This window comes from Pyrus communis, chromosome 1, assembly GCF_963583255.1.
Source record: "Pyrus communis chromosome 1, drPyrComm1.1, whole genome shotgun sequence".
Classification (NCBI taxonomy): domain Eukaryota; kingdom Viridiplantae; phylum Streptophyta; class Magnoliopsida; order Rosales; family Rosaceae; genus Pyrus; species Pyrus communis.
In genome coordinates, this window is record NC_084803.1 from 11244395 (window position 1) to 11385914 (window position 141520).

General features: G+C 36.1%; 16 protein-coding genes and 1 long non-coding RNA gene across 20 annotated transcripts; 7 read left to right on the plus strand and 10 right to left on the minus strand.

Annotated features, from left to right (window-relative positions):
* Positions 1 to 2979: 2979 nt before the first annotated feature.
* On the minus strand, positions 2980 to 5691 carry LOC137743489 (G-type lectin S-receptor-like serine/threonine-protein kinase At1g11410). Its single transcript, XM_068483416.1, has 3 exons — positions 5145 to 5691; positions 4576 to 4793; positions 2980 to 3276 (listed from the first exon to the last, which is right to left on the minus strand). The coding sequence occupies exons 1-3, from the start codon at positions 5689 to 5691 to the stop codon at positions 2980 to 2982; spliced, it is 1062 nt and encodes a 353-aa protein (XP_068339517.1).
* Positions 5692 to 10521: 4830 nt separating this feature from the next.
* LOC137717896 (uncharacterized) lies at positions 10522 to 14876 on the plus strand. Its single transcript, XM_068457402.1, has 8 exons — positions 10522 to 12725; positions 12879 to 12956; positions 13048 to 13200; positions 13405 to 13568; positions 13718 to 13865; positions 13983 to 14105; positions 14191 to 14278; positions 14383 to 14876. The coding sequence occupies exons 1-8, from the start codon at positions 10536 to 10538 to the stop codon at positions 14547 to 14549; spliced, it is 3111 nt and encodes a 1036-aa protein (XP_068313503.1). The 5' UTR covers positions 10522 to 10535; the 3' UTR covers positions 14550 to 14876.
* Positions 14877 to 17892: 3016 nt separating this feature from the next.
* On the plus strand, positions 17893 to 20611 carry LOC137740954 (uncharacterized). The gene is made up of 2 exons (XM_068480762.1): positions 17893 to 18079; positions 19253 to 20611. The coding sequence occupies exon 2, from the start codon at positions 19302 to 19304 to the stop codon at positions 20340 to 20342; it is 1041 nt and encodes a 346-aa protein (XP_068336863.1). The 5' UTR covers positions 17893 to 18079; positions 19253 to 19301; the 3' UTR covers positions 20343 to 20611.
* A 1492-nt stretch (positions 20612 to 22103) lies between these two features.
* LOC137743148 (deSI-like protein At4g17486) lies at positions 22104 to 24914 on the plus strand. Its single transcript, XM_068483048.1, has 4 exons — positions 22104 to 22514; positions 23431 to 23718; positions 24214 to 24294; positions 24381 to 24914. The coding sequence occupies exons 1-4, from the start codon at positions 22361 to 22363 to the stop codon at positions 24542 to 24544; spliced, it is 687 nt and encodes a 228-aa protein (XP_068339149.1). The 5' UTR covers positions 22104 to 22360; the 3' UTR covers positions 24545 to 24914.
* A 168-nt stretch (positions 24915 to 25082) lies between these two features.
* LOC137743136 (uncharacterized) lies at positions 25083 to 28874 on the minus strand. Of its 2 annotated transcripts, none has more exons than XM_068483041.1 (10): positions 28798 to 28874; positions 27783 to 27878; positions 27159 to 27273; positions 26853 to 26889; positions 26699 to 26768; positions 26444 to 26548; positions 25919 to 26069; positions 25748 to 25830; positions 25475 to 25568; positions 25083 to 25385 (listed from the first exon to the last, which is right to left on the minus strand). In XM_068483041.1, the coding sequence occupies exons 2-10, from the start codon at positions 27811 to 27813 to the stop codon at positions 25298 to 25300; spliced, it is 774 nt and encodes a 257-aa protein (XP_068339142.1). In that variant the 5' UTR covers positions 27814 to 27878; positions 28798 to 28874; the 3' UTR covers positions 25083 to 25297. The 2 variants fall into 2 exon arrangements, with proteins under 2 accessions (XP_068339142.1, XP_068339138.1); XM_068483037.1 differs by lacking the exon at positions 28798 to 28874 and adding an exon at positions 28157 to 28472.
* A 999-nt stretch (positions 28875 to 29873) lies between these two features.
* Positions 29874 to 31291, minus strand: LOC137729327 (probable receptor-like protein kinase At5g20050). Its single transcript, XM_068468250.1, has one exon. The coding sequence runs from the start codon at positions 31236 to 31238 to the stop codon at positions 29874 to 29876; it is 1365 nt and encodes a 454-aa protein (XP_068324351.1). The 5' UTR covers positions 31239 to 31291.
* A 2285-nt stretch (positions 31292 to 33576) lies between these two features.
* LOC137749501 (protein arginine N-methyltransferase PRMT10-like) lies at positions 33577 to 37022 on the plus strand. The gene is made up of 7 exons (XM_068489603.1): positions 33577 to 33938; positions 34495 to 34687; positions 34779 to 34884; positions 35370 to 35559; positions 35885 to 36070; positions 36161 to 36244; positions 36704 to 37022. Exons 1-7 carry the CDS (start codon positions 33726 to 33728, stop codon positions 36878 to 36880), a joined length of 1149 nt encoding a protein of 382 aa, XP_068345704.1. The 5' UTR covers positions 33577 to 33725; the 3' UTR covers positions 36881 to 37022.
* Positions 37023 to 43208: 6186 nt separating this feature from the next.
* Positions 43209 to 46498, plus strand: LOC137742162 (uncharacterized). 2 transcript variants are annotated; one of them, XR_011069364.1, is made up of 4 exons: positions 43209 to 43340; positions 44124 to 44555; positions 44854 to 45723; positions 46170 to 46498. XR_011069364.1 is itself a non-coding variant. In XM_068481946.1 (3 exons), exons 2-3 carry the CDS (start codon positions 44154 to 44156, stop codon positions 45631 to 45633), a joined length of 1182 nt encoding a protein of 393 aa, XP_068338047.1. In that variant the 5' UTR covers positions 43209 to 43340; positions 44124 to 44153; the 3' UTR covers positions 45634 to 45929. The 2 variants fall into 2 exon arrangements, 1 of the variants encoding a protein (XP_068338047.1); XM_068481946.1 differs by lacking the exon at positions 46170 to 46498 and having other exon boundaries at positions 44854 to 45929.
* Positions 46499 to 54218: 7720 nt separating this feature from the next.
* LOC137717586 (cytochrome P450 734A1-like) lies at positions 54219 to 57500 on the minus strand. The gene is made up of 5 exons (XM_068457001.1): positions 57071 to 57500; positions 55859 to 56082; positions 55531 to 55772; positions 55046 to 55427; positions 54219 to 54795 (listed from the first exon to the last, which is right to left on the minus strand). The coding sequence occupies exons 1-5, from the start codon at positions 57354 to 57356 to the stop codon at positions 54319 to 54321; spliced, it is 1611 nt and encodes a 536-aa protein (XP_068313102.1). The 5' UTR covers positions 57357 to 57500; the 3' UTR covers positions 54219 to 54318.
* Positions 57501 to 71473: 13973 nt separating this feature from the next.
* On the minus strand, positions 71474 to 73915 carry LOC137741820 (GTP-binding nuclear protein Ran-3-like). The gene is made up of 8 exons (XM_068481539.1): positions 73786 to 73915; positions 73581 to 73650; positions 73010 to 73066; positions 72775 to 72892; positions 72342 to 72431; positions 72052 to 72231; positions 71890 to 71967; positions 71474 to 71748 (listed from the first exon to the last, which is right to left on the minus strand). The coding sequence occupies exons 1-8, from the start codon at positions 73786 to 73788 to the stop codon at positions 71679 to 71681; spliced, it is 666 nt and encodes a 221-aa protein (XP_068337640.1). The 5' UTR covers positions 73789 to 73915; the 3' UTR covers positions 71474 to 71678.
* A 4084-nt stretch (positions 73916 to 77999) lies between these two features.
* LOC137743571 (uncharacterized) lies at positions 78000 to 78365 on the minus strand. The gene has a single exon (XM_068483528.1). The coding sequence runs from the start codon at positions 78363 to 78365 to the stop codon at positions 78000 to 78002; it is 366 nt and encodes a 121-aa protein (XP_068339629.1).
* Positions 78366 to 81301: 2936 nt separating this feature from the next.
* On the plus strand, positions 81302 to 83026 carry LOC137726382 (uncharacterized). The gene is made up of 2 exons (XR_011067628.1): positions 81302 to 81533; positions 82517 to 83026. It is a non-coding gene; the product is annotated as an uncharacterized lncRNA (long non-coding RNA).
* A 3121-nt stretch (positions 83027 to 86147) lies between these two features.
* On the minus strand, positions 86148 to 87995 carry LOC137730802 (ubiquitin carboxyl-terminal hydrolase 14-like). The gene is made up of 5 exons (XM_068469778.1): positions 87656 to 87995; positions 87199 to 87500; positions 86917 to 87002; positions 86762 to 86833; positions 86148 to 86411 (listed from the first exon to the last, which is right to left on the minus strand). The coding sequence occupies exons 1-5, from the start codon at positions 87809 to 87811 to the stop codon at positions 86215 to 86217; spliced, it is 813 nt and encodes a 270-aa protein (XP_068325879.1). The 5' UTR covers positions 87812 to 87995; the 3' UTR covers positions 86148 to 86214.
* Positions 87996 to 97303: 9308 nt separating this feature from the next.
* LOC137732153 (uncharacterized) lies at positions 97304 to 98681 on the minus strand. The gene is made up of 3 exons (XM_068471457.1): positions 98627 to 98681; positions 98469 to 98544; positions 97304 to 97748 (listed from the first exon to the last, which is right to left on the minus strand). Exons 1-3 carry the CDS (start codon positions 98627 to 98629, stop codon positions 97369 to 97371), a joined length of 459 nt encoding a protein of 152 aa, XP_068327558.1. The 5' UTR covers positions 98630 to 98681; the 3' UTR covers positions 97304 to 97368.
* Positions 98682 to 117202: 18521 nt separating this feature from the next.
* Positions 117203 to 123250, plus strand: LOC137735590 (potassium channel AKT1-like). The gene is made up of 11 exons (XM_068475024.1): positions 117203 to 117569; positions 118741 to 119106; positions 119208 to 119265; positions 119362 to 119670; positions 119759 to 120004; positions 120130 to 120228; positions 120343 to 120375; positions 120484 to 120669; positions 120785 to 120979; positions 121083 to 121158; positions 122330 to 123250. Exons 1-11 carry the CDS (start codon positions 117379 to 117381, stop codon positions 123229 to 123231), a joined length of 2661 nt encoding a protein of 886 aa, XP_068331125.1. The 5' UTR covers positions 117203 to 117378; the 3' UTR covers positions 123232 to 123250.
* Positions 123251 to 123909: 659 nt separating this feature from the next.
* LOC137735601 (uncharacterized) lies at positions 123910 to 126527 on the minus strand. Of its 2 annotated transcripts, XM_068475035.1 has the most exons (7): positions 126396 to 126527; positions 125988 to 126247; positions 125557 to 125642; positions 125265 to 125411; positions 125039 to 125162; positions 124604 to 124890; positions 123910 to 124413 (listed from the first exon to the last, which is right to left on the minus strand). In XM_068475035.1, exons 2-7 carry the CDS (start codon positions 126175 to 126177, stop codon positions 124321 to 124323), a joined length of 927 nt encoding a protein of 308 aa, XP_068331136.1. In that variant the 5' UTR covers positions 126178 to 126247; positions 126396 to 126527; the 3' UTR covers positions 123910 to 124320. The 2 variants fall into 2 exon arrangements, with proteins under 2 accessions (XP_068331136.1, XP_068331145.1); XM_068475044.1 differs by lacking the exon at positions 126396 to 126527 and having other exon boundaries at positions 125988 to 126366.
* Positions 126528 to 127276: 749 nt separating this feature from the next.
* Positions 127277 to 128425, minus strand: LOC137743667 (uncharacterized). The gene has a single exon (XM_068483634.1). It carries the CDS (start codon positions 128423 to 128425, stop codon positions 127277 to 127279), a length of 1149 nt encoding a protein of 382 aa, XP_068339735.1.
* Between the last annotated feature and the right edge of the window lie 13095 nt (positions 128426 to 141520).

The following is a 141520-nucleotide window of genomic DNA, read 5'->3' on the forward strand; positions in this document are numbered from 1 at the left end:
GACCTCTCACTTCTAAGCTTTCTATTGGACCGTAATACTGAGTGACGGAATACTACTTTAATTAATTTGGCTACAACAAGGGTTTTCGAAGTTAAGTGTTTTTCTATTTGTATTTGTTAAGCGGGTGGCCTTTTTGTTATTTTGCCTCAACAAATGTGCCTTTCCAAAGCAGGCGGTCAAAAAGCGTCGCTCCTTTCTTTTCCCGTTAAAAGCTTCGACCGTTTTTCAAGAAAAATGATAAAAGTTCTCGACCCACGCCTATCCTCAACTACATGTCGTACTGTTAGTGTTTTACCACTGTTAAGTATGTTATCAGCCAGTCAACTTCTATCAAACAGTCAAATTGCCCACCTTAAAAATGGATATTCGGCTCAGTAAAACAGTAGTTAGTTTGAAAAGTTAGGGAGCTTTTGGTAAACTAGTAGACAGGCCACTGCTCAGTGGAAATGTGGTGGGTGCACCAAATACCCGTGCCTCTGTATTTAATTCCATCTCATACTAGGGTTACCTGGCTGGTGACACTTCACATCTTCTGCCCTAGTATGTTTATGATATTGTTGTCATGCATGTGAACCCATGTAGCTTGTAGGGGACCTGTTTTGGGTTGGTCCAGAGGCATTTATGAAAATACAAGTGCAACCCAAATACCACTTTTGGGAGCCTAGGTTGATTTTGGTTATTTATGTTTGTGAGACATACAGAGTAAAGGTGTTTAGATTAACGAATATGCATGATTGATCATGACATGCCTTCTAGTATTCAAAAGTTTAGGGTTTGTATTTAGTAATTTGTGTAAAGAATTTTAGGTCAGATCGTCTAATCACGTGACATGTCTGACTATCTAATATCGATAAGTATATAAAGACGTTATAGACTATCGGCATGTTGTTCATGTTACCGAGACAATCTATACTTCAATTACATAGTTGTCAATATCATGTAAGAAGTACTTCAATATACTTTTTTACACAAAATATTAGTTAATCCTTAGTGGTTGGGTAACTAGGGTTATGCTTGCTGATAGGCTTGTGTGTATTCTCATTTGTAAGTTAGTTCAAAATTCCCTTTAATATATAATCTTTGTTTTCATGAATCCCACCATTGAAAGACATCATAGTCCCTCCTTTTAGCTTTAGATCAGACAACAAAGATCACCCAATCAGTGTGATTCTGGACTTTTGTGTTGATACTTACCCCATCCCATGGTGTTTGATCTTGTGGGACCCTAAAGCACAATTAATTTGAACTATAGCTTTTGTTCACAGAGAGCGAGCCTTGAAGCAACAGAAAACTTGCTCCTTTGTGACTTATTTGAGTTGTGGAAACAGTTTATTTGCAAAGTAAAAGTAAGGCTGCGTACGACAAATGTTCTCCCTGACCCTCGCAAAGTTGTTGGCTTGAGATCCTTTTTTTTTCATTGTTTTTGTTCACAAATCCAAAGAGATTTTAATGAAAAAAGCAACAAATATTATTCATGAGGGGAAAAAATTTGAAGACATGGGTTTGAATTTGATAGATGAAATGTATTTAGGAGGATGGAACCAAATCCTGTCCCCTCTGCCAATTTTAATGGAATTATTTTGGAATTTTCACAAACTCTGAGAATTTTCCCTCTGCCGAATTCATATACTTTTTTAAATACTAATTTTTTATCCCCTTTTTCTGCCTTTTTCTTTCAGTTCTGCACTTTTTCTCCACAGGATCTTATCGGTAGCAGTGTTCTTGTTCCAATTTCAGGCAGCATACGTAGCAAGAAGTGCAGTGTTACAGAGAAGCATATATATAGGAAGACTCAATGCTCCATCACTTGCCCCATACATTCTTCTCCCCTCACCAATCAAAGCTTTCAACAACATTATTTTCTTTTCTTTGAGATTAAAACAAAAACAACAAAATCAGGTTGGTAAGACAGTATCAGAGAGGACATTAATTTTTCTGATAAATAATTTAGTTATATGTGTTTTGTATTGCATGAAAGTTTGGTTTTTTTCATATCATCATGGACAAAATCTCGGTGATCATTTCAAATGATCATGTTTGAAGAGATTTCATTTCATTTATTGATCCAACCCCCAAATGCAAAACTAATGCTAAAGAAAAAGATAATAGTCTTTTATTATAATTCGAGATTAGTACGTCTATAAAGTAGAAACGACAAATTTTCTCAAAAGCGATACATATCTTTTAGGTCGAAAATATGAGTAGTCGGTCGATACATGCAGCAATGTCATTGTCTAAACTGTGAACTTCCACTCCTTGAATAATGTAGAGAGATCACAGACTGAGCAAAACATGGCCAACCTGACAACTCCACAACGAGATTTTACACAATAATGATATGAATATAGGAGAAGTTTATGAACCCTAGGGTTTCTTAAGAAAAGTTGATTTGTTGAGAAGCATAAATTTCAGTGCAATTGGATAAAAAATTCCAGAACGATATGGATACATATGCTGCGGAACTACCCTTAATCTTCTTATGTTTTTTACATTTATTTTGTTGTTATGCTATGAGTTGGTTGAAACACTGTTAATTTGATTATACATGACTAGAAATTCTTTGTGATGGACGTCTATTTTACTCTATATAGGACACATTTTGTATCGATAAAAAGTCGTACGTTTTGTTACTTACATGGTATCGATGATTTATCAACACCATATTAACAATCCGTTGTTGTATAAATAGCGGACACCCTGTTCAAAAATGAACAGTATAAATTGGAATTTGAATACATAAACAATGGGTGCTGCTAAATTTATTGAAAAATTGTGGCTTACTCTCTTTATATGTGTATGGAGAAAAGAAAAAACAAATAAGTACATTTTGGTAGAGGATAAAACCCAGAAGAAAGTAAAAAGTAGAAAATGACCACCTCAGGTGGCTTCATATTGACAGTTGGAACAAGAACATGTAACTGTACAGCTGCATATATACTTGGTTTACAAGCAACGATTTACCCTTCTCTTTCGAAGCTGTTATCGTGCTTCTACTTCAGAAAATGTTAATAGATTTACAGAAGGCAATTGATTTATTGGTTTATCAACCTCTGTCGTTAAATTCGAATATGTAGGCTGCTTAGGGGTAGGTAAAGTTGCCCCTTCATTGTTCAACATTGAAACAACATCCGACATGGTTGGCCTATCTTCTGCATTGTCTTGGACACATAACAGACCCACCTGAATGCAGTGTACAAGGCTTTCCATTGAAGTTGAATCAGCCAGTGTTGAATCCATCAACTCTGCTGCTCGCCCAGATTTCCATAAATTCCAAGCCTGCAATAATTTTCACATTTTAAACCTAGATAATACCGAACAGCGGTATAACTTACAAGAATTTTGAGTCAGAACCAAGGCAAGTTGCCACTTACATGTCCTAGCAGGTTCAGAGAATGATCTGACTCATAAAATTTTGCGTTCTTCCTGCCGCTTACGTGTGAGGAAGAAGCTGGTTTGTTGCCATTTTTAGGTATATAATTATGTGCCTTGATAGCATATTCAAAGCCTATTTAGTTATATGGGTTTTTTTATTTATCTTTCTAAAGCTTTTGTGCCTGGATTTTAAATATGTGATTGATAATTACTTAGCACGATAATTGTCAAGCATTTGATCGTTATTCATGAATACAAAATCTTCATTCACAAATCACAAGTATATGATGAGCTATTTAGAAATTCAGCATTTTCGTCATCCAATTCAATAGCATTGGGGATACTATGCTAGAATTCTATTACAGCTCCAGTTAAGAGATGTGAAGCATGAAGAATATCTCTTTAGGAAGTGTTAGCTAATCCGGTTAATTGGTCAACGAAATTAGCCATTTCTATCATCTAGGTTGGATAAGCTAGGAAGAATGTTAGAATGATTGGTCATATTCGTTAGCCCTACGTTTTTTTATTGCATAATGATGGAATTGACATGTCATTTAGTCATAGTAATTGATGTAATAAGTACGTATCAACTGCCGCATTCACTCATCTATCCTTCTCTTCATTTAGGTAAAATGTATCTTATTCGTGTAGTTCAAAGTGATGCATTCAAGTCCCGCAGCAACGCGCGGGCACATTTTCTAGTTCTTAATCTAGAGTACTTGTGAAGATAAAGAAGCCCTTGAGCAATCCCTTCGATTATGTGTATGCGCTGTCCCCAATTCAATAACCTTGTCTTTGTTTTATCTGCAAGAATTGCAATTCCACAGCAAGAGAGAACCAATAGCAGAATAGGGAAGGGGCATAGGTGAATTTACAGATCGAAAATGAAGGAATCCAAGCTTTTATTGGGCACGTACTCGTATGTTAGTATCTTTTCTTCTCGGTGAATGCAAAAACCCAAAAGCTTCACAAGGTTTCTGTGCTGGAGCTTAGAGATTAACTGCACCTCGTTCTTGAACTCCACGGGTCCTTGTCCAGGACTGCAATGTCATGTTGTAGTAATTTGCCCTGCAACAAACAGCAGATAAAGGTTTTCTTTCATATAAACTTCCAATTAAATATAACTTAACAAAAGAGAAATCGACAAAACCCGTCACACCATATGCCTTATTGTTAAAAAAGCAGCGCAATTGCAACACAAACCTTATAAACAGGCCCGAAACGACCTTGCCCGAGCTTATTTGGAAGAGAGAAATTATTAGTGGATGTCACTATGAATGAATAGCTAAGCAGTGGCAACTCATGATCCTTCTGCCTTCCAAGTTCTGTAAGATTTGGACAGCTAGCATTATCATCGGAGCTCAACTGCGACAATAATAGCCTCATACTATCTCTCGTGCCATTACGGAATCCATAAATTCCTGTTGTTGGTACAAAGAAGTCAGTCTACTCAACATATTAATTTGGCAAAATTTACTGTGTTGGGCAATCGATAGTGCAGTTAACATACCTAAAGAGTTGCACTTTATCCATAGCAATAAGGTCAACATGAAGAACACCAAGGGAATCACCATAAATATGAAAGTCAACAGCTTCCCATCTGAGGAAAGAAAATGAAAATATTCTCTACCAAATTTTAGGGAGAGAACGGGAGGCTGTTCAAATCTTACCATCTAAAAAACTTTAGAAGGCATTTGAATAATAAAGGATACACAGTTCCGCTCTTGATTCTTCTTCTAATTATCAAATGTTGAGTAATTGTAAAAGCTTACCAGATTTAGAGGCGTTACCACGCACATAAATGGTGCTGTTACCTGTCCCGACCAGTTTTTGAAGATCAATTTTATTTCCATAATAAAGTTGACATATAGTTCCATCATCTGGCAAAGAATCATATGTATATGCAACACATGAGCAATTGTTCCTGCATAAGATCTCGCAGTCATAAGGATCTATCCGAATTGGCCAACTTGGAAACAAATAACTCGGCAGCATTCCTTTGACATTTGAGAAACTCTCTCTTTTTGAGCACGCTGATGATTGCCTCACCAAACAATGAGTAGAACTGATTGCCATTGTGTCATCACAACGTGAATAATCCACATTCTTAATCTCATTTCCTATCATCATGAACTCATAAATCAGCCCATCCGAGGATAACACGAACCATGAAGGCATGCTACTATTTTTATTGCTAAAAGTAACATAAATCTCATTAGTTTGCCAACTAGAACTCACGTTGAGATTATCTGACGTGCTTTTGTAGAAGAAATTAAACTCATGGCCATCCCAAAAGTCCAATCTGTTGGTAAACTGCATCACTGCGCCAGACGTTGAACTAAGTGTTGTTCACTGGATCAATGCCTAGAGCATAAGTACCATGAGCAGGGACAGAAGTGCTTGACCAGGACACAAGAAACTGTTTCCTCAACTGCCCGGTGTTTATGTTGAACAACCCCAACTTCATTCCAGGAAGAAAAGTATCTGTCGGGTAATTGAAACTCTGCCAAAACGTGTCTCCTCCTTCCACCAGAACAAGATTTCCCGAGTCAAGAAGCGTTGCAGTTGTGTTATTCCCTGACGCAAGTGCTTTGTAATTCACAATATATGAAATGTTTCTTCTGTCAATGATCACCATGTTCCCATCATTCCGGATGGTGAGAAGTACTCCCGAGGAACCCACCATTCCATCGGAATCCATAAGGGGGCTGTTTCTGTTCATTCTTGAACCAGATTCCCAAGTACCTGTTCGGCGCAGAGGGGGAGCTGAAAAAGTCTAGCTCAAACACTCCGCCGGCAGAAACCAGGGTTTGATTGCTGTACAAGTATTGTCTATGCCTGAGGGTGTCTGATGATGCACGAGATAAACACACAAAGAAGCAGGCGAAAGTACAGAACACAACATGAAATGGTCTCCATATTTTCATGTTATACAAATTAAAGAGAGACAACAACTGTATGATGAGAGACTATGTTGTGACGAGGGTTTTTATACAAGGTGGTAACATTTCCTGATGTGAGAGAGAGAGAGAGAGAGAGTCAAATGGTAGAGTGGTAGCAATTCTTTGGAGTACGGCTTCTGGGAAGTGAAATTATGCTGGAAACTTATGTTTGGGGACTTGGAGACATGACAGGATTACAGCCCAAGCAATTTAACTTTGTGTTTTTGACCCTTAATCCTAACCAAAATCCAAGAAAGTGTTCAATGCTTGTTGCCCAAGGTTATGAACATGAATCTTAAGCATTGATATCATCGTTATTATTTGTTCTAAAACAAGTCAAATGTTTCAAGGTTGCATCTTGTTTATACTTTGTCCCTACCTAACATAGATCTAAGTATAAGAGATTAATGGATAGCACATACCAAACAATCTTCACATTATGACGTATGATCAAGGCGTTTAGTGTCACCTAAATTTTATTTTGTTGAAAGGCGTATGTTCGAGATTTTACTCGAAAGCCTCTTACGTCATTAGTCTAAGAGGGGGAATTTTGGGATTTAATAAAAGTTTTCCAATAGATGGATATAACAAGTAATGTGAAATACTAAAAAGAACGAGCTAATTCCAAACTACATTTTTTTCCGATCACTTTCAAAGAAGCACAACTTTTTAACTTTTCTGCCACTACTAATAAAGCGTTAATATTTTAATAATTCAAGTTACTTTTGTATCTGATTTTTTATATGACTTACAAAGATCGAGATAATTATCCAAAAGTAGTTTAAATTGTTAATAATTTAATACTTTTGGTTAGTAACGTTAAAAAAATAAAAGAACTTGGCCTTTTTAATACTCTTTAAAAGGGCTCAAACTTGGAGTTTATTTGTAATTAGCTCAATAATAATAATGGAAATCCAAACAAAAGAGGGTAATGAGGTCCCCATCACCATTAACAATTCAATGGACTTCCCTCCGTGGGCCGGGTCGGTGTTAGAATCATTCCATACCAAAACAAAATCCTTCTGGTGCGGCTCATTTCACCTGGAGCCTTAGCCTTAAGCCTCACAGAGTTGACTCCACGCCCTTCAACTGTTCGACAAATCGCCCGAGTGAAACTCCACCACCCATGTTTCCGAAGCAACTCCGCACCCTTGGCACAGCCGCCGCCGTACTCCTCGGCGGATTCTTCACGCTCAACCTGGCTTCCACTGCCACAATCGGAGCCCTCCGGTTCGCCGCCGAATCCAAACGGGTAAACAGACCAAAAACCCAGCTTTTAACTTTTAAAATTTGATCCAACGATACTTAAAATTCGGATCTGAAAGTTATAATAATTTTTTATCGTTAAATTAAATTTCAAGAATCCGGATCATTTAATCCTCGAACTTTTAACGAAGAGAGGCGAAGAAGATCTCTTTCCACCTACCAGCACCCTCCTCGACGTGGCAGTCTCTCCTTAGTTCCCTCCTTGTCATCGGAATGAATCATCAGTGGCCCACGTACACCTCGGCTCAGATGCTAACTTGCGCCGGTGTCGATATTCAATCTTCCACGTTTGAGAATCTAAATAAATAAAAAATACGATTAGGATTAGGATTATGATTCGAAGAAAATGAACTGGGTTGCAAAATGTATATGCTTCTTTTTGTTTTTCATAAAGCACAACCCGTTTGTTCATGATTTTATGCCTCTTCCTTACTTCTCAAGCTTCATTTTTACGTATTTTAAAATTATTAATCAAGTTTTTAAGATTGTCGTGAAAAACTATTTTAAACTAACAATAAGTATAACTCTCGTATATATATATATATTCAATATTGAAAAGCTACGACGTTTACGTTAGAAACCAAATAATCTCTATTAAAATTAAGAAGATTATATTCACACATCTTAAATTACTTTTTCCACATTTTTTTAATTTTTTAATATTTTTTTATCAAATATTAATGGTGTGTAGAAAATATTAAAAAATTAAAAAAATATGAAAGAAGAGTGTGAATATAATCCCTTTAAAATTATTCGTCTATGCAAATTCCTTATGATATTTATTTTCCTACTTTTTATTCGTCTATGCAAATTCCTTGAGACTATAAAAAGTATTGATGTTCCAATAATTACCAAACGTGTGCACTCGGCGCAATGTAGCACAGATTCATTAAATTGAATTAAATTATATCTTCCGAAGGTTTTCCTACTTGGACTAGAAGACAAAGAAAAGAGGAGGTTATCTCGTTGGAATATAACCGCCAACAGGCCAAATGGAAAGTCATCATCCTACGAGAATCCCTCCGATCAATGGAATAATGCCCTTTCATGGCTTCTTATTAACAAAAATGCCACTCGTCAATTAAAATTGTTAGCTCCTCTAATCAACCGTAACCACCTCTTGGTTCAAAAATGGACTCATTCAATTGTGAAGCATCTTTGGTTGATTTGTTTGTTTCTCATATAAATTTGGACGGTTAAGGATCCCACAGGATACCATACTATATTGGGTTTGGTTTTTTCTTTTTTTGATTATTCATAGGCGTTCGAGTTGATTTATGGCATGAAACAACTCGAATTATGAGTTTAACTTATTAATACGTTCAATTTATGACAAGAAAGTGATGCATTTTATTTTATTTTTTTTCAACGAAAAACTGATGATTGCGTATTTAATGAAATATGCGTTCATAGTGTGTGTGTGTGTGTGTGTGTGTGTGTGTGTGTGTATTCAATCTTTCTTGAATTTTCTATAACTAAGATAAACATATAAATTTTGCTCTTTAAAAGAAACATGTCAAGCGAAAAAGAAAACTTGACTCTCAAACTATTACATTCAAGAACATAACTTCGTATTTCTACGTGTTTACATGATTCATCTCAACCTGCATATATACTTTCTATCCTTCACAATCAATCAAAGCAAAATAGCAACACATGCACCTACAAAATATAAACAACGAAATTTTAACTACAAAATGACAACCAAATATGTATTAAACTCAAACTTAAATATACACGGAAGTAAATTAAATATACACGACAAAACCATCTTTTTGTTAAATGAATTACACAATACGTGATTAGTATTAAACACGTATTGTTAGACAAAAAGCTCGACACTTTGAGGGCTAAGAAGAAATCCCATGTCTATTGGGATTAGATTTGTAGCGAATTGGTGAAAATTGCACTGACATCTGATTGTGATTGTCGACGTCGATGAATCTTTGCCGTATGAGAATTAGTTGAGATTATGGTAGTTCACACTAACGTGAAAAAAACTAGGGTGAAAAAAACAGTGTGAAAGAAGTGGCGAGGAAGAAGAAACGGGAGAAGAAGCAGGATTGAACGGGGAAGGAAGGAGAAAACTCCTCGTATGCCACAATCACCATTTAATTCCAGCATTTTTTAAATTATTGGTTTATTAAATGATTTTTAATTTAATTTAAATTCTGATTAATTTAAATAATGTGGTTGTCTACATCATATGCCACATAAGGAGATGGTATATGAATGTGCTATAAAAATATGGTAAGAATAACATTATTGTTTTATGATTGGAACATTCTTATTTCACAAGAATCATATTAGGTAGATTTTAACCTAAAAAAGGTACCCTTATCTTCCTAGTTCTTCTTAAATTTATACAAGTAATTATTATTTATTTCCAGCCATTTACAAGTTATATAATATTACCTTTCAATTTTCATCAATCAAAAAGAGCGAAAGAAAAGAGAAAAAAAATGTGAGAGAAGTCACTTAATTTCCACACAATTTCTTTAACTATCAAAATACAATTTTATTAAAAAAAAAAAAAAAATTGCTATTGGCACTTCAAACTTTTTATATTTAGAAAAAAAAAATACATTTGTGTAGAGTGTAGAATAAAATTTTTAAAGTACCAATAACAGTTTCCTAAAAAAATCTAGGTTTGTTTTTTTATTAATTAATTAGGTTTTATTTACGAACTAACTATGTTGATCACATTTGAAAAAAAAAAAAAAAAAAAACAGAACTAAAATGATATGTACATCGAAACAGGAAACGAATAAATAGCAACAAAAATTCATTTGGAAACAGAGTGGCAACCTGGAAATTTTGAGAAACTGTTGGGGCAAAGAGTTGACATCCTCCCGCTACACTCCCATATAGTATAAACACTCTCATCACGCACACTGTTTCTCAACGCTCCCAAACGACCACTCTCTCTCTCTCTCTCTCTCTCTCTCTCTCTCTATGACAACCATGAATGAGCCACCTCTCTCCCGTCGCAGAAGGCCCACTTGCCAGCAGCCCAAGAAGCTGAAGCTCGTCTGCTGCTTCAACGGCGCATTCCGCCCCCGCCCGCCGACCGGGAAGCTACGCTACGTCGGCGGCGAGGCCAGAATTGTGTCCGTGGACCGTAACATCGGGTTCTCGAAGCTCCGATCAAATATTTTGGATCTTTGCCCCAGCATTAACTCCACATTCACTCTCAAGTTCCAGCTCCCGTGTTCCGGCTCCGGCTCCGATTCCGCCGCCCCTCTCGCCCTCATCGCGTCAGATGACGACGTTCGGTGCATGATCGAAGAGTACGACAAGCTCGAGCTGTACGGTAAGTCCCCAAGGCTCTGGGTTTTTGTTTGTTGTAGAAATGGCAGTGATAATGTCAATGGTTATGTGAATTGCGTGAAAGGTGTGAACTTTAGTGATGGGTTTGAGTCAGAGAGCGAACATGTAGGGACCCACCGCCGCCATTTGAGCGGCGGAGCTCTGGTGGAGAAGAAGGCGGCGGTGAAGAACTTTGGAGGCGTACGGTCCGGCGATGAATCGCTGAGAAAAATGGTGCTGAAACAGCAATTGCTTGCAAAGCAATCGGCTTTTCGCCGTCGTTTTGGTACTAGTGAGAACGATGTGGAAATAGGGTTTTTGGGTGAATCCCAAAAGTGTGAATCTTGTGATCAGGGCAGAGACTTGTTGGATGACAGATTAGGGAGTAATTGTTGTGATAATGTAGGGAGTTTGAGGGTGGAAGGTAAGAGTTTTGGGCAGTGCTGTCCGGCATGGTCGGGTCGGATTTTGTGTAATGGGGTTGGGAGGTCGAGTCAGGAGGTAGCAACTGCTCTGCCTGCGAAACCATTACCGGGTTGTAATGGTTGTTGTAGTGATGTTAAGCAGGATTTTGGAAACAATGCAATGGCTGGGATTAGTTATGTGAACAGAGAAAACGTTATGCCTTTGGAGGCCAATTGTGATTTGGTGAAGAACGGATTGAGCTGTAATTCTGGTGCTGATTCTTTGGCTGGAACTACTGCGTATCCTGTGAAGTCTTCTTATAGTGGTGATATGGTGTGGGGAGGCTTAAGGAGCGGGATTCGTAACCATAGATTTGGTGTGAATGATGCTAGAAATCAGCGGTGTTGTCAGTACCATGTTCGGAATCATCATAGGAGCAACATGACTGAGATGCGGATCCGACGAATGAAGCAGGGGATTTCAGCTTGGAAATGCTACCCCGGACTTAGGCCGAATTTGAACATTGCAAAGCAAGGGCAGTCTCTGAGAGTATATCATCCGAGTATATGGAGGCAATGTTCTGGTTTTCCTGAGCATGCAGTGAAAGAAAGGGTGAGGATGACGGATTCTTGTTCAACGAAAGACAACTACTTGATCGATGTGCTATATGGTAATGAGAAACGTAGTAAACGGAGTGGCCCTGCAGTTTCACAGCAAAGGAATTATAATCCGAGCAAATCCTATTCAGGTTTTTGTGGTGCATTTACTGGCGTGGGAAAACAATCTCTCATGAGTTCTAATGCCATTGAGAGTTCATCTTCATCTGTGAAGACAATGGACATTCTGGAAGATCTCTTAACTGGTTCTGATTTTGGGAAGTGTGATGGTCCATATCAAACTTCACATGAAAATTTTCATGGAATGTCCGGAAATTGTGAGTTTCAGAAGGAGATGCGCCTGTTGGACTCTCATGAGGTTGCTAACACCTCTGACTTTCCAAATGATGTGGGATGTAGTATTGAAATTAGATTGGATGGTGATAACAAATTGGCTACTGGGGAAGCAGTCATCGACGCTTTACACAATTTCAAAAACGGCATTAATGACATACAGGTCTCATGTAGCAGAGGCCCAGCTTCATTGAGTGTTTCTTTGCATAACCTTTCACTGTCATCATCCAAAGAAGTGGAAGCTCTGCAACTCTCTTCTCATGCCAGCAGTGTTGTGTGTTCTGATGTCTTGCTAAAACATCAATCAAAGCCTATAGATCTCATGGATGAAGGACAATTAACCCCAGTTCATTGTGTTGATAAATCGAACAGAGTTGCACATAACCCTACCTCCCAGAATTCAGCTAAGACAGAGAAAGGTAATGTGCATGATGAGGAGCTTCGACAGGATCCTTCATCTATTATAACCTTTGATGAAAAGGTAGTTACTTGAAAACTTTTATCTCCTTTTATTACTCCCACAATATAAGAAATGAGAAGGGAAAAAAACACACACATTTATTATAGGTTTCTAGTAGCTTTACCATTTAAAGTATACTTTACTCAGCTTCGATTTATGATTCTGTTTTCTTAGGCCAACAATAAAGTTATTGGTGGAACCTCCAGTGACCTTGCTGCGTTTTATTCTCATCTAGCCACTCAAGAGCTTCAGGTAGCTTTTTAACGTTGCATTTTCTGCTTTATAAGCATGCGAAGAGTGAATGGATGTAGGTTTGAATGTTTGTTTTCACCTTGTTATGCAGACTATAAAATATTCTGACCTTGAGTTCATGAAAGAACTCGGTTCAGGAACATATGGAACTGTTTACTATGGAAAATGGAAGGGGTCTGATGTTGCTATAAAGAAGATTAAGCCAAGTTGCTTTACTGAAGACACAGTGAAGCAAGAGCGATTGGTAATTTTTTCATTCCCACTGTTCGGCATAAATATTATGTAAATCACTTTTCACGAATAAAGAGTTATCTGGTTTTTATGCTTGTGTGGAGTAGAAAGAAAGAAAGTGAGGAGAGAGGACATCTCTGGCTTGTTATCTGAACTATAGTTGGTGCAGCTATACCTACATGCTATCTGTTAACTCTTTGTGTTTACTTCTCTTCAGCATGCTGATTTTTGGAAGGAAGCTGACATACTAGGTCAGCTTCACCACCCAAATATTGTAGCATTCTATGGTGTAGTGTCAGATGGACCAGTGACGGATTTGGCAACGTTGACAGAGTACATGGTGAATGGCTCCTTGAAACAAGTTTTGCGAAAGAAAGATCGGTAAGATAGTTTTACAGGGTAATACAAGGATTTGAAAGTTGGAGTGCTGTGACTGTTTCCCTATCTTCAGTATTAACTCGTAGACCCTGTGATGGATAGGTTGTAATGCAGGAGAATCATTTTCTGAACTTTGCATTTCTGATTGACAGGACTATTGATCGTCGAAAGAGGCTGATTATAGCAATGGATGCAGCTTTTGGTTTGCAGTATCTTCATGAGAAGAACATTGTCCATTTTGATCTGAAATCGCATAACTTTCTTTTGAATATGAGGGACCCTCAGCGTCCAGTGTGCAAGGTATGCAACCTGGGAAAAAAATCCTGTGGTTTTTATTAGAATTTCTTCTACCTTTATTCTTGTTATGAATATTTTTTTTCCACTTTTTAATTTGAAATTTCAACTTAATGCATTCAGAATGGTGATCTGGGCTTATCAAAGATCAAGCAGAGGACACTTGTTTCTGGTGGAGTACGAGGTACCGTACCATGGATGGCTCCTGAACTTTTGAGCGGCAAGAACAACTTGGTGACAGAAAAGGTTAAGAGCATTATTAAATGATCAAATGTTTCTAGTTTTCACATCTTTTTGTCGCTTACATTACTGTTTTTAAATGACTTCGCAGGTTGATGTCTACTCATTTGGCATTGTGATGTGGGAACTCTTGACTGGGGAGGAACCATATGGAGACCTGCGCTCGGAGGAAATAGTAGGTATTCATTAAGTTAATCTTTGCAAAAAATAGAAGTTTGACAACTGAATTGCTTTCTTATGGGTGATCAGAACTTGCTTAAAGCATTTTATTATGATGTTTCAGCCGGTATAATGAAAGGCAGTCTCCAACCTGAAATCCCAAGCTGGTGCGATCCAGCGTGGAGATCATTAATGGAGAGGTGCTGGTCATTTGATCCCAAATCTAGGCCACCTTTCTCAGAATTTGCGAAGGAGCTACGCGCCATGTCAGCTGCCATGAACATCAAGTGACAAATATTGAAGCTCACATACACACTCGTGTAAATATTTCTGGATCATCAGGAGGAGGAAGCGCACATGCTGAGACATGGCTAAGTTGCCGTCCACTATCATGTGCGCCGTCTAATGAAAATCCTGCAGTAGGGTTTGGCCATGCTGGGTGTCGTTTTGGCAAGCACCGGGATGTGATAGGGCCAATAGGTAGCGTATATAGACAGAGGCTGAAGTTTGTGAAAATTTCGGTCCTCGGTAGCTGGATGGTCCTGAAAATTGTTCATCAAGACCTTGATTGTCCCTATAGAATATATACTGTATAGAACAACCTCTTATATTTTCCTTTCCCATGAATGAATATTCCACTTTAGATGTGAATTTTGATGTAAAACTGTGATTACTATATGGAAACTAAGCCATTTGAGAAGGATATTATGTTTATGTCCCTTGATTGGCTGTCAAATTATTCAATCATTCGGCTAGAAATAAGAGGAGAATGCAATGGGATTAAGAGGGAGTGCGGAAATGATTTCCCGTGAACTGTGTCTGGGAATGTGGCATAATTTGTTCTAGGCAAGGGGCAGCATGTGCATTTGAAGGTCCATGACCTTAGTTTTTCCTTGCTGTCTGTCTGTGGCCCTCAGAAAACAAGCTGAAACTGCACAAAACCTTGCTGGCCCTGTCAGGCTTCCTACCTACCCATAGCCGATAGCCCCGAATCAGTTTTTATATGTCAATAATCCTCCTACAATTATATTGTCTCTCAAGTGTTAGATTGTTAGCGTTGCATGTGTCCCTAGTTGTTAAAATTATTTATTCATCCACTCGATTTGAATTATTCTTCTCCCAATACCTTTTGGATTAAAAAATGATGATGAAGTGTTTCTTAATACACGTAATATTCTACTTTAAACTAATCTAAAATGCAATGAAGAAATATGAATTCAGCCACATATAAGGAAACAAATTCGCTCTAGATAAGACGATGTGATTACGAACAAATTTGCTAAGATGATGTAGTGTCAGTTCCAAAGAATAATTTCACCACTCTTTTTAGTCGAGCAAATATTTCATTGACAAAGAGTTGTGAAATATTTCACTCGAATTTAGATTCTCTCCTATAAGATTATGTTCCAATAGGCACAATCCTATTGGTTGACGTTAATTGTATCCTTACACACAATTACATCAATTAATTACCTAAATAATATAGGCTTAAACAATGGGAGATGACATGACTGGATATGATTGGTTATGAATAAGGATGAGCAACAGTTATGGCGAGCGGGTAACTACAGTTTTACCCTTTGGATATTTACATAAATGGGTATACCCATACCCATAACCGCATACCCATTTACCCATAACTGTGTACCTGTTTACTTTTTTTTTTTTTATCCGTCTACGTATTTTTTTAACAACTTGAAAATTAAAAAGAAATTTGTCATAAATTTCTCTTTTCTAACTATTAAATACCGTTATACGTAAATTTAACATGTATTATATTAACGGCAATATTATTTATGAATATTTGCGATGTCTCCTAATTATTTGACGGTCAATCTATTACAAGAATCATACATGGTTGTAGGTTAATTAATATTCTTGTATACATATATATATATATATATATATATATATATATATGTAAGTACGCATTAGTCTGCTAATGAGCTAATTTGATAAATATTTGGATTTTTATTTAGAAACATATGTTCATCGATCCAAGCCATTTAATCAATTTCCAATTTTGGGGTCAAATATTTATTGAAAACTTGAGGCCAATTAAATAAATAAATAAATAAATATATATATATATATATATATAGGCATCATCTGATAATAGCATGTTTCTAAATGTTGAAGGTAATCATTATCTTGAATTGGTCAAAGCTCTAAAAGACTCCAAAACAAAATTGTCAAACACTTTAATGCTTTAGCACATTCAATCACATATATTAAACATTAGCCCGTTCTATCAATTATATATATTTTTTTCTCAAGTGAGGCATATATATATATTAGTTAGAAACACATTATTTATTTATTAATTATTTTTAGTTTTACATATATTAAAATAAACGGTTAAATGAGTACGCGTTTATAACCGCGGGTAATACCCATGACCGCTCATTTAAATTTCACGGGTAAACGGTTATATCCATAACCGTAACCGTCAAATTTAAATGGGCGGATAACTGCGGTTACCCATAATCAATGGGTATTTGCCCATCCCTAGTTATGAATCCACAATAGAGTGTGATTAATTAAAATGGATTTGAGTCTAGTCTTTTGTCCGTTGTGTTACAATGTGACGAGATGATAGAATTGGGCATGATGATTTATGAATCTACAATAGAGTGGATTATCTAAACATATCTTTGTACATCAGTTACAAGTCATGTTTTACATTTCTGTCAATTCAATTTTATTCCTAAGATATAATTTCATCCAACCTACCAAACAGGACCACACATTGTCAGACGATTGCTGCATCCTTCAAAACATAAGAAGGCATGTATTAACCCTAATTGCTCAATTAGATTAAAGATTGGAGCCAATGGGCTGTGATTAACTCATTTTTTAAGCCCCACAAGTCCAATTTATTTATACTCATCATTAAGCCTTTAATAAGGAAAGGGATTTGGAGTCCCTGAGCCTCTTGACCAACAAATTTGAACTCTTGAAATTTGATTCAATGGTTAAAAATAGAGGGCATCATTGAATGTTATAATAACTTTAACCGTTGGATCAAATTTCAAGGATCCAGATTTATTGATCAGTAGAAGGGATCCAGAGAGGATCCCTTCCCTTAATAATAATAATCTTCTAAAAAGATGCCACGTTTATTTAATTGTTTTCTTTTCTTTTGAAAATATTATCTGTCCAAGTATAATACTAAGCGAAGACCGTATCATCACCGTCTTTCAAGCACCATCCACCTCCAAATACAATAAAACGGCGCCGATTTTTATAACCATACAAATTAACAGAATGTACATTAAAGAATTGAGGGAATCATAATCGTCCACGTCAACTACAATCTTATTTTATTCACTGTCTCATAATTTTATTATTGATAATGTTAAAATTATTATATTTTTAAACAAAATAATGTGTTATCGTGTGTTATAACGAACAAAGAAGATGTTTATAATATAGTATATTTCTTAAAATAATTTAATTTTAAATGAGTTGTAGCACTATAGGACTGTGTGACAGTAATATTCGACGAAAATTTTCTCGATTACCATCACAATTAGTATATACGTACAAATGATGTGTATGTATGTATGTCGGTATACGAGTTCAATATATACCCTCTCGGCTGCCTTAACCTTTTCCTTTCTTCTCGGTAGCTGCTGCTGAGTCAGTTACCCTAGAAAGGCTGCTTCTTCATCTCTCTCTCGTCCCCCTTTCTCTCTCAGAAGGCTCTGAGCAATCAGCTGCTCCAGCAAGGCTTCTAGAATCTAACGTCTGCGCCGAGTCAAAATCAATTGAATCGGAACTTCAACTTGGGAATTTTGTTTTCTTCCGAATTCTATCTGGTAATTTATCTAATCCTTTACCTAATTTGAGCTCCGATTGTAGCTGGATTTGAATGCTTTCGGATTTTTGTTTCGGTTCAAGTTTTTCTCGGTTCGATTTTGGTGTTTCGAGCGATCAAATTTGGAGTTGAGCTGGTTTTCCAGCTCAGGAATGGTGGAGTTCGAAAAATTGGGGATTTTAGCTTTTTGGGGTTTCTTATTTTTTGGTAAAGCTGTGAAATTGGTGTTGCTTTTGATTTGTTTGATTGATTTGGATAAGGAAATTAAGGATTTTTGTTTTCGTTGCTTCATTATTCATGTTTGAGCTGATAGTTTATGATTGGTGGGTGGTTCTGATTGCTAAAACTCCCATCTGGGTTTGGATTGTAACCATGAGCATGTTTGGGACCACTTTTGGAATTGCCAAAAGCACTAAATGTGCTTATGGATCATAGAAGAGCTATTTGGAGAAGCACCTGTTAAGTGCTTCTTCATAAAACACTTCTAAAAATCCTATAAGAGCTGTCCTAAACCAACCATATGAATTTGTTTGATTTCACAACTGCGTTTTCAAGTCTGTAATCAACTTACAGAGTTTCAATCCTTGTTATTACACTACTTAATTTGTTGGAAAGAAAGAGAAAAGCAGGCTAATGATTTGTATTTAAAGGAGAAGTACCGGGGTGATGCTGTAAGATAATTGACAAAAATGCCCATTGTCGTAGTTATGCAGTTGTGGGAGGTGTATCCCTTTGTTAGTTGTGATTTCTGGTTCTGAAAATAGATGTATGTTGATTTAGTGGTCATCTTTGTGTTGTGAGTTTTCTTTTTCTTCAATGACAATGCATTGAATCTTCGTTTGCAGCCTTTGCATTTATGTTATTTGTTTCTGATTGTTGTTTCAGTACTCAAAGTAATATTTACAAACATGTAACAAGTTGCATATAGTGTATTATCTTTTCATACCCTCCTGCTCACGTGCATTTAATCGTATGTGGTGTCGGCTTAATTTCTTGAATGTACTTGAGACTTTTTCATTTTGTTTGTTGAATTTTGACATCTTTTTTATTTGTAATTGTTGTTGTTCCATTCTTGGTATGCGCTTAAGCCTTTAGCTGAACGTCATCTGTAATCCGTAAATGAGGTGGTTGTTCTATTACTCATGTTAATGTGGCCTTTTATTTGTTTCAATAGCTCTGCTACTATCATTTTGGGAGAGCGTGAAACATCTTTGAGAGCTCAAATGCCTAAGGATAGGAGGGGCCGTTCTGTGACTCCTGATAGGTATAGAGCATCTCCTTATCCATGCAGCTCCAGTCATACAAGGTGGTCGTCACCCAGAATTCCTTCAGAAACTGAGGACAATGTGAAAGAATGGGAAGAAGCCAGATGCCCCGTTTGCCTGGAGCATCCACATAATGCAGTTCTCCTAATATGTTCATCGTATGAACAAGGGTGCCGCCCTTACATGTGTGACACGAGCTACCGCCATTCAAATTGTCTAGACCAGTACTGCAAGTCATTTTCGGCAGAAACCTCACCAACTATCCCACCAGAAGGAGCAACTCAGATATCAGATACTCAGTCGTCTCCATCTGCAACTCTTGAATCAACAATTACTCATGTGCAAAATGATAGTACAATTGAGGAGGTGCTCTCCTCCATGAATGCCGTATCTTGTGAGCATCAGGCTGATCCGAAGCTCGTGTGCCCCCTCTGCCGTGGGGAGATAACAGATTGGATTATTGTTGAGTCTGCTCGTTGTTTCATGAATGCGAAATCAAGAAATTGTTCTTGTGAGACATGTAATTATAGCGGAACCTATGCAGATCTCAGGAAGCATGCGAGGCTGGAGCATCCACTAGTGTGCCCATCAGAGGCAGATCCACAGCGACAGCGTACCTGGAGGAGTTTGGAGCGACAGAGGGACATTGGCGACTTGTTCAGCTCAATCCAATCTTCAGTTGGAGAGGATAGGGGTGATGATAGCAGTAGTTTGCCGGTTGATGACGGTGCGGGCTGGCTAACCATATTCTTTCTAGTTAGAGTAGTTCGACCCGGGTCCAGTTCAAGGAGCAGCAGCTGGTCTGGTACCACAAGAACCAGAGCACAAGTTAGTATGAGAAGGAGAGCAACCAGGCTTTGGGGGGAGAGCTACGAGGGCGAAGCAGCATCTTCTACTCTAGAAGAGGATAACGAGTCTTCAGATGGCGACTCGGGTGTTAGGAGGAGACGCAGTGCGCGCCTTCGGCGATGGACAACACCGGACAACAACCAGCCGTGATTGCATACGTTTGCGCTACCGGTGAATTTGTTTCTTTTTTGTCATCCTGCTTTTTACGAAAGGGTTTGAAAGTTAAGTTTGCTCCAATTCTGCAGTTTTCGGTAGCTTACTGATTGTCGAAAACTCTCTGATAAAAGAAAATGTATGTGATTTAGTGCTTCAGTTCGAATAGAAAAACGAATGAATGCCCGGAAAAACTTCTTCACATTCTGTTAACGAACCAAGCTGATAAATATGATGCCGAGAGATAATGAAGAAATGTATTTATATGTTCATTTCGCAACACTTGCATATTTGGAATTTTTGTCCACCAATGTAATGAGAATACGTCTTTATGCCGAGAATGAGTTTACCATCGTTGTGTCGTCTTGATTTAGTGATGCATTGTCATGTAAGAATAAATTTGTATATAATAATGCTTATTTACTTTGCTTATCAAACCGGAATTAAAATATCATGCGACGGTAAACTCGATTCAATCGAGGGTTTTAATAATAAATTTTGAGTGGTAGAAGTGCCTTTACGTAAGCAATTCAAAAAATTTTAAAATAAAAAAAAGCAGAAGTGCAGGATGGTGTCACACACGGTCACGGTCCTACTGCTGCTGCACCACAACGTGGACCAGCGAAAGTGCCCCGCCCCTTGCTCAATTACCCATGTGACTACCCTTGAGCAAATAAAACATCTCGCGAGAAAACGCTCCAAATTTTCGCTCCTGCTAAATTCATAGTCCTTCAAACATCCACAACCAAAAAGGTTCGCAAAAACTCTTTTTTATTGTTTTTTTTTAATTTTAAATATGACTTTTTTAGAAAGGTCAAAAGAAAATTATGTATTAGACGACAAAATTCATTATATGTAAAAATAAGAGATAAATAAATTGATATGTTTTTCATGACTTATTATTAGGTAATTAAAAAAAATGTTATGATTAAATAAACTTACAAAAACAAATTTAATTGTGTTATATTTTTTGTAAAATTTACTTTCACATATCTTCTTAATTTTTAATTGTCGGTTTGAATGAATTAAAGATGTTTAAAGAAAAATTAACAGAGAATATATAAAAATAAAAAGGATGTTTAGATAGCATCGTTCAAATTAACATGTATATTTACTTTTTATTAATACACTTTAAAAGAAAAAAAAAAATACAGGTGATCGACATAGAACAAGGTAAATGGACTTCTCAATTCAACATAATATAATATTTATATTATCCACAATATGTACTATTAAATGAAGTCGTAATAGCGCTCAACCAGTTCCATTTGAATTTTTCTTTTTTTTGGAGCAAATCATAATTAATTATGTCATCTACTACTATTATAACTTGATTTTCTATGCTATTAAGTAAGAGATACTTCAAAAATTTTAACCGTTAAATTTTTAGTCAAAATAAAATCTAACGATCAAAACATTTAAAACATTTCAGTAATCCGAAACACTATAAAATTTTAATAATATAAACATGAGAAACAGCATAAACGACACACATAAAAATTTCTTCAGCTTGTCATGCCCATGGAACCAGGATCCTCGCCGGATTCATTCCCTAGGAATCCTATGGATCACGCAATCGTGTCCGTTTATTGTATATCGTGCGGCTAATTTTTGTTAGGAACTATTTATATTTAAAATTTAAAATTTAAAATTTAAATGATTTATGACCACACAATATACGATAAACGGACACGATTACGTGATCCCTAGGATCCCTACGGAATGGATCTGGCGAGGATCCTGGTTCATGCCCATGAGGTCTTTCCATTTTTGAAATTAAACTTTTTTGGTTGTGTTAATTTTTCGTTTAATTTAATCATCAGAAGTCCCAAAGCTTTCTATTTTTATCCTCGTCTGGCCGGAAGACGGATCTTTGAACTGAAGGCCTCTCATTCAACATTCTCTCTCTGTCTCTCCGATGGCCTGAGAAGGGGAGGAGAAGAAGAACAAAAACGCAAAATTGGAAATCTTTGTGGGGCCTTTTATAGAAATTCGAAAACAATTGTGGGGTAAAAATGGGGTTGGAGAACACCTCTCGACGCGGCGGCGGGATTGAAAACAGCAGCAAGGGCTACGAGACACAGGTGGTGTTGAATGTCTACGACCTCACCCCCCTCAATAATTACACCGTCTGGTTCGGTCTCGGAATCTTTCACTCCGGTATTGAAGGTAAATTTGAAACCTTTTCAAATCCTTTTCTTTTTTTTTTTTTTTTCTTTTTTTTTCTTTTTTTTTTGAAAATTCTGAAAGTTGATTCTTTTTTGTTTGATTTTTCGTTTCTTTATGTGTTTTGGTGATCTGGGTATCTCTGCATTTTGGTTTTCTTTGTTGGTTTTTGTTTGGTTAATTTTTGGATTTGTTTGTTTCCTTTTCTGGGCATGCTTAATTATGATGATATGCATCTATTCTTATTGTTTATGAGTTTAAAGATTGGTTTTTCAAAAAGGGAAAAAATAAGATCGGTGCTTTCAATACTTACATGGAGAAGGAAAGATGTCGGGTTTTCAGATTTGTTTGATTCTTATTTGCAGTTTTAAAGTATGAATGTGCTTGCATATTTAAAGTGAAGTTATTTCTTATTATGTCATTGAATACTTTGGCTTCTTTTGCATATCCAATTGTAGTGAGATGTGTAGTAGGAAGAATTGAAAGGTTTACACCGGGATCTAGAGCGATGCTGTTGTATACCATTTCGTATGGTGCAATGGTGATCAAGTTTTACAATGTGATATGAATTGGCCAGCTTTTTTGCTCCTTTGTACTTGGTTATGAAGCCGACCCCACTTAGTGGGAAAAGGCTTTGTTGTTGTTGTTGTTGTACTTGGTTATGAAGAATTGGAATGTGCTGCATATCTGGGTGTGTAGGTATTAGAGATAAATTTCTCGGTGTGTTAGTCTGGTTGATTGACTTTGGATATTACTTTATTATAAGCTTTTATGAAAGTGGTTTTACAAGTCAAACTGAATCTTGAATCGTCCTTTCAGGAAATTGCACTGACCAATGAGTAAATTATCGTTCATTTCCTTGAAATGCAGATAAGGATTAATTATGTTTAATGATGTCATCTGTCTGTTGTATGAACAGTCCATGGCAAAGAGTATGGTTTTGGAGCCCATGACTTCCCAGTTAGTGGAGTTTTTGAAGTGGAACCAAGGAGCTGCCCAGGTTTCATTTATCGATGTTCCGTTCAACTTGGCCGTATAAATATGCCTCCCTCTGAATTTAGGACATTTATTGAGCATGTTGCGGCAGAGTATCATGGGGATACCTATCACCTCATCTCCAAGAATTGTAACCATTTCACGGATGACATGGCACGTAGGTTGACAGAAAAACAGGTTCCTGGATGGGTGAATCGACTTGCTCGCCTAGGTAAAGAGAACTTTTCTACTGACGATTCTAGTACTCCTCTATTTCATTGGTATTTGATCCTTTTTTTTTAGAGTTTCAAGTATTATGGTCTATGGACATAATCTAGAAGCAATTAGTAGTATGTGTTAGCTGGAACTCATTTACGCTTAGATGATTTTTGAATTGATTTAGTCTGTGATGTAAATCTTTGAGATGATTGTAATTACCACATGAAATAGTTTTTTTCGTTCAGGTAGGACTGTATGAATGTCTCTTAAAACTGCAAAATCATATCATTTGTGATAGCTTTAACTTAGCCATGACCCAATCCGTGAGGGTTTGGATTTAGATGCTGTGATTTGTGTCTTCATCTTCTTGTGTCATATTCTGTGTATTATTTCTGTGCTGCCCCTTACTTCTCATGGTGATTGGGAATTCTCGGATACATGTGCAAACGCACATGGTTATGATTTATTGCTCGAAATCTTAAAGTCCATGTTTTCGTTGTAATTTCAGGTGCCTTGTGCAGTTGTCTTCTTCCCGAAAGCCTTCAAGTGACCACTGTTAAACAGATACCCGAATACCATCATGAGTCAGGTGAGTTCCCTTGACTATTTAGTGTCTGTATTCAGCGTGGTGACTATAGCTGTTACATCACTAACATTCTTCCTTTCTGGGTCCAGATTCTCTAGAAGAAGATGGTACTGAAACCCTATCAATCACAACGCCTCGTGAGTCAGCGGAAGTTGATGATGATCAAGAAAAACGCCTGCTGTCTCCACTGGCTTCACTTTCACCGGTGGCGGGAAGTGGAGATGTAACTTTCGTTAAAGAGGCTCAAAAGTGAAACAAACCCTCAACTTGTGGAAATAGAAGAAGGAATCGCCATTCGGAAAAATGGTGGTTGGGCCAGTTATTGTTGTGCCTGTCTTTGTTACGGATGGCTTAGAAGGAAATTACATGCTCCTGTTTTCCGAAAGAAAGCCCGAATTGGTACTCATTGTCTGTGTGCACAAGCATTAAACCGACGCGTGTTTTTATACCATGTTTTGGCTTTTTCATTTCATTTTTTCAACTGAGGAATCCGAAATAAGCTCATAGTTTGGTGTAATTTGTGATTTGTGCATGAGGGCCTTGTAAGGGAGCTGTTTTTGCAAGCGGAAACGAATCCGACTGTTTCAGTCTTTGATTTATTTATTCTGTCTAATTTTTTCAAATGTTTGAATAATGCTATAAATTGTTTCATTTGTCTCGCAAGAGCATTTATCCGCCAAGTTCATGTTTAATTTCTTCTGTAATTTGACGCATACGCAGAAATAACTCGACAGGAAACTGCAATCTCAGGCAGTCGAAGGGAGACAACATAAACAAACCAAGGTCCTACGTTAGAGATAACTGTTTACTTCCAAACGACATGTTCTTAATTCAAATAATGAATGCCAGTTATTACATACGAATATCGATTTAACTAGTGCCACCAGCCAAATAATAACAGGTCATAAAGGACATAAAGGTCGTACGGAACACTTGAAAGTTATTGTTTCCTACATATTCTGTGCTTCTTCTTCGTTTGCCGTTGCTCAAGAGCTTCACGGGCGTTCTATGAAGAAGTCCCGTCAAGCCCCAACTTTGATCTTAGCCAAGCACAAACCTCGTCCATCTCTTCCGGAATTGTATAATGACCAAGCCTGCATACTCAAACAAATCATTCTTGTATTTCATTGTGTTAATAAATTTAATAGCAACAACTTTTCGACATAATCTAAGAATCACATACCCGTTGTAGGATTTGAATGTCACATTCTGAAAGCCAGTTGAACTTAAGGTCTGCGACGATTTCTCACCAAACTTGTAAGGAACCACATCATCACCTGCAATAAATCACATCCACAGCATTATGAACTAGGCCCGGCTTAGAATTTAAAATTCGGAGCACCTACGCAAGAAGATGCTAGAGACAAGGATGCACAAAACCTTTTCTTCGATGAAGGCAAATTCAAGAGACAAATAAAACCAACAAATTTTTTATACGAGAGATAATAGTGCATACTTTTCCCATGACATAACAAAAGCGGAATGGAGGCAGCACGCCTTGCAGCTTCATCTACTTCTTCTAACTTCTTACTCAAGGTCCTGAAAGAGAATGGGAATTGTAACTATAGGCACTTAAATATACTGCAAAAGAATTCTGTCGAGATGAGGAGAGTGTAAGAGGCCCAACTTGGAACATGGAAGCCATCCGCTAAGTCCAACAACGGCACTCAGATTGCATGGGTATTGACTACCATTCCCATATTTTCTTGTAGAGAAGCAGGTGGCGGAGTATAGTGCAGTAGCTGCACCCATACTAAAACCTCCAATGCCAAGTTTAACTGTAACAGAAAAAACTCGACACAATGATATTGAAATCCATTTAGTTTACCAAAGGTAAAACTACAGTTGAAAGTTCAAAAGTGTATGTGGTGTTAGAATTATGGCATTAACAAAGTTTTGTGGAAGAGGCGTCCTGCATAGATTTTACTTTGAAAAAAAGCTACCATAATTTACAAGTTCATACAGAGGCCCCCTAACATAAAATATTGGCCCCACAGAGAAGGGGGGTAAATTATTTGAAGTTGTCTTTTCAAAACATCTCATCGATCAGTAGGGGCAATGAAATCTAAGTATCCACGCAGAAACAATTCAATCAAATGATAGCAGCAATTGGAGTTCATCAAATGCTAAAATCGAGCAAGAGGAGACATACTGTCATCAGGCTCTGTCGATAACAATTTTGCGACATGTGTTGCAGAAGCATCCAAACCCTCTACATCATCCGGAGCATCTTCTGAAAGTTCTCCAACATCAAACCCTGTTCATATCACATAAGCATTTTAGGGGAGTTTATGACGTTTGATTCTAGTATCCAATACACCAAATGACATTTTCTTTTTCTGTCACTAAAATCGGGTCAACTGCTGAACATACATTAGCGTGTGGATTATTAATGGAAAAAACTCACAAGCAGTGGAAGGAAAGCCACCAAGAACTGAAATTGGCTGAGTAGGAGCAGTTGGACAGATCCACTTAATCTGCATCACATAAATTTCACCACAAGTCATTACAGTAAATTATGAAAATTCAATTTCCATTAGTTTGAATGTATTTATTCTTACATTTGGAAGAGGGAGGGATTCCAAGAGCTGGGACCAGCTGTCAGACAGAAAAATATAAATCTTAAACAAAAATTTACGACTTCAAGTGAATACATATAAAGAAAAAAGGATAAATCTAATTTCTATAGATCACATGATTCTCTAGTTTTATTCACACAAAAAAAAAAAAAAAAATTACTTTTCCCTTTTACGAATGAACTTAGAAATTAAGAAAAATGTCATTTATATGAAACACTTCCTCAGTTTTTTAATTACTGCGCAACCTTCAGAAAATTGGTAACATGAGCAATGGGGCCAAAGTATCACCTTGAACCATTATCGCCGAGGCCATGTAGCCAAACTACGGTGGCCTGGTGTTTGCCTTTAGGTCTGACTACATAGGTTCTTCCAAACTCAAACGCCCTCCTAGCAGTTCTACCACCTGAAATCATGTTACAACCAAATTTAATGAGAAAGGTGTAAATAACAGAACCAATGAAACCTCAGGCAAACTGATAAGCATGAAAGATAAAATCTTCAACAAGGAAAATGGAAGAACCATAAAAGCATGAGTGATCTCTTCGTTTTTTCGCTAGAATATTTTACAAATTCTTATAAAAGTACAGGATATGTTTTCTTATTTTTGCTAGCTCTTAGATAGTGGATATTAATGTTCGAGTAATAGTTTGGTTTAAGAACAAATGGGATCCTAGTCATATGCTTCTAGCTTATAAAATATACGAGTCGACTTGTACACAGCGTCATTTGTAGACAGGTCCGTTGGTGTCAAGTTGTTTGACACGATCAATTAATTAGGTAGGGTTAAGGTTAATTGTCCTTTGACACAAACACAAAATGACATGACTCCAGTCACCACTCATGGATATGGCAATCAGTATCAAAACTTCTTTACAAGATAATAGCAAAGCAAAGAAAGGCAAACAAACTAACCAGAACCAACAGATGGACCAGTAAAGTTCATATTACGTCCCTCAAGTAAATACCACTGACCAAACTCCTCTGCAGCAAGTGTACAGAGCACAGATCCTGCAATTAAGAAACACCAGAAAATTCATATAAGCTTTACAACTTCGAAACCATAATGTTAAAACAAATAAAGTACACATAGTTAAAATGTTGGAGCAACCTCCGAAAACTCAAACAAGCAGTTGCATAAAATTACTTTGACAATGCTAGCAAACATTTAACCTTCAGTACATGATCATTACAAAACTAGTGAGGTCAATATGTAACTACTTCCTAAACTCCGGCTGCAGGAAATACAATTTTGAGAGCTGTCAGCTCACATAGATTTCCATCTGTACCTCGATTCGCCACTGGTTTCTCACTCATGGCAAGGCTTTTGATTCTAAGTAGAAGCAGGGCCGGACGAGGCTAAGGCTAACTTCCCTCCCCAGACCAATCGGACAGCATCTTCCTCATCATATCAAGAACGTGAAAACCTTAATCTAATCCGAACAACACTAACACAAAGGCATTCGAAGAATAGCAACTCGGGTTCTGCATTAGGAGTTTTGGTCTTCCCAAATGCCAAACAGATACACATGCACCGTAGGCTGCTTCAATCACTCTTTTCAACCCTATGGGCTAAAATAACAAGAAATTTTGCAATCTTTAACATTGTTCCTAACACCCCATAATCCAGAAACCAAAAATTTTATTAAAAAAAACCCAAAACAGAAAAACTAAAATCATTACAAAAATTTGCAATCTACCATAAATCGAACCACACAATCCAAAAACACAATTAAAAAAAAAAAAACCCAGCACTCAAAAATTAAAAGCTTGGTTCGGTTCCTACAAAACAGCAAAACAGAAACTAGAAATGATATAAAAATTGAATTTTTAAAATTACGTTAAGCAAATTAAAAAAAAAATCAGATAAAATTGAGCAGAAAATAAAATTGGGTTTTAGGGTTTTACGCCATTGATGCAGAGTACATACCTCAGTCAAGCCTTGGACGCTGTCTCCCTTCCCCTCTCCCTTCTTCCCCCAAATATTTAGTTCACCTCACGTTTCTGTCGTTTTATGTTCTGCCTTCGCAATTCAGAGTGTCGTTTTCAATTGAAGCGCTTATAAGTGCTGAGGATTCTCATCCGTCGATCTTGGTAGCACCATCTATGTGTGCCACGTGTCTGTGAAATATGAAAGGTGAAGGACAAATTCCAGAATCTGTAATATATGGAAGCACTTTTCCTCACCGTCCTAAACTTTGGTAATTTGTCATGTGTCCTTTCACTCAACCTAAATTAATTTGTTTCAAAATTTAAAGGTAACATTTAAATGTAAGTTAATTAGAGTTACGTGAAATGATACATGGCAAATGATTAGCTGTATGATAAGAATGCATCAAAATATAGTGATGAGCAAAAATGCACCTATAATATACACGGACACTTGGGATTCATTGTATGATAAACATACACCAAAATATAGTGGTGAGCCAAAATGCTCCTGTAATAGACACTTGAAATACTGGACATTGGTCCTATCGCATTCATAAAATCATGTTCTCTCCTCCAGGTATAACTGTCTAATGATATTTTTTTTTTGTTATGAGTGAACAGTTAGCTTCAACTCTTGTTAATTACTTGTTCGATACTAAATTTATTACGTTGACCCATTACGTGACTTAATTAGAGAGTTCAACAGACTTGACGATTTACAGTAAAGTGGAACAAGGAACTTAGTTTCGAAGGTGAGTTACATGCCGATGGGAGAGGGGAATTGTGATTTGTGAACACTTTTAAGGACAATACAAAATGAATTTGAATATTTCTTTATTGATAGTTTAATACACAAGTGTATAACACAAATAATTAAGAGTAACAGGAAGATTAGAAGATGTTCATATATACAAAGGAGCATAAAATTTATAACATCAAAGATCATATTTTCCGCACTCTCAACACTTACGCTTATGTATTAAAAGATGTTCATATATATAAAGGAGCATAAAATTTACCATGAAGAAAAAATTGGTGAGCCTAAGAAGCAACTGATCAATCTTGTCCATGGATCTATCTTGGAGTTATCATGGACATTGCATCTCCATATGACCATGTTGATGCGGATGCATCATTACTCCCCATTTTTGCTGCCAAGGCGGCACCACCAATCTTTGGCCTCCTATTGCCGTTCGCCGCCTCTTCATCCATTGCTGAAAAATCGACAACCACCATTTGGGTGTCGGGAGGCTCCTCCACGGGCGTCCGGCCCTCGAGCATTTCCACCACATGTGACATGGTAGGCCTAAGCCTAGCCCTCTCTTGTATGCACCACAAAGCTATATGAACAAGTCTTTTTACCTCCTTTTCATCCATGCCTCCGCTTTCTATTAGCCTTTGATCAACAACTTCCATAAGCTTGCCGTCTCTCATTTTTTCAATCACAATTTTGGGAAAAAACTCCCTTTTCCTGTGAGACTTGTCGTTGGCTTCGCCCATTTCGATAAAGCTAACGTTTCTCCGCCCTCCGATCATCTCAAGAAGCACCATTCCATAACTGTACACATCCGTTTTTTCAGAAATTCCATGCTCCAAGAGCCACTCAGGAGCTAAGTAGCCTCTAGTCCCCCGAATCGTGGTCATAACTCTACTCTCGTCTTTCCCCATTAGTTTCGAAAGGCCAAAATCCGCCACAATTGCTCTGTAATTCTCATCCAAAAGTATGTTCTCCGGCTTCACATCAAGGTGCAAAATCCTTGACCTGCAATCATGATGCAGGTAAGAAAGCGCTTTAGCAACATCAACTGCAACCCTGTACCTAGAGTCCCAAGGCAAGCACCCACCACACCGAATAGACCTTCCCTTTTGAGAGAAAATCCACAAATCCAACGATCCATTTGGGATGAAATCATAAACCAAGAAACGCGGTCCTGCAGGAACACAACAATAACCGAGAAGGCGCACAAGATTGATATGTTGCAGGCTTGCAATTGCCGCAACTTCTGACTTAAATTCCCTCTCTCCGCGCTCCTCTACATCGAGCTTTTTCACTGCCACTTGAGTCCCATCACTTAGAATCCCTTTGTAAACAGAAGCTGAAGCCCCTTTCCCAACCAGTGTCTCGAAATGATCTGTTGCATCCTCTAGCTCCTTGTACCTAAACTTCGTAGGAACCCCTGCAACTTTTCGAAGAAAACTATACTCCACGCGCAGCTCGCGGCCTTCTGATGCATGTTTTGATTCCAAGAGCCTTCTCCGGAAATTGTACTGATGTCTGATCACTAGCCATACAAACACAGCAAGGATCACAGCAACACCTGCCCCACAAATGAGAAAGAAAGTTGGGGAAAGTTTGAGAGAGATTCGCGCAACGATTATGAAGACAACGAGAGTGATGATCGACGATGCAGCTACTATCTTAGCTTTTCTGTCCTCCATTGCTAAAGCTTCATTCTTGTTTACAGATAAAGAGAGATAAGAGAGAGGGAAGTTTCTCTCTTTTGACATGATCCAGTCTCTTTCTGTGACAAAAAACATAGTTTTATGGTAATAATATTCTTTTGAATATTGCATTATTTAATTAAACGGAAGAAATGTTTGCATCTACAGATCAGCCAAGAGTTGAAATAATATGATACAACCCAGAAGTCACCTAATTTCTTGTCTGACTTTCATTGTAATATTTAAGGCTTTTATCTGGTCAATTAGTTGGAAGGGTAAACCCTATTTGGAAACATATATTCTGCAGAAATACATACATATATATATATATATATATATATTTCTTCTGAAATCAAATAGCCATTCACATCTAAGTTTCCCATGAGATGTTACAAATGACTCTAAAGCCGATTCCGTTTCATAAACGTTTACATCGTTTCATAAATATTTACATGCTAAAAATTTATGAATCAGTCATTGCTTGCATTACTTAATAAATCACCAATTACACGAAAGAAAATACCAATTACCATATGGAAAGGATGAAGTGAAAAATAATCTGACCTAGTCATTGACCATAAACAAATGATAGTTTTGAACATCTTGACTGATTCAATCCCCTTAGGTAAAGACAAGTGTCTTAACCGTCAATTGTACTCAAAGCGACGTTTTTCTTGATTAACATTGACTGAATTTGTATTTTATTCGAAAACCTGACCAAATCCGAGATTAATTTCCGAGTAGCAAAACTGCAAGACCGAGTCCAAATAAGTTAACAGGTTCAAAGAATCCGCAATATATTACGGATGATGAAACCTAAAATAATGTTCTGATTGCTGATGCTGCATCAGTAATGCACCAAAAACCGAGGATTAACGGGAGATTTCCAACTAATTTGGGTTCATGTGATACTGCATAGATTCGTATCGTGATGACAAATTATAGGGTCTTTGTTTTTGTTGTTGCAAACAAAACCACATAAACCAACGGCTCAATTCTACTACTGTTGAAATGATACAAAACAAACTTTTTAAGCACAATGTATGTTGTGCTCTGATACAAGTTCTTTTTCTTTTAGTTGCAGTGGAGGGTTTTGAACTCGACTTACATAAATAAAAAATCCTATTTTCCGCAATCTCATCATTTACGCTTATGTATTATAATCTTACTATGATTGATTGAATGATGTTATGGAAACCACATTTATGCTTATCTCTATCATATCATTTCTCTAATAAATGTAGAAGTTCATCAATACAAGTAGGTTTTGCTTCTGTTAAAAACATGATACGATATAGAACATATATATGGTGTCCTAACATTATCCATTTTGACTATTAGGGTTGTAAATTTTGTCTATCTTCGACTTAGATTTTGGAGTGCGAGAGCAGAATTCAGAAGTTTTGGTCGTTTAAGTAAGAATATCAAATGTACTAACCAATTTAAGCCAATACGACGCTAACCACTTGTTTAATTCTCTTGCAATGTAATAACATGATTCAAAATTTCTTACTATTAACTATGTATGTTCGCACCGCAATATTATTTTTGCAAAATTTCACTTAAATTTAATATCATGAATTAGAATTCTATAAGAGCATCTCCCGCGATCACCTAATTGCCCGGGTTGAACTGCCCTTGGCCAAAAAAATGTGATCCAGCGGTGGAAAAAGTTAGAGGTGATTGGGTGGAAGAGACAACAGCGCCTCCTCTCCCCACACGTGCTGCCTCGCAAAGCCAAACGACTCTTTCTTGATCTACTCGAGCCGTTGGATTTCCTACAGTCCTTTAATCTGGGCCGTTGGTTTCCAACAATAAATAAATTTGTCCAATCTGGTCAACTGCCACGTGGTACAATCCTAACTTTCCAACAGTAATAATTTAAAAAAACAACGGCCAAGATTATTTTAACTGTAAAACATCCAAAAAATAACCAAAAAATTCCTAATTTTTTTCAAAAACACCCAATTTTTTTCTTTCTATAATACCCAAACCATATTCTTCATTCTTCACACCACAACTCAACATTTTTTATTATGATTTTATCGCCTATTTTAAAATTAATTATGTTTGTTGTAATGCTATGATTTTTCGTTGTATTTGAAATTATTTATTGGAATAAAAATGCTAAGAAGACTCTCTCAAAAATAAAGAATAAGGTCAAGAAAACATAAATAAAGTGAAACAAATTTCAAGATTGAAAGTGAAAGTTAACAACTTAAAGTGAAACGAATTTTAAATTTAAAAGAATAAATGATGACTTTTAAATTACGGTAAAGTTGAATCAAAATTGGGTTTTTATAGTTATGCCCTAATTTATTAATGAGACTTTGCAAGTGGCAAGTTGACGCAATGGCTATATCGACGTTGCCCTAAAACCCCAGTACAAGAAGCCCCTCCTCTCTTCCCTTCATCTTGCCCGACCAAGAGAGAGCATTTCACTGACCACTACCAGTCCGCCACCACCATTTCCTGCATAACTTCATGGGAAGCTACAAAAACGGCGTCGTCGGGGACCAAAGCGGCACCAGCAATGGCGACGCTGGCGGCGCCGCGGTGGACAAAGGCGTCGACTTCGCCAACTACTTCTGCACCTACGCCTTCCTCTACCACCAGAAGGAGATGCTCTCCGATCGAGTCCGCATGGACGCATATTACAACGCCGTTTTCAAGAACACGCACCACTTCCATGGCAAGGTACAACACCTCTTAGCCCACTAGTTAATTATTCTTTTGTCCCCTGTTTCGTTGCTCTGTTAACCGGAAAGAACTAAACTTTACTGGAAAGAGCTATAAATTTTACCCTCTGTTGTTATACTATCGAAAAGTTGAGATTAATTTAGTTCTAAGAACCGAAAAGAAGGAAAAGTTACTGAAAAAGCTGTATTTTAACTCAGCTTTGCTTTGTAGTAGACATTTGTTTCTTCGGAATGTTATAATTGTGTTATACTGTCGAAATTTGGGATTCATTTGGTTTTAAGAACCGAAAAGGACAAAACTTTACTGAAAAGGCTGTATTTTTAGCTCAGCTTTGCTTTGAAGTAGACATTTGTTTCTTTGGAATGTGAAATTTTTTCATACTATCTCAAAGTTGGGATTAATTTGGTTTCTTGGACAGAAAAGAACGAAATTTTGCTGAAAATGGTGTCTCTTACTTATCTTTGCTATGTAGTAGACATTTGTTTCTTAGGAATGTGAAAATTTTGTTGTGCTATTGGATATTTGGGACTAATGTGGTTTAGTTGTGGAGCAGGCTGTGTTGGATGTGGGAGCAGGGAGTGGCATTCTTGCAATTTGGTCAGCGCAAGCCGGGGCGAGGAAGGTTTACGCTGTTGAAGCGACTTCCATGGCTGAACATGCACGTGCAGTTGTGAAAGCGAATAACCTTCAAGACGTGGTTGAGGTGATTGAGGGCTCCATGGAGGATGTTGTCCTACCAGAGAAAGGTTTGGCATTGTTGAAGAATTTGACAATTTAGGTTTTAATAATGTTGTTTTGATTCGTGTCATGCTTATGTAATTCTGTATTGGTGCACAGTGGATGTGATAATTTCGGAGTGGATGGGGTATTTCCTACTGCGTGAATCGATGTTTGATTCGGTGATATGCGCGCGTGACCGATGGTTAAAGCCAACTGGAGTCATGTAAGTTTTCCCTGGCATTTACATCAGATGTTGCAAACCCACACTGTTATAACTATTACTTTGTGTTCGTAGTCTAAAGTTTGGTGAATTTCTGTTCTACTGAGTACTGAAAAAGATCTGTATTTATCTGAAACTCAACACTTGCATCCGTTTATGCATCTGTTTATAAGTCATCCAAATGCAGCCCCATGTGACAAGATTATATGGATACTTGTCGAAAAGCTTTCATGTCTTTTGAAAATGTGATAAATTGTTTTTTCGAACTGTGCTTTCACCAATTCCTTATCTCCTCGTTATTGGTCCTTAGATTTGAGTCCTGGAGTTTGCTTGTACCACGATGGGAATAATCAGTATTCTGTCTGTTGGAGAGAAGGAAATTTATTTTGACCCTGTTACCACTAGTTTTAGTATGTTAATTAGGCAATCCTCAAATTGTTTACTGATGATTTTAAATTATAACTTGGAATGAATTTGTGGTTTCTTAGGTATCCTAGCCATGCTACTATGTGGGTGGCACCTATTAGGACTGGATTGGGGGATCAAAAAAGTAATGATTATGAGTCTTCTATGGACGATTGGGAACGTTTCGCAGATGAGACCAAAAATTATTATGGTGTTGATATGAGTGTGCTAACAAAGCCTTTCTCTCAAGAACAGAAGAAATACTATCTTCAGGTAATTCCTATAATTATACGAGTGTTCAGTTCGTCATAGTCTGTTGATATACTTGTATTTTATGTTACACATTGTTGTGTGGTTCAGGTAGAGTCTCCGTATACTGTACTGTACATATGGTTTTAGTCTGGATTTTCCAACTTACTAAAAATTTCTTTTCTTTTTTCTTTCTTTATCTCACTATGTTCAGTCATACTTAATTCTTGACATCACTTTCTCTACTATAAAGAAAATGGAACACAATAGATGTTCTTCAATTTGTCGATTAATGCATACTCCTTTGGGTGTCCAATATCCTAAATTGCATGCTATGAAATTTCTGCAGACATCATTGTGGAACAACCTTCATCCGCATCAAGTTATAGGGACAGCTGCTTCAATAAAGGAGATTGATTGTTTAACTGCCTCGGTCACTGACATCCTTGAAGTCAAATCAAACTTTTCATCAACAGTAACTCTTCAGAACACAAGGCTCTGTGGCTACGGGGGATGGTTTGATGTTCAATTTCGAGTAAGTTGATATTCACATCCCTTTATCTTTTTGAATGAAAAAACTCTCAATATTTTCATGCTCAATGTAACATAAAACTTGGTGTACCAGGGAAGAAAGGAGGATCCAGCTCAGGAAGAGGTTGAGTTGACTACCGCTCCTAGTGTGAATGATGGTACTCACTGGGGCCAACAGGTTTGTTCTGCCAAAAATCTTTTGCCTCTTATTTTTGTAATTGTCAAGGTCAACATGCCGTTGGGCAATATCATAGGAAGATGCAAATTTCAATGAAAAAAAAAATATCAACTTTGCAAATCTTTACTTCATCTATCTGTACCACTGTTAGTTTTGTGTAATTAGAGCCTAGAATTCCTATATTGACAGGCCACTGAATAAGTAGAATATCACAATTAACTTTGAGTAATTTTGTCTGTTACCTTCTTTTATACATAGGCACAATTCCAGGAACTATATAATGAGCAAAGGCATGACAAATTTATGTGGAGCACGTTGATAAATTTTACTAAAATTTAGCTTTTGTGGAATAATCTTTGATGTAATGTTTTCGTTACTATGTTCTAGGAAATCCAATAAAAATTGATTTCACAGCACTTAATTTTCTTCCATGCTCGTCCCCCCCTGTTTATCGGACAGGTTTTCCTGTTGAACCCTCCTGCTCGCATCACTGAAGGGGATCAACTAAATGGTTCTTTCTCAATGAAACGATCAAAGGAGAATCATAGATTGATGGAGGCTGAGTTCAGCTGTGAGATTAGACAGCAATCTGGCGAGTTAGTTCCTCGTTTCACAAATAGATATTTCATAGAGTGACCAGAGACACAGATCCTGTAAGACTGGATTGTAAGATGTGATCAATCCTCCAAATCATATGTGCAAGTTGTGTGGGAGTTTTGCAGCGGGCTTTGCAGCCGTTTTACTATACTTAGATATTCGTTACGTCTTGATTTTTTGATATTTTGAAGCTAAGTTATGTCAGTTTGATGAGAATTAGGTCCTTATGGTCACATTTAGTTTTGCAGTGTCACACCAGAGAACGTTTGAACCCCTTTTTCCCCTTTTTCTGGGTTCCGTTCAAACGTCTATACGGCCCCAAAGTGTATCATACTCTTTCCGGAAAATATCTGATGAATTTTTCAAAACAAAATATTATGTCCTAGGGTTGAGATTTAATGTGGTTATTCAGTTTTAGTTAGCTGTTTTGTCGAATCCCAGTTTTAGCAAGCTATTAGTAACGATACACACCAGAATGGCATCTAGTTCATGAAAACTAGCAACCAGATATGAAACCTGGATTCATATGTTTGTTTTGTTTTGACAAAGCATTCTAAGCCACTTTATTCTACGAGGAAAGGAAATTGAAATTGAATTAGGAGCAGGGACGAGGGTACTTCTTTATCCAATTGGTCTATTTTATATCTTTTCATATGACCTTCGACTCAAGTGTTCAGTTGATAATTGCTTAAAATAAGAATTATTTTTGGCCATGTTTCTTGTCCTCTATACAAAATATCACTTTACTCCTCGCACTCAATTATGTTCTACTTATGGACTCATCCCATACCGTCAACAGATGAGAGAAGCGTTAATTTAGCTGACGTGGTGGGGACTCTTTGATCTTTTCGATTTGTTATCGATGTTGATTCACATGATTTTGACTCAGATGTTCTTGTCTTCTTATCTATTAGTTGATAATATCTTAAAATAAAACAAGTGTGTTACGCATGACATGCATAATCTCTTTTCTTTATGCTAAAGAAGAAGTAATTTGACATTTTTGTTCGTCACATGAATGCCTTAAATTGGCTTGGAAGCTGCTTTTAAGCTAAGTCGACATTCTCTCATGCTACTTCCCTGCATTTTTTGCTCTGCAAGCAAAAGCTGTTATCCTTTGATTTTCCAGCCTTTTCTAGCAATGTTAGCAAGCTCCATTATATATTAATTACTTTCCTAATCCTCTCCACTATAAGATCTGAAAGCACTTCGTTCTTCTTCTTCTCCATCGTTTTCGATTACCCTTTCCCCTTCTTGTTCCGAAAAATGCATAGATCACCGAGCTCTGCCCGAGCCTCGGAAGAGTTCCTGGTGAACTTCTCGCCAGCGTCTCTGTCCCTGGCCTCAACTCCGCTTCTAAAAACCGCAGCAGCTTCCGGAGACTTACCGGTGTATTCCATTGAAAACTCAGACCATGCTACCAAAAAGGAAATTGATCTGCTTCATAACTCTCCAGGAGGAGAGAATGACATTCATCTAATTCCCGTCATTCTGTTCCTCTGCGGTTTTGTACTTTGGATTTTCTCTCATCCTACGAAACTGTAACCTTGGTTTTATGTAACTTAAATATGTGGTCTCTTTAGCAGACGTAGTCGTAGTCACATTAGTTAGAGCGAGCACATGTGCTCATCCTACGCACATATGCAGTTATCTCATTTGCTCTCTACAACAAAAAAAAAAAAGTTGATAATATGGAAATGTAAATTTGTAATCACCATTAATATGATCGTGACATTGAGAAGTTGATAATATGGAAATGTAAATTTGTAATCACCATTAATATGATCGTGACATTGAGACGATGATATTTCCTAGCTTTGTCTTTGGTTTTGCCGTAAATTTATACTTAATTAACCAATTTCTGATTGCTCTTGCTCATATATTTGAGGGTGCTAGTTGTCATCTTGGAGGCAATAGCAATTGGGTGGGCTTGGTCAAGACCCAATATCTTCCCAACCATAAGGCTTCAATCTTCACCCACCTCTAACCCCACCACATTTTCCCGAGCATCCAAGATCATCGGGATTGTGATACTTTAGGTCAATCAAACATTGTTATATATTATGCCTCCCTCATACATGCTTAGGTGTGTGATAAAAGATAACCATATTATAGAATTTCAAGTGTATGAAAGTTCTTCTCGTGTTCGGAATCTCTTATTTGCTATTTTCTCACAAGAGATCGATGGTGGCAAAGAATGATGTGGATCCATCATCCATGCATGCAACGATACATTAAATACGTGTCGTAGGAGGTCATATTTATTTCCCATAAATAAAGAATAACAAATGAAATAGAAAGGTGAGAGAAATGAATAACGTTGTTTCAATTTTGGTTCGACGGCTTTGAATGTTGTTGTGCTCTCCAAGCGAACTCATGAATATCACAGAGGATAATGGAGGATGGCCAAAAGTGACATTCCAACTTTATTAAAACCAATATTATGAAGAAACGTGTTATCCAAGAAACTATATACGTTTTCTACATTTCGCTTAAATAAATTAGTTTTTTGTAAGCTTTATGTAAATAGCAAACAGATAAGATAGACCTAAGTTTTCTTGTTGTCTTCTATTGAATCTTATGAAAATGTCTATCTTATCCACTTAACCATTTAGTCTCTCACTTTTTTCTGTGCTGTTAAGTTTTGTTAAAACTTCTGTTAATGTGCTAATATATCATTCATGTGACGGCTACACAATCAAAGAAATATTGTCATGTGGATAAAATACAAAATAAAAATTGCAAAATAGTTTGGAATCTAAAGCGGAAAAAAAGTAAACAAAAAACCAAGGCTTAAATGTTAAAATAGTCCTTGTGTTTTACTTTTTAGTCAATTTAGTTCCTATGTTTTTAAAACTAGTTTAGTCATTGTGTTTAACACAGTTAGCCAATTAAGTCTAATCTGTTAACTTGCTGTTAAATTATTGAAAGTTTTATTATTATACACTTAAATTCAATTTTGAAATAGAAAGAAACACACCATAATCCAAGCCATCACCACCCCACCAGCACCTAGTCTCTGTCGACATGGCCATCCCCGTTCTTAAGCCAATCCCTCGTTGTTCTCGCCGACAGGCCACATCGTTGGTGTCACCCCAATCGCTATCACGGTGCCCATGCTCCACCATCTCCCACTACATCCCCCCTCTGCTACTCTCCCCGCCTTGTTTAAATATCATCATCTACCTTAAGTCCCCTTCCCCTTTGTTCAATTTTTTTAAGTTTTAATATTATACTAATCAACTTTTTTAAATAGTTTAAAAAAACCCTTATAATTTCAGAAAACTAAGTTTGAGAAGTTTGTTTTAACGGCAATTTAACTAAAAGGATGACGTTGGTTAATGGTCTCAAACACGGAATTAAATTGGCTAAACTGAAAACACAAATTGACCAAATGAGTATAAAACAGAGACATTGGGTATATGTGTAAATAAGCCTTATTAGTATTTTGACAAAAGATAATATAACCTACACTAAATTCGTTTACACTATGGAAAAAAGAATTTTAAGGGATTCTCAAATTGAAATGATGGAAAATAAAAGGTGAATATATTTTGTATATAACGGGTTAATTAACGCATGGATTATCAATTCACAAGGGACAAACAAGAAGTAAGTACAACTAATCTTTGTTAAGTGTATGCCCACCCAAATGGGAGGGACTGAGGGTGAGAGGGCTAGGGTTGCACGGTGGCTTGGATTGGCTTATCCAAACTGCCAAATATGTGGTCTCGCATGAACATCATCATCCTTTTTTTTTTGCCCCTTTTTTTTTTTTTTTTTTTTTAATAATTTAGAATGTTATGCTATATATCACAATTAATTATAAACGACAACTGGTTGATGCAGATAATGGCAGGCAAGTGTCACTTCATTAGAAAATTAAAATTATATACTTTTACCAGAAATTAGGTACCTAGCTCGAGTTTAAATCTTTTGCACTTACAAATTTGTATGGTTTATTTGTGACCTATTTTCTTGAGAGATATGTGTTCTTTTGATTTAATTTATCTTTAGGTTTTAATTTTTTCTATTAAGGAGATAAGTTAAAGAGTTAATATTGTAAAGTAGGATTTAAATGAATGATCAAGTGTCAACAAATAAGATAAATTACAGAGAGACCACATAGACTTTGGGATGTAGAAGATTTGAATGCCCCTAACTCTCCCCTTAATATCTCAAATCTCAAACACCTTTTATATTTTCGGAAGTAAATTTGCAGATTTTGGGGTCTAAGATTATTTCTCTACTAAAATGAAAAATGAAGGTTAAAAAATAGCGCCGTATTGCTTGGTTTATGAAAACTTGACCCTTGAACGATCACCATGCACTGCATGGAAAAGACATGCTAATTGCAAGCATGATCCCCGTGCTTTGAAGAAAATAAGTATTGACCGCCATGCATGCGTAAGGAAGAAATCTAGTTTTTGATCTAATTTAGTCTAACTTATTTCTTTATTGTCCTTTCGTAACACGCAGAGTGATAGCATTTACATTTAGTACACCAAAAAATTACTCCCTAATCGTGGATTACGTAATTTGAACTAACCCTGCAAACTTCAAATAAGTTACTGTCATCATGTTGCTTACTTTATGAGTATATATCGACTATATGGTATATACAATACAAAATTGATATATTATACGTATGAAAGTTAAATACAATATGCGTGTTGACATGTTCTTCACAGGTTCTAGTCAAAACAGTTGATCATATACATTTTGAGTTAGCCACCGTTTGCAGTTCAAATTCAAAGTAAGACAACTCTCTGGTCTCTAATTATATATTTGGTCTTCCTTAACTGGTCCCCAAGAAAAAAGAAAAACAAAACCTCACGTATCCAAAGATGCTTTTCGATTTTTTTTATTTTTTTATCTTTATCAACAATTTCAAGTTTTCAATAGATTATCAAATCATGTTGCTTCTTTTTTAGTATCAAAGTCCTCTATTTCCCTATTTACTAATTTAGGAATATCTATATTTATTTGTCCCAATTATAATTTTATGTTCGATTCCTTTGTTTTAGTACAAGAAATGTTTCCATTAATTTACATTAAGAGGTAAGGGGAAGGGTCTAAATCTAGAACGCAAAAAGTTGAAGCAGAAAATCCTAACTACTAAGACAATTCACCACTTGTTGGTTTCTCTTCTTCTTGATATTGAATAAAAGTGAAAACAAGGGTGACCTCAAGCCAATAAGGTTCTCTGATTTGCAAAGGTCGGGAGAGGTACGTCAATTGTACGTAGTCTTACCCTTACTTTGCAAAGAAATTGTTTTCATAACTTGAACATGTGACCTTTTGGTCAAGGCTCGCCTTCTTCATATTTGAATAAAAGTAAAGGAAAAAAAAGAAAAGAAAACTAGAGAATTCTTTCGCAAACTTTCCTAATACAAAATACCAAGCATTCTTTATTTATTTATTTTTTAATTTTAAGGGAAACTAATGAAAAGTGCTTGAAAACTTTGAGTTATAATGATAAGGATAAAATAAAGGGTAAAATAAATAGTACCAGGATTGACTTTTTAGTGTAAAAATATGGTTTTTCGTTAAAATAAACAGTACCGCTAGTTTTTCATTAAAACTCCCTTTATTTTATGGAAATCATTACTTTAAGAAATTATGCAATCATAAATTCGATATCCAACATAATATTTGGAAAATTCCTTGGGATGGATAACCATTCATTCACCCATATCTCAATTTGGCATCCAAAAGAACGCAATTCTACAATAGAAGCCAACGTGACAATCCAATAATTAATTAGCTCGTGAAAATGCAATTAAATATTCATTATGTTAAATTTGCTGATTAGAGCAATGTGTTTGCCCCTTACTTAAGTTGGATTTCCTTCTTTTTATACTAAAGTAATTTAAAATATATTTTTCTTAAAAAAAAGTAATTTTCATTTAGTAACCATGAAAGTAATAACATAGTCAAAATTGTAACTAATGTTTTTCTTCTTTTTACATAGCTTGAAAGTTTGACTTGGAATTGCGCACAAGCGATTTGAAACAAAAAAACGTAAATATAAACAAGTTGTAAACTCGTAAATGGCTTGTAACTCAATCATCCGTGTTAGAACTTTTCTTTTTATAGTTTAGAATAACCTTCATCTGTCAAAAATACAAGTTATAAACTCAAATTGTATATATTCAGATTTGCAGTCAAAATTTAACCCGAGGTAAATAATTCTCAAAATACAAATCGTAAATGGAAAAGGGTAAAAAAGAGGAGAGGATAAATGTAAACAGTTAATTCCCACCTCAACAAGCTATTTTTGGGCAGGTGGCAACTTGGCATAGAAACCAAAACCATGCCATATTCGTTGCTTATTAAGCTAAATATTTGGACCTTTTAAATACCCACAAAAATATTAAAAAAAATGAATCACATAAAAAACAATAAAACTAACACAAAAACACAAGAACAACAACAAGAATCACAGAGTTCAAACTTTTTCTGATTACCAAAATTTTCTCTCTGAATTGGAAAGAAGGTCAGTGAAAAAGCTCTGTTTACTTTTCTTAATTCTTTAATCTCTCTCTGCATTTATATTTTTTTTTATTAAATTTGTTTGCTTTGCAATCTGTTTATCTCCTTTCAGTTTAATCTTCTTCTGGGTGAAGAGAATGAATTGACAGAAAAAAAGTTTTGATTTTTCGTATTGGGTTCAATCGTTTTCCTTCCCCAGACTGTTTGGTTGCCGAGAAAACGGTGGAAACAGGAAGAAAATAAATATTGGGTTGGTCTGTAATTTGCTGGTTTGGTAGATGGTTTTGGGAAATTGGGTCGATGAAACTAAACCATGTAGTTGAATTTAGCTCAGTTGAATGCTGGTTTGAGTCTTCTCATGTCTTAATCAATGAAAAAGTTGGGAATTTAAAGTTTGGTGCATTTTTAATTTTCTTGATTTTCTCAGCAGCCAAACAGAGCATATTGGCAGTCCGATTTGAATTTCTGATCTTGTTCAATTTTTTTTTCCTTTAATCTTAAACCAAAGGATTTCTGCAAGTTTTTCAATTTCATGACTGTTTGGTTGAATAGAAGATGCAGAGAAACGTTGAAATTTAAATCATTGAATATATTTTTTATCTTACTTGTTTGCTTAGATTCTCTAATTTTTTTTTTTTTTTTTTTTAATCTTATTTCATGACTGTTTCGAATCCATTAATTGCCAGTGATCTTCACTCTTTCTTATGAGATGCTGATATTAATATAATCTTATTCTGTAATTTGGATTCTGTCTTGTGTCTTACGTTAGTTCTATTGTTGAAAGCAGGTTTATAATTGGGAATTTGCATCTAGCATCATGAGATTCAAACAAGGGAGCAACGTCGAAGTATTGAGCAAAAAGGAGATGCCTTCAGGCTGCTGGTGCTGTGCTAAGATAATCTGCGGTGATGGCCACAACTACACAGTCAGATATGATGCATATGAGGGTAATGCTGATAACGCCGTTGTGGAGAGGGTATCCAGAGATGCCATCAGGCCTTGCCCACCTCCACTGGAAGTTTCAGAGAATTTAATTCCTGGTGATGTCATTGAGGTTTTTGACAAACTTTCTTGGAAAATGGCAACAATTACAAAGGTTTTGGGAAGGGAGTGCTTTTTAATCAGGCCAGTCGGATCCTCCCGGCAGTACAAGGTCAGAAATTTTGAAATCCGAGTCAGACAGTTTTGGCAAGATGACAAATGGGTTGTGATTGGAAAGGTAATATCATCCTAATATATTTCCCGATGCAATTTGTTTATTAGCATTTTTCAGTTTTATGTGTCCAAGAGTTTTAAGTGTTAATGAGGACCTCGAAAAGATGGATTAAAGTTAATCAGTAGTTGTACAAAATATAAGCATCAATAACAGTGATTGATATAAACTCTGTAGGGTTTCGTTTTGAATGTTTGAAGTTGGAAGTTTGCTTTGGTTTTAGGATAGTACTTATCATAAATAACTTTCAGTAGATTTCCTCTATGATGTTTCCATGTGCTAATCTTTGGTTACTTGCTTGCAGGGTTTGAACCATTATGAGAATCGGCAACGTGGTGAACTTTTAACTCTAAAGTTCAACCAAAATTCATACCTTAAAGCTCAGAAGAATGTAACAAAGACTGCCTCCTCTCATCTGAAGAGAAGATCACCCTACTTTTGTTCTCAAGATGAAGCATATGATGGATCTGCTGAGAAGTTTAGAGCTGGTGATAAAGAGGGCAGGTGTCTCCGAGTAATTTCTGCAAATTTATCTACATTTTCTGAACAGGTAGATGTTGATTTACCAAGACGTATGCAGGGTGGAAAAGATTTACGTGCTTCTCTTTACAACAGAAAAACTGTATTGCCTGATGTGGATGTGGAAAGGAGGAAACCCAATGGTGATGTTGGGCGTGCGTTTGCTGTGAACCTTAAATCGAATGATGCTGATAGTATTACGTGCTCTGTTGGTAGTTGTAGTATCGATAGGAATGATTCCAATAAGTTACCTCCTCCTGTTTCAGCTAGTTCTACTGAAGATTTTGATGATCAGTTTTCTGATGCTGAATCTATTTGTCAATTGGGATATAAGGGAGGAATCTCTCTCCTTCCCGCTAAAGAAGAATTGGCAGCAGAGATCCATAGGTTAGAGTTGCATGCTTACCGTTGCACAATAGGGGCATTACATGCATCAGGACCTTTAAGTTGGGAACAAGAAGAATTGGTGACAAATCTTCGTCTTTCACTCCATATATCAAATGATGAACATTTAATGGAGCTTAGAAACCTAATTTCTGGAGATACCAGCATTCATATCAGATGACAGGAAATCTGGAACTGCGTCTTCTGATTCATATTTTTCTTGTAGCTGTAGAATCTCGATGAACATTTTCATTAATGACCTCGCTCCACTGTAAGAAACAAGATGAGATGTTTTGATGTTCTTTTGTGTTTAGTTAACAACACATAGTTCAAACGCAATGTTGTACAAACTTTTCCAAGTATGCCTTTTATCAAAGTCTTCGTTGTGAATCAATTATTCTTTTTTTTGCTTTTCTCTGGGTTTGTACTGACAGCATATCAAGATTTAGAGGTTCAAAAGAAACTTAACCATATGAAGTTTCTGTATTTTCCGTGTAAGCATTTGGGTATTATTGATGTATATTGCAACTTAGAAGTAATGAATGTGCATGTTCGCTTATCACACATCTGTACATTTAGTGATATAGAGTGTTGTATCTTTTCTTTGTTTGTTGATTTCTGAGGCTAATTTGTTTCGCTTCGGTTCCTTGAGTTGTATTTAATATGCTCCATGATTTCATTTGTGGGCAGTATTAATGCATCCACTGCGTTTTCCAGGGCCAAAGTAGGAGGCTTGTCGCCTTGCTTTCAAGTCTCCAAAGATGAGCTTGGGGCATGCCAGCTTTCTCTCGGCCTAGACTCGAGGGCAATTGTAAGACAGCTTCTGATGCTGCTGTTCTCATTAACATATCCGGTCTCTTCATTCGTCCATGTCACTATGTCAGGCCACCTGTGAGCCTTAGCTACGTGTTTTGCTGAGGATGTAAGACAATCTTGTTGCTAACACTGGATGACATGTGATGTGGATGCTCAAAAGGTTTTAATTCAAACATTTTCTTCAGCGCGTCCACCTACAAATTACTTAGTGATATCTTTTTTATTCTCCATCTGCTACAAGATTATCATGTGATCGCAGATCTTTTTTCACAATATTCTTCGTTTCTGTGTGTTTTTTATCCTTTCTATTTTCTGATCAAGGGTATTTTTGAATGTAAAGTTCAGGATATTGAAATTGTCCATAAGCATGGGAAGTATATTTTGAAGCTTAAAGTTCAATGAAAAAGGTAAGCATTGTTATTTAACCAATATAACAACAAATTTGGGTGGAGAGTAAACGGCTTGTGTTGATTATGCAGAAGCCAAATGCATTTTAAATAACTGATGAATTCTAGGTTTTCTTTTTCCAGTTTTTGGAAAGTTCTTCAAAACAAACCAAGATACTAAAAGTCAGCTTTGTTTCTTATTGTTTTTACTTCTAAGGTGCTTCTGAAAGTTGTAGCTTGACAAATTTTACATTGTAAATTTTCCAAAAGATGTGATTAATATGTACCTTAGCTGCATATTTTTCTCTATTGAAGTGTTTGAATACGCCATTCACTGAGTTATGGTGGTCCTCTTGCTGGAATAAAGGTTGGTATCTTATGTTGATCGGCATGAAGTATGCAAGTTTTTTCTTGATATTATTCAGAAGCTATATCTTAAGTTGATCAGCAGGACGTATGCAATTTTTTTCTTGATATTATTCCTCAGCTTCTGATTCGGAGTGTTTCAAACTTCCAAGTTTCAACCTCTATTCTTCGGTCAACAAATCAGTAACCAATTTGCCAAATCTTCAGGTGTAAACAGCAAGTAGATGTCAATGTATAAGCTACTCGACTACCCTACAGCTCTTCAATTCTTTGTGATTATTGTAGTTTTTATATGTTATAGATCTGACTGGTTCTGTAGCTTAGACTCATTGCTTTAGCTTTGGCAACTGGATCATTTTTCCATTTCGACCAGAGAGCAGAGTGATGAACAATATGTTCCAAGAAAAGGCGAATGGAGAACTGCGAATAAAGCATATGAGTACGCTTTTGCTTGCCCTGATCTACAAAAATTGTCAACCATGTTCTTTTACAGCAAGAGTTGAATTGAGGTAGGCCAGAAAGGGTTAAATTGGTTGCGGAAGGAAACAAAGTTGTCTTTTTCTGTTAATGGTACATTAGATTGTCGTTGTTCTTAATCATTAGCTTTTGTCCTTGTCAAGTTTCTGTAGAAAAACATTACCTCTTCGTTTTCAGTCCTGGTCAAGTTTCTGTAGTAAAACTGCATTACCTGTTTTTTACGTCCTTCGTAGTTTGAAAGGGTAATTTGTTTTTACTGCACCTTCTGTTTAAGCATTGCCTGAATTACTGTTTTTATGGTTCCTGCTGCAGGTGCTTTCGACGAAAACTATGTATCAGCTTGGCAAGAAACCAACCTGAAAGCTACATATCCAACTACCAGAAGCTTTTGATTATGGTAAGAATTGATGGTTGGTCTGTGGTATATGCTCATGAATGTGAACTGCAAAATATTCCAGGATGACATCACGCTCGGAAAAATTTCATTGCCTCGGCAATCCCAAATAATTCAGCCAAATCTGTGATCACTTGTATCGTCATCCCCTCTGGCAAGTCTGGCAGTGAGAAAGCTCATGCTAGAAATTCGTTTGTTTTTTATCACCAGAGAATTCACTGCATGAGATGAGACGAGACCGTCACATGATTTTGCATCTCGTGAAGATTTTCATATCTTATGGATATCTATAATTACTAACTTGAGGAGAAGGTCTTATATGGAGCGGGTTCACCGCCACGCAGCGCTCTGTATCTAATAATACATTGTTAAGTGCAAATTTTTGTCCTCATGATAATGTATTGGATTTGAACGTTAAGTGACGGTGAATCTGTTCCATGTAAGTTACTTAGGGGTCTGAAGTTTAAAAGAACAGCCAATTGTCCGCACATGCATAACAGCACTGTTTTATGGGCCCTTTGACAAAAGAAAAAACAATTTAAGGGGCCCAGGTTTAGGTATTGTACTTGCTAATAAGTAGGGATAAGACTTATGGGCTTCATGTATCCCACATTGGGTTGCAACTTGCAACCCACCATCAGAAATCATATTAAATTTTGACAAAGATATGATTTGATGGCTTGGAAGAAAGCCCACTATGCACATCACAGCATAGGTTTTTGGATAAAATTACTATTCAAGTATTAAATGAAAAGCTAATTAAAAAAAAGTATTGAATGGATATGAATTAAGTAGGAAAATTTTGGACATCTTCACAACTACTATTCTTCATTGATTACGATGAATTTTAGGTGAAACCAAGTAGATGTCCGAACCGACTGATATTAAAAAAATTTTGCGAATGATTTGTGGGTATGGAAGAAATGCCACTCGAACACAAACCAAGTTAGTTCGTCCCAAAACGCGTTGAGGCAGTTGATTGGAAACTTAGGCTTGAAGAGGCTTGGGTTAGATAGTGTAATTCACTAGATTCGAGGCTAATTGCATGAAAAAATGGATGATAACTTTCAAATGATGTCCAATTTAAAGGTAAAAGATGGACTTAACATATATTTTGCAGAAGGATTCTATGACTTTGAGTGCTTGGTACTACTACGGTCTTATTCACCCACGATGTGTTCGACTGCAGTGATGACAGAAAGCAGCGCAGAGGAAAACCACTTGCCAATCTTCAACTTTATATACGCGTCCTTCGAAGTTCATACGTTGATTAAAATTTTCTATTTTTCTTGTTTTGTTTCTTAATTTATCGTCTCCTTCCTTTTGAGAGAGAGAGAGAGAGAGAGAGAGAGAGTAATTAGATAGAATCTTAGGAGCAAAAGAGCAACCAAACAGGTGGGCTTGTCACAAAAATGACCAACAAAATTCCAAGGTGTCATTCTTTGCAAAGGCGTTTTTGGATTAAGAAATGAGTGGTGCATTTATGTGGCTCCACCAAATCCTCTCCTATTATCTCACTATAATCTCTTCATGATTGTCAATGCCATGTGATTTTGCCTCTCCCACAAATAGAGACAGATAGAGATGCTTCTCTATGACTGTGACTCAATTAGTTGGATTAAGCCTCCTAATGAAGCTCAATGGTTCTTATTTCAACCTTCATTAATCAGAAAACGATATGTATCTATCATTTAAAGGTCAATTTACTTAGTTAAACCAAGCAACAACACACACAAAAAAAAAAAAAAAAAAAAAATTAAAACTACAGACTCTCATTGAAAAACGTTACCAACTCACATATTCAAACTTTTATAAGAGTTACTGCAACTTATTCCGATCAACTCGTGAACTTAACTTATATGTTGTTAAGTAAACTAGATGGCTTAGTTAAACCAAACACCAACAATAAAAACAAACAAAACTAACACTACGAAATTTTAACTTGCAAAGTCGGTTTTAAGCTACTGCAACTTGTTCCAAGCCGAGAACTTAACTTATCAACAAATGACCTGGTTGGGGGTGCTTGGTTGCACCATCTTATTAATTATGACCTTCAATATGGACAAGAATGTTATAACTTATAAGTTGTCATCTGAATGTCCAACACAAAATTTAGTTACCTTCACCTAAGATATGCAACACTTATTAAATGCATGGCCGACTTTTTCTTTGTCTCTCCATCGAGTTTTCCATGCCACTTCCTTTTGGAACAATGAACACGCAAATGTGTGTACGCTACTGTAAACTTGGATAGAAATTCAATCAAATCAGTATTAATGTATTGGGTTGTCAGCATATGTTGGGATCTGCTTAATATTTATATCAGATGCAGATCATGTTCATCACATTCCACTTAAATTAATTATCTGACATCTGGCATATATACCTGCATATACATACATGTGTGTGTGTGTGTGTGTGTGTATTATTACGTATACAACTAACTAGTCAAGCCTTGTGATCATATGGTAGGTGGAGAAGAAGATGATGGGGGTAACTATCTGGAACACTGAGATATGGAATCATGTATGATATAGTATATAGGAGGAGTCAGAAGGTCATACGAAATTGGCAAATGGAGGCAAGAGAAAATGGCCAATCATGCAAAACAGAAAGAGCTAGGCCTTTGGACCGTCAAGGTCGCATTAATCAAGGGCAGACATTAGCCAGCTCAGTTCCTTTGGCATGGCTGCAAATTTGGGAGACAATATTGAAGGGAATTTGTATTAATATTGCTTTTCAATACTGGTGTAATATACTATACAATTTGATTAGGGAATTGGGAGATGACTCTGTCACAACCATAGATCTTAAATATTTTCCTAGGGATCTATAAAACCCTAGTTTTTTAATTTGGTGGAGGGGACAAAAAAACCCATTTTAATGAGACAATATACAAGCTATGAGTTGGGACATCTTTCATGGAGATAATCAGTTTAATTAATCTCTTGTCCATGCCGACTGCCAAGAAAGTTTTGAATGTGCATGCGATAATGAAGGGTGTTGTACCTAATTTATATGTTATAAAAAGGGTGATTGATAAATTTGATATATATACTAGAGATTTCATACTAATAAATAAAAAATGAGCATGCATGCATGTTTGTTATAATATAAGTAGATTATTAATACTACGTGACAGTGTGTCGATTACATTAAAAAACTTCTCGTCCATAACATTTAGGCAATTAGCTTGCCCTTCCTGTTCTTAGGGTTAAATCGAACGGCTACTTGCACAAAAGAAGATAGTTTGTTCAAATAACTATAAGTCTATAACTTTACCCCAAGTTTTTCTGGAATATTGTCTCATGTATTAAATTATAAAGATGGAGAGGGAAATATTTATCAAATATTATTCACAAATGTAGCTTGACCTTTTAAGATGGAGCCATCAGTCATTGGAGTGTTGATTTTGTCGCCTAGCAAAGCTGGGGAGACAGTGCCCTAGATGTTAATGTGGGAAGCATGCTCAGGACGAAGTACAAGTGAACAAAGAAGCCTCTAATCTATGAAAGAAAAGTTAAATTTAAACATTTTAAGATTAGGACATGGATTACTTTTAATCAGGGGAATCGTGTTACAGATTAAACAACTGGGAAAAAAGTTAATGAAGAATCAGATAGAAAGCAAGCAAAGGAAGCACACCTCACCAAGATTAATAAGAAATGCACATAACATAATAATGGTTCTTCATGTCCTTGCAGCACGAATTTTAAGATAATCGTTGTGATAAGGAAGAATAATCAGATTACAATGTACATAGTAATGTAAATTCCAATTGTGTCCTAATACAAAGTTGTCAGTTCTGCGTGCAGTGAGAGAGACAGAGAGGTGATTTTTTTTTTTGTTGTTGAGGGGGTGGGGGGTTTGGTTGGGTGTTGATGCTAGTATGCTACCGACCTTCTTGGTCAGACTCTTTTGTTCTACTTTCTCAATTTTCTATCTAATTCTACAATGTTGAACGGTGACTGAAATCGTTTATGTTCTAGTTCAACCCCAAGAAAATCAATTCAATCATAAGTTGTTTAAATGTTTAATGAACGTAGTTAAATTTTCAGTGTTTAATTGAAGAACATGGTTTATCTATTTATTAGATAACCGTTAGATGCTAAACGATTTTAGAATCTGTTGATTTTGATAGAATTAATCTTCAAAGAGTGACATATAAATTTGAATCATCATGCAATATTGTAGAATAAGAATGTTCAATTGAGAAAATTGCTAACATTCCTCTAATTCGTGAATTTCAAAATTATGGATGATATAATAAGGCAATTAGGGATGAGTAATGAGATCACATGCCTCTTGGCATGCTGTTGTTGATTCCTTTAACAAAAAGCTAAAAATTATACAGCAAAACAGAAAGAGGAGAGATTTGTTACTTGTAGCTCAAAACCACATGCTTCCATGGGGACCATCAAACCCCAAAAATCAGAGAGGCTACCTTCCAAGAGCATGAGAAGATCCCAAAAAGTAATACAAAAATAAAGGTTTGGTTTCTCTCAAATCTTACTCCTTACTAAACTACAACTAAAAAGCCCTAAACCCCATAAAGGAGAATGTATCGAAAAAGTGCATTTGCATGCTGGATTGCAGTCTCTTAATTTGCTTTAAAACAATATTTCATGCCTTGGGTGCTGCATTTGTCCTTGCGTTGTTAGTAACACCAAAAATTAATAGTACATACATTTTTTAAAGAGGTATTTGTCGAATTTTTCTCTGAACTCGCAAGGAGCAGTCAATTTTTTTCATGAACTTTAATTTTAGCCAATTACTCATTGAAATTTGATAATTTGCCAATTTCTCCTTGAATTTTAATTTTAGTCGGTTATCCCCTGCACTTTTATAATTGGTCAATTTCCCTATTGAATTTTAATTTTATGATTGCATAAAGGTAATTTTATCCATACTGTAGACAACATATTGTTTTTTCTCTTCTTCTTCTTCATCTAGTACACTTGTACACTTTTTGTTTGAATTTTAGTGTTCAGGGTTTGGAGAGAAATTAAAAATCAAGGGGGAAATTAGCCAATTTTAAAAGTTCATGGGGATAATTAGCAAAAATTAAAATTCAAGTGTAAAATTGGTCAGTTACAAAAATTGAGGAGGGTAATTGGCTTAAATCAAAGTACAGGGAGAAATTAGCAGCTTCTTACAAGTTCCGAGAGGAGGGGGGATCGGCCAATACCTCTTTTTTAAAAGGAACTGTTATTGGCACTCCAAAAATTTCATTATGCGCTCCTTACAAATATTATATATATATATATATATAATTTAGAGTGCAAAATGAGAATTTTGAAGTGTCAATAACAATTCTCTTTGAAAATTCGGAGAAAAAAAAATAATTCAAGGGTCAAGTATTTCAGCGCCTAATGTTCATCACATAATATACAAGTTTTTCTTATGCATGTAAAATGGAAAAACTTGTTTCATTGTGAGCAATATTGTTTCCTAATGCTTGCTACTACTAACAACATGGACTCAAAATTTTGAATAAATTATTAGGTGCCCCAAATGGTGTTATAACAAATCTTCATGCATGCATAATATTTTATTAGACATAATTACATTGGGTTTCTCATCATAACTGGTAGCCATTTCCCATTTAGAATAGCATATATTATACAGCCTGCTGTAGAGTAAGCCATGAAATATGCAAATCTTAATGCGCACATAACTTTGCATTGGTAACATACATCAATACATTTGTTTGGGTTCCAACAACTTGTTTTCCAATCAACCCAACTTGCTTCTCCCAAATTTCGAAATGAGTTTAACATATACAACTTCTGAAAACTCTACCGTTAAACTAATATGAAATGTAAAAAGTATATTCAAACTCGAGTGCATAAAAGATAACACATGCTTTAATTGATCAATATAACTACGCCCACATTCAAAAATTGCCCAATAAATTCAATGTGAAAAAAGTGAAATTCTTCAAAGGCAGAGATATGTAACCAACTAAGGTGCATTGATGCGAATGATATCACAACCCTTGTAGAATAAAAGAGATCGGAATATACATTACATACAAACAATAGAGAAAGGAAGCTAACCTAGTTGTTAGGAATTCACTAATTCCTAATTAAATTCAGGAAAATAAAAAAAAAAATAAAAAAAAAATAAAAAGCGCTTACACGCCAGGGTTAGTTTTTTTCCCTTTCCCCTTTGGTAAGAAAACCATGGTCATGAGGGTCAGTAAAAAGCTAGATGAAAGGGAGTGCAACATCTTTCTCTTAAGATATTACCTTTGACCTTAATAAGCTTAGCTTCCATAATTTTAAGGAAACCCAGCACAAAAAGACAAAGAAAGGACTTAAAAAAATTAAAAAAAAAGGCCAAAAGGGTATTTCGGTCAATTCACTTCCAACCATACGGCTCACTCACACGCAAATGACTGGTATTGCATAGTGACAATAAGAGATCATGGCCCTTGATTTCGATCTTGATCTTGATCTTGACCCTGATCATGTTGTGGTAGGCGTTGGAAAATGATGGGTACACCATATTGTGGGTGAAGTAGCATCAGTACCGTAGGTGCATGTTGATAGGTGGGGGCCAGCCTGAAAGAGAAGCGTTGAAGCATGATGGCAAGGGCTAGTTTTGCCTGCAACAGCGCTAGATTCTGCCCGATGCATGTGCGGACCCCAAGCCCGAATGGAATGAATGCCACCGGGTGCTTGGCCGCCCGCGCCACACCCTCCGCGAACCGTCCCGGGTTGAACTCCTTCGCATCATTGCCCCATATGCTCTGATCATGATGGACGGCTATGATCGGAATCAGAAGCTCGGTCCCACGTGGGACCTTGTATCCCCCGAGCTCCACATCTGTTCTCGACCGCCGGATCGTCGCGATCACAGGTGGGTACAATCGTAGTGATTCATTGAGGATCATATTCAGCTGCACACCATATCATTTGCCCCGTAAATAGAAGTTCGAAATCAAAAGTGCGAAATGACTGAAATGCCCTCGGTGCCTAACTTGTGCATGTGCAAATGACTATGCTGCCGGTGGATGTTTTCAATCTAAACATGTAACAAAAAAGCAAAAGGTGGCCGTTTGTTTTTTTCAGGAAACAAACATGGGACAAGAGACAAAACACGATTTCCGTCCTAATTAAAACATTATCCAAAGCTTTTGTTTGGCTTACCGTCTTAAGCTTTACGACATCATCTTTTGTGGGTATGTCACGTGATCCACACACCCTCAGCACCTCGTCACGTGCCTGTAGCTGCCACTGTGGGTGCATTGCTAGGAGAACCGTTGCCCATGTCAGCAAATTGGATGTGGTGTGTTTTCCCGCAAAGAAGAAGCTCTTGCATTCTTCAACAATGTCATTGACAGTGATGTTGGAAGAAGGGGAAGAATTTGAGGCCTGAATCATAAGACCTAGCAAATCTTTTGGACATTTATCATGCACATTGTCGCCCCAGTTCGAATTCTCTAGCCGTCGATCGATCAGCTTTATCAACGACTTCCTAATTTGCTTGTCCAATTTCCAAGAATTTATGTTCCTTCTTGTGGGCAGGAATCTGAAAATCGAATTAAAATTTTAACCTTTTAAGTATCGCCGCCGGCGGTTATGCTAAGGTGAAGTGCCGTACATATGCACAAGGGAGTTTTAATATACGTTACCTGTAACCGGGGATGCAAACTTTTTGAAAAGCATCGGTAACAAACGCCATTTGCTGAGCTTGTAGCCGGAAAACGGCCTTTCCATCTTCGTAGCTGCTTCCGAACGCCGTACGGGTAATTATGTCTTCAGTTAGGTTTTGGAACCACTCGGAAACTTCAATCTCTACCTCTCCGGAGCTGGACATTGCTGACCATTTGTCCATCACGTCTACTATACTTGTTGCCATCACCGGTATCAACAACTGAAATGAGTTATAGTTTCAATCAAATAATTTTCTTATAATTAAGTAAATATAAAAAATAATTAGGGAGTTAAATAAATATTTACCTTGACATTCTCCATATGGAAGGTAGGGGTAATAATTTTTCTGTGGCGAGCCCATTTTTCACCTTTGAGACTGAGGAGGCCATTACCTTCCAGCTTTTTAATAAGCGGGTGAGCCTCGTTTTTCTCATAAAATTCTGACTTCGAGGTAAATATTTCCCTAATTAGATCAGGATCAGCAACAGTGAGTCGAACTGTAGGTCCAAACCACACAAGAAATGTTGCACCTGCGGTAACAATATTGGAGAAAATTAAAAAACAGTAAAGTAATTATTATGTGGTTAAAATTTCAGGATTCAAAATCTTTGAACGTAACCGAATAAAATGTAGGTTGAATTTTTTATAAATAAATAAATTTAATAATGGAGGAGTAATTATAAGGATGTATAATGTAGTCCCTACAAAGAGAGCAAAAACAAAAGAAAGTAAGGAAGAAGACAACTCAAAACGAAGCTATAAACAATACAAAACAGAAAAATACAAGTTCATTTGGGAAACTCAAGCCTTCCAAAAAAACAAACAAAAGAAAACAAGACATGGAAAACTGAAAAAAAAATAGTGAAAGCTTTACTCCCGCAAAAAGTTGAACATTTTTCATCATATTTCACTTTGAAAAGGGGCAAAAAAGGACATTAACAAGATTATTGTTACCAAGGAGGTTTTAAAGGAAATGAATGGGAAAAAAAAAAAAAAAGTTGCGGAAAAGAACAAAATCTCAACTTCAACATCAAGCATCCAAGTTCAGACGGAAAGAAAGCCTGAAAAAGGATTCAGGAGAAGTACCCAAAACTGAAAAAAAAAAAAAAAAAAAAAAAAGCCTTTCGGAAAGCCATAAACTCTGAGCATCACAAAACCAAGGTAAAGGAACAATCATGTATAGTAGAAGATAGCACACATCAACAGCCACTTTAATGATTTTCAAGAAAAACATAAGGCCAAGATCCAAACATGTCAATGCAATATCCAAATATTTAAAGGTTTTAAAACGAGAGAAAGGATGAGAAATGGTTTGTAGATCAAATGTTTAATAGCGTTCTTCTTTTACACTCGAGGTCTGAGTTCGAATCCCCCTCCCTCAATATTGCTTGTATAAAAAAACAAGAGAAATGATGACAAGCCAAACAATTGAAAACCCAGTTGCTGAAACTTGAAATGACTTCAAAACAAGGAACCAAAAATGATGAATGAGAGAGAGAGAGAGAGAGAAGGAAGTACCATAGATTTTTCTCCAGTGATGGTAAAAAGGAAGAACTCTAGGGAGAATATGGTGAGAGGAGGAAGGAAGGGTTTGAGAGGAGGCCTTGATCATCATGCCGGCAAGTTCTTTGTAATTTCCAATGAAGAAACGGTAAGGGGGTCCTCTGATCCCTTGCTTCCCAAAATGTTGTTCAATTTTTCTGGGCCTCCACCAGAGAACCACCGCCATCCTCAGAGAAAAAACCAACACCATTAAAGATATGGAAACAAATTTGAGCCACGAAAAGAAGAGCTCCTGCTCCATCCTAACGTTCTAATAAAACCGCTCTCCTTTCCTTAGTATGGAGAGTGAAGCAGCCTTTCTTTGCTTTGCTTCTTTTACCTGCTGTGCTTGTGCTGCTGTTTACTTGTTATAGTGTTTCTTGGGTGGTTTTTGGGGTTTTAATACTACAAAAAGCTGAGAGAGAGAGAGAGAGAGAGAGAGAGAGAGAGAGAGAGAGAGGAGAGGGATTGTTTTAAGAGTAACGCTACAATTAATTATCACATTTTCCAATCATATTTTGTACCACTCTTCTAATAGAAGTTGGGTCCATTAAAACATGTCAGTTTCATCTCTGTTAGAGATGTGGTAAGAGTAGCATTTTTATTGTTTTAGGATTCATTTGAAAGTATTTTTAAAAGAACAATATTTGGCTGCTCAAATGATGAGTAGGAACTTCTACTCAAAATTATTCGTTACCAATTTATAGAACTTTGTGTTTATAATCGGAATCATTCATATTATAAATCACCTATGAAGATCCTCTCTGCAAAAAATCAATTAAAACTAAGGTTGTTTACTCATCAAACTGTATAAAAACAAATGAACGAAATTGGTAAAAGCATTACGAACCGTCTATATATTTGCTAGAATACATTTGCTAAACGATCTTAGTTTTAATTCTTTTTTTTTTTTTTTTTTTTTTGTAGAGATAATCTTTACAATGTGATTGATAATATAAACGGTTTTGATTATATGCACAAATCTTTGTGTTTCAAATACTAAAAGTTTTGAGTAAGAGTTCCTACTCATCTTTGAGTAACCAAGTAATGCTCTTTTTAAAATGACTTAAAACGTTTTTTGTGAAAATATTTTTAGGTTTCAAAAACACTTCAAGTGTTTTTTCAAGATTCATTTACATTTTACTAAGAATTGGTTTCAAAAATATATCATTAAAAATACGTTCAATTATTTTAAAAGCATACGCTTTAATTTACGAGGGAGAGAGGAGGATATATGCAAGAGCAAGGCCAACGGCGTAGGGGGCGCCATTGGAAGCGTAAGGGTCAACAAGCTTTTTGTTAATGTTTCAATTTCCTACAATGTTGCCCTTTTCTTTTTCTATTAGTATTATTATATCCCTCCACTCGTTTTCCACTGTCAATTTCTATTTCTCCTTCTTTCCATATGAAATGTTTCAGTTTATTGAAAATATCACAACTTTCTTTTACTTTTCTTTGAAAAATAATGACACGTATAGCTCTGAACATTCTAACGTAGGAATGTTCCAGGCTTATAAGACGTTTTCGTTATGATTTTATATTTGATATTTCTCTCCCACCAATATATATTCTAATACAAAAACTAATGCAGAACTGCTAATCGTTTCTCCTATAAAAGGGATGACGCTTGCTTTACTAAGTTAAAGAAGTTCTTGATTCGTTATATTTTTTACTATATTTTTTAAAGTGGTTATATTCACACACATTATTTTACCTTTCATATCTCCTATGTTCATTTATGTCATTTGATCATCTTCAATTTATTCGATTTAATGCTTAGAAATTAAGATGAATGTTTGAAAGGTAAAAAGAGGTGTGTGGATAACATCATTCTATTCTTTATTGCTATTTCGTTATATGTTGCAATTCCATTTGACTTGAGTTTTGGAAGTTTACATAATTTAAGGATTTAATTAGAAAATTTTCATCACCTAATTCCTATGTAGAATTACACGATAGCATATATAATCATTTGATTTAGTGATTTTGAATTTTTACTGTTGGATTAAGTCTTGATTTCAAAATTCATGGATTGACAAAAACATAGTGACGTGGCAATTAATATGTAACTTTCACAACATTTATTGTTGTATTGTATGGTTTCTTGATTAAACTAAAATTATGAGCCCCACAACATGTTTATATTCTTTTTACAAACAACGAAGAAAAAGATTTGTTAAAGTTATTGATCAGTCAACTCTATGATCTTATTCAATAATTATAACCCATGTTCTTAAATAGTTCTGTATTGACGTTGAAAATAATGATAACCAAATCAAGACTTTTTTTGCACACTTATTTTTTTTCCAATCTAGCTACATAAAATAAGAAAAGTATCACATAAATATTGAACATCTAATAGGGTTTCTTGCTATCAAAATTATGCATATATATCCTATTTAATCTTGATGTGAAAAGGGATTTAAGGATAGAAAGTCGAAGCAATTGTTACTATGGTTCCTATATCTTCTTCCTAGTGTCCCAAAAGGGTGATTTGGAAGGGGAGGACGCAGGAGGAAGAGTGGAGGGCCGGGGCACAAAGGAGGTTTGTAGTTTTGGAATGTTGCTCTTAAATTTGTGCACATGGAAAACAAGGCTGTCTATTTTAGGGTTTCTATCTGTGCTTTAGGTGGGGAAATATGCTCTAGTTGACCCAACACTGCGGTACCCACGCAAAGGCACCCTCCCTTTATCTTGTCCTAATAGCCCCATGACATGTTGGGCCATGTGCCCTTCCATGGGGTCCTACAAATTTAAAAGAAACTCAACCGTTACACTTGAAGTTTTGTGGCAAAGGGTGACAACAACTGCATGCAGCTGCTAACTCAAACCAAAACCTACAAATACTGTTACCAGTTCGTGGCCAAAATACACCGAGTAACCGTTCACATTGACCTCTACTTTGATGATCGTCAATTACACACATACAAATATGCAATAAATACAAAGAGTAACCGTTCACATATTTTGATGATCATCAGTTACACACAAACAATTACACAAACACACACACGCACTATATTTTACCAAAGGGAACATGTTGATCAAGTACATAGGAACATTGTCTGTAGTGGGGACAAAGGCACGCTAGATTCATGTGGCTCGATGTGTATGTTAGATTATACAAGACCACAAAGGTTGAGTAGGTGGTCACGTGGCTTCTTTTACGTGATAGGCCTACACTTATTAGTAATTAGTGTTCATACTCACTCTGTTTGCGTCATCCATCATGTTACGTGATAAGAGATACAGAGAAAAAAAGAATAAAACATGTTGCATGCAAATCCTTTTCTCTACAGATAATGATGCAACAATATCTGTCTAGATTATGTAGAGCAATTTAAACAAAGAGTTGTGATCAAACTTAAGTAAGATAGTTAAGCATGCATTAGGGTTCGAAAGCTTTAGTATTAGAGATAGAGAGATCATCCAATTGTAGATTTCACTGAAGATCTGAATTCGCTCTTAAGAGGCCTCGTCGTTGCGTTCAGTGTCTAACTTTAGTTAGTGGTGGATACGAACGAAACTTTATAAAGGGTAAATATTTTACAGAATCTGGTTAGCCTAGCCTTACAAAACGTGAATATTTTCTCTGCAAAAATGAAAAAGCCGAAAGGACAAAGTAGAATATGCAATCACTTAACAAAGGTACAGAGTTTTCGAAAATGACCAAAATAATCCAACCAAGAAAAGGCTGCAGCCCGATGAGGACGAGGTACCTTTCCTTGCAAATATATATACATATATATGTATATGCGTGTGTGTGTGTGTGTGTGTGTGTGTGTGTGTGTATTTTTTTTTTTTTCATTTCCCAACCCTTATAAGAATCCAAATCTAAATAACTGGTACCAACTGAACCAGAAAAAACTGCAGTCCAATACATAATATATTTAACATTTTGTTTGTACATTTCTGTGTTGTCACTTCATGAAATATGAAATATGCATATTTCATGAACTTATGTAAATTGTGTTCTAGAAAGAAAATTTAGAAGGAAACTTTGGCACTTCAAATTAAAATATCATTTTGTACTTCTTACAAGTGTATTTTTCTTTCCAAATATTAAAAGTTTAGACTTCAAAATGAGAATTAAAATATTATTATTATTATTATTATTATTATAAATATTAGATGCAAATAAAATGAATCAAATGATTTATTGATAGACTTTGGACCCAAGTGCGAAATGAAAATAATTGAGGATAAAAGAATTGGAACTTTTATAAGGTGATAATTAAAAAAGATTTAGTTGGCAAAAACAATTGCTACAAGAGCAAAAGAGGGGAGATTTGCTCACATGATTTGCTAGCAAATCCCTCTCCCCACCATATCTCATATATTTTTCTTCTAATGATCATTATAAGTCACCGCTCCCTAGCTATGACTTCATCCTACAAGCAAGGATATGATAAATAAAAACCCAAATCTAATCCAGCCAGTTTGGAGTAATATTGTGTCCACGTGTCATTCTATATATGGCATATCTGTTCAACTTGGTGTAATTTTTACAATTAAAAGGTAATTTGACTTGCATGATGAGAAGTGAGAAGTTTAGTTGGAGTATCCATATGTACTCATGCCAAATCCAATTTAAACTAGAGAGTTGGTGATCCTTTAAATTTTCGTCCGAGTAATAATGTGATTGTGATTAGATTTGATTTAATAAGACTCATGGTCAAGAAATGCGCACTTAAATAGATGGTCAATCAAGAAAAAGAAAGTCAAGTTTCACTATCAACTAAAAAGATAGCATGCGTATGCGCATGCTTTTAGCAAAAAGAACACAATTTTTGTTACAGGATTTTCTTCCTCTTTTTAGCTTACTTGTTAGGAAATGACATAACTTCTTGCTGTATGATTTTTAGGATACGTGTATATGCTTCTTTATTAATGAATGAAACATCGTATTCTTCTTAAAAAAATGATATAAATTTCTTTTACTTTGTATTTTTTTTCTAAAGCCTGCTCACAAAAGAAACCCCCTTGTCCACCAGCATGGAAACCCAATGGATTTTGGATGATATTGTTTTGCTATTTGAATAGAGTTAGTGGTAGAGCCAAGATTTTATATGTAGATGTCCGATAGGCAACCCATATAATATGAAAGAAATAATAAATAATAAATAATAGTGTTTGTGCAAATCAAGGATTGATTAAAGCTTGCTCAAATGGTTTGTTGGAGGTAATGAAATTGAGATTCTACCATAAAACCAATCGGCAATATGGGGAGTAGCTCAATACCATACAAGCCCTTAGCTAGCCTTGTCTTCCATTGATGTGGGACAAACTGTCCATACATATTCAACTCTCAACACGCCTCCTCACGTGTGACTGATTTTCAAGTCTACACGTGAACAATAAGTGGGTGATGTGTGAGCATGTGTTGCCCTTTGAACTTTCACATGAAAGACCACCAGCTTTGATACTATGATGAATTAGGGTTTCACTATAAGATCAATTGATAATAGGATAGAACTACAGTCTATGCATGGCTACGCCCGTGAATAGAATGATGATGCTCCATTTGTTACATTCTCATTTGCTAATCACGTCTCTCACGTAAACTTGTTTGGTAAGGAACTCGTAGATAAAAGACGCCTATAAAAACAGGCCTTATATAAGTTTATTCACAGTTACATCAATCCTTATTCCCATTATTAAAAGTTTGATAATTCTCACTATAAATACATATCACCACCTCATGGAATTTCCTAAATAAAAGTTGAGTATCGCGTTGAGTGCACACTTGCATCACGTATTTCGGTTTGGTTGATTTATGAGATCATGTATCCTCATATATGCCCTTATCATGCTTGTGAGAGCAAGTAAAGGGTATATAAAACGAGTTTTCGTCCACGCAATCAACGGTGTGACGGGTCTAGGTCCTCCAGGCTCCAGCTGCACTGTCTTATTACACCTTATCCAAGTCAAATCATCCACGTGTCGCTCAATCATTGACTTTTCCCTCCATTTTGTCTGCATCCAATGGCCTTTCGTTACATCACTCAAAGCTTTGGCAGATTCAGTATTCCTCTCCTTTTTTTCCATTTCCACCCCCTGAAATTTACCGAATCTCCCTTCTTATCCCGACCTAATTGGTAAATCAGGTTATATAGCCCGAATCAGGATTCTCTTTGAATTCTTTTGGTGAGAATGTCAAAAATCTGTGAATTATGTAGGTTATTTTATATTGTGTGGTTAGAAATTATTTTAAAATAATTTTTAAATTGAACATAAATAGTACCTGAAAAAAAATAATCGCACGATTTACGAACAGACATAATTCACGGATCCTCGAGATCCTTACAAAGAGGATCCTGAAATAATCCTGTTGGATTTTGCCCAACTAATTAATATTGTGCTCTAAAATGTTTAAAAAAAGTAAACAATATAATTCTCCAAACTATCATGAGTTAATCTAAACTGATGCTTCATACAAAGAGTGTAAACTTTTACAACAACACTATACTTTTAGTTACACTAGTAAAAATTTTAAAATAAAATTATAAATAAAAAAAGAAAAGAAATTACACTAAAGAAGTCAGATTCTTTTAACGTATCATAACCTTAACTCGTTACTTCATCTTTCTTACCACCTGAACTAATCCTGAGAGCTTACTAATATTGTTTGTTTAACATAACTGGATTCTTTCAATAAACATTTAGTTATATGTGTTATATATGAATATAGAAGTGAATATTCTTGACATAGTTGATCGATTGTTCCTCCACAAATTTCACACTCATTACTTAGAAACTACAAAACATTTCCATCCATAATAGAGACTAGCACTCTCATTCAATTGTTTGTTTGTAAATGATGGTCTCCATTATGAATATTGTTAAGACCAAAACATAGAGTGTGGAACTCATATATACTTCCTTTTGTTGATTTACACAACTCGTGGAAAGCCAAATTCAAGTAATTTTCGGTTACCAAAAAAGTAGCAAGGCATTTTTTGAAAATGGTAGATCGATCGACCAGGCAATTCATTGACAGACAATAGACACACCCACCCAAACATGCAACGTTAGGATTTGTTTGTCTTGGCGCAAAGAAAGATATGGTTAACCCAAGGAAGAATGTCATCATGCAGTGATGAGTTTGGACTGTCAAAGTGGACCCTTTCTACTACTCCATTGTCATCCTCAGGAGTAAAAACAAAGTCGACAAGGGCAGTTTTGTAACATCATACCAAAATCAATGGGACAGAAAACAGGAGGGCAAAGGCAGGTTTGGTTTGTTTTTTAGATTATGTTTGGGTGTATGGTATGCGAATGGTATGCGTCTGTCGAGCAATGATACTCAAACATTACATTGCAACTAAAGAATCCAAAAATCAACGGTCAAGAATTCAGTATTTAAGATACATACCGGTGCATAGTAAAAAAGTTCCGTCTGTTGAGTAAGAAAATAACAACCTCTGCCACTGGCAAGGTTTGTCTTTGAGTACAAAGATAACAACCTCTGGCAGTGATGTACAAGAATCACACAGGCAGAGGCAATGTCAAATCCGTACTTCTCTCCACCCACACACTGGCCACATCCCCTCGTGAATCCAGGGCTTTTGTTTTAAATTACCTTAATTTCTTATTTTTATATACAGTTCCACTGGTTTTACTGTTCACTGTCACCTATGATGATTATTTACCACTTTACCACTTTTTTCTACCTTCCCAAGATTTTCTCACAGTAACAGATATTGCAAAGTACAAATTTACAGTTCACAAAAGTGTAAAAGGGAACCAAACCAAGCAACAACTGCTACATTTTTCCTTGTGAAAAATGCCAAATGTTTTGTCCCTATAAAACCATACTTGTCCACTCCCAACAACCATGTCTTCCAGGTTGTATATATTGTTTCGCAGAACCCTCCTTTTGTTTTGTTTTCCCTAGTTTACTGCCCAATCTCTTTTCAAAACAAAAAATAGTTCGTACGTTTTTCTTCTTTTAGATATTGAATTAGGAAAGGGGTCTTCTCCGGATCTCTTTCTATTTAATTTATCTAGTTCGGAATTCGGACTGTTAAAATTTGATCCAACAGTTACCGTTATTATCACTTTTAAAGAAACCCCCTGTTTATAGCCGTTGGATCAAATTTCAACGGTCCGGATACCGGAATAGATGGAAAGGCATATGAAGAGGATCCCTTTTCATTGAATTATATGTGTTTCTACATTCTTAAGTATAAATTTTTAATCATGGGAGATCGAGGCACGTGGTGTTGCATGATACAATGCAATTTTTATATTTACTGGCACGAATTAGGAATATGTTGGAAGAATGTTTACACGGTCAATCATGTGACCCTCAAATATTTAATTTGATTCAGTTGTAAGTAATTGTCACCAAAGATATTACATTATAAACAATGTTTCATCACATTACTATCCCTCTAGAGGCTCAAGACGCATGGATCAATAATTTTACATTATTTTTTAAGGAAATGATTTCAGTATACGTTTTTTTTTTGTCTTTTAATTTTTTTGGGTTAATTTCTATTTATTATTCTGAAATTTTGTTGTCTTCAACATTTGGTACATGAAATTTTTTTTCTTTCCAGAGTCATACCTCAAATCCTAATTTTAGGACAATTTCATACATCTGTTAAGTTTTTCATTAGAACTTTTGTTAACTGATGACATGGTACCCACGTGGACAATAACTAAGCATCACGTGTCAATATAAGCCTATTTTAATATTAAAAAAAAAATACAAAAACACAAAAAAAAAAAAAAAAAAAAAAAAAAAACAACATCCGTACCCACTTTCTTCCCCGCACCCTCTCCTCCCTTCTCTCTTTTGCAACCCACACCCCTTCCCTCCCTTCTTTCTTCAGGTGCCCTTCTTTCTTCTGCACCTGCACCACCCTCATTACCAATTTCAATTTCAATTCAATGCACGATTCAACCAATTGCAGCGATTGAAACCCAAAAAAAATTAGAAATCGATGCCATTAAAAAACCCTAACCCTAAAGCCCACTTCAATTTTCCTCAGTTAGATAAAAGCAAAGAAAGCACTTTGTGTGTACCTCCTAGACCGCCATGGCCATGGCGTCGTGGTTCTCTCGCCTCCGCCGTTCCTCACAGCACTTCTTCTTCACCTCCTCCGCTCTCCATGGCCGAAGCCGCCCTGCGAGCCCATCGCGAGCTCCCGGCCGATGGTCTTGAGCTGCTCCATTGATGATTGAGGGTTTGAATGTTAGGGTTTTGGATGGAGAATTGGGGGTATGAATTTGGGGGAATTAATTAGTGAATTTCCATCGCATGAAGAAATAGAGGGAGAGGTTTTGGGGGAGATGGGGGTGGCCGGGTGGACGCTTTAACGACACGTGACACTTAGTCATTGTCAATATGGACGTCACATCATCATTTAATAGGAGTCTTAATAAATTGACTAACGGATGTATGAGACTGTTATAAAATTTACACTTTAAGTATGATTCTAGACGAAAAAAACTTGATGTACTAAATGTTGAAAACCATTAAACTTCATAGTAGTAAACAGAGATTAACCCAATTTTTTTAATTGAATAAATAAATACGTACATGGGAAGAAAAAAATTGTGAAAATTATTTTTTCTTTCAAACAATTGTTTTCAGCTTATTGAATTTGTCGGTTTAAACTTTGTAGGAACAAGTATCAAAGAGGGAATGAAGAAGCAAAGGATTTACTCTTGGTTGCAGGATTCTCACAGAAATGCAGAATACTATTTACTCACTAAAAGGGCGAAGGCATGTCATTCCATGATGAGACTGACTCTAATGAACTAGTATATAGTATATACGTAGAACTTTCTAGTAATCAGGATTGTCAATCCTTTGATCGGACAGAACTTTGGATCTTCGTTTTTATTAAGCTAGCTAGTGATTAGAGGATCGTTTGTATATGAACAACTAAAGATCCTTGATTTTCTAGTATGTTTTGGTGTATCCTATATATTAAAATTGAGGAGGCCGATAATGGGTTACAATATCTTAGTCACATTATACATGTTAGAAAATTGGTACATGCGTGACATAAGAATATTAGATCATAACCAAATTTACCCGATAATTGTTAACATGAAGTCAATATAGCTTTGAACATATTCGATAACCATTTTGTTTTTCGTTTTTTCTTTTGGGTTTTTTCTTTTTGTGTTAGTGATAGAGGGAAAATTCATGGAGAAGGGAAAGATGAAGAAGAATGGACGAAGAATGGTGGGAAAGATGCAGAATAAATTCTACAAGAAAAGTGGATGAAGGATGGTGCCAACAAGCGTCGGTTGAGTTGGTAAGGATCATTCTCTTTACTAGACTAAGGCCTAGGTTCAAGTGCCGCTGGCCATTATCCTTCTTGGTGGGCAATTTGTAAAAACCAAAAAAGGGGCTAAGACCCTTTTATAAGTCCTCAAAGAAACTTGTGGTATGCCCTGGGCCTGACATGGGATAGCCATTCCTCCCTTAAACTTTTTGATAAAAAGAAAGACACTTGAAATTATCTTTTGTTTCATTTATTCTTGAACAATCACAAACACTTTTTTTATTATGGATCTACTACAAAAAATTCAACGCATAATCTTAGCATTATTCAATGGTTATTCCTGAATAATCTCATTGCTTTAATTATTCAACCATTTCATTTACCATAAAAACCAAAAGATTTTAAGTAACTTTCACATTCAAGATTTTGTTTATATCATTGTTCCTTATTTCTTCCCTTTCTTCCATCACCCTTCTTCAATTTTTCTTTCTTCCAATACTTTACTCAGGATGGAGATCCACTTCGGATTGCTGTGTTTGGCGCTCGCATGCTGAGGGATTTGGACCACTCAATTCAACTCTACAACTGCTATTAGCCCATCCTACTGATTCACTTCATAAAAATCCCAAACTTGAATAGCCCGTATATCTTTCTCTCTCTTGAACAATCCAGATCTCTTCAGACACAGATCCATAATGGATCTCATTCCCTTTACTCAGTATCTTAAACACAAAAAGTAAAAAGTAAAAAGTGAAAATGAAATAGTTTTCAAACGAGTTTTCTTAGCAAATTCAATAAAAGCAGGTAGCTGAGAATATTAGATGAACTATAGGACCAGTCCTTGCGCTTTCAAGTGACATGAAGTTGAAAGAAAATAAAGCATGGGATTCCAGATCATCACAACTAGGTTGAGAGAGAGAGAGAGAGAAGCTATGTGCTACTAGTATATATGAAGTTATGAATGGTGGTATTAAATTCAGGTTTCCCTAGCTTTAGCTATAAATTGGAAATATATATAGGAGCATGAGAAATACATGTATAGACAAAGACAGTTGCTTGCTATCCTTGTATTTATGTTAGTCCCGTTATGCGTAAGCACATGTCTCCTTTGCAGAACATGTTCTGATTCAAGTTTACATGATATATTTTTAATATATGCATAGCACACAGCAGGCTACAATGAATTCCTCTCAACACCATCATCGTCTTTCATGCTCCACCACCTTACCCTACCATGAGGATCGATGAGGAGGAGGAGCCTCTCTCTCTTTCTCTCTCTCTCTCTCTCTCCATATTTATTCATATGAATTCGTATCTGAATTTGCATATGATGGCCAAGTATGTTGAGTCGCAATCTTCAGTACTCAGTACTCAAATGCATTCTCTATGCATTATCTATATATACAAATGTACCAACTATGAACGTATGCTATATGCATTTTAATTAATTGTTGCATGATTAAGGAGCAGTAAGTGTGATTAATTAGTGAGCTAAGGAACATAAAAAGGTGCGACCCTTTCTATAAATGTAATGTTGAATAATGAGTCTCACATCATAAATTGGAAATTTGACCTAATTACATACAAATTACATCCATGTTCGACTTCTCTAATTTATAAACTAAAATGTTAGTGAAAAAATGTTATACCTATTGGTTTTCTCATAGTGTGATAGTTAGTAGTTTACCGTGAACTGTTTATTTAAACTTTTAACATGTTAGTTCATAGCTAGTTGTCACAATTGGGTGTCATGAAATGAATTAGCTTTTAGGAAGTTAGAAAACGCATATGGACATCGTTACTGAAGCTAAGAGAGAGAAACCCTAAGAAAAAGAAAGAATAGCCATTTCACAAAAAGGAAGCAAGACAGTAGAAGTCACTGCAAAGAGAGCATATTCAGGATCATAGCAATAGAAGATGACTTTTCAAAAATGACAATGGAAGCCAACTGGGATATATCATTGTGCCTTAGCCCAAAGCCATAAACACTAAACCCGACTGGCGACCGACCACCGACAACGGAAGCCACCCTTGTTGCTGCCATAAAGCTAAAATCACATCTTACTCGTTAGGAACAGGAATGGGGTCTGTGATCCCATATGAGAGCCCCTGAAGTTTTGGACAGTGTCCTTGAAGTTGAAGGGCCACCCCTACAGCCTCAAGGCACAGAAAGAAACATAAGATATCATAGACTCTCATAGAACATGCTGGCAAGAGCTAAGACCAGCTTTCACATGCCCCCATGCCCCTGGTTGGAATGATGCAGGTGCCCTAGTTCTAGTTGTATGTACCCACATTGAACGCAATTGGGGTCTCTATGAGTGTCCTTCGAACCGACACCGATAAGGATGAGTCCTTGGGATCTTTGGTAAATTGGGGCTGAAATTAAGTGACCGGGGAGCCATATTATTAACTTTCTTGTTTTCTGAAATGAACAATGATCCTACTAGCGAAACATTCTCCGTGTAGCGTCTTGTTTTTGTTAAAGATTGGACGCATCAAGAAAACCTTGCTTCTACTAGTCTGTCTTTAGTTTTGATTTCATTTATTGATAGGGTTGATTATTCAAGGTAAATAATAATTCGTTAGGGCAGCTTTTATGTTAGATTTAAAGTATCAAAGCTACCACTTAGTACTATAGTTTAATGATATTTTTCTCAATCTGTAGGTGTTGGATTTTAGATTATGCTCTAGTGAATGGCGAATTTGATTCTGTACACTAAAGCAATCAACTATATATATCATTGTATTCAAAAGAAAATATCAAAACTTAGGTTCTAAATAATGATTTTTGCACACTACAACAATCAATCATATCAATAAATGAAATCGAAGTTTAGAAAAGACAGGAAGTCGTGCATAGAGCGGGACGGTGGAGCTAACAGAGGAAACCACGCCACGAGTACTATGTACTGGTAGGCGTATAGCTTTCGCTATATTGAGTTCCTGAGACACAGCAAGTGGGGGTTTGGGACCTATGTTTTGTGTGTGTGTGTACGGCCCAGAAGCAATTTGCCAGAGCCAGCAGAAGGGCATTTATCTGTGCCATGTGGACTTCACATGTTGTGATGAGGCAAACTTATGGTGTTGAAAGGTTTGTACTACTTTGTAATGCATTTAATTGCTGCTTTCCCTTATGTTCTTAAGACACAAACACATGATTGGAGATTTGGAACAAACACATGACACAAACATGATAAAACTGCTTGACCTCCCCTCCTTACTCTCGCAGACAGACCATAATGGTACGTCCATATGCACTTGCTGCTGCAACAAAGGCAATGTTTGTAATATAAAAAGAACGTCAATATCGTTGAAAAACATTAACATTTGGGCAATTGAAGTTGTAGCCTTGTGCGAGATTGTAGTTGAAGCGGTAAGAGTGTTTACGCATGCACTTGTGGTTCTCTGTTTGAATTTATTTGGTTCGAAAGTGTTTACGCCTACACCAACGGTATTGTGTTTGAGTTCCTCTAGTTCAAAGTGTTTACGCCTGCACCCAAGTTCGTGGTTTAAATTTCTCTCCTCGATTATCTTTCGTACCAAAAAGATTGTAGCCTTTTTTACCCTCAAGAGAAAGTTTCAGTTCCAACTATTGTCTCTACATTCTATGTACAGTTCAGATTTGTGGTACCTTATCACAAATTCACAACGGACGGAGTTAGGACCAGCCCTTTTTTTGGGGCCCAAATTGGCTACAAGATATTGCTTTGCTCCCAAGCGAGAAGCCCATCAGAATTATGATCTAAAATGGTTTTGTGCAAACCCAGGTATTTCATAAGGCCGATTAGTGCTCAATCCAAATTGCTCCAATAAAGCCTTCCTCCTAATCACATTCCGACCGGCGTACCAAAAACAACGGAGGGCTACACACAACCGGATCCAATGGTTTGTTCAAGAAATGCCTTCATCGTAATCAGTTCACACGAGAAAAATCTCAGCGTCGGTCTGATACAGTCCTGACCTATTGCGAACATCTGCGATGGAATCCAAATTCTGACTCCTCCAATTTCGATTTTGGATTAATAAAGCGGCAATTCATCTTAGGGCCAAGAGCCAAGAACAGGGAAATATTCGATCCAACAAACTTGTTTCGGAAACATTATAGAAAGGAAAATAAAGAGAAATTGACTGCAGAGCAAAACATTCATACGATTAACTACCGGCACAACCAATGAGAAACAATTGCTAATAATAGCTATAGTTGAAACTGACTAAAACCGAGTCATTGTGTTGTAAACATGACATTTTGAAAATCAAATCCCCGATTCCCAGCAGAATGAAGGCCATGTCCTAGCAGAAATAAGCCACTTTCTATTGAAATGTCATCTCCCAGTCTATTCAAATGCCTCATCATCATCATCAGGAAGAGGCTGGGCAGCCGCTGATGCAAGCTCGGCTTCATGCCTGCAAGAAGCAAAACCGAGATGAGACCAATTTTTACTCTTTAGAAGATACTGAATCCACGTTGTTTGAATTGAAAAGTTACTAATTTCATTGTTAACATCAAACAAGATTTAGGTTCATCAACGTAGAGAAAATTCTTACTGTTGTTGGGCAGCCATGTCAAAGTGCACTTCTGGAGGAGCAAGGGCCGGAGACTCGACAAAATGAAGATTTGCATCACTGAAGTAACAACAGTATTAATCTCACGTATTACTATCGACAACTCTATAGTAACCATATCAAAATGAGAATGCTTGTAATTACCCTGCAAGCTTCCTCGCCAAGTAGAGGAAGGGTTTCTCAAAGTTGTAGTTGCTCTTTGCTGATATCTCATAGTACTGCAGATTCTTCTTTCTGTGGAAGGTGACCTGCTTGGCTTTGACCTGCCTGTTCTTCACATCAACCTTGTTGCCACAGAGAACAATAGGGATGTTCTCACAAACACTGAAATTACATTTAGAGTCACGTATACCAAACCATCATCAACAAACATAAAAATAAAACAATCAAAGAAACAATAGAGCTAACACAAATCAAATTTAGTTTAAACTCACCGGCATAGATCACGGTGCCATGTAGGAACATTCTTGTATGTCAACCTAGCGGTAACATCAAACATGATGATTGCACATTGCCCATGAATGCTGAATATTTCAACACAGAATTTTAGGCGAGACCTTCAACATAGGAGAAAAATGAAAGGGCAAAAAAATTTCCAACCATCCCCATAAACAGTTGGAGAAACAATTCAGAGACAATCAGATAATCATAAAAGACTTCCCCCAAAGCCTTTACATATTGTTCTTCCTACTAATAAATCAGTGTCTATCACATAATTCACTTATACCATTTATTATCCTAAACTAAGGAAACAAAATGATGGTTAATCCCATATACAAGAAGTTATATAAGATACAGTCAAATGCATTTTTATGCGGATTTGAAATACCAAAATTAAAAGCAGAGGCAACATGTATTTTCACTTACTAGTAACCATCACGAAGACCACCAAATTTCTCTTGCCCAGCAGTGTCCCAGCAGTAAAAGCGGATCTTTCCACAATTTGTGAAGAAGTCCAGTGGATGAACCTCCACACCAATGGTTGCTGTTTGCAAGGAAAAGTAAAGCAAAATGTATAAGCAAACATGTCACGATCAAACTCATTACAACAATCACCCAATACAAAGTCACAATGTAGTAAAGTGTCGAGGACGTCTCTTACGTTCGTATTTCTTCTCGAATTCACCAGTGAGATGCCTCTTCACGAAAGTGGTTTTTCCTGCATAAATCATCACCATTCAGCCCCAATCCAAATCATCACACAACAAGCTACAACATCAAGAATAGTTAACATTGTTTCTTATTTCCCAGACTATGTAGCTCCAAATTTGTTTTAACAAAATTAATATTTTGCAAAACACATTATTAATCCCTAATTAGCTCGACATTTCTCTGCTCTTATCCCTAATTTTTCAAAAAGACATAAATCAAATTTACAGACAAATAAACCTCATACAGGAATGAAATAATTTCACTAAAAAAAGATTGTTTATTTCAATCAAGATCAATTTAATTAGATAGTATCACAAAACAAACCAAATATGGTGCCTTTTTCAATTTAATTAATATTTTTAGTCAAATATGTAAAAATCCAGACAACATATTCGATTGAATCAAATTCTTCTCGAAACCCTAATTTTAAAAATGGCAATAATTGTTTAAATACAGTCGATGAAAACATCAATTAAAAAAAAAAGAAAAAAAAGAAACAGAACATGGAAACGGAAGATTACCAGTGCCTCCATCGCCAACGATGACGAGCTTAAAGCTCGGATAATCAACAGTCTGTTGGTTCGGCAAAGCCTACAGGAACAAATTCAAAACAAGGAAAAATTCAAACACGAACCAAATCGAAACAAAATTGATCGACCAGCAACTAAAAACCTAAGCCCTAACGAAAGCAGGACAAGGATTAGAGAGAGAGCGAGCGTGAGATACCATTGTTGTTCGAGGCGGCGAGTGGAGAGAGAGAGAGAGAGAGAGAGAGAATCTAAGAGCAGCGAGGAGTGAGAGAGACAGACGGAGCCGAAGGCGGCATTTGAGTATGAAGGTGGGGGAGGGACGCTAATTAAATGGCTTGGATGATTCCGCGCGTGGCTTTAGATTGACGCTATCATCTCCGCCTTTGGATCTTATTACTTTTGTTCTCTCACAATATGTTCTAGAACAAACCATTTTTGAATTGAAAGCTCCTAGACCACATTTATTATCTTATTTTCTCACTTACGTTATAATCTCACCCATCTTAAAAAGTTAAAAAATTAAAATGTTATTTTCACACCTACAATTATTTCCAAAATAACCCTTAATATACATACATATGAAATTATAAAATTATCTCTTAAAAAATATAACAAATAATATGTAAATGAAGTCCAATAAGGTCTGCAAATTCAAATGAAAACGACACAGGTATCCAAATTCAAAAGAATTTGACAACGACAAATTTAAAAATACGATGGACAAATTCAAATGACCTACACACAAATTATTCTTCTACCTTTTCAATGGAAACATAATCTTCTACCTCTTTCGTAAAAGCGTTATCTTCCACCTCTTCAATGAAAAAGTCATCTTCTAAGTCCATTGCTATTTTTTCTTTTTTTTTTTACTTTCTCCGAATGAAATGAGATGAAAATATGAGTTAGGGTTTAAGGTAGATAAATCATCTCTCATGCCAACCTTTTTTTTTTAAATTAAGCAAAACAAAATAATTAATATCCTTATCAATCTTTTTGTAAACGGACAAATTTGTAATTAAAAAATTCATTAAAAGATGAGTGAGAAGATAAAACATTGAAATGAGAATAACATCACTCTTTAAATTTTTCGGGACCCATGGTGGGTCCAGACACCAGGCCCAACCACTCATTTTCTATTTGAAAATCTGGATGCATGGTGCAGAATTGGGCCCAATTATAAATACTTCTTTTAAAACAAATGTCAAAAATGCAGAAATACTGTTAAATCGTAGGATGGTAGTTCATGGAGATTGAAATGCTTTTGTAAATTTTTTTGGTATTAAAAAAATAAATTATTGTAACGAAATCATCAGTCGATTTTTATTTTAAGTTTTTTTTACAGAAATAACAAATTTCTAAAAAAATTGGCAAAAATACTAATTTTGTACTTGCCCTTGCAATTTATTGGAATTTTTATTTTTTATTTTATTTTAAAGGAGCAGATTTCTACATTTTTGGAAATTAAAAGAAAGGTACAGAAAAAGATTAAAAATAAAACGTTTGGCGCAGTAACACATCGCACCGTTTTGATTTCGCACACAGAAGTAATCGGACAGTGCATCTCCAGATCTCAAATCCCTTAATCGACCCACCGGCCATGGCCTCCTGGCCCGCCTCGTCCGACTCCTCTAATCAGTAAGTCCCGCCAAACGCATGGAAATTTAGTTCATTTATTATTTATATTCGTTTTTTTTTTTTCTTATAATTCATGGAAATTTTAGGTGCCTTATTAATATAGAATTGAAAATATTGATAGGGAGGCCGCTGCTGCAATCAGAAAGAGAAAACCGGGGCATCAAATCAAGTTCTTGATTCCTCTTATATACGCCCCTGTTCTTCCCCTCAGTAAGTTTTTCCAATTTTCTCAACTTTTTTTTTTTAATTTGGCTTTAATTTTGCTATTTATTGATTTTAATCGATATTTCCCATCTGGGTTTTTTACCAACAAAATTATATTTTTGTTCTGTGGATGTTTGATTTTCTCAGTTCGACTGTCGTTGCGGAGGAACCCGGTTGTGCGGGACCGTTTGTTTACTGCCGTGCTGGTTGGAGCATTTGCTCATGGCTTTTATTTGGTGTATCCTTTTGTGTACTTAGTTTTTTTGGGGATTGATAGATTATATATTGAACGGATAGGTTGGTGCTATAAGAAATGATATGTTTCGTTTGCTATAAGTTGCAGAATTGATGCGAATGGGTGGAAGAATTAGTAACCTGAAGTTAATAAATTTTCGCATTTGCTACACATTTTCGGACTTTTAGGGATATGCTTTTGCAATAAGTGGCTGTAGGAATGTGATGTGTTGTTAGAGATGTGTGTTTGAATAAGACAGGGGTACATGCGTTAGATATTTTCGTGGCCGATTATTTGAGATGTGTTTGAACTTGTTTCCATGAGAGTGATCGTTTATTTTCATGGTTGCATGTTCTGGTGGTGGACCGTGGGTGAAGGGAGCAGGGTAGGATTGGTTTTAGAGAATTGTTTGAATTGCAAGCTAGAATTTGTATTAACAATGCGGTGATGGTTTGGAGATATCAACTGTGAAAATAGATTACCTTCGAGCTCGGTTGATACATAACAGACTGACTCGTTTGTTCTGATGTGGTTCCTTTTGAAATTTGAAATTCTGTCTTTGAGAAGAAGTCCTTATGTTTGACTTATGTAAAGAGAAACACATAAGCGTAGCGTTGTCGCATAAGATACTAATTCTCACCCAAAGTGGTACGGAATCACGAATTTACTCTTGTAACTTGCTACTTGTGAATGTTTCATTTATTTGATTCTTCAAACTCTTTTTATTTCACTTTCTTCCTGTCTTTATTGTCTTCTCGACATTCTGTTGTGTTTTATCCTTAACAGATGTATTCAGAACTGATCTGTATGATGTTGAGAGCAAGTGAATGTCAAAAGTATGGTTTGAGTTGTGCAGTAGCTTACACCTCTTCAACAACATGAATCGTTTTGCGGGTTCTTTCAGGTCAATGTTCCAGTGGCACCAACATTAGCTTAAGGCCATTTTGATACATTGTCGTAGGATAATTCAGATTATCTCCATCTATTATGGAGTTATACTGATGCTACATTTTGTCTTCTTTTCATTGGCCGCACTGCAATCTGTTTCCGGCTTATAATTGCAAGTGAATAAATACAATTGAGTAAACTGGTTTTGTCAATTACTAGGTTTGTTGTGGTTGCAGTTGTACATGCTTTGTTATGCTGAGAGGTCGAGTGGGGGCTTGGTTTTGCTAACATTGCGCGCCGGAGTCTTTTATTTTGTCTGTCTTCTGCAGGGTAGGAGACTAACTCACCTATGCCTAGGATGCCACGCAGGCAATATCCTAAGCCAATCGGGCAATGTCGTGAATGAGGATCCTCTCCGGATCCTCTTTGTGAGGATCACGGGGATCCTCAAATCGTGTCCGTTTATCGGACATCGTGTGGTCAGTTTTCTTCAGATACAGTTCATAATTAATTTTAAATAAAACTATTTAAAATAATTTATGATCGCACAATGTACAATGAACGGGTACGATTTAAGGATCCCCAAATCCTCATAAAGAGGATTTGGAGAGGATCCTCATTCCATGTCGTGTATCACGTTTTTAGTACTTGAAATATTTTCGGACTTTCTCACGCAGCAGTGTGCCTGTGAGCAATTTGCTTGGGCTACCACCAACATGACATCTCTGGTGCATAGAAGTTTCTCTTGCGGAGTTGGCCTCCGATATGGTACATCAATACTTTTTTGGTGAAAATATCTGGCCAAGCCTCCCAAGTACGGTGTCCCTGTCATGAATAACGAGTTTCATGATCTATGGATTCTGTGCGATACCTCACGGGCATATTCGCAGTTTGGATACTTTTCCTAGTTGTAGGATCCTACAAAAGATCCAAATATGCCACAACCAACTTGACCTAGACCTTGCAAGGCGATTGTGCCACGCCTATTTGCACCCGAGGGCATGTGTTCTCGGCTTCTCGTCACCTCCTACCCCAATATCACTAGGATTTATTATTCATCTTGAATGGTTCAACCGATGTAAGCAAACCTAGTTTATCTTAATCATCGTCACCTAACCATCATTATCTCAATTAAATTTAAACATCTTGATCATCGAAATTACAAGAAAAGTTGAAATCTCAATTTTTTTAGGTATGTCATTTAATATCTCTTGAGAAACCAATTTAAAAAAAAAAAAAATATATATATATATATATATAATATACACAACATCAATAATTACATGCTTAATCTTCTAAATCACGCAATTAGCTAAAAACAAGCGTTAATTACATCATGGATGTCACCATCTTTCACATTTTCCATCACCCCTAATCCTACTTTATGAAAAAACAAAAATAGATGATTTGGGGCTAACCATTATTGTCATCATCCCTCAATCGCCGGCTCAAAGATCGGACCGGGTCTTAAAATCGGAGGCGAGTCTGGTGGCGATCGAAGAGTGGTACATGGCGTCATGAAACGTCTTCATTTCGATCGTCTTCATCCGGAGCTGCCGCGCCTTCTCCTCCGTAAAGCAGCCAGGCGAGAACCGCGATCGCCGTGGTTTCGAGTCGGCTGCTCCGCCCTGGGCCTTGTCGTCTGACTCTGTCTTTGCCTCCGGGTCAATGTAGTCGGGTTCGGATGACCACCCGAAGAGCGGGGCCCACCACTTGAACGGCAAGCCTTTCCCGCCAACTGAGCTGGACTTTCGATTTCCGGCGGCGCATGGCGCGGCTAGGTTTGGCCGGAAGTGGATGAGACTGGTGGACATTTTTAGAGAGAGACGATGGTTTTGGGAGTTTGGAATAGCAAAATGAACAGTAGACAGTTTTGGGGAGCTTGCATTCCGAGTTTAAAGGGGAAAATTGAGAATTGGATAACGCAGGACGCGTGTCTGTTACAATGTTACTAGTCTAAGCACTGTGTGGGGTCCATTGTTCGCTTTTGAAGAATATTTTTACCGGCTATTCCGGTCTCTTTAGTGGCGATCATTGCGATGACTAACGTGATTAGACTAAAATAACCTCGACTTCTCGCAACGTAACTATTAGGTCCTAAATTAGCTCTTGGGATTTCGCCTAATTATTTATTAAATTAAACAGATCCGTTTATTCTTGATTTCATCTTCTTAATTCATAGGGAAGTGTTATTGGCACTCCAAAAATCTCATTGTACACTCCTCACAAGTGTATTTTTCTTTTCAGATATAGAAAGTTTGAAGTATATAATGAGATTTTAATTCATATTGTAGCAATTCCTTTCAATTATATCTTGTTAAACAAGTTTAGAAAATTCATTTTATTTCGAGATTGTTTAGTCATTCAGATGAATCAAGAAATAAAAATTCACCACGAGAATGCTACTTGTACTATAACTACCGATTAATTTGACATGTCATCGTGTACACATTTATCATTTCTTTATAATAGTGAGATTATACTTTAAACTAATATAAATTTGTGAAGAAAGAGTTTAGAAATTAATACATATAGAGAAACACATTCACTTTAACAATGTAATTGCGTTCACATCTGCTACATTCATTCATTGTGGATCGTGTATTTTTGTGCTAATATTGGTCAATCAATGCATTTTTGCAGTATTGGAATACCACACTGAAGACCAAATCAACTCCACTTGATCAAATTATACACACCACGTGAGCTAGAAAAAGAATATTTCTCTTGCTCCGTTGCTTGAACAACAATCTGGATCACACAAATAACAGTTTAACTTGTTGTCCAAATTGTCCAAATCATGTATACAAACATCAAAAACGAGTTTTTTCGTCTTTAAATTTGGTATTGACTAGTTATTTGTGACATTTCCACAATAGAAAGAGGCCAAACTTTCAAAGTGTCATTCAAATTTGGTTTCGACATGCAACGTGTTGAGGAAGAATCCAAATATATGATGTCCGTCGATGAGCTTATTCGCTTTCTTGTCGTTAATTTGCCGACGGCCGAAAAGTTACGTCGAAGTCAGCATGGAATTTTGGATCGATGCTCCTGCATGATTTGCATGCTGATGTTGAAATTTCAAAGATGCATGCTTGGTTCATATTCTGGCATCTCAAATACTTTTCGTGCAATAAAATTTGACAACGCCTAACGCACTTGACTTTGAGTAACAATGGCGTTTACGTACTAAACTTAATAATTGGCTACGTACGATTGAATAAGCAGATCTAGACAACATACATCGGCAAGTGTACCAGTTAGCACCACAAGCTGAAAGCTTCAATAACTTGATTGACCACAACCCATAGAAAATGCATTCTTAACTAGGGTTTATTATATGAAGAAAAAAACTGAAAATTAACCTAGCTAGCCTGCTTGTATAATTCAGTTGGTAAAGGGAAAGAAGGAAAAGAACAAAAGACATAGAGACTTGGCATCTTCCATTAACTCAGCAGCTCCTGCAATTGTATGTGCTTTTTGTGTTTATATGGAGGCTCCGATCGACTTCAATGACATTCTTTTTTTCTCATCTGCCTTTTCCCATGGCAAACAGACAGTCAATAGAAAGAGCAAACATTCATGTTTGCCTATGACAACAGAAACCAACCTAATTCAAACATCAATACTAGTATAGCGACTGGCATGTATTCCTCTTCGTTAGGAAGTTGTCAATTCGTCCAGGACTAAGGCCATCCCCAACCAAAGGATTCAGAGGGTCGAAAATAGCCTAAAAATCGTCTCCAACCGAGGAACAGACCAAAGGGCTCTTGGGCTCCACTGGACAAAAAAGAACCAAAGGGCCAACCGGTTGGCCCAAACCAACCAGCCAGCCAGCCCCGGGCTGGGCCACATGCTGACGTCATATTTATTTATTTATTTTTACAGTTTTTTTTTTTTTTGGGCCAAAATTTTCTAAAAAAATATTTAATTATGGGTTTAGATTTTTGGGGCTGAGAAAGGTGATTTGGTCAAAGTTTGGGGTGTTCATTTTATAAGCATGTTTCCTTGCTCATTCATCTGCCATGGTCGATGTGGGACAATTATAATGGGTGTAGTTGTAGTTGTATTTCCTTTCATAAGCATGTTCCTTTCACAATTTATTTTAAATATTTAGTTATATTACATTTAATTTGTTGTAGTTGTAGTTTTTAAATTTAAGTTGTAGTTTCTAAATTTAAATAATAAATTATGTTTGGCCCTTCGGCCCTCGGTTGGAGACGGTTTTTTGTGACAAGGCTAAAACGAGCCCTATGACCCTTTGGCCTCGGTTGGAGATGATAAGAAATATGGTCCTGCACTGTTCATTAAAATATTAATTTCTTGGTGATCACAAGAAGATAAAGGTATGTTTGTTTGCCTTCACTAGTATTCCTTGGATTGGACTAGACTAAATGGTAGTCCAGTCTGGTGTTTGTTATTTAAATGAACAAGAGTTAATGAGACTAAAGGGGACTCGCCCAAACTGAACGCTTCACTAGTCGTTCTTAGTAAGAGCCCTCGGTTTCGAGCGGACTCCTAGTCTCATCCTCTCTCGTAGCTAATCCATCCGTCTTCTTCTCCTTCACACTTTCGCCATCTCCCATCTCCTTCACGACTTCATCGTCTCGTCCGAGTTCGAGTAGGACGAGGAGGTTCTCAGCGACGACGGAGAGACCTCATCTGACCTCAAACTCTTCGTGGGTAACTTTCCCTTCAGCATCGATAGCACTCAGCTCGCTGATATCTTCGAGAGCGCTGAAAATGTCCAGATGGTCAAGGTAATTCCTTGTTTTCACTCGAAATTTTGTAAATTTTACTTGAAATTTGGGTGAAAAGTGAAATCAGTTGTTGCTGGTTTAGTGTTTTGTGGGTTAAATTTGGAGGGTTTTTAGCATTTGATATATGATGATAAGACGACCGGAAGAAGCAGAGGATTTGGGTTTGTGACTATGTCAAGTGTTCAACAAGCTGAATATGCTGCTCGCCAGCTAAACGGCTATGTAAGTCTTCATATTTAAGTCTGACCATTTGCTAATATTTTCTTATATATGCGAAAGTTTGTGATTTGCGAATTGGTACTTTATTTGTAATCGTATTTGTTAACATTCATTGTTGAAACTTGCTTGAGATTTGTCTTACTGAAGAAATGTTTGATGGAGCTTAGTCTCTGGCCTTTGAGAACCCTGTTTGTTGTATATAACTATTTTAGCAAGAGTTTCATGGCATTATCGTGAAAACAATTTTACTGATTGACGTTTGAAACTTGGTCGATGTTTATTTCATTCTGAAAAGGTTGCTTTGTTTTGTAGCTTTGTGTTGCATTTCTTGATGTTGGTTTTTTAGTGTAGTGATTGGTTGAGTTCCGTATTTATTTTGCTGAGTCTTGCCGTCATTTGGTTGTATTGCATTCACGAGAACCCTGTATATCGTATCTAATAAAGGCTTATATCGTATATAAGAAAGACTTCATTGCATTTGGCAGGAACTTGATGGCAAGGCATTAAGGGAAAAACTATGGACCTCCTCCTCCTCGGACTGAGGATTCCTCTTTCTCTGGCTTTTCATATTTGGTTGTGTTCATGCATTGCTTGATTCCATTTATTTGAATGTGCTGAGTTTTCAAGTTTTCGCATATAATCATGTTCTATATCCTATGGTATAGAAACATTGTTGAGATTTCTAAAATAAACAAATGTGCATCTGTATCAATTTGTTATGGATATAAAAGTTTCACTTGATTTCTAAGAGCATCGTATTTGAGATGTTGCCAAATTTGTTCTCTGATTAATATACTTAGCTATGGTGTGTGAAACATATCCACCAACTACAGTTTGCAGCAATGTTGAGACTTTAAGGTTGAGGTAGCTGCGGATTATCTGCATTTTATCCATTTTTAACCAATTTCTGTTCTGTTTACTATACGATGCTTACAACATGCAGTCTTTTGATCTGAGTATCTGACATCATGATTAATCTTTCTCAGTCTAAGCTTCCACCTGGGGTGGAGTCTGCTCTACTACAACAAGTTTTGAGCCTAGCACCAGAAAAATTGAGTTCATTGTCTTCGGAACAACAACAAGAAGTAATAAAGCTCCAACAGATGCTTCGATGAGATCAGATTTAGCCATCATAGCTGAGTCATAAATGGTAGTTTTGATGCAGCAAGTTGTTACATGTGCAGGCACCAACTTGCTTGCTAAAGCAACAAAAGGCGTGGTATTGATTCAATCGATTTTGATTGTTTATAATAGTATGTTCATGTAAGAAGTCGATTCAGAGGATCTGTAGTGCAGGAGTACTATCGTATTCGTGTAGCCTACACAAGCTTATGTTTTAGTCTAGTTAGTAAATTAGTTAGGATTGCAAAATTTTGTCTGTATCACAACATTTAAATTTACATTCCCTCAGCTAAAACTTGTTGCTTCACTTTTGACAATCCTTTGCTCCAAACATTGTGTACTTTGCTCGAGGTATATTCATGATCTCTTCCTTTTGCATATTGTTATTGGTTTTCTTCAAACTAGTTGAAGCAAGCAATTTACGTGCTCGAATTCAAATGTAGCAATGATCAAGGCTCGGCTATCCATTTGCCATTGCGCCTCACGCATCATTGTGGTCTTGCGATTGAAGGCAATCAAACCAAAGGTGAATAATTAAGAAAACCATTCTAAACCCCGTCAATTGTTAGGAAAACACCTTTGTTATATTAATGTTTGGAGCAAAACTACTATTGAATCATGTATGTTTCTTTCGTTGGCAAGAAATTTGGTTTTTGTATTTTTTATTGAGTCATACTCTCATATAATATTATTAATTTTGATAATATCTTTAAATAAAAAGAAATTAAATTAGAATAATAATTTAGTCTTAGTCCAAGCAAACATCAAACTGGTGACAGTACTATTTCCATTATCCTGCTTCTTAGTCCGACACTGCACCAAACTCTTCATTAAGTTAGTCCAGCTTAGCCTAATCTAAGCCAGTCTAGCTTAGTCCTTGAACCTAGTCTAGTCCGAGATAATCTGGTGCAACAAATGCACCCTAAAAGTTCATAAATAAATCACTACGTTTCTAACCAATGAATCCACATTCTGTTCAGTACCTTGATCTTGTTTGATGCCTCAAGTCCATCAAGCTGGTTTAAAAGCTCCAGTATCGTCTGCTACACCTCATAGTTGTCACCATTGCCACTATCAGATTCCATACAAGCAGATCCAATACACACGATTTCATCAATAAAAATGATACATGGAGCATGTTCACTGAAATAATTAAAAACCGATTTGAAATAAAGTTAGCAAACGAATAACATCAACTCACATTAAGGAATGTGATGTAGAACAAGATATGGGTCAATTTTTACTAAGAAATAAAGAAAATAAAATGTTTCAAATTCTGGTAAAGAAGAATTAAAGTTGGAAAATATCAGATTCAATCAATATGGTGATGGGAAACATAGCAAGAAATATTATAGTGTCAAAAGTGGGCATTTTTTTTTTCCAAAAAAAAAGGGCATATAATATGTCGTGTTTGAAATAAATTTCAGACATTTCAATTGTCGTCCGACTAATGTCATTGTTATTTACTTTCGTTTTAATTCCTTAAGCCTTTTGAGTTGGAAAATATCAGATTCAATCAATATGGTGATGGGAAACATAGCAAGAAATATTATAGTGTCAAAAGTGGGCATTTTTTTTTTCCAAAAAAAAAGGGCATATAATATGTCGTGTTTGAAATAAATTTCAGACATTTCAATTGTCGTCCGACTAATGTCATTGTTATTTACTTTCGTTTTAATTCCCTAAGCCTTTTGAGTTGTCCAAATGTGTTGTAAATGACTTATTTAAGTCGTGACTGTTTCCCATTGTAATGATCAACTTATCAATTAATCAAATTATCCTTTAGGATTCATCAAACTAGTGGATTCTAGAAACTTTGTTCTTCAAGGATTTACGCTTGTATCCTTGTTAACTTGTGTTGCATCAATTGGTATCAGAGCAGGGAGTTGCCATGTTCTAATGACAATTGATTGTGGGAGATGCAAATCTCTTTCCAACGTTGATTGTGGGATGAAGGCTATGTGTGGCACACCAAAGATCATCTATGGTGTGGTTGTAAACAATCTTTTGTTGATGGGGAATGCACTAGAGGATTTGCCTCAAGCCAAACTCATTCCCTTGATGTTAGAAAAATTTATTGTTTTGAGAGTGATGAATGCATAGAAGATTTTCTTGATTGGGTTTCTGTTGTGGAGCAATTCTTCGAAAAAATAATTATTCCAGAGGAGAAGATGGTCAAGACAGCTACTTTTCGTCTACGGAAAAATATTGCTTTTTGGTGGGATAGTTTTGCAAAAGGCATGAAAGAAAGAAGGAAAAAAATTTATATTCGATCTTGACGTAGGATGAAGAAAGTTATTGTAAATGTATGGTTTCCGTTTGAATATGATTTGTTTCTTTTAAGAACGGAAAATGTTATTTTCAAATAAAAGAAAACGTAGTGGAGGAAAAACTATTTGATGATTTCATATGCCAAGAAAGGATAGAGGAAGAAAATAAAGTTGAATCGCCAATTCGAGTGATGTCATGATTGAAGAGAAAGCCATAACAGAAGAAGACAATCAAGTCAGCATCCATGATGAACAAGGTATTGATAAAACTTATATTGTGGTCGATATGGTTGTATATACACGACCATGAATTACATATTTCATATATATAATTATTATATTTTTTTTAGGTTAAACAATAACAATTTTATTAGAACGTCCATAAAAAGCACAAACTTCAAAAAGGGACTCCATTGAACCACAGGGGTTCTCAAACCAAACAGACTCAAAAGCATAAAATATAGCCAACTAATCTTTAAGGGCTATTATCAACTATGATAAGTTATAGCCGCCTTAACTCTACTATAAATATCCTCATTTAGTATGTCACTAAAGCTTAAGAAATTTTTTTTATAGAACGACAATAAACTATCAATGTTTTATGGCACATAATGTTAGACGGTCAAACATTAACATGTGCAAAAAATAATGTAGCGGAGATGAAAATGTTTCGTTAAATGTGTGAGGGACACGAGAAAAGACATAATCAAGAATGAGAATATCTAAGGTAAAGTAGGAGTGGCCGCAATTGAACATAAGATGAAAGAAAATCTGTTAAGTTGATTTGGACATGTGAACCGAAGATCTATAGATGTTTCTATTAGAAGATGCGACTATGAGACAGAAGTTCGGATAAAAAGAGGTAGAGAAACTTAGTAAGACTTGGAAAGAGAATCTAAGAAAAGACAAGGAGTACTTGAAGCTAACGGAAGACTTAACGCAAAACCGAGCACATTGACGTTTTAAGATTCATACAACAGATCCCACTTGGTGGCCACTTAATGAGATGAGGCTTTGTTGTTGTTCTTGTGGTTGGTTACGTAAACAAATTGGCAAAGTCAAGCAGTTCATAGTTTCAAGGGATGTTATCTTTAATTTCAACTCAAAATTTCAAACATTAGCATGCACAAAACTCCAGTATAAATAGCATCTCGCAAACAATGGTATTTTTCTCTTTAAAAAATGGTATTTAACTATTTACATTTAGTATACTATTGCATTTATAAAAAATAATAATAATAATAACAATAATTTTGTTGCAGGGTTCCACACTATCGTCTACAAAAATTGTCTTACAAAGTACGTTTTTCCATTCTCTCGAAGAAATAAAGATAGCCATTACCTTTGTCAGGGATGCCTCCCTCACAATACTCTCCAACCTTGTCATCATCAAAAACGACCCAGCTCCCACGTTTCAAGATGTGTGCAATATACCGACCATGATCAATAGAGGTTCCAAGGTGACTTATGAATCCAATAAGCTCATACCCTGCACGTAGCCATCTAGCAGTGAAAAACATACAAAACAAACCCATAACATATAAAGAATACTTTGATAGCTTATACCCTGCACGTAGCCTAACATGTGTATATTATCTTGTTTTACAGGTGAGAATACTTTGATTGATTAATGGAATAGATCATATAAACACGCACCATGACTTTACATCTCGCGTCAATGTACGTACCATCTACATAGTTTTAGGTCAACAATTCAGTTAATACTTCTCAGCACATGCAGCCTTAATTTTGACGTCCATGTAGTTTGTGTGGTGTTTGTGCAAATTTCTCATATATATGTGCAGAAGAAAAAAGAAAGATTAGGTACGAAAAACTAACTTCCTCCATTTTGACCTCTCTCCCTGTGTAAATGGCCAATGTTTATGATATCATCAACATCTATTCTGACATCTGCATAAAGAGAGACAAGAAAATGAGAATCCTTCAAAACTCAACATAAATAGAAACAAACTGGGAAGCTAAAAGAAAATTACCAAGCTTGTTCTCCACCCCCGGCTCCTTTACGAACCTTTGCATGTGCATCACCAAGTACTTAGGGAACGAATTTAGACGTGCTTCCCTGCAGTTAATAAAAAAACAGGATGGTAAGAGACAGAGAGACAACATTTATTTTTGGTTTTTGTCGATATGGTTACTAAGAGACATCATCGTGTACTGACAATAATTTATCTTCATCGTAGAATGTTGACAAATTTTAGCAGACACAACATCATCAAGAGAATACATTGACACCAGAAAATAATCAGAAAGCTTACATAATTGTTTTCTTCTCTTTAGTGTACCAGTCACTCTGTTCATGCATTCTCTTTTCTGAAAGGTTGAAGTTCGAGGACGAAAGACAATTTCTTAGAGAAATGCTTGTTGAAGGACCGTCAGTTGGAATTATTAGGGAAAGAGAAAAACAGCGACGGAAAAAAGGAACTCCAGAAATGGGACGAAGATCAATATCAAACGTGAAACCGCTCGAAGGATCAAACATAGGTCTCCCGCGCCTCCCACCGTCAGTATGAAGATTGTTAATTTGAATAAGAAAATGTAGAAAGAACTCATAAGCATCCTAAACGATAAAAAGGTTTCAGGTATTAGTAATATTAAAATTGAAGCAGTCAGAGCAAGAATGATAATAATTTTGAGTTTACAATATTGTCAAGTTGTACAAAAGTGTCTCATATAATAAAAATAGTGGAGAGCAAGAAGAATTAGGCAATTCACCTGTTCTTTCATGGAAGAAAATTTTGAATAGCTGGCTGCCATCGTCGTCTTAAACATTTGAGGCGGTATCCCTTCTTGTTTCTCTGATTGCTTCATGAAAGAACAGGAAATGATTAGTAAACACCAATGAGGACATCCTAACTCAATGATGATCATTGCAACTAGTATTATGATTTAGTAGTATTCTTCTCTTGGGAGGTGTTAGGCTCAACTCCCGTAAATGGTACACGATGATCTAAGTTCTAACTGTAATAATTGGTATAAAATTCGTCATTCATGGAAGAACCTAACATCTCTCCCTGTGTACAAGAGCCACTCACACCTTCTCGTTCCTCCCCCCCGCCGGGGGATTATACCCTCTTGTTTTTAATCTTATTTCTAATCTCAAAATGTATTTATAATCTTTTTGAATAACTATATATGTCCTTTTTACTAATTTTAAAATAGTTGATAAATATTTTAAAGCAGAAAACTGATGGCATTGTCTAAAGTTGCAAACGTAGATGAAACCAATAAAAAAATAAATTAAATCGAAAACACAATGATTAAAATAGATTTGAGGTATAAACAAAGTTATCGAAAAATGTTTTTACAAGCATACACAAATAAGTGGGTGTCACAATCAAGTCCAAACTAATTGCGCTAGCAATACAAAAATTATATAGAGGATAAACAAGCCAGTAGTGGAAATGAGTAGAAATATATGGGCAGAACAAATAAGAAAGCGTTCCGGACATACCTTTTTTACAGGAGCTAATGAGTATTCACCAGATAGCAAACCATGCGCCAACTTAACTCTGTCATGCAAAACAAAAGATAAGTCTTTCCAAAAATGTGGATGAAGCAATCTACAGTATCTCATGATTAAGAAGAAAAGCCAGAAAAATAGAAACAAATTCAATAACCGAAATACACACCCATGTTTGCATTTGGAGTAGTGAGTATAAACCAGAAACTCTTATTCATAAACAACAATCGAAATTGGTGACAATTAACACTAATAACTAGTAACACATCTTAGCGACAGAAATGCATTTAAAAAATCAATCCTTAGAATTCCCTACGTACTTACGTTTGCATGTTCAAGTCTACAGAGGGGTCAGCTGTAGCCTTCTCAAATGCCTCTTTTAAACTTTGCACGTCGTAGAATCTGATGCATTGTGAAAATAAAAATAATAAATAATATAGCTCATTCCCCTTTTTACACCGATTAGAAGAGGGAGGGAGGGAGGGAGAGGGGGGGGGGGGTGCGGGGTGGGGGTGGGGTGGGCGGTGTGGCGGAGGGATACTAACCCTACAGAGAACAAGGATGTTGATAACACAACTTGCATTGTCGCTGCCATATAGCTACTGCAAAACAAATCTCAAATCAGTGTAAACCCATTTAAGAGAAAGGACGCTTAAAAAAAAGAAGAAGCGTTTTCAGCAACATTACACGTACGAAAGCTACCTATTTCCCAAATTAGTAAGTCCAGTGTAACCTCCTCCAAAGGCCTTTTTTATTTGGCTCCCGTCAAAATTGGTATTCTGGTTAAGCTTTCTTTCAGCCTAATAACAAGAACGAAATTAGAATGCCCTGTATCTTTTTTATAGTTATTAGATTAAACATTCATCCCTTATAAAGATTTGATTAAGGTGCTTTGATCAATTGCCACCTCAATAATTTTCTATTTATTTAATTTCCATATCATTAATTTAAATGCATTTATATAGAGGCATAAGGTAACTTAGCAACTAATTGCCTACAATATAGGAATTTAATTTCATGAACCCCCTTCTACACATTAAATGACATTTTTTTTAATAAAATAAAATAAAAAATTAATTAACTAATTCCTCATTACCTTATTATCATTATTTAAAAAAAATATATCTTTCTATTAAAAATGTCTCAATAAAAAGTCTTCAATATATATTTTTTCACGTATAGATATATAAAAAATATACTTAAAACTTATGGTACATTTGAGAACAAAAGTATCAACTTTTGGTATGTTTAGATTTCAAATGTACCGAGAAACCAAATTTACCAAAAATTCAAATGTACCATAAAACCAAATGCACCCATTGTTATGTAATCCTTTTGATACATTTAGATTTCAAAGGTACAGATAAACCAAATGTATCCATTGTTAGGTAACTCTTTTGGTACGTTTAGATTCCAAATATACCAAAAGACCAAATGAACAAAAAATCACAAATGTACCACAAAACCAAATGTCTCTATTTGATAATCCTTTTGGTACATTTACATTCCAAATGTACCGAGAAATACAAAAAATCAAATCCACTATAAAACTAAATGTGTCCATATTATAGGTAACTAGATGTAGCTATATAATCAAACAAATCTTTATTATGTGTTGGGTTTTCTAAATAATAAAATCTGACAATTTTTTTTGTATAAGTATTCTACTATATTCACACAAAAAAAAAAAAGTAAAATTATAACAAACAATAAAAAAATGCATAGAGATGGATAATAAATGCATAAATATAGGGATAAGAGGGGGAAAAAAATGAAATGTTTAGGAAAAGTCGTGAAAAACTAAAATTCTAAACAAAATAAACTTATGTGAAACACTGAAATTAATAACCAAAATTTTAGGAAAATGCTTGATCAAATTTTCAAAAGGAGTGTATGTTTAGTTTAAAAAATTAAAAAACGAAGCACCTATATCAAAACGCCTCTATTAATTATTATTATCCAAAAAATAAATAAAATAATAAGTAAATTGCATTATTTGCTTCGCTTTCACTTACGATAACGTTGCTTTTTTTATTTTATTTTTTTTATTTTTTTTTATGATTGATTTGGAATTGTGGTGTTTTTGAAGAAAAAAAATTATTAAAAAATATAGAACATTAAATATGTTTGATAGAAAAAAAGTGATTTTTTTTTAATGGTTGTCAATGACGGTAAAAAAACATAAAAAAGCAGAAGCAAGTTATACTTCTAAGTATTTTACAAAATTACAATCATTGCTCATACATTATTCTCTTTAACAATTATTATATCACATTAAGTACCATATCATTTTTAGTCATTTAATATATTCACAACAATTTATATAAAAGTTTACCAAACACTCGGGACACTTTTTTTTTTTTTTTTTTTTTTGTTAAAAGCATTAATAAAAAAAAGTTTACTAAAACTCAATAATTTTATTTTATAACTGTTTATTCTCACAACATAACATAAACAGTTTTCTTAAAAAAACACAATAATACCAAACTGACTCTCAGTCAGTTTGGCCAATGATTGGGTTTTGTTAGCAGCGTAGAAAACCAAAACAAAATTACCAAATTAAGAGAAGTAAGTCGCTTCAGTTACCAAATTGACATAAAAACCAATACCGTATGTTCAGTTTGAAGCTGAAGCATCTCACTCCTCCTCCAACAGTAGAAATCAACCGCTTCCTTGAACTGCAATCATGAAATCTCATTAATTTTTTTTATTTTTAATTTTTCACATAAAACAATTGTCTACGGAAAAAGGAAGAGGCACCTCATCTCGTAGGCTTCCATAAGGAATTTTTTGCACTTGTCCATCATCAGCGAATATGACCATCTCTTTAGTTATTTCATACACAGGTTCATCGCGGACAGATCCGACATTGTCTGTCATATCATATAAACAAATATGAGAAGAAAAGAGTAATATAAACAACTTTGCCATTTATTTATTTTTTCAATCTCAAAATTTTCAAGCACCCAGTGGTGGATGTACTTGGAAGCAAGGTCCCAGGACTACTCGGAAAGGGGGGGGGGGGGGGGGATGCACGTTGTAATCAAAGTAATTTCAGGTTTACTCGAAATCTAGAAAATATACATATGAAAACTAATCACACAAATCATTAATATCAAAGGAAAACTAATGAAAATAACTTGAAAACTTTGAGTTTTAACGAAAATGACCAAAAAATGTCGTAAGTGAATAGTACCAGATTGACTTTTTAGAGTAAAAATGTGATTTTTCGTTAAAGTGAACAGTACAGGAAGCTTTTCGTTAAAACTCCCCAATATCAAGGATATAATATAGCGTAGAAAAAGACTAAAAAAACCTCAATCATAACACAATCTTGACTAAAATTACCTGGCACAGAGCGCTTTCGAATTTTCTGGTTATTATCCTCAGAAGCAGACATATCTTTTTTCATTATATGCAAATAAACTGGATTTCCAGTCTTCTCGTGGTTCCAACGCACATAATTTTTTCCAAATGCAAGATATGTGGTTAAGTCGATAAACAACTCACCATCAGATTTCTGAAACTCATCAAAGAGACACCATATGTCAGAGAAATTGAAACCCTATATGGAAAGAAATTAAAAAAAAAGAAGAAGAAGAACGTACAAGACTACGGAAAGACAGGCAACATTCATTGTAGACGCATGCGTTATGCTTGACGACATGGCGATCAACCCAAGTTTCATAGGATGGGGATCTTTCCTTGTATATGACTGGGTAAGAGGCACTGTGGACAAAATATTTCGAGCCCTTGAGTATCTTAGCAAAGCCCTTGTCTCCCCACTTATTCCCCCACGAATTCTTTATGATCCAATACTCCTTGCCAGTTATGTTGCATCTACCATAACCCACCACCGTAACAGTATGAAGATCATAATTATTATCATAAGTTTGAGGCTTGGGCTCATAAATTTCGAATACATCTTTCCATTCAAAAAAGAAGTAGTCAATCGATATGACCATAGCAAGTGCTGGAATCGTCTTTAGGGCTTCCACTATCAATTTCTCATCGTATAAAATTTCAAAGTCATCTATATGGAATCTAGGAACTTTTCTTGGACCAGGTCTCCTGTTGTTGTAGGCTAGCTCTTTATATTTTTCACTTTCATAAGAGCATTGCTCTTCAGTAAGCATGCCTTCTTTTATAATGAAGTTATATGCCAATTCGGGCCAACATTGACCCCCAGAAATTACATCATCTGTCATTATGTAGGGAGAACCAACGTATATAGCCAAATCTCGGGCGGAAAGAGTTTCTGCTTTCACATCCCCCCGGATGTGCCTATACGCTGCTTCCACGGTTTCAGCTACAGAAAAGCAAGTGCATGTGTCTTCAAGGAATTGCTCTCTAGCTACTAAGCTTACAGTGCCCCTGGTGGCCCAATTAATTATGTCGTCTTCACTGCCATAAGAAGAATATTGTATAAGTTATGACATTCATCAGGCAAGTTCTCTAGAACTACTCTTACACAACAAATTCATATTAATTAATTAAAGGAAAGTAATGGACCTGAAACGTGGACGATCTTCCTCTTTCATGTTTAAGCAAGAGTTGTGGAGAGCTCAATATAATGTCTGACTGCGGTCGGAGTCTCTCAACTACTAGGTTTGGCCAAGTATAGAACTTCAAGGTTTCAAATTAATCAACATATGGCTCTGCAATGGTTAGAATAGTATGAGAATGGGTATTTGGTAAAGCACAACAAGAAGACAGTAATATCACAACTAAGTTAAAACAGCAGCAGAGAGAGAGAGAGAGAGAGAGAGAGAGAGAGAGAGAGAGAGTTAGGTTTTAGGAGGAAGAATAAGACGATGACGGACTACTTGAGTTTTAGAGGAAGGGAGGGAGGTACTCGCACTTTTATGCGGGGAAAACCTCCAATAGGAAACAGGAACTTCCTTTGGCGCGAAGAAAATATTCGAAAATAAGTAAGTATTCGTAAGGGTATCAAGAAAGCAAATACTTACCCGGTTGAGGCAATATTTTGGTGAGCTGAGAAAAGGGTAACCTGACTTAAGGTTTGCTTGTGAACCAAGTCAGAGATCTATAACAGTATTGGAAAGAGAAGGGAACCAGCACCAACAGCATATCCAACTTAAGGATATCATCAAAAAGGTGATAGTTACTCGATTGAGACAACATTGAGTCGAGAGATAGTATAATTATCTGAATACAGATACTCCTAAGGTCCCAGCGTGTTGAAGGTCAACGGGAGAAGCATAACACATCCAACTTAGTATTGTTTGAGCAGCATATCCAACTTTAGGATATCATATCTTAGTTCATAGCTTTGGATAATTAATTAACTAAAGCGAGAATTTGGTTGCAATCATTAGCTACCAAATGTTCTTGACTAAAACTTCATTGATTTTCAATTTTTTTTTTATCATAGTATCTGATATTAATTTATTTCCATGTTGGTTATTATATTTTTTAACTTAAAAATTAAAATTTTTCTTGCTTATGTTAATGAGATTTTAAATAAACTCATAATTTGTGGGCCGTATTGAAAATATGAAAAATAGATTATACCCCATGAGTGGGCACAGGCCAGCCGAACCCACAATTGGAGGGATCGGACTAGACATATTTGTGGTTTGTAAATAAAACAGGCCGATTCCTAAGGATTCACGAATTTTTTATTTTAGTAAAAATTTTGTTAATAAGCCTTTGCCTTTCTTTGGTCCATGGGTCCAAAGTTATATATTATTACTCAAAGCATGTAGTAGCAATAACAAGTTACAAAGATAAAAGAGTAATACTAGGGAGATTAAATTTATTGATAAAATTTTATAAACTAGATGACATGGAAATTGATGATTGAATTATTACTTAAGCGTTAATAAACATGCTCATTCTTATTTGTGACACATAATTTAGTTTACAAATTTTGTCTCCCTAGCATAGCGGCATCATTCCTCACTGAATCTGAAAGAAAATAAAAATATCATTTTATTTACACCTGGCAATTTCTTACACGACCCGTTAACATGACACATAAACAACACGAAAATAACAGGTTTCAGGTCAACACGATAACTAATCGGGTTGTTATTAGGTCACACGATAAGAACCCATTAATAATGGGTCCTTAACAGGTTGACATGAGGGTGACACGTGGGTAATCCGTTTCGACACGTTAAGAAAAATGTTATTTTGATGATTTTAATTTTTTAAACCCATAAAAAAAACTTACTATAAAATACAATAGCCATAGTGTATATGTATATATTGTATATCAAATATGTACTATTGTATTATTATTCTATATAAATTTTAAAATTTTAAAAGTTTAAGTTTTATTTATTTATTTATTTTTATAGTATACCATAGGCAAAGAGTGCAATTAAAAATTACAAAACACATTAAAAATAAAAATATCAAGTAAAACTACCAAACACTTTAAAAAACTATAATAATTAATTTACAAGTGTGAAACATGTAAAAAAATTAGGCAAATGCTCGTGATCTACGCTTAGAGGATGGGTACATCACCATTTGAGTTTTTAGAACCATACAAAACCTCATGAATAGTATATTTAAGGGAGTTTAAAATAAATAAAACTCATAATCATTAATCTACAAGTTGAAAAAATGCGAAAGCATGTATAAACGCTCGTGATTGCATCATCAACCTTGAAACGCAACTCTCTTCATTTTGCATATCCTTGAACATTTGGTATTTTGTAGTAATGTACTGATATTTTTTCATTAGGCTCTTATTTTGGGGTACGTAATACTTGAAAGCCAAATGTTTTTTTTTTTTTTTGTTTTGTTTTTTTTTGTTTTTTTTTTTTTTTGTAGTTTTGAAGTAATATTTATGTCACAATGTGATATGCATATACTAATTTAGTATTATGTTTTCCATTTTTTTTGGGTCAAATTATATTTTTCTTTTGCATTATTGATTTAAAAAATATTATCTTTAATGAGTAACGAGTTAGGTTATATTACCCGATAATATTAATGGGTCGATTTTAGATCGGATCATATTTGGGTGTTATACGACACGATCTGTCAAGATATCGGGTATGTCACAAAAACGACACGAACACAAGAAACACGACACGATTGCCAGGTCTAATTTATTCTTGTCTCACATTTGTTTCAAGGCCTCATTGATTAAATCATATAGTGTATTAATTTGAGTTTAGAGATATTAACACAATTCCTTTATTCTTTTGAGTTGTTTGAGTTTCAAGAATACCTGAGGGCCAAAGGATCCTCGTCGGATCCTCTTTGTGAGGATTCCAGAGATCCTCCAATCACATTCATTTATCATGCATCATGCATCCAGTTTTCGTCAGATACTGTTTATATTCAATTTTAAATAAAAACATTACAATGATTTCTGACCGCACGATGTACGATGAATAGATGTGATTTGAGGATTCTCGGGATCCTCACTCTACTTGAGGGGCTTGTAGTTGTACTTATAGTATTTGCTTTTCCTTTTTGATGCTCTACAACAGAGAATAAAGAAGCATGTTAACGAATAGAAAACAAAACAATTATTGGTTTCATACTCTTGATAAAATCTGAGCTCAAACGCACTTACTTCATGCTCAAGGTTGCTAATGTCTTCAATTTTTATCCAGTTTTGGAGGCATAAAAATAACTTCACTGTTTTAAGAGGGAGAGATGATCTAAGGGGGTAAATTACTCTTTTGTAGTGCTAAATGCACTCTCACTAACCATTGTTGACACTTGAATAGCCAACACATCTTTGGCTACCAATGCAAGTGTGGGATTTGTGCTCCTCCCTTCCAACTTCCACCATTTCAGTTGTACAAGGATCTGTTTAGCAGAACAAGATTCAAATAATACATAACGTATTTGTTAAATAATAATAAGGTGTCCATATGGTTCTTCAAATAAACTCTAAAATGATTATCATCTAATTCAATTACCATATGACTTTAGATTTGGGTAAGACGATCTTAGAGGAAAGAATAGAAGTTTCGAACCGTTGAAAAAAGTTACGGAATGAGTAATATAAGATGCAATGCTGCTAGTGCTAGATAAACTTAAGAACTAAAATTATCCCTGTTATAACTTAAACATAAAAAAACAAGAGCCCGCAACTAATTAAAAGGAAAAAGAGAAATTAAAGAAAATAAAAGCAGAAAGTTTCACGCGTGAAATCTTCCAGTCAGCAGAGAGGCAACCGTCTTTCACCGGGGTTTACTCTTTGAAGAAAGGTTCTCCATCTCCCTCTCCCATAACTTTTTTTTTACTTTTTTGCGTATGAAAAAGGAGAGCAGCACATGCTTTATATTTTGCTCCGTCAACGGAAAATTTGAATTCTCTTCAAGCTTCTCCAAAGGAATTTTCCTTGTGGCTTTCCTGATTGTTAATTGCAGCTTCTATTAATTTAGATTGTTCTGAAATAGTGAGCAATTGTATGCTTTCTTTAACGTCCTCTCAACTTGATTCTTCAATTTGGGATGTTGCAGTTGATTTCGTCGCATGAAAAGTTTTTCGCGCATGAAAGAAGCTTTGCCGCTGGAAGTCCAGACACGGCTTGAACGCCGCTTGCTTTTCTAGTTCTTATTTTATTTTATATTTTTGCAAATGAGTGTTTTGATTAGGTATAAGATAAATGATTTAAGCTTATAAATTAATCTACTGTTAGATTAATCCGATGACTTATATTAAGGAGAATTTCACAAGGTCCTCAAAATGAGGATCATAGGTGAACGGCATTGCTATAAGATGTGAGAATGTGTATAGGTCATGATTGGGGACACATTTTTTCAGCTAACAATAAAATCCCAAAATGTCAAAACAAACTTGTTTTCCATGCCATTGCCAACACAACAAATATCAACTAACCATAAATTCTTGACAACATTAATTCTTCAAAATCTACCAAACTCAAAACATCAAGCCTTCCAGTTCAAATTAATAAAAATGTATGGTTTGATACTATATTATTAATGTAATCTAGCAGCCTCCCTCCTCAAGAACTGCTTTCGATCGACGTCTCCAAAATCCCACAAGTTTCTTGGCGTCCACTTTTGTTGACAATTTTCTTGGCACACTCCAACCAAGCGGTATACTTGGCTTCATATTTCTCAGCAAAAGGTTCCTCGCAAATTTTAAACCCAAGATTTTCGAGCAATCCTTTAGCCCTAAGCTTTGCAAAATACTCCTTTCGCTCCTTTCGTCTGGACCAAATACCGCCGCCACCAGGAGGTCCATAGTCACGATAGACCACCTTTTTCCTAGCCACATAAGTCACTTCATCATTTGACTCTGTAGTCCTCTTGGCAGTTGTGAAATGCTGCGAAGCACTAATTCTCCTATGAGTATTATCACCAGCAGCCTCCCTCCTCAAGTCTGATCAATATGTACATATATATTTATGTGTAAATCATTAATTTACAGATTATCAAATTAATCTATGTATATGAATAGAAAGAGGCAGATAAAAATCTCAAACTCCAACTAGTTAAAAACGAGTAATATGCATAAAGTGTCCTTCATAGAACCTTCAATTTACTTGGTTTTTCTCGTAAGATTGGAACAAATCCTATAGATCATAAAAAATATTTATGTACTATTTTTTTCTTTTGCTAAATATTGTCAGTCATATATGCAAGAACACTAATTCAACATCAAGAAGGGAGTCCGTCGAAAAACCCTAATTGAAATCCTAAATTGACACGGTGTTCATCGACAAACCAATTCAACATCGAGAAAGGTGTTTGTCGAAAAGCCCTAATTGAAACCCTAAATTGACACGGTATTTGTCGACGAATCCTAATTTAACATCAAGAAGGGTGTTCGTTGACAAACTCTAATTCAAACTCCAAATTGCTTCATCATGTTATATAAGTGTTTGGACCCAAAATTACACTATTGGCCGGAGCAATCGAACATAGGCTAAGTAGTTTTTAAGGGCAACAAGAGGATACGAGTTTTTATAAGTTTCAAAACAAATCTTTTTGGCCCCTTTTCGTTTGCTAAAAGTACTACACCACAATTTAAATATTCTAGTCAATCAAATTCTTTAGAGAAACATATTCCCAAAAATAACAGCATGAAACAGAAATTTACCAGTTTCTTCATGTGGTGGTGGATAATTGACATACACAGCGCGTAATGGATCGTAATCAACAAGCTTGCCGGAAGCCTACAACAACAAAAATTCGTAATCAACAATCTTGCCAGAAAGAAATTGATCTATCGTCTGAGCGAGACAGAGAGAAACTTACCATCAGGTTCGAGGTAGGGAGTCGTGAGATATGAGAGAGAATAAGAAGCAAGACGCCAACGAGAAAGTTAGCAGACGAAGATTTTGAATTTTACAAGAGGGTGGGATGCACTCCCAATTTATAGCGATCTTTTGTTGGAGTCGGTTCAATTCCCTCTTTCCTTTTTTTCGTTGACAAAATTCTCTCAATTATTTATTTTTTTATTCCATGCAATTTCTTGTTTTGGCGAAAATCTCCACTCTTTATCTTGTCGTTTTGAAAAACCGAAAAATCTTCACTCTTTAATTAATAATTAATGCTGGAAAATCGTTGGAAAATAATTAAAAGAAAAAAAACCAGTTTTCTTTTTTATTTTTTAAAAAACGTAACAACTAGTTTTAAGTTTTATTCCATGCAATTTCTAACTTTTCTTAACACGGTTGTAGCATTAACCCTCCTTTAAAACTGTGTCATATGTTGATGCTAATGCATTTTTTTGTATTTTATGTTCCATGATGATAATTCTTTTCTTAAGTGCAACTTTGATTTATAATATTCACTTGTGTATGGATGGTTTCTGGCTTCTGCAATCATATGTACTATCTCTTGCTGATTAATAACGCATCTTATCCAAAAATAATAATAATTAAGTACATATTGTAAATAGTATTGTAATAAGAATGTGACTGTGCCACTTCGTAACACTTCGTACTACGGTCTAATGATATTCATCTTCATTTGTAAGTGAGAGGTCTTAGGTTCAATTTTCGCCAAAGGCAAATTTAAACGACATTATTGCTAGCCCATTGTGAGGCTAAGTCAACCCTTAGATAATATCTTTTGTTTAAAAAATGATAATAATAAGAATGTGATTGTGATTGTGTGTAAACTAGAAATAGAAATCTAATACAATTTGGGAGATCTAATTACATTATGATTTGTATTACTTGGAGGGCAAGTAAAGTCTAAGTAGGAGTGTAAGATCCCACATCGCCCAGGGGAGTGATCCTTCTATGTATATTCTCATCTCTACCTAGCACGAGGCTTTTTGGGAGCTCACTGGCTTCGGGTTTCGTAGGAACTTTGAAGTTAAGTGAGTAGTGCGCGAGAGCACTCCCATGATGGGTAACCCACTGGGAAGTTCTCGTGTAAGTTCCCATAAACAAAACCGTGAAGGCATGATCGGGGCCCAAAGCGGACAATATCGTGCTACGGTGGTGGAGCGGGCCCGGGATGTGGTAGACCCTAGGCGTGGATGTGACAATTTGGTATCAGAGCCTAACCCTGGCCGTGGTGTGCCGACAAAGACGTCGGGCCCCTAAGGGGGGGTGGATTGTAAGATCCCACATCGTCCAGGGGAGTGATCCTTATATATATATATATATATATATATATATATATATATATATATATATATATATATTCTTATCTCTACCTAGCACGAGGCTTTTTGGGAGTTCATTGGCTTCGGGTTCCGTAGGAACTCCGAAGTTAAGCGAGTAGCGTGCGAGAGCACTTCCATGATAGGTGACCCACTGGAAAGTTCTCGTGTGAGTTCCCAGAAACAAAACCGTAAGGGCATGCTCAGGGCCCAAAGCAGACAATATCATGCTACAGTGGTGGAACGGACCCGGGATGTGGTGGACCCTAGGTCGAGATGTGACAAGAAGAATTCACAAGTATAGCAGGCCCCTCTTTCTCATTCTCAAATTATTTTCACAACACAATATAAACGAAAGCCATTGATTGGCAATGCATTTTTTGTTATATAATTATAATATATTTTTTAGGTAAAACAATAACGGTTTTATTAGAACGTCCATAAAAAGTGCAAACTTCAAACCAAACAGAACAAACACAAAAACCATAAAACATAGCCAACTACTCTTAAGGGCTATTATCAACCATGATAAGTTATAAATATCCTCACTTAGTACAAAAGTTTAATAACCAGCAGGATCTCATATCTCACTCAGTCTCTCTCTTCCCTCTCGCTCATCTCGCCCTCTTTCTCACTCCATAGCCTTCCTCCGGTCTCTCTTCCCTCTATCTCACTCCGTAGCCTTCCTCCTCATCCTCTTGACGAGGAAGGTGGTGAAGACGCAGTGCAAGACTGAGGAGGTAGAGCCTGGAAATTCGTCAGGAAGTGCGAAAAGGCTAAGCAGCTTCTCAAGGACTGCGCCGGCCGGTAAATCTCAATCTCTCTCATTCTTTCTATCGATTTTCTCCATTTCCCTAAAACCCAATGGCAAATTGGGAATATTTTATCTAGGGTTTCTGTGAATTATTGGAAATTGCCTAATGGTGTCACTTTGATTTTGTCATATCGTTTTGAAATTGGCATGTGATGTTTTGATATTGTATCATTATTGAAATTGGCCTGTGATGTTTTGATGTTTTGAGAGCTCTGCTTTTCGTGCTTGTTGATGCTGACTTTACACTCTGAGCCTTTTTTTTTTTTTTTTAATACATAATTTCTGAATTTTTTGTGTTGATTTTGGTTTTTAAACGATTGGGTCATTGGAAAGGCAACAAATTAGAGTATCTGATTCACTTGTTTCGATAGCATAATTAGTGTTGTACGTTGCTGATAAGAAGATGGGAACTAAGATTCTAGCATTTGCCTTTTACTTGCAAAAGGTTTTTGCATTCAGATGTTCCCACATCCAAATTAAAAATAAGTTAATTGCATTTGTGTAATTTAATTGGGGCTTGGAAAGGCAACAAATTAGAGTCTTTGATGTTCTAAATGCAGTGGGGCTTTCAGTGTTGTAGGAAATGTTGTTATCTCAGATGGTACGTACAATACAATATTTCTGTGAATTGTTAATTTGGGGATTTTTATGCTATTTGTTCCTTGATAAATTGTTTGAGATTAATTTGAACGATGCCCCAAAAACATCAACAAGTATGCGTGTAGAATTGGTTAGCAGCTGGTAAAACGTTTTATGCTTGTATGAAAAAAGTTACATTGACATTAGAGCTGAACACTATAATTGTTTGGTATGGGGCTGAATGTAGTAAAACATTTATAAGCACCATATCTCCGAATGTCTTTCGCAGTCTTTGGGACGTAATTGGAGCTATCTAGTGTTGTAGTGCATAAAAAGGAACCTTTTCGTTTTCTTCCCTTGTTTGAGTATCAGCGGTTTATATGTTGCGATAACTAGCTTTGGGTGGTTGGAACAAGAAGAAGACGAAGAAGAAGAATAAGGGTTTGTGCAAATTTGTGAATTTTAAGCAATGTATCAATGCAATTCAAATTAGGGGTTCAAATTGTTTTGTAGGATTTGGGAGGGTTTTGCTGGAGGGGGGGAATGAAGGAGAAGAAGAAGAAGAAGGATTAGGGTTTTAGTTGGAAGTTTTGCTATTGTAACTGGAAAGGGTTTTTCTAGAATTTCAATTTTATGATGAAAATATTTATTCCAATCGTCGTTCTATCTCCGACTAATCCATCCTCATGCCTCATATCCAATGCTAGGTTTCGTGATTGTTCGGGTTATGAATTTTGTACTTATGCATAATATTTTTCTGGTATTGGTAAATCATCTTTCGACTATTTTGCTAGTCGTGAGGTGTGTTCCAACTATTAAGGTGTCATTCTATTAGGGGATTGGATGCTTTTGTTTGCACCATTTTTTTTCTCATCACACTACTAAAATGTTTTTGTTTGCACCATTTTTTTCTCAGCCATCACCCCTTTGTCATGCTCGTCTCTCTACTTAAAGTAAGTCTAATTACAAATTATGAAATTGTGAAATTAAGGATTTTGATTGTGAATTGAGATGAATTTTAGAATTTAGGGTTTTAATTTGGGATAAATTATTACGGCATGGAATGGTATTCAGGGTTTAAAAATTTGTGAATGGTTGAAATGGGGATTGAATCAGGGTTTTTATTTGGGATAAATTATTAGGAAATGGGTTGAATTTCAAGGTTTAAGAATTTCATCGTTGTTTCTTGTTTGTAGTTTGAAGCAATTTCGGTATAGATTTTCAATTCCCAGCCAGCCAACAGGTATTGACCCAGGTTAGCATATTGCTCAAGGACTTGGTTCTATTTCTTCACTATTTTCTTCTTTGAATGTCCTCAATTTTTTTCTTTCTAAATACAATATTATGCGTGTCATTTTCTTGTTAGAATTTACAGTATTTGACTCAAATGCTTGGAGGAAATGTATAGAAAATGTTTAGCTGCTCGATACACATAGGCATACCCTAAATTCCATTTTGTTTTATCAGTTGAGCATTTCCTTGTCCACATTTACAGTCAGATGAACATTTCACTTGATTAAACATGGTGTGTTCATTGGTAATGAAAATAAACTAGATGTTTGTTCTCACTTTGATACTGGGCTGCAATTTTTGAGACAATTCCATAGCCGCCCTGATTTAGTTAGGTTATATACTTTCTCGCTTAATACTTTTATACTTGTGCATTCCATTCCTTAATCTTGTGAGGATGACTACACAAGCATTTTGACACCTTTAAATCATGACTTAATTATAAAGCAGAAGCTGTGGAAATTGAAAATTATTGGTTTATTACATTCTGGTATGTGTTTTCTTCTTGACAGTTTGAAACACTTGGGAAATGTTTAAGATATAGATATAGAACTTCATTAATGTTGTATGATCTATGTGGAGGCTACTTCTTGTTAGGGGTGGGCACGGTGCGGTTCGGTGCGGTTCCACCCCTAAACTGAAACCGGAACCGAAATATATTAACGGTTCGATTCGGTGCGGTTCCACTTAAATTTATTACTAGAACTTTACGGTTCGGTCTACACCGGTTCCGATCCGGTTCTTGCCGGTTTACGGTTCCTAATAATAAATTATTTGAACCACATCTAGTTTGATCCACATTAACATCCAAGCAGAAATTAGTCTATATCCCGAAAATCACAACCGTCATATTTTGTACAGCTACCATAGCTCAAACACTGACTGATACCAGCAAGCAAAGTTCCACAGCTCCAGTTTTGAACTAACCCTGCATGTTATCTGCGTGATAGCTATCGAGTTCCTTGTCGAGTTCATCAACCGACTTCTCCACAGGCTTCTTCCTCCCTTCTCCACCACGACCACGCCCGCGTCCACGACCACTGCCGTTGCCACTCCCACGTGGTTTGCCACGACCATTTCTGTTCCCTCCACGACTGCTCCTACTACAAAATCCAAAATCATTGTAACTGTAATCACGGCTTGAAATAGCAGTCAGAGGATAATTGAAAAAAGTCTGGTTAAAAGTAGATTTCAAAGTAGACCTCCTGAACAACCACCATGTCGGCAGCTATTACTTAATGCAGAAACTTAATAAATCATAAGACAAGATTTCTAGCTTAGAACTCCAGCCAAATTTTTTTTTGCAAAATTTTTTTTTAACAGACAATCAAGTAGCTAGTAAATGCATAATTAAGTGCCATAACCGTAAAAAAGAGACAAAATTGACATAAATGTAGGAGGAACACAGTTGACCACCTACACCATCATCACATAACAATAACACCAAAAAACCACAGAAGGTTCCACATTGCGGAGAGTTTTTTGGTTTTTGATTCTCAAAATGGTATATCATTTGGTCCAGTAGTAAGCTCCAAAGATAAAGTGCAAATGAATTATGCAACTACCACGTTTTTCAAAAGCTACTTGCATAAATGTTTGATAAGTTTTCTTACAACAAAACAATTCGAAAAACCCAGAAAAATTACCTTTAGCTTTGCTGATTGCGCTGCTGTATTCATCCTCTGACTTAATGACAACAATGTTTGTGGAACCTGAAATTCAAGTTAATCAAGAATTCAATTTAATGAGCTATTCCAAAACCCAAAATTCAAAAATTGAAACTTTGAACAATGGCTGAAACAATAACAAAAAAAGGTAGGGAGTACCCGAGGGCGAGGAGAGAGGTCGAAGCTGCAGAAAGCGAGGGTTTGGCAGGCAGAAATGAGCGGCGTGCGTGAAGGTGAAGCCGTGATGAAGGTGTTAGGTGTCTCCGTGTGTGTGTAAGTGAAAATGAACCCTAATTGGGATAGGATCCTCTGCTTTGCAATTTAGTGAAACCAATTTTTTCAACCTATTATACCACAACATGTGTGTGTATATATAATTTATTTATTTATTATTAATAAAACGGTTCGGTTCGGTTCGAACGGTTCTTGGTCCTTCGAAACCGGAACCGGAACCGGTTTGAACGGTTCGGTTCAGTTTTTCACTCAAAGTTGACTTTTCCGGTCAACACGGTTTTTTTCGGTTTTTTTTCTTACGGTTCGATGCGGTTTTGCGGTTTGGCGGTTTTTATGCCCACCCCTACTTCTTGTTGTTGCAGCTGCTTCACCTTTGCGATGTATTCAGCCATTGCTTGTTCTTTGTTCTATGGTGGATAAGGGCATTGTTGTTCTCCAAGAAGCAACATCGCAGCTTCTCCCGGAGACCCCGATTGAGGACGTCACTGTACCCGAGGATGCAAGTCTTCGGATCGTGATTTAGGTCCTGGATCAGAAGTTCGGTGTCATGGCAAGGTTGTTCGATGTATGGGGAAGGTAGGGGTTCGTGAGACGGGTGCCTCATCTTCCAGATCATCCACATGAGAGGTCAATGCCCTGAAGGAGGAAGTGACAACTCTAAAAGGTCAGCTTGCAGCCCAGGGCGAGCAGATGAGGGCCCAGGGTGAGCAGCTGAGTGCCTATGATGAGCAGATAAGGGCCCAGAACGAGAAGATGAGTGTGATTGTACAGGTCTTAAAGATGTTCGGCCTTCAAATCCCGATGATAGCACCTGATCTTGCTCCGCCTTCGACTTGCCAGCCACTTTGCCTAGCTGATACCTAGTAGCATGATGTATTAAACTTAGAAGACTTGTAGTTTTTTCTTTTTTGTTCAGACATATTGTGTGTACATTTTCATATATTTTATAATTAAATACTTTTTCTTGGTTTATTAATTATTGTTTAGAATTTAATTACAATATTTATAAAAAATTAAATAAATAAAAATTGCCAAAAAAAAAAGGGTTTCTGCGACGAAGAAGTGATCTACGTCGCATAAAACCACTTAGTGCGACATAGGTCACTTCTTCGTCGCGCAAACCCTACTATCACTGCCTTGGCACGACGACTTATGCGTGATGAAGGTTCGTTGTGCTAATTTTTGCGCGACGTTTTTTTGACTTTGCGCGATGAATGACCTCCATCGCGCAAAGTGTTTTTTGTACTAGTATTGCATGCCTGCAAGTATCCTCATAATATTCACTGGCGTTCTAATTTCTAAACGTTAAAGACACGCCTTGCATTGGCTCAATAAACACCATGATAACATACTTTACTTGTACATCTTGCACGACGACATGTTCTTCTTGGTTACCTCCATCATTACCTTGCCAACTGCAATCTCAAAATCTTCCTTCGTTACATGAACCCGTCTCTCCCTCAAAGCAAACATGCCAGCTTCTGTGCAAACGGCCTGCACTATGGGGAAAAAAAGAGCATAAAAGATTTGATACAGCAGACAAAACTTCTCGTAGTGATACACCCCTCAGATAAAAAGAAAAGTACCTTCAGTTCTGCACCAGATGCACCATTCATCTTCTCTTCACTCTTCTTCAGGTCAACTCCATCCATTAAATCTATTATTCTCGAATGAATTTTCAAGATTATCCCAACGAGACTGCAGTTTGTTTAATGCATTACTTAATTATTGTATTAATCAAGTCAGAAATACTGTAACGCAACCATCAAAAGTACAATAAGATAGAAAGTTATTATTAACAAGCAAGTGTTGAAGATAATTAATTCTATCAAAACAATAAAGAGTTAGCTGATGCTTTGGTTTGGTCATTGATCGTGATTTTTGAGATGATTAACAATAATGTAATCAGCTCTTCTATTTCCTAATGCATCCGCAAAAATGGAGTCAGAAAATATGTTCAATAAAAATAATTGGATCGTTTCCCGTATGAAGCAATGGTAGGCCAGTTACACGATGGTTCTTTTTTTTGTCTCTTGGTACATCTTGCATGCATGGAATGTCAAATGTCAATGAAGCTATCACACTTGCCAATTATAGTGGTCCACTCTCATACTTTGAGACCACAAACCCACATGCAGAATTAATGCATTCAAATTTCAAACCCTAATGTAACAAAGATGGAGATTTTTTTTAGTATGTTTTGTGGGATCTTATATTTTGAGATTTTTGTCGTTAAATCTTAATCTTGAATTTTCGAGGTTGGAGATTCTTAATTGGCGATAATCTTTTCGGGTTGTCAATTTGTTTGTTGGGTCTTCCCCTTCAACCCCAAATAATACTAGGCATTGCAATAATGAAGCTAAAAAATCTTTATGAATTTTTATTCAATGAACTGAGGATGAAGGTGCGGAAGGGGTCTGGAACTGGGACAATCAATCATTTGAGGGGGTGTTTGTTGCGCCGGACTATCTCGGACTGGATTAGCTTCAAGGACTAAGCTGGACTGGCTTAGACTAGACTAAATTGGACTAACTTAGTGAAGCGTTTGGTGCAGTATTGGACTAAGAAGCTGGATAATAAAAAATTCTAATATTATATTATTTAATATATAAATTATTAATATTTTATTATGATCTTATCTTTTTCTTCATCTTTTCCTACCATTTCCGTCCCACTCTTTTCCTCTTCTCTCATCGTCCCACCCTCTCCCTCTTTTTTTCCTCTTAGACCTCTCAATTCATGTCTCTTTCTCATTCCTGGTCAAACTCCTTATTGATTCCAATCTCTATTTCTCTGTCCTCCCTCCCTCTCTAGCAATGCGTTGTTCGAATGGAACCTCATGGCTCCAATTTTCCTGACGAGTTGCAGGTTTCCCGATGTGTTTTCCGACCAACCCTCGTTAAATTGGATGAAGTTAGCACCGCCAAAAAATTCATCACCATCCCTAGATCGAGATCTTAGCTTTGAATGCTCGAATCTGTCATGGATTTGAAGAAGCCCAAACAGGCCGAGACTTCCAGGCCATTTTCCGGCCACATTCGACCACATTTTGGCCTCAATTCAGGTAAAATCGTAATTTTGTCACTCCCAGCTTCAATTTGGTATATTTTATATGAAAGTTGGTTGTGAAATGGATCTAAAAGAGAGTCGGAAAGTTAATGATTGATCTAGGTGACCGGAGATGATGAGGAGTCTGTCGGGAGTGGTCGTTGAGCATGACGAGGACGAGAAAGAGAGGATAGTCTTAGCTAGTCCCATGGTTATTGGGGGGTCTCGCTAAGACCTCTTAGTGAAGGGTTTTGTCCATGCTAGTCCCCTTTAGTCTCATTAATGTTAGTCCCAGCATGGAACAAACACAATATTGGACTAATAGCTAGTCCAGTCCAGTCCAGTCCAACTTAGTGAGGGCAAACAAACGCTCCCTGAGGGTTCTCAATTGGATACTCTGAGGGGTCCCAATGGTCCCTATGCGTAGTTGCTTTTACTGGCAATTCACTCTTTTATGTGAGCAATTTCTATCATCTGGGCTGACTAGTCTTCTCTTATCATCTATTTGGAAAATTTCTGGGCCTATAAGAATATACCTTCCTTGCACCTTACCCGCTGATCAAATTCTACACCAACTTTTCTCGTAGTTATTGTATGGTATTGGAACACTAATTCACACAATACTTAATCTACGTGTTATGAGGTATGATAGGATGGAGAACGAGTTTACGCTATGCGATTGACAGTATGAATAACAAATTCAGATGTTATGGTAAAAGTAAATTGTTTATATGCCGTGTCATAATTTATTCTCGATTTTGGTCTGACACGTGTAAAAGTTTGTATGACCCGTTCGCGGGAATGAGGAGTCTTTGTTTTGAAGGGTTATGATGGTTATGCATAAAGACTAAAGAGAGGTTTACATGCACTTTAAGCCCCATTGGTTTGTGTAACCTAACCTCCAGACTGGGAAAAACAAAAGCTCACGAGGTTGGAAAATGATAGAGAGAGGGGGGGTGGGGGGCAAGAGGAGGGCACCTGAAATGATCTAAACATGGCTTTATGTGCCATCATATCTTACTTTTCTGTTTTCTGAAGCCTAAATTATGGGGCTGGTACTCTAACTTTAATCTCTCTATGTGCCAGAATATACGCAATGCATTTCACATGGTCGGCTGCGTATCATTAATTCAAAGTTAAATCTACATTCTCTGTTGGCCCCTACGTCCTATTCTCTTACCCGATCCTCTTAGGTGCAGATAGGGTATGCAATATTAGTACGTAGCTGATCACATGATTTTAGTAATTCTAAATAGAAAAAAATATCACTTAAAAGGACAATATTAGGGTTAGTTGCACACACGAGTCGACTAATAATCTTAGCAAATTCTTGTACCTAAAGCTTCTCGTGCACATCTTCTCGTATCATCGATTGCCTGTGCTTCAAGTTTTTGTTTTCCTAGAATAAAATAATCATTAGGAGGAACTGAAATTTTCATTTAAGGCCTGGGAGGAAGATACTTCAGGAAATTATGGAAAATACTGGATCTTCCTCCTATCTTTTTTATGATAGAGGTAACGCATGCCACAGTAAGGTTGGAATATTTAATCCACTTTTAATTTCCTCAAGATAATGAGTGAAACTGTGAAACAGACAATCAGTGTAGGTAAATGAGCTTTTCTTTGGGTCAAACTTCTATAATTAATACGTCCATTAGATAGAAAATGCATGCACTCTATGGTAATTGCAGGTTCAACCAGACTTTTCCAGCAGCAGTAGTCCAGAAGAGCCCTGGTCCAGAAAGACCCCGTGTGCCCTAAATGCCAAAACTGAGACAGTTTCAGAACTTCCAAGGAATGACAAAAGCGCTTCAAATATTTCAAGATATGGGCCCATGCATTCAAATTTGGGACAATCTACACCCTTTTTATTTTCACAAATAATTATTTCTCCTTTTTACTTCAAATTTTAAATAATTGAAGAAGGTAATCGAATTGTTTATGGGAGCAGTGGTAGATCCAAGAAATAATGTTAGGGAGTCAGTAAGAATAGTGTGCGCAAATTTTTTTTTTTACCAAAAATAGCATGCATATCGTCATTTCATTAAGTTTTGGTAAGCAAGTCATTTGAAAAGGCATACTGTACTCTTGTTAATGCCTCATTTGCGAGGGTAACTAACATGTTCCAAGACTGCTCCCATATGAATGCTTAACAAAAAAACACACTAACAATGTTTGATATCATTGCATTACATTAATATGTTTGTCCAAGAATGATGATGCTTTGTTAGTCACTGAGATCACCATTTTATTTACTCTTCTTTCAGATATTTTATCAAACCGTTGGAGGGCATGTATGAATTCAACTCTAATCTTCAAAAAAGCAGCATCTATGGTATCCATGAATATTTACCGAAGTTCGGAGGATCAGCACCTCCTTCCCCAAACACCCCCCTCCCCCACCCCCCGCGGGCGTCCACCACTGTATGGGTGGGAGGAAGATGTTTGGTGATGGCCAATAAGGATACAACACAAATAAAAATACTCGATTGTAGTTTACTTCCATGAGTCAAACATATGGAATTTGACACTGAAGCGAAATTTCGGCTACTCAAATAGAATCTTGAAAAAACTCGAATCCTACCAATTGACACATGCAATGTTCAGGTTATTCGGGTTGCTCGGAAAGTTGCCCACCTTATTTGATAGCATTATAACTGAAAGTTTTACAAAATGGGAGATCGAGGAATTATATTATTACAGTAACTAGTTAAGATAAAAAAAAGTAAAAAAATTAAAAACCGTGACCACCTAAAAAGCTAAATATTTACCATTAGTGGATTATATGATCTTATAATATTGGCATTATATTTTTGTTCTCTTGGTTATTACTCGGTGTCAAGAATTCATATTCTCTCAATCCTTAGATTTAAAAATTTCTTTGTAACTAGATGGCCAATAGAACAATCCTATTGGTGGAACCCAAAAGAACGGTTAAGTTTAAAATTATTTATTGAATTATGGATATGTCGTATCCATATTTGTTGCACCTAATAGGCTAGTACCATGTCACTGCGGTAGTAGGCTAGTAGTTTAAAAGATACCTGCTTCTTTTGAAAATATACAACAATGGGCCACTTTATATGTGTTTTTCTAGTCAAATATAAGGAAGCCATTACCTTCTGTAATCATAAAGAACTTCATGGAGACACCAGTTTTATCTCAACCAGACTACCACCTTTCTTGCCTACCCTTTTTCCTTTGGAACTCACACAATGATTCACTATACGCTTCTTTCTTTCTTATTTCCGTGCAAAAAAAAAAAAAAAATATATATATATATATATATATATGTACACACACATATATATGAAACTATTAGACAGAACAAATAGTATACTAAAATTGAGTGTATTTTTGCTCACCGTTATTTAGTGTGGTGTATGGTCATCATTTTATTTATCATCGTTAGATGTGTTTGAATTTTGAGATTTGTGTTTATCCACTACACGAATCTCGAAATTCAAACTTATCTAACGATAATAAATAAGATGGTAAACATACATCACACCAAATGATGATGTGCAAAAATGCTTTCTACTAAAATTTCCATAATACAACGTAACAGTGTGCAATGATTGGCATGCAGCAGCAGCGATGTTTTTGAAGTTTGAACTCACTTTTAATATTATTTGTTTATTAATTTGTATATCTCAATCGTAGTAATAAAAAAATTTGAAAACTTTAAGTTTTAACAATAAAGATAAAATAAAATGTAAAGTAAATAATATCAGGATTGACTTTTTAATGTAAAAATATGATTTTTCGTTAAAGTGAACAATACCGCTAACTTTTCGTTAAAACTCAAAGAAAATGATTTTTCATCACATATAATTGGAAGCTAGCTGTCAACTCTTATGTATGTGCAGCACATGAATAGATATTGGAAAGAACAATAGTTCTATGCCAGTTTATATTTCTTAATTGGTATTGTGCTACTAATTATATAATTAAGTGCCTAGCAAATCTTTTGCCTGCCGTCTGCAATCGTGAAAAAGACTCCATAACGAAACATGTATGTGGCTTCAAAAGCAACGGAGTGCGAAAATTTTGAAGGAAAATTAAAGTGTAAATGTACTGGCCTCACTCATATATCTTTTTCATGTTGGTTGGTTACTTGGCTTGATGTTGTTGGAGTCGGCATTAGCAAAGCTAGTTTCATAATTCAAGATTTAGAGGATCTCCAACAATATTAGTGTTATTGTAGCTAGTTAAATAATTCAAATTCTAAACAGGTTAATTTGGCTATCTACTACTTTCAATTATGCTAAACAGTTTAAGTTAAAATATTTTTTGATTTTTTTTCCTAAGCTTAACAAGTCAACCCCTTTTTGTTCTCTTGAAATTCGCATTGTGCCCAACACTCAAGAAACATTTCAGTGTGCTGGAAACACAATCCAATACACTTATTAAGACAACTCCTTTTACTTATTACAATGTGGAGTATATGTCTATACATAACTGTGTCAAGTTAACTTGGGATCGAGAAGTGCTAATAACATTCTCACTTACCTTCTCATTTTGACATTCTCACTTATACTCACACTATTTATATTCCACTAGCACGCAAAACTAAAAATTTACTAAGTTTTTGGTTCACATGCTAAATTTTAATTATACTAATAAAGGAAGAAAATTAGTGGATATAATTAAAATCTTGAGAAAATTATAGTAATTTCCAACTTTAACCAAATTGCAGCGTTGGTCTCTCAACGAAAAATTCATGACCATTATTTCATTAACTCATCAAAACGTGCAGCTATGATTGTTTTTGTCAACTTCTTCAGAACTTCCATCAAAATGAGTCATGATGGAAGGACCATTTCTACAATTGGGTTAGGACCATTGCTCTAATTGGGTTAAACTTAAGGGACTATTGCTACAATTTTCTCATTTGGTTTTTCATATTTGCCCCTTGATTTAGCCTTACGTGGCACGTGACTCATTTTAACGTAAGTTCTAATGAAATTGATGAAAAGAACCATAGCTGCACGTTTTGATGTGTAAAGAGACCAATGTTCACGAATTTTTAGTTGATGGACCATTACTCTAATTCAGTTAAAGTTGAGGGACAACATCAACAATTTCATCTAAAATCTTAGTTTAGCTTGTTAGTGAAGTACAGGTAACATGATAAGAAGTTCGAAAATTGAAATGAAAAGTTTACTAGCATTTGCTATTGGAATTGGTACTAATGCTAATAAGAAGATTTTATTAAGCATCTAAGATGACAATTGAAATGATACCAAATTGAAATCTAAAGCTAAATCAATTATTAGATGAGAAACGCTTGAGTGAAACACTCATGTCACGTCATTATGTAACATAGTCGGTTTAGCCATATGATTATTGGCTGGTATATATTTGAACACTGGTATAACCAGTCCATATATTACAATTAATATATGTGAACATCTTAATTTTTATCTAAATAATACTTATATGATTACGTAGATTGGTTATAGCACGTAATTTTGTTCTAGTACATAATAATTTTTCTCTAATGTGGGACATAGAATGTACATTGAAGAGAACTTCTTCCCCTACCTCTTTGATATTTGGTAAGAAATACTTTAATTTATTAACGAGAATTCAAAGCAAAACATGTGCACCCAATAATTAGGTCCCCTCAGTACTCTCCATGGAATATAGATTGGAGGCTACTGGTCGTATTGAATATGCATATGCATGGGCTGGTTAATTGCATTAACAGCCAACTCTGTTACGTGCGTTGATTTTGTTTGGCGAAGGGGAATAAGGTAAGTACTTCAATATAGCTACATGCATGTTCCATAAATTGTGATGTTCGTGAGATCTGATCATTCAGATCATAGCTGCAGGGCCTAGAGAGGAAAATAACATTTTTTTTTAAGGCATGAATAAGCGAGTAATTAAACTTATGATGATGATCTCACTTAGTATATGAATTAATGAATGGAATTTCACGGGGTTTTTGTGTTAAGAATATAAGTGGAAAGTGATAGTATTTTTATATTTAAATGAGGTGCAAAACATCAAATGTAACATGCAAAACGCTAGGAAAGTGGAACAAATAAAAGTTAAATCAAGGGAGAAAATCATGGCAGATGGAGGTTGATGGAGGTTGATAGAGCACATTAACTATTCCATTCAAAATATAACACATGTATTTTTCTGTTAACATACTTTAATAAGTAGAATATATCAAATTTATAATCTACTCGTCTTATAAAACGTGTATATTTGTTAAATCACGTAGCTATTTTTCTAATACACAAAAAAATTTCTCAAAAATTGATGAATATGACCACAGTACTGTGGAGTGAAAATTGGTATGATTTGAGAGGCTATGCTATTTTAAGATTTAACCATAATTAAGGTTCATTTGCTATGTATGTGTGAATACTTTTAAGATCCCATTTGTATTTTCAATATAAGAATATAGTTTCATGTTCCAAATAAGTATATTCATATATGTCCATTTAAATATAAAAATATAAGAATATAGTTTATACATGCACCAATAGGCAAACAGTTTAAATGGATACCTATTCAGTTAAATGGATATCCATTTAAGTGTAGACTGGGGTGGTGAGTGATGATATTTGTGCTTGTAATGGTGATAACCGATATATAAAGTTCCATGGACACCTATTCACCATCCCTATATAGTACTGGCACTGCGACGGTTCTTACAATATTTGTTTGTTTGTGAGTTGTTCCAGTTAAAAATAAATTGATACAGAATTAGACCGTCCAATTTTGACAGATCTCACATCAAAGTTTCAACGAGGTCGATCATTCCAAAATCCAAATAGTACCAATCCCCTCATAAAAATAAAATGAAGTTAAAAAGTAGTGCCATTATTGGGAGTAAGGGGGACAATTGACAAAGGACGTACACCTTTGTTATGTTGCATGCCAAATCAACCTAAACAACAAGAAAGATGATAAATCGTAAACCGAAACTAGGACCCGTAGATTATTCCCAAGCACTCCAAATGGAAATTCACACCTGTCTCTCCTCTCGCAGTGATGGCCTGTCTGATAGATATTCACTCATTTTTTTCTATTTTTTATTTCTCTTCTTCCCTTTCCATTCGTGGTCGCTTTACACCTGCCAAACATGTGAGAGAAACAGTGGTATATACAGCAACAGGGCGTGCAAGAAGTCGAGTTTATTTTGACAAGAAAAACTTAACTGCAGCAAGGTGCATTTGCTTAACTACCGTCATACTCGTCACGTGATATGTTACTTACAAAGTGAGAAGCAAGGAGAAGGGATATATCCCCGTTACTGGAAACTTTTCCTCCACTAGGCAGGACGTGTATAAAGTTTGTCTATCTCACTAAAACGGATAGGCTTACAGGCTCCAGGCCATCGGCTCTTTTATCGTCTTTACAACAACTTACCCACAGGTAGCCTCACGGTAACAGGGCCCTCACTGCGTCGGCATTCTTGTATCAGCTTCCATTGGGCCGTACAATTTTGTAAGTTCCAACTTTAACACAACAAATTTAGAGGGAATTTGTGAAAAACACAAACCGAAAAAAAAAAAAGGGAAATTTTATTTGAACCTATGTTTTTTTGCTGCACCCAATTTACTCTTTTCATCCATATTGTTTTTTATTAAAGAATTAATCTCTCTTTAAACCTAAATTTATTACATAAACTACTCTCTCAAACCCAATTCAAAATGTTAAGTTATCTTTACACCCATTCCTTTTATAAAATAACATATGTAATTAATTTTTTTTAAAAAAAAGAGGCGTCCTTGCCCCACCCTGCTCTTCCCACGAGCGTTTCCATGGCTACTTTTTTTTTCTTTCTGCTACCAAACCCAGACATTTGCCTTTTTTTCTTTCTACTGATGTGCATAAGCAACAAATCAAACAATTCATCCTCTTATATTTATCAACAAGCAGGGAAGTTTATAATCTAATAACATTGGTAAGAAGTTTTTCCTTCCTTTAGAATTTTCCAATTGCAGAAAGTTTAACAAACCATTCGATATTGATGAAAAAAATTGAAACCCAAATACTCATCTTCTAAACTTTAAAAAAATTGAAATCAAACAAACAAAATAATCATAAATTGAGTCATACCTTAGTCGGAGGATTCAAAACTTCAAAATCACCATCCATCAATAAAAAAAAGCTTGTTTTTCTCTATAAGACCTATTATGGTTTTAGCCAGAATGAATGTAAGATAAACAAGAAGTGATGGTAGGGTTTAATGGGTTTATTGATAAATTTGAGTTTTATTATTAATTTTATTTTGTACTTAATAGTAATTATGCAAATAGACAATTAACAATTTAAATTTAAGTTGGTGTAGAAAAAAGTTACATGGATTCAAATAATAAATAGTGGATATATGATTACTTGGAAACCTATTAATTCTCATTATTATGTGTTAAATTTGCAGATTCTGTTAAAAATACTGGAAAATTACCTTCATGTTCTGTAATTACACTATGTTTGGATGAGGGAAATAAACTTGGAATTTGGATAAAAGTCAGAATTTATAAATTGACATGCATCAATTCCCTTGTTTGGATTCATAAACATAGAAATTTAGAATTTCTGCGTGGAAAAAAATACTTGGAATTTGAGACCTCTAATTCCCAATTTTAAATTCTATGTAAATAGGTGTCATTTCCCAATTTCTATAATTGAGAGTTTAAAAATAACAAATTTGGTATTTAATTCCATTGTTCTCTTAGGGTTAACCAAACAAGGAAATTCACAAATTCTAGAAAATAAAATCCCGTCATTTCAATTTCCGTCATTTTAAAATTCCTTAATAATTTTAAATTTCTTCATCCAAACATAGTATTAGAGAAAATTGAGAAATTTTTAAATTGGTGGAACCTACTTAAGTGGCGCTTCTGATTATTCAATTTGAGATTACAGTTTCTTAATCATGGTTTATTATTGGCAATACGTTTAAATCACAATATAATAATTTTGAAGGATATTCTAATAAGATTTTGATTGATATTTTATAATCTAGATCTTCATCAAAAGGGGTGGTTCATTTTTAAGTGTATCAGTTGAGATGTTAAATCGATTTTGTATATAATCATAAACAATTTTGTTTCTGGTTCTACAATCTTCCTATTAACATAAATGTAAACATTTGTTTGATTTTCAAGATAATGGGAACCCAAAGGTACATTTTTGTTAATTTTGTTCCTTCATATGAAAAAAATATAGAAAAAAATAAAATTCAAACTTAAATGCAAGAGGATTAACTTTTTTTTATCATTGCAAGCTTACGCCGAATTGATTCACAACTTTGATTGAATGAAGACACTACTCTGACTAGCTGGTTTAACTCACGTCAACCGACACCGCTAATCAACATCAATGGGGGCAGTTTCTGCAAACAGGGGTAAAAGGGTCAAAATACTTTTCTTCAATGTAGAGGAAAAGTTTACACATTGTAGAATAGTGTGGGGAGGGGGAGAGAGTAAATAGTGTGGGGGAGAGAAAGACGGTAAATACTGTAGACCGAGTGGGACAGGGGTGCAAACATATGGCAACGAGATCAGAGAGAAGCACCGTGCGAGAGCATAGAGGTCAAAAGCCCGTATAAAAATAAAATATTACAAAAGGAGTCTAAGCAGTCGGCGCTCCCTATTTATAGTACCTGCAAATCCCACCAAAACGATGGCCAAACCTTCCCAGAAGAACCACAACCCAAAGCACTCCCACCACCGCTGACGCCCTCCTCCTTCTCTCTCCTCCCTCACTCTCTCGAAATTCCAATCAACCAATGGAGAGCAATATTAGTACCAGAGGAGTCTTTAGCGTCTCAATGTGCGGCCAAGAGCAGATTGAGCTCTCCAGAGACGGCAGCCACTACAGTCTCTCAACTGGGATTTTGCCTTCCCTCGGTGCAAGGTCGAGCAACCGACGTGTGAAACTCGGCAGGTTCATTGTCTCGCCGTACGACCGCCGCTACAGGTTATTTTTTCAGACTTTTGGTTTCTGGGTTGCCTCTGTTTTCTGCTCATACTTTCATCAAACATCTTGTGTACCAAAAATCTTTTATTTGTTACTATGTTGTTTATTGTATCAGTTGCGTTGACTAAACTTGTTTTCTTGTTTATTTTTATGTTACCTTTTTTACTGGGTTTTGTGTTTCGTAAAGAACCATTGAACTTTTGCCACAAAAGGTTGAAGCTTTGTGGTTTATTTTTATTAATGGTAAGTTTTATGTCATTTTTTCTGGGTTATGATTCTTGTTCTGGGGTTGTTTGTAATTAGCCCCTCTAGGATTTTTGCATTGCCTTGATGCATATTAGTCTTTTTTTTTCCCTTGATTTTTGTTATTTACTTCCGGTTTCTGTGCTTTCTTTTTATTAATTTATTCAGTCTTTTGGGGATTTATAAAAGACGGAGATTGAATCTTGGAGGTGCCTTTTCAATGATTCAAAGGATTCATTTATTCTGGTTTTTTATTTCCATTTTATTTTATTTCCCAAGTATGTAGCTTTATATGTGTTTGAATGGTCATGAATCATGATAAAGTGGTTGTTGTTGAAAATTATTTCAGTGCTAAAATTCTAGGGGCCCAAAAGTATCTTCCTTTTTTTCAAAAGAAATTTGTGTTGATTCTGTGTTGGAACATACCCTTTCTGTTTTCATGTGCACATTAGTCTGGACCGAGTCTGGATTTATGTTCTCTGAACTGAGACAGACATATCAGTCGATCGTTGGTTAAAAAAAAAAAAATATATATATATATATATATATATAAATTCTTAAAAAATATATATATATATATATAAATTCGTTTACTAAGAAAAGAATGTTCGGATTTGGAGGCCTGCAATTCATCTAATTTTTTCTTGTATGGAATACAATCTGCAGTCTTATTTGGTGATTCTTGACATTTTTTGAATCAGATGGAAAAGGAAAAGTTTTGAATGCAAATCACTGAACCAAGGCATCCCATATGATTTAAGTTCTGCAAGAATTATATGTGCAGAGCAGAAATTTGCAATCTTGATTTGGATAATATTTCTTGGGATTTTCTTACAAGCTGAGGCGGTTTGACTGGTTTGATCCGACTGAATTGGTAAAAGGTCTATCTTGTTGCTAAACTTGGCTCGGATTGAATTTGTTCTTGCAGGATATGGGAGACCTTTCTTGTTGTTCTGGTCATCTATACTGCTTGGGTGTCACCGTTCGAGTTTGGTTTCCTTAAAGGACCAGGAGGACCGCTCTCCATTACTGATAATGTTGTCAATGGTTTCTTTGCTATTGATATCATTCTCACATTCTTTGTGGCTTACCTGGACAAGACCACATATTTACTTGTTGACGATCGAAAAAAGATTGGTTGGAAGTATGCAAGATCCTGGTTGATTTTCGATGTCATATCCACAATCCCATCTGAACTTGCTACGAGGATCTTTCCTAAATCTGTGCAGTCTTATGGCTTTTTCAACATGCTTCGTCTTTGGCGTCTACGAAGAGTTAGTGCCCTATTTTCCAGGTATGGCAATAGTTTTTCCCAGCAGTTTTTTTTACTGCAAAAATGCATATAAGCAGAAGTTTTTCTTTATGTTAACCTCACCACTATTCTTGCTTGAACAGATTGGAGAAAGATAGGAATTATAATTACTTTTGGGTTCGCTGTGCAAAACTTATTTGCGTAAGTATTTATGATGGTTCTGGGATTACTTACATGAACAAAATGCATTTGTTATATGGCATCACCATCTGATGGGATTTCGATGCTCCTTTGTAGGTCACTCTTTTTGCCATCCATTGTGCTGGATGCTTCTATTACCTTATAGCTGCACGCAATCATGACCCTGCGAAAACATGGATGGGAGTAGAAATCCTAGGACAAAGCCTGTGGATTCGGTATGTGACTGCAGTTTATTGGTCTATCACAACGCTAACAACAGTTGGATATGGAGACCTGCATCCAGTCAATGCACGGGAGATGATCTTTGACATATTCTACATGTTCTTCAACCTGGGATTGACATCATACTTAATTGGAAATATGACCAACTTGGTTGTCCACGGGACCAGTCGAACTAGAAAATTTGTGAGTAAATTCATATTCACTTAATTGGATTTTTGCAATAAAATTAATTAAATGTGAAAATATTAATTTAGTTGCTTCTGTTTACCAGAGGGATACCATACAAGCTGCCTCCAGTTTTGCGCAGAGGAACCAACTACCTCTACGCCTGCAGGATCAGATGCTTGCACACTTGTGTCTGAAGTTCAGAACGGATTCTGAAGGACTGCAGCAACAAGAGACCCTTGATTCCCTTCCTAAGGCCATCCGCTCAAGTATTTCACATTATCTGTTTTACTCTCTTGTAGATAAGGTGTACTTGTTTCATGGGGTTTCAAATGACTTGCTCTTTCAGTTGGTAAGTTCAAACCCAATCTCAAAGTTTTCAATCAAATTCTTCTCTCTAGTGAACTTGTCCGAACTTTTCAAAGTATCTTGTGTAGATGTTTGGTTTAAATTCTTATTCTTCTTCTGAATTCAAAGGTCTCGGAGATGAAAGCCGAGTATTTTCCTCCCAAAGAAGATGTAATCTTGCAGAACGAAGCACCCACAGATTTCTACATACTTGTCACTGGTGCTGCGGTAACAATTTCATCTTTCTTTTTCTTTCATTTCAAAGACTTTATAACTTTCGTATTCTCTTTATTTCAATTTCTTTTCTGAACAACCCAATATAATATTTGAATTACTTTACAGGATTTAGTGGTTCTCAAAAATGGAGTTGAACAGGCAAGTCTAACACTTGAATAGAAAGGATATCTTTTGCATTCGGTAGTTGCTTTGACCGTGGTAACTGATATATAAGATTATGAGTAACATTATTTTTATAAATTGCAGGTCATTGGTGAGGCAAAATCTGGTGATCTTATTGGTGAGATCGGGGTACTTTGTTACAGACCACAGCTCTTTTCAGTTAGAACAAAAAGATTGAGTCAGCTTCTACGGCTGAATCGTACTACATTCTTAAACATAGTTCAAGCTAATGTTGGAGATGGGACTGTGATCATGAATAATCTCCTGCAGGTGAGCTTATCTGATCCAGAAGTTAAAGAAACCTATTTATTTCTAAGAATTTGTTTGGATGATGATTTTTGACAAGTTGCACTCTACATTGCGTTTCTTTCTTGGTGGGTTGCAGCATTTGAAGGACCTCAAGGACCCAATTATGGAAGGCGTTCTGTTGGAGACGGAGAACATGCTAGCTCGGGGTAGAATGGACCTACCTCTCAGTCTATGCTTTGCAGCAATCAGAGGAGACGAGTTGTTGTTAAATCAGTTGCTGAAACGAGGTCTGGATCCAAATGAATCGGATAATAACGGGAGGTCTGCTCTGGTATGCAAAGTCCTATGCTCTTGATTTTACCCTTTTTCTAGAGCATCAAACTCTAAATACTAACACACATTCTATGTTTCCTCCTTGTTCTGTGAAAAACCAGCATATAGCATCATCGAAAGGAAGCGAAAACTGCGTTCTTCTTCTGCTAGACTACGGGGCGGATCCTAACAGCAGAGGTACTATCCAAACCTTTAACAAATCATTAAGTTAAACCATCATTAAACATATAATTGTTGACGTTAAGAGTAAATTATAATATATCCTAATGCAAGAAAGTCCGTTCTATTATTTCGCTAAGACTTATCGTCAATCATGCTATATCGTAGGCTCCCTACGCGATAAGGAGTAATCATTTAATAAACATAAGAGTTAAGATCAAATTAATATAATCCGTCAATTATGTGTTGACTTTCCATAATTAAACTATCAACTACTTGAGTCAATTATTTGTTTCAAATTTACCAAAAATAAAAATAAAAAATTTGTTTGTTTCGAATTATTATATTTAATGTTTAAAAATTCTGGTTGACTTCGTAATCTTATCCAGAAGGCATGCATGTGCCTCCCACATCATGCTATCTGACTAGTAGATAAATCTCTCATTAGAGTAATATTAAGTTATTTAGGCTTTCGAATCTGTTTATCTTATCCCTTTCCTGTTTAATATATCTTTAAAATATAGGAGTCTGATTCTTCTAGTTTTTTTATTCAACCATGCAAACTAGAGTGAAATAAAAATCATCTTTTGAAAAGAAATTTTTGTCTCATAGGTCGTGCAAATAGAAATTTGTTGTGAATTTGTCTGCATAGAAACGTGAGTTATGTTAGTTGACCAAAATTATGTACCACATCTTTGCACTTAGATTAGGATCTCCGTCTCCTTTTTTTTCTAAATTAAAGTAGTTTAGAACGTCGTTTTGTCAAAAAGAATTAAAGTTTTATACTTAAATTTTACTTATTAAGAAATAATTGGCAACATGTATGCAAGTAGCCTTGTATTATTTAAGTGAAGGAAGTCGATGCATTTCCTTTTTTCTTTCCAAAGATAGATCGTCTCCGTTGACTTGATGATATGATTTGTAATGAAATACTTCTGCGTGCGCATGTATGTCTGCACATGTCTTGTTTATTATGTAATCAGAAGTGATTGAAAAAAGAGTCATATTTTTTAATGTGGGCGGTTGTTCCCGTTAGACCTCGTCAACTCTCCACAGCTTGCCATCTGCGTTGGACCGCCCTTTTAATGTACAGCTGATTTAACTGCTGGTTAATTACGCGTTTACTGTATGATTTAAGATAAACTTTTGGGTTTAACATTAACGTAGTTTTGTTTTCATGCATTGGCAGACTCAGATGGGAATGTACCACTTTGGGAGGCAATACTGAATGGTCATGAGCAAATTGCCAAGCTGCTGTTAGACAATGGTGCAAATTTGAACTCAGGGGATGTTGGTCAATTTGCCTGCACTGCTGCTGAGCAAACCAGGTTGGACTTGCTCAAGGAAATTGCCCGACATGGCGGGGATGTCACGCGTCCGAAAAGCAACGGAACCACAGCTCTGCACGTTGCAGTATCTGAAGACAACGTAGACATTGTCAAGTACCTCTTGGACCAGGGCGCTGACATTGATAAACCCGACCTCCATGGCTGGACCCCGAGAGCCCTAGCGGAACAACAAGGACACGAAGACATAAAGACCCTTTTCCACTCTAGTAAAGAACCCAAAGTTGCCGTTACCATTCCTGAACACAAGAGTGGAATCCGGTTCCTTGGGAGGTTTACAAGCGAGCCAACTATCCACCCTCCACCCACGGACAGCTCATTTTCAGGAGCAGAGGGAGGATCATGGGTCAGAAATCGCCCGAGGCGTAGGACTAATAACTTCCACAACTCTTTGTTTGGCATGATGTCAGCTGCCCACATAGGGGAGAAAGACTTGTTTCTCTCTGTTGCGGAGACGAAAAGTCCTAAGAGCTACGTAAGCAACGCTGCTGCGAGGGTGACAATTAGTTGCCCTGAAAAGGGTGAAGTGAAAGGCAAACTTGTGCTGCTCCCACTGAGTTACGAGGAGTTGCTTGAGATGGGGACAAAGAAATTCAGACTCTCACCGGCGAAAATCGTGAGCAAAGATGGAGCCGAAATCGACAATATAGATGTAATTAGAGACGGTGATCATCTTGTTTTTGTAAGTGCTGGTGAATCACAACAACAACAAGAACCTAACAGCCAAAATCCTTCAAGTAATTAAAGAGGATTTGGAACTAAAATGTCGGTATTACCACAGACTAATCCAGATTAAGATATGCTGGATTAAGAGATGTGGATGAAAATGATGGACACGGCTAACCTCTTGCCGTCCTCTGTTGTCTCCATATAGTTTTCTTTTGATGTGGTTATTTTCTTGTGTTTATTTTTTCTTTCAATATTATGACTTGCACGTCAAGTCACCGTGCAAGTTAATTCATTGTGGCATCAAAATGTACATGATTCACAGCCTGAAAATGTAAAATTGTAAAATAAAATCAGTTTTATCTCGAGCCACGTGGTAAAATCAAATATTCACGCCTACTATTTTTGTTGTTGACTAATAAAAATCAAATTGTAATACAAACATACGTAGCTATAAGTTAAGCAAGTTGGTTAGGTTAATACGCCATGTTGCCATATCTAAGAGCATGAGCCACTCAAGATCCGAGGGAGACTTGATCATCCGTCTCCGCTTCCACGTCCGTCTTGTTCGTGGTGACATCGATACTGGTATGCTGACTACATCGTTCGTCCTGCCAGTTGTGACATCATTCCTCTCCGGACTTGGATTTTCTGCAAGCGTTCTTTGATGTACCCGATATGCATGGAGGGAGTTTTGTTCGAACACCTCTCACTCGACAGAAATTACGGGAGATGACCAAAAATCACGTAACCTTATATTCAAATGAGAGAATTTTGGATTTGAGACCTGTAGCTTAAATTTGAACAACAAAATGGTTTCTTGGGTTGTACATGACGTTACACAGGAGTGACCTGGGGTGGAAATACAACGGTAAAAACCCGCTTCGCCGGAGACATATACAAGACTCAGAGGACACAAGTCGAAGAATAGCTCAACTGGTACAATCACGGAGCAAAGCAAAAATCACGAGTCTTGAGAGTACCAAAAGTACCGCACAAATGGTAATCCCCCAACATTTGTTGGATCTTTCCAGGATCAGGGTTTACAATTTAATGAATTCTGGGGAGAATGAGACTATTCCTTCTGCTCTACAGCCATAGAGTCCTTCAAGAAGTTTCAAAGTGCAAATACACAGCGGATTTCATATCCTGAAATTTATTTCCATCTCTACAACAACTTCAGCATTTTCAGGCGCGCTTCATGTTCGGGATCTAGTTTCGGTGGGGTATAGCATCCGTGAAGATCCTCCACTATATACTCCTGCATAATTTTGAACCATAAGCATTTCGGGACCTTTGAATGATGCAAATGTCTAAGAAGATATGAAAGTTTACGAGATGATATGCAGTCTCTCTTGGTCTGGAAAACTAATGCAAGTCCATGCACATTCCAAGAAATGATTAAATACAAGTATGTAGACATGCATAGGAGAAGAAAGTCGAGAAGTAACCTTTGTGAGTTCCCTCTTGGTCAGGATGTGATAATGTCTCTGCCAGATCCTCTGAATAGCCATAGTAGCGGCAAGGAAACCATAAGCTATGCCAAGAATGGCAAAGATGACAACAAACACGATAACCAGGGCAAAGCAAGCCTCCATAGACGCTGGGAAACAATCCAAGATTCCCCAACCATAGCAACAGTTCTGGCAGCCGGCCATCCGTGGGTCATTGCCATTGAGTGATGAACAGTGTAGTATGAGCCCGAAAAATCCAAGCAGCACAAAGAAGGCCAGTACCCCTGATTCAATACAAGGCAATAGATTGTTAACTGAATAGTTTTGACAAGTGAGAACCAGAGTGTTTAAACGTTTCCTAGATGAGTGAGGAAAAAACCCCTGAACCAAATAACCTTTTTCCATGAACAGTTTTAAGGTGTAGGATTTTACCTATACAATAATAAAATGGTATAGGATGTTTTGACAAGATACGATCCCAACCATCACTAAATGAATTCCTGAAGGCCCCATCTTTGTCCATGACATATGCAAAGCCACCAATTGCAGCTATAACCTGGAAAGAAAATTAATCAGAGATGGGTGGAAAACCAACTGATTATGAAAGAAAGTAAATAAATAACAAAACAAAATAAAATTCCAAAGGGCAATTGCTTACTGATTGTACAGCCAAAAACACGAGGAAAACATCCCTCGCCACAAAAACTCGGAATTTTATTTTGCGCCAGGCATTGTCCTCATATGTTTCAACTCGAAGGTGAAATTGAGCTTTGCAAGTTGTGCAGTGTGAGAAAGCAAATCCTTCCTAGAAAAGCAGATGAAAGATGGGAGGGGATAACAAGTTCAGTAAATTTGAAACAACTATGGGGTTTACACACAATCTAAGAGAAAAGTCACTAAATTTCACTATGATATACAATATCCTCGCTCCAATAGAAAAGGTTACTTACTTTAACGGAGCGCCAGTGATCGAGACAGGACCTATGAACAAACTGCTGGGTGCCTTTGCACATGCAAGGTGAAATCAATTCATCCTCTGTAAAGTTAAACAACACAAGTCAGACCAACAGCAGCATCAATATGCCTACGCAGCAACGAGATAAAACTTAGCCCAATTTCCGAAAACATGCGAAATTCACAGTTTTTATACTCATTTCAACTCCCAAATGAAACGAATTACTGCAACGTATTAACATAGACTTAAAACTACAAAAAGATACAATCTTTCGAAGTTTCAAACTCCGATTACAATAAATCACAACAATTTAACCCATAAAACAATTAATCACTCCTCAGGAATCACACAATACTGAAATCCAACACTGCTTAAACAAAAATTCAAATTAACAAACTTAATTTCATTAATAAAAAACTGATTGACCTGGTTCGGCATCGCTTTCGAGACAAATGCGACAGCAAGGGATAGAGCCAGACTCAAGGTCTTCGTTGTTGATCTCACTTGAGCTTGCCGGCGACGAATCGTCCTGGTTCGGTAGCAGAGGCTCGATGTCAGTAGGGTCTCTGTCTCGCTCCCCTTCACCTGTTGGCTCCAGCTGCACTTCCCCCTTCATCGATCGGCCTCACAAATCGCTCGAAACCCTACTCCAGCTCCCAATCGCCAACCAGAACAGATCAAAACCCCTAAAATTTGTCAAAATTCAAGCGCAATTCGTAATTTATGAGTGAGAATTGGTAACTTTCGCAGAAGTTTAACGGGGATTCCGACGGAAATTAAAGAATTAATTACGGAACTATTTGGGGATTTATTTAATTTTAAATGAATAAATACCTAGATTTTTTCTGCAGAGAATTTCCGAGGCAATTTCGTAAATCGGTGATTTTACGATGACGATAGGCATATAGCTGTGTTCGGATTTGTGATGTTCTATATGACGCAGGTTGCGTACTGCGCGCTCTCGATGACTTGACCGGGTAATCATTGGGTGCACTTGGACCTAGTTTGTATGGACCCCATGGATTTTTAGTCATTTGGGCCGTGTAACTTTAAGTGTAATGGGCCACTTGACCCAATTCGTTTTCCATGTCTATGAATTGTGTACTCAAATTTAAGTTTGTTTGACCAAATAAGCTTTGTTGCTTGGGATACAAGTAAGGGGTAAGAGTTTACTTCGGCACTTGAGGTCTTATGTTCGATTTAACCATCCTCTAATATTGCTTGTATCGGAACAAGGACTTGAAGAGCACCTTTATAATTCATATTTAGCACATTAGAAGGGGATTACGAGTATTTTGTAAATATAAGTCGAAATATAATGAACTAGTATGTGAGTCACGGAAATGACGATGACCATTTAAGTGTAACAAAAACAAGTCGAAAGCAATGTGAAATACAGAAAAATGTACACAAAAGAGAATGAAAAAAAAAGCCAATAGGCATTCCATTGGTTGATGTTCTTCATCACGCACTAATTCAAAGTTCTAGGATTGAATTCGACGAACAAAGTCAATAAAATTTGCAGAGATCTTAAGCCACATTGATCTAACAGGGAAAGTAGTTGAAAATCTTAAAAACTGATCAATTTTTCGATAGACTTTCACCGTCGAAACTCAAATCTACCTACTCCGGTTGATCATCGCACAACGTTTTATTTCAGAAACAGAGCATGATTGAATAACTGTCTTGATGAATATCGATGCCTTTTACCACTTCTACTCTTCTGGACCTTTCAATTTCTTCGAATTTGGACTTGCAGCTTCATCTTCTTCGCTCTTTTCTTCCCCTTTGCTCCCCTTGCCCTTCTCTCCGATCTTTCTTTTCCCCTCGGTGGCGCTTTCACTCGGCTTCAAATCGGGTTTTGTCACGGGGGTGGCAGGAGGAAGAACAGGGTTCTCGTTAGAGCGAGCTTGCAAAGACGGATCCCCCCTCTCATCTTGAGATTTTTTAGGTATCTTCGATCTCGGACTTGCAGCTTCCTCTTCTTCTCCTCCATCTTCTTGGTTCTCTTCCAGTTTCCCCTTGCCCTTCGCATCGATCTTTCTTTTCCCCAGCTCCACATTCTCGGCGGCACTTTCACTCGGCTGCGAATCAGGTTTCCGCACGGCCGCGGGAGGATCAAGGTTCATGCTAGAGCCACCGATCAAGGATGGATGCACAACCGCCCGTTCTTTAAGCTCTGCTTGTTGAAAGTTAGTGTTATGAATCAACTCTGGAACAACTTCCTTCGGATTTTCTTTTTCTTCTTCTTCTTCTGCCTTTGCTTGATCAGAAAGAGCCTTTTTCCAATCCGCTGGAGTCATAATAATCACCTCCGGTGGTGCGGCGGACTGTACTTCTGGTTCACCGGAGTCACTGGAATCTGTTTCTTGTTCATTGGGATTTGCTGCTGCTCGTTGACCCTGAAATCCTTCTTCATCGGAATCCTCTATCCAAGAAGGTGGATTTGGCATAAGCTTTGGTGCTTCTGCTACACTTGCTTCACCGGAACCGGACGCATTGAAGTTGATTCTCAATGGGTTTACTTGTGCTTGTTGTCCAACGAAACCCGGAATAGTCTCAGCAAGTGCTGCTCTTACATCCTCGAAATCAAAATTCTTTTCCCCTGCGGTTTCTCCTACACTGGAAGCCGGTGTATTCGCAGGAGTTGGTGGTACCGGCTCGCTGGATTCAGTGTTTTCCTCAGAATCTTCTGCTGCTTCGCTGGGATCTGGGCTTTCCTCAGAATTTGGTGCTGCTTCCCCAGAATCTTGTGCTTCTTCTCCACTGGAATCTGGCAATTGCGCAGAACTTGGTGCTGTTTGTTCATCGGAATCGGAAACTTGCCCAGACATTGTTGCCCCTTGTTCACCGGAATCTGACATTTTCCCAGAAAATTTTCTATCCCAAAACTCTATCGACTGAAAGGGTTGATTACGCAATGCAAGAAGCATTAATCTCACAGAGACTTCTCTCCGTCTTTCACCACCATCTTCGCGTATTTCTTCGTATTTTCGGGTTCCAGAACGATAGAGATTTCTGGTTGTCTCTCTCAATTCTTGATCTTTCTTCTCTCTCTCTCTCTCTCTCTCTCTTAATTTCTTGAAAGATTTGATGGGTGAATGGTGTCTGTGGTTTCAGTAAGCATTTCGCTGTGAGATATTAGGGAGGGAGCTCGATAGTGAAGGGCAAACCGGTAAATATCACGATGAGTCCCTAACTGAAAATTGGCGGGAGAAACAACGGATCATAACAAACTCTACCAGCTTGGTTTTGCATTAGTTTCTTTCTTTTGGGCTTAAATATTTTGGGCCTTTCCTTTATGGGCACTGGGCTCATTTGATTGCTTCTTGAAAACCAATGTCTCGGTAATTAGTTCTTGGCCTTCTTATTATAACAATGTAAATCAAATTAAGTATGTTTCTCATCTCTTCTCGAATTAGGGATAGGCTTCATCGTCGATAAGTAATAGCCTGGAATTAAGACCCCTAAATGAATGCTCAGTTTAAAAAAAAATGTTCAAGTGAAGTTAATATCAAGTTTTGTTGAAAATGTTACAACCTATGAAGGTAAATTTTCATACAAAATATCTCGTTGCAACTAATAGTTGATCACTCAGTATAAGTTGTAATAATTTCCTCGAGTATCTGATGTGGAACTTTATATTATTCAACATACCTATGAAGAAAGTAACCGTAAATTTTTAACGCAAAATGTCATGGGCCACTTGACCCGATTAGGCCTTGTTACTTGGATACAAGGGGGTTGCAGCTTGAATAGTTAATAGGAGAATTTATTTCAGCACTCGAAGTCTTATATTTGATTCAAACCTCCTTAAATAACTTGTATAGAAAATGAAATATTGGATACAAGATGGGTGCAAATATCTTAATTCATAAGCAATCCAAGCTATGAACACATTGAACAGGGATTGAAGGGCACCTCCTGAGTTTAGTAATGACCCTAAAACTTAAAAGAGTTGGGGGTAATGCCCTATGAAGTTATCAACTTTGGACTTTATATCACTTTGTTTTCCTAACTTTCAATTAGTATTGACCTCCCTAAATTTTAAATTTATGCCTACATGCTCTCAACCATCAATTCAATCACAATTTTCTGCTAATTCCGTCATTTGCATTGCACGTGACTAAATTTTTAGAGGCATGTGTGTCAATTTTATGAAAAGTCACAAAGAAACTTAGTAAATGCTTGGAATTCTTATCATACTACCTTCATTTCAATACATTTGGGGATGGTGATAAAACTATACGCCCAGTAAATATATACTTTGCCGAAGAAATTGTGATACAAATGTAAATACGCCAAATAATGAAAGTAAAAGAATTGTAACAAGTACCAAATCTGACTGCTTAATCAACTATGTTTCCAGTTTAGCAATGAACTGATGTTTCTTTGCAACCAATTCATCGTTGCACATTGTAATGCTTAGCAGGGTGGAGGAACACAAGCACTTCATTAACTTCAGTTGAAACGATGTGACAAACCAGTACTCAGTTCACTTGAATGATGAGAAGATTTAATGGTAAAAAAAAAAAAAAAAAAGGTCAAAAGCGATACGAGATATAGAAAAATATACACAAAAGAGGATGCAAAAGAAGGCAACAAGCATTCCGTTACTTGATGTTCTTCATCAGACTAATTCCACGTTGTACGATTGGTTGGTGATGAACATACCCCATGTGAGAGGCACATGCTTCACTTAAACTCTTAATAGAAAATGACAAGTGACACAATACAAACCGTTACGATGTTTTAATCTCAGCCATACATTGTAACCAAGTGTTCTAGCTATAACTAAGAACATAAACTTAAACCTTGACTGAAAACTTGAAATCCAAGCCATCTTCAATTCTGCAGCAAGCTTAATCTCCAACAGTTCCCTGTTCGATCGATACCTAATCCGAGCCATCAAATTGAGCAACTTAGTTCCATGCTCCTGCAAGTTTGATTTTTCTCGTCCCGATTCAAATTGGTGTTATGAATGAGCTCATATTGTTTTTCCTCATAAATTAATCAACAAATGCTGCAACTGCTCCGCAAAACCATTAATTGTGAATTAACAACAGTGGCACGTATGCTTTTTCTTCTATTCCTTTCAATAACCAATTATGATCGGTGACGTCTTCAGTATTTGTCATCAGTATCAACGTGAAGGCTGTGAAAAAAATAATACCAACAAAATAACACAAGCACGGGTATAGCACCTAGATTTCGCCCGTCTTTGGCATCTGTTTAAAGTTGTGCAGATGTTTAAGCCTTAACATTTCAGGCTTTTTCTTTCTATTTTCGTTGGTAACTGCTTATGAGGCAAATGAGCTGTCATACGTGGTTAATTTTATTTAGGACTCAAATATTTGTGATCTTTTTGTTTGCAAAGTGCGCATTCAGATTGCTCAATTTGGTTTGGTTGTCTTTGGCATGATACAGAATTCAGTCGAACATGGCGTGCCATATCATATTTATGGCTTTTGGGGTTCTATTCACTTTCTGTTGCTCTCTTGCCTACACTTCCTACTTCCTTGTGCTTTGTAAAGATCACAGCGAATTCCCCTTGACTCCCATCTCTTGTAATTGTGTAGTAATTTCTCTTGTTTAATGCGGTGTCGGTGAATTATACGTTTGAAATCCTACTAAAACGCTAACCTGAACATAAATTCCAACTGCCTTTGATAGGCGATATTTGGTAATACATAGATTTATTGCTTTCTCATTTTATTGTTGATTTATGCAGCGATTTTCCTAACGACCTCGAACTTTCTACGCAGTTTGTTTCCGACTGCAAGTGCTAGTTTTGGGAAGGAATTGGGTTTAGGTTTGCTTTGGAGAAATGCTTAATGGAACTTCGGTTGGCTGAAATTTGCCGGCTTCAAACGTATAATTTTTGCAGTTTAACGTCCAGTTTTTGAATCTCAATGATTCAGGCATATGTAGTATGCAAAACCGTCATTTTAAATTGAGACTCGCTAACTTTCAGCAGATTTAGGCCTTTTTCCATTTTCTGCACAATTATCTTCCTCCCCTTACATACTACATGCAATTTAGTAAAACCATGAAAGATGCATTTTCCTGATTTTATATCGTCAATCAAAGTAGAAAGTCATGAAATAGCTTGTAAATTTCGGGATTTTCCATGTTAAACTTGCTTTGCAACTACTGCTACTCAGAACTCTGGAACATTTTCCAAGTACCTGGAACATGAAGTGACGTGGAGTTCCTAGTGAATAGAACCATAACACTTGGCTATTTCAGTTTTAAAGTTAAAAAAAAATTGCCACGTTGTCATTTAAGTGAAGTATTGTTAAATAACCAGAATTTTTGGTCAACTAGATTCCGAATTTACCCCTATCTGATTCCAAATTTACCCCTTCCACAACAAACACCCACACTAGTACAAAAGAGGCTATCACTGGCGGTGGAAAAACCGACAAGAAACCCTAATTATTGTCGGATTTTTGGTAAAAATCCGACATCAAATAGTGCAATGTAGGATAGGAGAACCAACGCCGTTGCTAGCATCACGAAAAGGGTATTGACATCGGTTAGTCCCCTTAATCCAAAACCAAGAAGCAAAGTAATATAAAATAAAAAAGAACAATAATGTCGGTTAAAAGCGACATCTAAACTTACGTCGGTTAGACGCGACATTGAATTATGACATGATGGTGGTCCTAACTGAAATCAAGCAACAATTAAAGAATTAAATATCAAACCTACTGTCAGTCCTAACCGACATCACGTAACAGTTAACACGAATAAAATACTCAAACTACTCTCGGTTTTAACCGACATCATGTAACATTTAGATACATTAAATAATTATTATGCTGTCGTCCATAAGCGACACCAAATATATTAATAATATAAAAAATCTTTGTCAGTTTTTAATTAATAATAATTAAAAAAATTATATAAAAATAATTCCCACCATATGTCAATGAAAAAATGAACAATTTTAAGCAAACTTCATATTAAAAATAAAATTTCTACCAACTATATATTAAATTTAAAATTAACTACAATTCTTAAAAATGTACACCCCATACAAATTATTCCCGAACTCTTGCAAACCAGTTGTGTGGTTCATAGTTTTCAACTGCCGATTTGCTTATTTTTTTCAGCAATCTCTTGAAAAATAAAAGAATTTATTAGACAAAAATCAAGGTATAATAAAATAAATCATGAAACATTTACCTTTGTTTTTTCTTTATTCCAGTATGCCACCATCGGAATATTTCTGTAATTTCTAACCTCTGCCGCTACATGTTTCGAAAATGCACTAGAATTATCACTAATGCATTTTCCAGACGAATCAAATGAACAAGGTTGTTCTTTCCAATTCGGAATTGAGGGTCCACGTCTCCGTTGAGTTGATCCTTATAAATACAGAAAAAACAATTAAAAACCAAGAAACAAAAATAAATGTTCAATTTAAGCATAAAACTAGTTAGAATACAAAACAGAAACTAAAATTAATAATCATAATAATTTAAAAATGAACCACCTTCGAGCTCTTCCTCTTCGAATTGGAGTTCCTCAAAATGTTGATCTTCAAAATGGTGGTCCATAGCAAATGGGGAAGGAGAAAGGAAAAACTGAAAAGGAGGAAGAAAATGACGCACAGATGAAATGGGGAAGGAGAAGAAGAAAGATTGAAATTGGGGGAGAAATGAAAGCACGGATGAAATGGGAAAGAGAGGGGGTTAAATATGGGTACTTAGTTGGTGTCAGTTTAAACTGACATTGATTGACTGACGTCGAATTAAAAGCCATTAGTGTCGAATTAAATGTACATGGCGTCGATTTTAAATATGGGTACTTAGTTGGCATCAGTTTAAACCAACATTGATTGACCGACATCGAATTAAAAGCCATTGGTGTTGAATTAAATGTACATGGCGTCGGTTAAAACTGACACCAACCTAACACACTTTATTGATATTCACATTGAGTTAAATGAACCAGTCAACTTTTTGACACGCTTTATTGAAAATCACGGTGTCAGTTTAAATTAATGTTAACCGACACCAACTTCTGACAAACTTTTTGAAATTCACGTAGCGTTAGTTTAATGAAACACGCGTCGAATTAAAAGATGATAGTGTCGGTTAAAACCGACACTAAGTTTCTCCATCCATTTCCTTGTGCAAACTGGAAATTTGCCGCCTAATATTTCAAATTATCCAACCAATGTTGTCGCCTAAAAGAGACAGTAGACTAGTTTAAAAAAACAAAAAATTTGTTTAACCCAAGGAAAAAAAAATAACTAGCTCTTTTTCTTTTGTGTTATCTCATATAACATTTTAAGATTTTAATAAATAAAATTTAACTTGAATAAAATACGTAATAAAAAAAATATATAATTTTATTGTAAAATATCATCACATACTAATTGAAACATAGTCTACTTAATACTTAAAATACATAAAATAATTAATATATTTTGTCATCATCTATTAGGTCATCGTCAGTTTTGCATAATTAACGAACTGCGGTAATGATTCATGAAAATGAGTCTCTTCCACGCCAACCCTTGTAAGGAAATTTTCATTGTCAAGTATCCGATCATTCAAATTAGGTATGATATAATCATCAATTGCATCATTATCCTCTAATACGTCAAACAAATCCCTCAGCTGCGTTTGAACAACTAAGTGCCAATTTTTTTCAATTATGTTCTCGACGTAAAATACTTGTAATGCTTGTGATGCTAATATGAAAGGATCATCTTTAAATCCCAATACACTGCAAACTGTAGAAGCTTCTGCATCTAAATGTCAACTTATTAAATTTCAATGGTCCAAATTGAAATTTGGACCAACATGGATCCTACAACTGTCCGGTTCTATTACGTGTCTACCAGTTTCACACACTTCAATTTAATTTTGAAAACGACACCGCCTATTTAAAAACGACACCGTGATTTCTCTGTAAATGTTCAGCCATTTCTGTCTTGGAACTGCAGACTAAATTTTTGAAGTTGATGAAATGTTGGTTTTGTTTGATTGCTTTCCGCTTCAGCTTCGTCATATAGTTCGTGAGTTTTTTTTTTTTTTTGGTCAACTGTGCTAAGTAAGACATAATCAAATTCGCTTAAACAAATTAAATTACTGGGCATCGTCCTCTCTCTCTCTCTCTCTCTCTCTCTCTCTCTCTCTCTCTCTCTCTCTCCCCTTCTTAATTCATATATCGAGTTCTATCTACTAACAGTTTGACATGTTCTTCATATTGGAAACAGCGTGAAAGGTAGGAAATTTTGTAGTCTTTGATCATCTCCTTGACTTTGGTAAAATATTTTTTAATTTTTCTATCAAATGTGAGTGGTGGGTAGAATGCTAAAAAAATAAAAAAGTAAGGAAAAAATAATTTTAAGTGTGTGAAACTGGTAAACACATAATAGAACCTGACAGTTGGAGGATCCATGTCAGTCCAAATTTCAATTTGGACCATTGAAATTTAATAAGTTGACATTTAGATGCAGAAGCTTCTACATAGCAAGACTACTAATTAAACATGAGTAACATCTGAACGTGTTAATTAAGGAATTAAAAGAACTTTAATTACTTAATTAAAAGGGATAGTTAAAATTGAAGAAAAACACTTGATTTAGAACTAGGTGTGGATCTTGATCAGCTGCAGCTTGTTGTTTTGGCAGCAGTAGTAGCATAAGTAAAAGCAGGTTTTCTGTAGGTGATGAGTAATGTTGGAGATGGTGATGGTGGTGGTGGGGTTGGTGGGTGGTGGTGGTGGTAGTGATGATGACGATGATAAAGATCTATGAGAGCGTCTTAGGATTTTTGCCAGGAAAGAACGTAAGAGAAAGATTACGTAATGGTTAGGATTTGATTATTGGGTGGGTTTATTGATAAATTTTATTTTTATTGTTAATTTCATCTTGTACTTAATGGTAATTATGCAATAGGATAGTAAAGATATTTCATATTTAAAGTATAAGTTGGGTGTAGAAAGAAATTATATGGGTTCAAATAAAATTTCCCTAACTATAAACATGTTATAATTAAAATGTAAAAATATAAATAAATAATGTGATTGTTATATCAACTCACATGTTGCTTGAACCATTATGTAAATTCTTTCTTACTTAGCTCCTTGATTTGTCGCATAGTTAACCTTCCTTGACGATGTTTAGTTTTCAAGAATTGCTCATGTTGCCTGGGCAATTATGTCCAACTTTAGATAATTAATTTTTCAAAGTTAAGAAAACCAATAAAACATTAAGACGTATGATTAAACGTTCTTACCTTCTAAATGGCAATTGTGACTTTTCAACCCTTGTATTTTTCGTTTATTCACGTGCACCCATCGCGACAAATTTGATGAAAATCCATCGAGGACCCGAATAGTAGACAACACTTTGCAAAAGGCAGTTTTTTCTTCTCTTTTCAACATGAACAATGCTGGAGGTCGAAATATTCTATTTCCTTCTCTTCGTGAGTGTTGACTACGTCTTATTTTCAAGACTTCAAGATTTGCATGTGCAGCCAATCCATCTTTAGACTTTTCTATATCTAGTAATGTTCCAACCATATTGTCACATATATTCTTCTCGATATGCATAACATCAAGATTGTGTCTAATCAACAGATGCCTCCAATAAGGAAGAGAAAACACGGGGAGGGTATATAAAGGCCACCAATGGTCGCCTATAACCGACACCGGCTTTGAAAATATTTCTTTTAACCGATGCTAATATTATGTTAGTTACAACCGATACCGGGTTTCAAAATTCTTAATAAAAATTAAAACCTATGTCGGCTACAACCAACACTGTCTTTGAAAATATTTAAAAACTATCATTAGTGTCGGCCATAAGCGACACCAGTTGTCTTTTAACTGACGCTAACATTATGTCGGTTAAAAGCGACATTAACAGTTTATGTCGGTTATAACTGACAGTAAATCCGACACCATATTAAGTGGGTGTCGGAATGTCTTATCCACCTCTATGTTGTATAAAAGCGACACCACCCACCGACACAATAAGGCTCTTTTGTAGTAATGCCACAATACCAGCGACTACCCACCTTCATCGCCGCCCTGTGACTCTGCTGACGACGCCCTATCCCTTCTCTCTTCCTCCTTTTCTTTCCCCTCTTCCCCCTTTTCTCTCCCATTCTTATGTTGACATGTAACCCGAGAGTAGTCAACTGCACCCCGAGATTTGCTGTCACCGATCTCCGATTTAAGGACTTGGGAGGTCAGCTGAATCCCGATCAGTTAATCATGTTTAAGGGCTTGTAGATCAATCATTGTTTTTTCTTATTTTATTTTGATTTTGGTAATATTTAATTGATATACAAACTGATTAAACATGATTAAAATTGTAAAGATGAAATGGATGGTTTCACGGGAGGAATGGTGGAAATGGTAGTCGGGGCGGAAGCGGAAGGAGGAGAAAGGGTGGTTGGTCGATTTGGGGAATTGGAATCGATTAATGACTGTTTTTTATTATTTTTATCAAAACAACTAATTTTTGAAAGAGATGTCTTTGTTTTAATTACTACTTTACAGGTGTCAGTAAGTAATTAGTTGGAAACCCTACATGATATGCTTACGTGTGAACATGTTGACTACGTGGGGGTTAAATTATAATCTGGTCCACAGACTCGAATGCTTTCAAGTCAATATTAACCACTACCATCTTTGGCTTATTTGATTGTTTCGAAGTTTTCACGTACCTAAATTCCATACAAGTCAAGGATCCGCACACACACGTCCAGTCCTCTCTTACAGTTCGAACTCTGTGTGGCCTGACTCAGACACCTTCTGGATATTTCATGTGGTTGGTTTTCAAGTACTCGGATTCAAAAGTTGTTCGCTGACGCTCTGCTGCATAATATCATATATATATATATATATATATATATATATGATGACACGAACCAAGTATCGATATAATAAAATAAAAAACTTTAACAAAATATTTTTAATACTGTTTATTTTAACGAAAAATTATATTTTACACAAAAAATCAATCATGATACTATTCATTTTACCATTTATTTTGTCATTATTGTTAAAATTCAAAATTTCAGACCATTTTCATTAGTTTTCCTAATAAAATATCGATAATGTTGACAATAACAACATGTTAGGATTTTAAAAAGTGCGGTTAGCCACACTTGAGAAAAGACGTGAGACAATTTTACTCTCTTGAGAAACGATGTGAGAAAATTTTATCCCAACTAATGCAAGGGAGACTGAATTTGTAGATAAAATTTTGTAAATTAAAAATACGAAGGTTGATGATTAGATTTTTAATTAAGTGTTGATAAACGTGCTCATTCTATTGGTGACACATCATTTAGTTTGTAAATTTTATCTACAAATTCAGTCTCTCGTGCATTACCTTTTTTCCTCTATGTCATGGCGAAACTCTTGCAGCAAGTAAAACTCATACATAAAGCTGAATTTGGTTGACCATTTTATGTATAATGAATAATTCATCTAACTACAGACATGTATATAAGCTGCTCTTTACTCTAGTTAACTTAACTCTACTTATATATTTACATATAAGAATAATTTTGACCAAAAAAAATTAGGATTAAGTACCTAAAATCTCCTAACCTTTTAGTGTCATTCCAATCTTTTTAAACATTCCAAACAAGTACCAAACCTATTGAAAATGTCATATTCATTAAGCCCCAAGTAAAAATCTATTAAATTAACTGGAGCTCAGTATGTCTCCAAAAGCAATAGCAGGTCATGGAAATAGCCTCCACCAACTAACGATCACCACCACCACCACCATCAGGCCATCACATCCAAACACTACGCAAAACCATAAGCTCCACTCTACAACTCAAGCTGCCAACTTTGAGAATAAGGTCATGGAGGTTGCTGGAATGGTATAGACTGATGATACAACAACCACTATTTTCACAGTCCACAATGAAGAACTGGAAGTTTTACGAGCTGAGAATCGGCAAATGAGGAAATCACTTGAGCAGAAAAAAGCTCATTGAAACCCTATCTGAATTCTTAACCCTCTTCTTTGTGAGGAGATTGTCCCCTATTGTAATTTCAATTTGGATTCATTTTCGATTCAATTCAATACCCATTTGATCATTGAGTTGCTTATTATATAATTTATGTTTGAAATTTAGATTTTGAGTCAACTAATATTAATGTTGACCATGATATACCTTGTTGGTGAGTTTTGAATATAAACTATGTTTGAAAGATTAACTGGGGCTTAATGAATGCATTTTTAATAAGTTGGGTGCTAGTTTGGAATATTTAAAATGGTTGAGACCAACTTGAAATGACATTAAAATGTTGGTAGGTTTTAGGTACTTAGAAGGATCGATAAAACATTCACTAATGACCCAACCAATTTAACAACCAAAAATAATCGAACTATATAAATATTCGTTAATTAATGTCAACATAATGTGGCTTAGCCAAACTCCTCTCGCTTTAGTGTAAAAATATTAATGTACTAGAAAAATATCAATATTATGCTAGAAGTTAATTCACACCGCAAACATAGACTAGTTGACAAGATATGGTAGCTTACAAAGAAGAGAAAACAGGAGTAGCGTTCCTGGTTATGAAAAGTAGTAGACAACTACATATACTTAACATATATATAACGAAGAATAAAAATGAAAATGACATTGTTTTTTTTTTTGTACACATTGTTTAGAAAAATAATCAAATTCCCATATGCATAATCCTACAATTTACGGATGACCAATCGAAATTACAAAACCAACAGGTTATAGATTCTCCCCTCATCAAAATACATATAACTAGAATACAAAATAACATGAATTGTCTCCGCCATGTCTGCTGCAACTTCCACTCATGCTGAAGAATATGATTGGAAATTCAAGCCCCTTCTTCGCCATTTCCACGTCAAATTTGATGAATATCCATCGGGGACCTGAAAGGTAGATAACACTTTGCAAAAGGCAGTTTTTTTTTTTCTCTTTTCAACATGAACAATGCTGGATGTCAAAATGTTCTATGTCCTTCTCTTTGTGGGTGTTGACTACGTCTTATGTTCAAGACTTCAAGATCTACACGTGCAGCCAATCCATCTTTAGACTTTTCTATATCTAGCAATGTTCCAACCACATTGTCACATATAAGGAAGAGAAAACACGGGGAGGGTATATAAAGGCCACCAATCGTCGCCCACAACCAACATTGTTTTCAAAATATTTTAAAAAATTAAAACCTATGTCGGCTGCAACCGACACCAGCTTTGAAAATGTTTCTTTTAACCGACGCTAATATTATGTCAGTTATAACCAACACAGGGTTTCAAAATTCTTAATAAAAATTAAAACCTATGTCGGCTACAACCGACACTGTCTTTGAAAATATTTAAAAACTATCATTAGTGTCGGTCATAAGCGACACCAGTTGTCTTTTAACCAACGCTAACGTTATGTCGGTTAAAAGCGACACAATTTTTTTTTAATATGACACCAGTATTAAAAATATTAAAATCAATGTCGATTATAAGCGACATTAACAGTTTATGTCGATTATAACCGACAGTAACTCTGATACCATATTAAGTGGGTGTCGAAATGTCTTATCCATCACTATGTTGTATAAAAGCGACACCACCCACATACACAATAAGTCTCTTTTGTAGTAGGGCCACAACACTAGCCACTACCCACCTCTATCGCCGCCCTGTGATTCTGTCGACGACACCCTATCCTTTCTCTCTTCTCCTTTTCTTTCCCCTCTTCCGTCTTTTCTCTCCCATTCTTATGTTGACATGTAACCCGAGAGTAGTCGGCTGCACCCTCAGATCTGATGTCGCCGACCTCCGATTTAAGGGCTTGGGAGGTCAGCTGAATCCCGATCAGTTAATCATGTTTAAGGGCTTGTAGATCAATCATTGTTTTTTCTTATTTTATTTTGATTTTGGTAATATTTAATTGTTCTACAAAATGATTAAACATGATTAAAATTGTAAAGATGAGATGGATGATTTCACGGGAGCAATGGTGGAAATGGTAGGGGAAGGAGGAGAAAGGGTGGTTGGTCGATCTGGAGAATTGGAATCGATTAATGACTGTTTTTTATTATTTTTATCAAAACAATTAATTTTTGAAAGAGATATCTCTGTTGTAATTGTTATTTTACAAGTGTCTGTAAGTAATTAGTTGGAAACACTACCTGTTATGCTTATGTGTGTGTACCCGATCTTTTGAAAAATTTATCGAACATTTGAGAACTCATTGACTACTGGGTAGTCAAGATCTAACGGCCCCCAAGCTTTCTTGGAAGCATAGCGCGCCACTGACAGAACGTGTGATTTTTCATTCATGGACATCAATACCCGCTTGAGCTATAGCATAGCATGCACAAGCATAAGGCTCGGAACTGATAACTTCTTGAATTACAATAATTTTTCATTTGAAGAGATTAAAAGATGATCATTATACATAAAGAAAACATCTCTCTTCAAGTACTCCCATGTTGAGGAAAATTGAAATTAATAAAAAAATTTCTATTGTAATTCATCTTTCGCTACAAATTTTTTTCATTTTTTTTTCATAAAGTGTGAACATGTTGATTACGTGGGTTAAATTATGATCTGGTCGTAGACTTGAATGCTTTTAAGTCAATATTAACCACTACCATATCTGGCTTATCTGACTGTTTCGAAGTTTCCACTTACCTAAATTCCATACAAGTCAAGGATCCGCACACACACGTCCAGTCCTCTGTTACATTTCGAATTCTGTGAAGCCTGACTCAGACACCTTCTGGATATTTTCATGTGGTTGGTTTTCAAGTACTGGGATTCAAATGTTGTTCGCTGACGCTCTGCTGCATAATATCATATGTATATACATATACGATGACACGAACAAAGTATCGATATAATAAAATAGAGAATTTTAACGAAAAATTTTTGGTACTGTTTACTTTAATGAAAAATCACATTTTTACATTAAAAAATCAAT

Excerpts from the sequence above, each read along its gene's own strand:
- LOC137717586 (XM_068457001.1), bottom strand. The coding sequence starts at position 57,356 with ATGGAGCAGGAGCTCTTCTTTTCGTGGCTCAAATTTGTTTCCATATCT. Across the intron at positions 55,773-55,858 it reads TCCATATGGAGAATGTCAAG|TTGTTGATACCGGTGATGGC; the intron begins GTAAATATTTAT and ends AACTCATTTCAG. Across the intron at positions 55,428-55,530 it reads GTTTGCATCCCCGGTTACAG|ATTCCTGCCCACAAGAAGGA; the intron begins GTAACGTATATT and ends TTCGATTTTCAG.
- LOC137743489 (XM_068483416.1), bottom strand. The coding sequence starts at position 5,691 with ATGCAGTTTACCAACAGATTGGACTTTTGGGATGGCCATGAGTTTAAT. Across the intron at positions 4,794-5,144 it reads TGGTAACGCCTCTAAATCTG|GAATTTATGGATTCCGTAAT; the intron begins GTAAGCTTTTAC and ends TACCAACAACAG. Across the intron at positions 3,277-4,575 it reads GTTTCGGGCCTGTTTATAAG|GCTTGGAATTTATGGAAATC; the intron begins GTTTGTGTTGCA and ends AAATTATTGCAG.
- LOC137735590 (XM_068475024.1), top strand. The coding sequence starts at position 117,379 with ATGGAGAGCAATATTAGTACCAGAGGAGTCTTTAGCGTCTCAATGTGC. Across the intron at positions 119,266-119,361 it reads GCTGTGCAAAACTTATTTGC|GTCACTCTTTTTGCCATCCA; the intron begins GTAAGTATTTAT and ends GCTCCTTTGTAG. Across the intron at positions 120,229-120,342 it reads TACTTGTCACTGGTGCTGCG|GATTTAGTGGTTCTCAAAAA; the intron begins GTAACAATTTCA and ends ATTACTTTACAG.
- LOC137743148 (XM_068483048.1), top strand. The coding sequence starts at position 22,361 with ATGGGGTTGGAGAACACCTCTCGACGCGGCGGCGGGATTGAAAACAGC. Across the intron at positions 23,719-24,213 it reads GAATCGACTTGCTCGCCTAG|GTGCCTTGTGCAGTTGTCTT; the intron begins GTAAAGAGAACT and ends TTGTAATTTCAG. Across the intron at positions 24,295-24,380 it reads CGAATACCATCATGAGTCAG|ATTCTCTAGAAGAAGATGGT; the intron begins GTGAGTTCCCTT and ends TTCTGGGTCCAG.
- LOC137740954 (XM_068480762.1), top strand. The coding sequence starts at position 19,302 with ATGCCTAAGGATAGGAGGGGCCGTTCTGTGACTCCTGATAGGTATAGA.
- LOC137732153 (XM_068471457.1), bottom strand. Across the intron at positions 97,749-98,468 it reads ACCACCACATGAAGAAACTG|ACTTGAGGAGGGAGGCTGCT; the intron begins GTAAATTTCTGT and ends CATATTGATCAG.
- LOC137749501 (XM_068489603.1), top strand. The coding sequence starts at position 33,726 with ATGGGAAGCTACAAAAACGGCGTCGTCGGGGACCAAAGCGGCACCAGC. Across the intron at positions 34,885-35,369 it reads TTAAAGCCAACTGGAGTCAT|GTATCCTAGCCATGCTACTA; the intron begins GTAAGTTTTCCC and ends GTGGTTTCTTAG. Across the intron at positions 36,071-36,160 it reads GGTTTGATGTTCAATTTCGA|GGAAGAAAGGAGGATCCAGC; the intron begins GTAAGTTGATAT and ends TTGGTGTACCAG.
- LOC137730802 (XM_068469778.1), bottom strand. The coding sequence starts at position 87,811 with ATGATCATCATTGAGTTAGGATGTCCTCATTGGTGTTTACTAATCATT. Across the intron at positions 87,501-87,655 it reads TTTCTTCCATGAAAGAACAG|GATGCTTATGAGTTCTTTCT; the intron begins GTGAATTGCCTA and ends TTTATCGTTTAG. Across the intron at positions 87,003-87,198 it reads AAAGAGAAGAAAACAATTAT|GGAAGCACGTCTAAATTCGT; the intron begins GTAAGCTTTCTG and ends TATTAACTGCAG.
- LOC137743667 (XM_068483634.1), bottom strand. The coding sequence starts at position 128,425 with ATGTCAGATTCCGGTGAACAAGGGGCAACAATGTCTGGGCAAGTTTCC.
- LOC137742162 (XM_068481946.1), top strand. The coding sequence starts at position 44,154 with ATGAGATTCAAACAAGGGAGCAACGTCGAAGTATTGAGCAAAAAGGAG. Across the intron at positions 44,556-44,853 it reads AATGGGTTGTGATTGGAAAG|GGTTTGAACCATTATGAGAA; the intron begins GTAATATCATCC and ends ACTTGCTTGCAG.
- LOC137735601 (XM_068475035.1), bottom strand. The coding sequence starts at position 126,177 with ATGAAGGGGGAAGTGCAGCTGGAGCCAACAGGTGAAGGGGAGCGAGAC. Across the intron at positions 125,643-125,987 it reads CGAAAGCGATGCCGAACCAG|AGGATGAATTGATTTCACCT; the intron begins GTCAATCAGTTT and ends TTAACTTTACAG. Across the intron at positions 124,414-124,603 it reads CCAAGAGGGAACTCACAAAG|GAGTATATAGTGGAGGATCT; the intron begins GTTACTTCTCGA and ends AAAATTATGCAG.
- LOC137743136 (XM_068483037.1), bottom strand. The coding sequence starts at position 28,184 with ATGAGTGAGAAACCAGTGGCGAATCGAG. Across the intron at positions 26,769-26,852 it reads AATCCCTCCCTCTTCCAAAT|ATTAAGTGGATCTGTCCAAC; the intron begins GTAAGAATAAAT and ends TATGTGATGCAG. Across the intron at positions 25,569-25,747 it reads TTTGTTATGTCATGGGAAAA|GTGATGATGTGGTTCCTTAC; the intron begins GTATGCACTATT and ends GATTTATTGCAG.
- LOC137717896 (XM_068457402.1), top strand. The coding sequence starts at position 10,536 with ATGACAACCATGAATGAGCCACCTCTCTCCCGTCGCAGAAGGCCCACT. Across the intron at positions 12,726-12,878 it reads TTATAACCTTTGATGAAAAG|GCCAACAATAAAGTTATTGG; the intron begins GTAGTTACTTGA and ends CTGTTTTCTTAG. Across the intron at positions 14,279-14,382 it reads GCGCTCGGAGGAAATAGTAG|CCGGTATAATGAAAGGCAGT; the intron begins GTATTCATTAAG and ends ATGATGTTTCAG.
- LOC137741820 (XM_068481539.1), bottom strand. Across the intron at positions 71,968-72,051 it reads TTGGCGAGGAAGCTTGCAGG|TGATGCAAATCTTCATTTTG; the intron begins GTAATTACAAGC and ends TTGTTACTTCAG. Across the intron at positions 71,749-71,889 it reads GACATGGCTGCCCAACAACA|GCATGAAGCCGAGCTTGCAT; the intron begins GTAAGAATTTTC and ends TGCTTCTTGCAG.
- LOC137743571 (XM_068483528.1), bottom strand. The coding sequence starts at position 78,365 with ATGTCCACCAGTCTCATCCACTTCCGGCCAAACCTAGCCGCGCCATGC.
- LOC137729327 (XM_068468250.1), bottom strand. The coding sequence starts at position 31,238 with ATGGAGGACAGAAAAGCTAAGATAGTAGCTGCATCGTCGATCATCACT.